The sequence below is a fragment of the Lithobates pipiens genome, unplaced genomic scaffold (genome assembly GCF_037356315.1).
Source record: "Lithobates pipiens isolate NorthernLeopardFrog02 unplaced genomic scaffold, aLitPip1_a1.2 Scaffold_65, whole genome shotgun sequence".
NCBI lineage: Eukaryota > Metazoa > Chordata > Amphibia > Anura > Ranidae > Lithobates > Lithobates pipiens.
The window spans coordinates 774,709-918,887 of record NW_027507887.1 but is presented as its reverse complement, the minus strand read 5'-3'; the positions used below and the strand labels follow the sequence as shown (position 1 = coordinate 918,887).

The 144,179-nt window shown below is 45.7% G+C and overlaps 1 protein-coding gene across 1 annotated transcript; it reads left to right on the top strand.

Moving 5' to 3' along the window:
• Positions 1-53,146: 53,146 nt before the first annotated feature.
• Positions 53,147-112,934, top strand: LOC143958926 (14-3-3 protein gamma-A). The gene is made up of 2 exons (XM_077467911.1): positions 53,147-53,426; positions 109,554-112,934. Exons 1-2 carry the CDS (start codon positions 53,340-53,342, stop codon positions 110,208-110,210), a joined length of 744 nt encoding a protein of 247 aa, XP_077324037.1. The 5' UTR covers positions 53,147-53,339; the 3' UTR covers positions 110,211-112,934.
• Positions 112,935-144,179: the final 31,245 nt, after the last annotated feature.

The following is a 144,179-nucleotide window of genomic DNA, read 5'->3' as shown; positions in this document are numbered from 1 at the left end:
GCTGGACAGGGCGGGGTGACTCTGCTGGCAGCTGGGAAGGATGCAGGACAGGGTGCAGTATTGTTGGAGGTTGTTCCGCTACCACGCCTCCAAAATGCTACCAGTGGTGATTCTGCCACACCTCTCTCCTCCACCCCTCCACTTCTTCTTCCTGCATGGCCTCTTCCTGTGGTGATTTGTCCTTGGCAAAAAAATGCTGTGCGGTGCAGCGGTTCTTGGGCAGGTACCTGGGCTTACAGGATGTCCTGAGACAGGCCAGGAAAGTCTGTGTGCATTTCTGCCGGTCACATAATGCCAGTGCTTGGCTGGCTGACCTCCAAAAGGAATTTAACCTGCCCAAGAACCGCCTAATCTGTGACATGCCCACCAGGTGGAACTCAACCTTGGCCATGCTGCAGCGGCTGCACACGCAGCAGAGAACCATCAAGAGTACCTGTGCGACTATGGCATTAGGACAGGGTCAGGGGAGCTTGTTTTTTTCCCCCACGCCAGTGGGCCATGATCAGGGATGCATGCACTGTCCTGTCACCATTTGAGGAAGACACGAGGATGGTGAGCAGTGACACTGCATGCATCAGTGACACTGTCCCTTTTGTCCACCTGTTGGAGCACATGCTGTGTGGAATAATGGACAGGGCACTTGAGGCAGAACAGAGGCAGGAAGAGGAGGACTTTCTTACCTCTCAAGGCCCCCTTTATCCAGACAGTGTTCCTGCGTGTCCGCTGATGTAACCAAATGATTTTTTTTTTTTTTATGTGAGATCACTTCAAGACTGCCTATGCTGATGCTGAGTGACTATCCTGTTATGCTGAGTGACTATCCTCTTCCTCCTCTATGTTCATGCGGATAGCTTGTAGGAATTTTTGGTTCTGGGCCCCACCACCAGTGGCTAAGGCCCAATTTTTCTGCCCCTGTTCAACAGGGGCGTGTAATTAAAATTTTTGATGCAATGCTTTGCAGCAGGGCTCATTCCTGTGCTCCAACTACTGTATCTGCGAGGGGTTCCAATTTTGTGGCATGAGCACCAGTGCCTAAGGTCCAATTTTTCAGCCCCTGTTTAACAGGGGCGTGTGATTACAATTTTTGATGCAATACTTTGCAGCAGGGCTCATTCCTGCGCTCCAACTAGAGTAACTGTTAGGCCTTACAGTGTTGTGGCAACACCACCACACCGTCCACCACCAAAGGCCTAATTTTTCTGACCTTTTCAACAGGGTCATGTAATTACTATTCTTGATCTAATATTTCACAGCAGGGCCCATTCCTGTACCCACCAAGAGTAACTATGAAGGCTTACAGTGTTGTGGCAACACCAACACCTAAAGCCCAAATTTCTGCAGAGTATATAGGGCAGGCCCCTACTTTCAAACATCCAACTTACAAACGACTCCTACTTGCAAACGGAAAGAGACAACAGGAGGTGAGAGTCAATCTACCCCTAGGAAGGGAAATTCTCTACATGTAAAAAATGTACCAGTTTAAAATTGCAAATAGATTCTACTTAAGAACATACAGTCCCTGTCTTGTTTGCACCGCCTGTATACTGCTGTTGAAAGTATATAGGGCCCGGGGGCCCCACGCCTTTCCTTTTTTATATTTGGGTACGGGGTTTCCCTTAATATCCATACAAGACCCAAAGGGGCTGGTAATGGGCTGGGGGGGGTCTCAATGATTTTCATCCATATTGCCAGGACCAGACCTGACATTAAAGCCACAAGCAGTTTTAAATGACTTTTTTTCCTTTAGAAATGTAATTTTGTCTAAGTTTCAACCCTACCCAAAAGGACAGGCACATTTAAAACTGAAATAGTCAGCCCACCTATGAAGGGAGCCTCAAGAGTCAGATAAACTTAAATGATAGAGATCTGTCACAACTCAGATGAGAAAACCTTCCTGAATTTTACATTCAGCCATTATGCCGCGTACACACGATTGGACTATTCGACCATGTGTGGGCCCTGGCGAACTTTTTCTTCCCAAAAGTTTGGCAGACTTAGAAAGAAGACTTGACTCAAAATTGTCCGCCGGACTCAGCTTTCTAGCGGACAATCTGCTCGTCTGTATGCTAATCCACCAGACTTTTCAAATGAACAGACTTGCCCACACACGGGGTAAAGTCTGTTCATTTTGAACGTGACTTCAGGGACTTCAGGGAATTGGGACTAGCGGCAGTCAATGTCACCACCTCCATCGGCGAGATTGACACGTTGGGCAGGGGCGGGCTGGGCTGGGGGGCAGGGATACAATTTCCCCCCAGGCTGCTCTGATTCCTCATAAAAAGGCTGATATGCTACCAACTGGGAAGTGAGCATGTGCAGTTAGCTGTGTGTTACTACTCTGGTGACTCCGGAGGGAGGTTGGCAGGGCTGGATAACAGCCCAGAAGCATGCAGGAACGTTAGCGCGGTGAGCGATCATCTATCATGCTGTTCCCTGCTTCTGAGCTGACAGTCTGTGTCCATTGATTCCATTCAGACTGAGTACAGCCGAATGGAAGAGGGAGGATCTGTTCTGCCTCCTCCAGCCCCCTCCCTCACTGTGCCCGCCCACACTCCGGGCAGCCTGTGTGCTGTGTCTGTGTATAGAACGTGTGGGCGGGAACATTCAAACTGAGATCCTTCAGTGTTGTGTATGGGACGCTCAGGAAGCTGATAGCCGAGCCAGTGAGCCTTCTGCCTGCTGGGTCCTTCCAAGTAAGTGAGCTGTGTAGGCCTCTCCCCCTTCTCTCTGCAGATAAGAAGCTTTCTTTCAGCAGCCTTGTGCAGTACCTGCTCCTATGTATTATGTGCTGGGCTCACACTGGTCTGCTGCAGTCTTGGTGATCTCACTGTCTTCCAGCATGTCCCATAGACTTCTATTCATTTGCACATTTTTGCTGCATTTTCTGAAAGTGCACAAAAATGGCTGCATCTTTGGTGCATTATAAAAAAAAACTTCAGCAAAAACGCACAGCCTAAAAGAAGCCTATGGGACTGCGGCTAAGGAAAACTGTGTACATAAGCACTGCGGGCAAACTGCAGCACACTAATGTGCGCCCAAAGGCTGGCACACACTTGCAGCAAGCACTGCCACTCCACTGAAAAGTGATCAATGCCCAGGTCACTTTTGCTTATGCTCAGCGGCTCCAACAAGAGCTGTCAGTTTTTTTGTTTTTTTTGTTCAACTTGCTGGATTGAGTAAAAAACAAAAAAAAAAAAACTAGTAGTGTGTATGAGGCTTTACTATGTTGATAAAGGAATCAAGCAATTTTCTGTGTGGACAATTTGGAGTGATATATCTCTCTGTCAGTGGTGGCTGGTGCTCAAAATGTAATTTTTTTTTTTTTTTTTTTGGGGGGGGGGGGGTGCAAACTAAAAAATACTGAAAAGAAACCCCATCAATTGCAGCCTCACTCTGCCATCCATTGCAGCCACTGTGCCCATCAATTGCAGCTTCGCTGTGCCCATCAATTGCAGCCAATGTTACCCCCCCCATTGGCATTTAACCAGCACCCCACCTTGCCTACTGTCTGACAAGCACTTACCCCATCTTTTTGGGGCGGGTGACGGCGGGGAGCTGTGTAACAGGCAGCGGCTCCTGTGTTCTCTATGCTTTCCCCATGCTTTTCCTCCTGCTAGACATCCTATAGGAGCGCCTATCCTTTCAGCCAATCAGGTGACAGGTATCAATCAATCAGGTTCCTGATTGGCAGAGAGACGATTCATTGTTAGAAAAATAAATATTCATTTGGTTTTCTAACACACCTGGGTGGGCTCTGAAAGCAATGCTCTGCGCTCCGAGTCCACCCTATTTTGAAGCCTATTAGAGCCTATGGTCAAGCTGCCTGAGGTGATGTTGGGAGGAGTGAATTAATTAAAACATACGTGTGTCATGGGAGCATGAGTCGGCAGCAGAGGAGGAGATCACATCCTTAAATCTCAGCCAGGGTTCATGCTGGGACTTGTAGTCCTTTACTTTTGGGGATGTGACACCCCAAAGGTGAAGGACTAAAGGTCCCAGCATGAACCCCTCAGAGCTCAGGATGTGTCACACACCCCTGCCTGCTCCCAACTAGTGAAGGACTACAGGTCCCACTGTCCCAGCTTAAACCCATCAGAGCTGAGGATGTGTCACCCCCCCATTAGTGAAGGACTACAGGGCACAGCATGAACCCGTGGGACCTAATGGGACACATCCTTAGATCTCAGGGGATTATGCTAGGACTTATAGTTTGTCACTAGTTGCGGGGGGGGGGGGGGTCAGGTCCTCAGCTATGAGGGATTCATACAAGGACTTGCTTGCAGCTTAGTTCCTGGAGGCCATGGTAGTACGAGTCCCCCACAGGCTCTGGAGGGCCACATTGTACTCCCTGCCCCCCCACCTTTGTGATCACGAAAAACCTTAGAGACTGTTTTCCCGATCCATCACTTTGTCACCACCGGTTCTATGGGCCACTTGACTGGACTTGCCCCCCAGACCTAAGGCTGCCAGGCCTCTCCTGACGTTGGGTGATGCCACATGGTGAATCCGCCCCTTATGTCATAGTCCCAGGGGATGCTGGGAATGTGACATCATACGGGACAGGGTCACCATGTGACATCACCCGGTGACCCCACACCTTATGCCCATATAAGTCGCTTCACAACGCATCCCTGGCATTACAGCCGGAGAGAGCGTCGTGTCAACATCGGAAGAACAGAAGAAGAGAAGAAGGAAGAAGAAGAAGGCGGCGGCAGCGACGACAGAGAATGAGAAGAAGGGGCCAATGCTAGTAAAAGAGCTGGAAGAACATAGCGGAGGAGCCCGGTAGAAGAAGACCCCCGAAGTATGGAAGAAGACCTCTGTGCGGAGGTGACGATGAAGGTGAAAGCCGGGCTCCTCCACTAGCAAAAGAGCAGCAAAAGAGCAGAAGATAGCGGAGGAGCCCGGCGAGAAGACGCCCAAAGTCGGAAGAAGACCCCCAGAGCTGACTAATAAATTACTTTAAAAACTTGCGTTGTGTGTTTTTTATTTACACTTTTTTCCCCCAGGTGAATGGGTGGGGGGCCGGGATCTGGGGGCCCCCTTATTAAAGGGGGCTCCCGTATTCTGATAAGCCCCCCGCCCAGAGACCCTGACAAGCCAACCAAACCGGCGGATTGTCAGCCGGACCTAGTCCGCCGGAAAAGTCCGGTCGTGTGTGGGCAAGTTCGCTTGTTCGGAAAGTCCGGCGGACCTCTGCTGCAAAGTCCAGTGGGTTGTCTGCCGGATAGTCTGATCGTGTGCACACAGCATTAGACGTTGAGCCAGATTGTGAGTTAGGAACTCAGGAAATCATAATTTGTCAAAATCCTCCTAGTGAAACTCAAGAGCTCACCTCCATTAAACTAGACTCTATACAACAGCCCTTGAAACCTTTCTGTTCAGCCAATACAAATATCTCAGACGCAAATCCCGAGTCCGTGCATGAAGTTTTTCACTCATCTGGTTAAGACAGTACATAAATCCTCCCAAGAGAATAACATGTGATCTCTTAATTAGAAAAAATGCTCCCAATGGCCTATAGGCAGCTAGAAAAAAATTGGACTAAATAGAATATATCAAAAAAAGTTATTTATTACGTACAAATATATGAAAAAAAAACACATGAATTAAAAACATGAGATGTCAATATTGCAATAGCAAAAAATTATTTCTTAACACTAAATGCTATTGCTCACAGAAGAGCCCCAATGCGTTTCAATCGTATATTGTTCTGATCTTCCTCAGGGGGATCAGTGTCAACTTGCTGTCCCCTCAAAATAACTCAACACACAGCCATTAATGTCTAAACCGCTGGCAACAAAGTGAGTACACCCCTAAGTGAAAATGTCCAAATTGGGCCCAACTAGACATTTTCCCTTCGCTGTGTCATGTGACTTGTTAGTGTTACAAGGTCTGAGGTGTGAATGGGGAGCAGTTGTGTTAAATTTGGTATTATCACTCTCACTCATTTATACTGGTCACTGGAAGTTCAATATGGCACCTCATGGCAAAAAACTCTGAGGATCTGAAAAAAATAATTATTGCTCTGTATAAAGATGGCCTAGGCTATAAGAAGATTGCCAAGACCCTGAAACGGAGCTGCAGTATGGTGGCCAAGACCATACAGAAGTTTAACAGGACAGGTTCCACTCAGAACAGGCCTCACCATGGTTGACCAAAGATAATTGAGTGCATGTACTCAGCGTCACATCCTGAGGTTGTCTTTGGGAAATAGATGTATGAGTGTTGGCAGCATTGCTGCAGAGGTTGAAGGGGTGGGGGGTCAGCTTGTCAATGCTAAGACCATATTCCGCACGCTGCATCAAATTGGTCTGCATGGCTGTCACCCCAGAAGGAAGCCTCTTCTAAAGATGATGCACTAGAAAGCCTGCAAACAGTTTGCCAAAGACAAGCAGACTAAGGACATGGATTACCGGAAACATGTCCTGTGGTCTGATGAGACCAAGATAAACTTATTTTGTTTAGATGGTGTCAAGCTTGTGTGTCGGCAACCAGGTAAGGAGTACAAATACAAGTGTGTCTGCCTAGCATGGTGGTCAAGCATGGTGGTGGGATTGTCATGGTCTGGGGCTGCTTGAGTGCTGCTGGCACTGGGGAGCTACAGTTCATTGAGGGAACCATGAATGGCAATATGTAATGTGACATACTGAAGCCAAGCATGATCCTCTCCCTTCAGAGACTGGGCCGCAGGGCAGTATTCCAGTATGATAATGACCCCAAACACACCTCCGAGATGACCTCTGCCTTGCTAAAGAATCTGAGGGTAGGTGATGGACTGGCCAAGCATGTCTCCACACCTAAACCCCATTGAGCATTAGTGATGGACGAACTTCCGACGGGACGTTTCGCGAACGCGAAACGCGAACGGACACAAACGTTCGCGAAAACGACCGTTCGCCGCGGGCTCCATTGACTTCAATGGGAGGCGAATTTCGCAAACCTTTAGGTCGAATTTGCGGCCACGGGGTAATTATTAGGGGGTAGCACGTAGTCCCACCACCTGGACAATAGCATAATACATGTATGAGGTGAATTTGGGATCGATAACTACAAGCATTTTTTTTTTATTTGGGAAATTGTTCTGACAATTCAGGACTATGGAGCTAATGAAGGCAATGGAGGAGAGGGAAGGTCAGGGACCAGGGTAGGCAAACAAGAGGGTGCAGGAGATACAGAGCACTGACAGCAGCACCGTAATACAGAGCACTGACATCAGCACCGTGACATACAGCGCTGACAGCAGCTCCGTGACATACAGCGCTGACAGCAGCTCCGTGACATACAGCGCTGACAGCAGCTCCGTGACATACAGCGCTGACAGCAGCTCCGTGACATACAGCGCTGACAGCAGCTCCGTGACATACAGCGCTGACAGCAGCACCGTGACATACAGCGCTGACAGCAGCTCCGTGACATACAGCGCTGACAGCAGCTCCGTGACATACAGCGCTGACAGCAGCTCCGTGACATACAGCACTGACAGCAGCTCCGTGACATACAGCGCTGACAGCAGCTCCGTGACATACAGCGCTGACAGCAGCACCGTGACATACAGCGCTGACAGCAGCTCCGTGACATACAGCGCTGACAGCAGCTCCGTGACATACAGCGCTGACAGCAGCTCCGTGACATACAGCGCTGACAGCAGCTCCGTGACATACAGCGCTGACAGCAGCTCCGTGACATACAGCGCTGACAGCAGCTCCGTGACATACAGCGCTGACAGCAGCTCCGTGACATACAGCGCTGACAGCAGCTCCGTGACATACAGCGCTGACAGCAGCACCGTAAGCAGCCCCAGGAGGAAGTCAGCACAGCACAGGGATGGTGTGATCCCCTCATAATAAGAACCCCCAGGAGGAAGTCAGCACAGCACAGGGATGGTGGGAGCCCCTCATAATAAGAACCCCCAGGAGGAAGTCAGCACAGCACAGGGATGGTGGGAGCCCCTCATAATAAGAACACCCAGGAGGAAGTCAGCACAGCACAGGGATGGTGGGAACCCCTCATAATAAGCAGCCCCAGTAGAAATATGACACCGCTCAACCTCTTCAAAGAGGAGGGTAGGGGCATATAGTACGGTGTGCTTTTTTGGGTCAGGGAAGTGAGCCAAATGAATTAAGAAGGTCTGTGTGCTTGATTCCAAAAATTGTTTATAGACATATACATGGTCTACTGATCACATGTGTTGAATTCCTCCGAGATCCATGCCTCATTCATTTTTAGAAATGTGAGGTAGTTAACACTGTCGTGAGCTAGGCGAGTACGCTTATCGGTCACAATCCCCCCTGCTGCGCTGAACGTCCTTTCGGACAGGACACTGGATGAGGGGCAAGCCAACAGTTCGATTGCAAATTGGGCAAGCTCTGGCCAGAGGTCAAGCCTGCCCACCCAGTAGTCTAGGGGTTCATCACTCCTCAGAGCGTCCACATCGGCCGTTAACCCAATGTAGTCGGACACCTGACGGTCTAGGCGTTCCCTGATGCTGGATCCGGATGACACCTGTCGATGGGTCGGCTGAAAGAATGACCTCATATCCGAAGTCACCAACACATCTTCAAACCGGCCTCTTCTTGCAGGCGCTGTTGGATTGGTACCCGCAAATCCTTCTCTGGGAGTGGGAATTGCTCCTCTGCCAGCGCACGCAAAAGCAGAATGCAGCATTTCTCGAAGCAAGGCCTGGAAGTGCTGCATTCTGACAGCCCTCTGCGACGGCGGTAACATTTCCGCCATTTTGTGTTTGTACCGGGGATCTAAGTACGTTGCCACCCAGTACTGGTCCTTGACCCTCATGCTTTTTATACGGGGGTCCCTATTAAAACACTGGAGCATGAAGGCCCCCATTTGCACTCAAGCGAAAGGTATGTGGTGGTGGTGGTGTTGTTGGTGGTAGTGTCTTTGGGGGTGCACATAGCAGAGAGTGAAGAAGAGGGTGCAGATCGAGAGGATGAGGAGGGTGCAGAAGAATAAGGCTGAGTGAGCCACTCAACCAAGTCTGGTGCGTCCTTTAAAGTAATTGAACGCACCTTCTGCAACTTCCCACTTTGGCTCAAGGCTGTTGCTCCTGCCCTACCCCTACCACCCCTGCGGAAGGGCCTGCCTCTTCCTCTGCCTGTCATTTTTTAAATCACCCTGTGACAAAACTCTTAGTCCCTATACCGCTGAAGGACTGCTGCAGTATAGGGCAGCGGTCAGCAGTAGTGCACGTCAACCCTATGTATTGTGGACCGATAGCGGTCCTTACAGAACAGCAGACTGTACTGCACTCAGGCCTATGTACCGTAGCACCCTATACCAAGTTACCAGTCCTTATAAAAACTTTTGTGGACCAAGCAGGTTGTGTGTTAGTGATTAGCAGACTGTACGTCAGTCCCTATACCAATGAAGGACTGCTGCAGTATAGGGCAGCGGTCAGCAGTAGTGCACGGCAACCCTATGTATTGTGGACCGATAGCGGTCCTTACAGAACAGCAGACTGTACTGCACTCAGGCCTATGTACCGTAGCACCCTATACCAAGTTACCAGTCCTTATAAGAACTTTTGTGGACCAAGCAGGTTGTGTGTTAGTGATTAGCAGACTGTACGTCAGTCCCTATACCAATGAAGGACTGCTGCAGTATAGGGCAGCGGTCAGCAGTAGTGCACGGCAACCCTATGTATTGTGGACCGATAGCGGTCCTTACAGAACAGCAGACTGTACTGCACTCAGGCCTATGTACCGTAGCACCCTATACCAAGTTACCAGTCCTTATAAAAACTTTTGTGGACCAAGCAGGTTGTGTGTTAGTGATTAGCAGACTGTACGTCAGTCCCTATACCAATGAAGGACTGCTGCAGTATAGGGCAGCGGTCAGCAGTAGTGCACGGCAACCCTATGTATTGTGGACCGATAGCGGTCCTTACAGAACAGCAGACTGTAACGCACTCAGGCCTATGTACCGTAGCACCCTATACCAAGTTACCAGTCCTTATAAGAACTTTTGTGGACCAAGCAGGTTGTGTGTTAGTGATTAGCAGACTGTACGTCAGTCCCTATACCAATGAAGGACTGCTGCAGTATAGGGCAGCGGTCAGCAGTAGTGCACGGCAACCCTATGTATTGTGGACCGATAGCGGTCCTTACAGAACAGCAGACTGTAACGCACTCAGGCCTATGTACCGTAGCACCCTATACCAAGTTACCAGTCCTTATAAGAACTTTTGTGGACCAAGCAGGTTGTGTGTTAGTGATTAGCAGACTGTACGTCAGTCCCTATACCAATGAAGGACTGCTGCAGTATAGGGCAGCGGTCAGCAGTAGTGCACGTCAACCCTATGTATTGTGGACCGATAGCGGTCCTTACAGAACAGCAGACTGTACTGCACTCAGGCCTATGTACCGTAGCACCCTATACCAAGTTACCAGTCCTTATAAAAACTTTTGTGGACCAAGCAGGTTGTGTGTTAGTGATTAGCAGACTGTACGTCAGTCCCTATACCAATGAAGGACTGCTGCAGTATAGGGCAGCGGTCAGCAGTAGTGCACGGCAACCCTATGTATTGTGGACCGATAGCGGTCCTTACAGAACAGCAGACTGTACTGCACTCAGGCCTATGTACCGTAGCACCCTATACCAAGTTACCAGTCCTTATAAGAACTTTTGTGGACCAAGCAGGTTGTGTGTTAGTGATTAGCAGACTGTACGTCAGTCCCTATACCAATGAAGGACTGCTGCAGTATAGGGCAGCGGTCAGCAGTAGTGCACGGCAACCCTATGTATTGTGGACCGATAGCGGTCCTTACAGAACAGCAGACTGTACTGCACTCAGGCCTATGTACCGTAGCACCCTATACCAAGTTACCAGTCCTTATAAAAACTTTTGTGGACCAAGCAGGTTGTGTGTTAGTGATTAGCAGACTGTACGTCAGTCCCTATACCAATGAAGGACTGCTGCAGTATAGGGCAGCGGTCAGCAGTAGTGCACGGCAACCCTATGTATTGTGGACCGATAGCGGTCCTTACAGAACAGCAGACTGTAACGCACTCAGGCCTATGTACCGTAGCACCCTATACCAAGTTACCAGTCCTTATAAGAACTTTTGTGGACCAAGCAGGTTGTGTGTTAGTGATTAGCAGACTGTACGTCAGTCCCTATACCAATGAAGGACTGCTGCAGTATAGGGCAGCGGTCAGCAGTAGTGCACGGCAACCCTATGTATTGTGGACCGATAGCGGTCCTTACAGAACAGCAGACTGTAACGCACTCAGGCCTATGTACCGTAGCACCCTATACCAAGTTACCAGTCCTTATAAGAACTTTTGTGGACCAAGCAGGTTGTGTGTTAGTGATTAGCAGACTGTACGTCAGTCCCTATACCAATGAAGGACTGCTGCAGTATAGGGCAGCGGTCAGCAGTAGTGCACGGCAACCCTATGTATTGTGGACCGATAGCGGTCCTTACAGAACAGCAGACTGTACTGCACTCAGGCCTATGTACCGTAGCACCCTATACCAAGTTACCAGTCCTTATAAAAACTTTTGTGGACCAAGCAGGTTGTGTGTTAGTGTTTAGCAGACTGTGCGTCAGTCCCTATACCGCTGAAGGACTGCTGCAGTATAGGGCAGCGGTCAGCAGTAGTGCACGGCAACCCTATGTATTGTGGACCGATAGCGGTCCTTACAGAACAGCAGACTGTAACGCACTCAGGCCTATGTACCGTAGCACCCTATACCAAGTTACCAGTCCTTATAAGAACTTTTGTGGACCAAGCAGGTTGTGTGTTAGTGATTAGCAGACTGTACGTCAGTCCCTATACCAATGAAGGACTGCTGCAGTATAGGGCAGCGGTCAGCAGTAGTGCACGGCAACCCTATGTATTGTGGACCGATAGCGGTCCTTACAGAACAGCAGACTGTACTGCACTCAGGCCTATGTACCGTAGCACCCTATACCAAGTTACCAGTCCTTATAAAAACTTTTGTGGACCAAGCAGGTTGTGTGTTAGTGTTTAGCAGACTGTGCGTCAGTCCCTATACCGCTGAAGGACTGCTGCAGTATAGGGCAGCGGTCAGCAGTAGTGCACGGCAACCCTATGTATTGTGGACCGATAGCGGTCCTTACAGAACAGCAGACTGTAACGCACTCAGGCCTATGTACCGTAGCACCCTATACCAAGTTACCAGTCCTTATAAGAACTTTTGTGGACCAAGCAGGTTGTGTGTTAGTGATTAGCAGACTGTACGTCAGTCCCTATACCAATGAAGGACTGCTGCAGTATAGGGCAGCGGTCAGCAGTAGTGCACGGCAACCCTATGTATTGTGGACCGATAGCGGTCCTTACAGAACAGCAGACTGTACTGCACTCAGGCCTATGTACCGTAGCACCCTATACCAAGTTACCAGTCCTTATAAGAACTTTTGTGGACCAAGCAGGTTGTGTATTAGTGTTTAGCAGACTGTGCGTCAGTCCCTATACCGCTGAAGGACTGCTGCAGTATAGGGCAGCGGTCAGCAGTAGTGCACGGCAACCCTATGTATTGTGGACCGATAGCGGTCCTTACAGAACAGCAGACTGTACTGCACTCAGGCCTATGTACCGTAGCACCCTATACCAAGTTACCAGTCCTTATAAGAACTTTTGTGGACCAAGCAGGTTGTGTATTAGTGTTTAGCAGACTGTGCGTCAGTCCCTATACCGCTGAAGGACTGCTGCAGTATAGGGCAGCGGTCAGCAGTAGTGCACGGCAACCCTATGTATTGTGGACCGATAGCAGTCCTTACAGAACAGCAGACTGTACTGCACTCAGGCCTATGTACCGTAGCACCCTATACCAAGTTACCAGTCCTTATAAGAACTTTTGTGGACCAAGCAGGTTGTGTGTTAGTGTTTAGCAGACTGTGCGTCAGTCCCTATACCGCTGAAGGACTGCTGCAGTATAGGGCAGCGGTCAGCAGTAGTGCACGTCAACCCTATGTATTGTGGACCGATAGCGGTCCTTACAGAACAGCAGACTGTAACGCACTCAGGCCTATGTACCGTAGCACCCTATACCAAGTTACCAGTCCTTATAAGAACTTTTGTGGACCAAGCAGGTTGTGTATTAGTGTTTAGCAGACTGTGCGTCAGTCCCTATACCGCTGAAGGACTGCTGCAGTATAGGGCAGCGGTCAGCAGTAGTGCACGGCAACCCTATCTATTGTGGACCGATAGCGGTCCTTAAAGAACAGCAGACTGTACCACACCCAAGCCTATGTACCGTAGCACCCTAGACAGACCAAGTTACCAGTCCTGATAAAGAGCTTTGTGGAACAAGTGAGTTGTGAATGATTAGCAGACTGCAGCAGAAGGGCAGCAGTCAAGTATAATATTCTTTCTATATTTGGAAGAAAGAATATTATACGTGTACAAGCCTATTACCGTACCACTGATACCAGTCCTGAAAAGAACCTTTGTGGAACTAATAGTAACAGCAAGTCTTTAAAATTATCCTCACTGCCTGACACACTGCTTCCTGCCTGTCCCTATACAAATTGGCAAAAAAGAGTAGGCTGGAACGATTAGCTGGAACAGCTCTTTTGTGGACCTGATAGTAACAGCTAATGATGATGATGATGATGATGATGAAGAAAGACTAATCTGGCTGAGCTGTCCCTAAAATAGCAGCATACAGCGCTCTGTCCCTTTATCTAAACTGACAAAAGAAACTCAGGCTGCTGACCTAACACCTATACCAGTCCTGAAAAGAACTTTTGTGTACCAAATAGCTAGCGTTTTCTCTGTCCCTACTCCACACAGGATCCTTTCCCTACAGTGACAGAAGAAAGAATGTAAAATGGCCACCGGATCGGGTGTATTTATAGGTTAGGGGGAATGTCCAAGTGTCCATGAGCTGTCATGTCTCAATTGGTTGTCCTGTAACACATGATAAACGTGTCACGAAAGGTTAAAGTTCTTGTATACATTAAACACGTAAGTCCGCCGGGGCGAACGACGGAAAAAGGCGTTCGAACCCGCGGACGGCGAAAGTCGGAAATTCGCCGCGAAACGACCGCCGGGCGAACCGTTCGGCCATCACTATTGAGCATCTGTGGGGCATCCTCAAAAGGAAGGTGAAGGAGTGCAAGGTCTCTAACATCCACCAGCTCTGTAATGTCATCATGGAGGAGTAGAAGAGGACTCCAGTGGCAACCTGTGAAGCTCTGGTGAACTCCATGCCCAAGAGGGTTAAGGCAGTGCTGGAAATTAATGGTGGCCACACAAAATATTGACACTTTGGACCCAACTTGAACATCACTTAGGGGTGTACTCACTTTTGTTGCCAGTGGTATAGGCATTAATGGCTGTGTGTTGAGTTATTTTGAGGGGACAGCTAATTTACACTGTTATACAAGCTGTACACTCACTGCTTTACATTGTAGAAAAGTGTAATTTCTTCAGTGTTGCCACATGAAAATATAATAAAGATATAATAAAATATTTACAAAAATGTGAGGGGTGTACTCTCTTTTGTGAGATACTGTATAATAACTAGACATGTGCAGAGTGAAATATTTCGTTTCGGAATTTTGTTTTTGTCCGAAAAATAAATTTATTAAGTTACTCCCGAAATTCGTTTTTATTTATTTAGTTCAAAAATTGCATTCGTCCGAAAATCCACATGAATTACGGTCGAATCTGCCTTTGAAGGCTTATGGTGTCTGTCGAATGTATAAAGAAGATTTGAAGGAGCTGCTAAACTCTATATAGCCTACAGGCGGAGCATTTGACTCCGGAAATGTACAATTGCAGTGTCGTACAGTTTCGATGCTTCGTCGAATATTATTATACATGTGTGTTTTTCGTTGCTTTGTCGAATCTCTGACTTTCATGTTGAATGAATGGTCTAAGTCTCACAGTGTCAGGTGTCAGATAGTGAGTGACTGATAATAACGAATGTGGCGGCAACCCATTGTGAAAGCGACATGGAGGCATTGGAGGATGTTCCTGGGCCATCTACAAGTGTTTCTGTATATATATTATATACTTGTTCAAACAGAAACTGGTGGACTGGTGATAGTGATCACTGATCAGACAGGTAACAAGATTCTGTAATAATAAATCCCCCCCATAACACAGGCAGCCTCTGAGGCTATCACAACAACACTAGCAGCAATACTAGTATCACTATCAGGTTCTCACACTAACACAAGAGCAGCAGATTATTAGGAAAAAGCTAAGTTGAATTTAGCTTTCTGCTTGCTTCACTATTGTTCTGCTGTGCTTATGCTTAACCACTTGCTTACTGGGCACTTAAACCCCCCTCAGTCCCAGACCAATTTTCAGCTTTCAGCGCTGATGCACTTTGAATGACAATTGCGCGGGCATACAACACTGTACCCAAATGAAATTTTTATCATTTTTTTCCCACAAATAGAGCTTTCTTTTGGTGGTATTTAGTTACAGCTCGGAGTTTTATTTTTTGCTAAACAAACAAAAAAAGATGCAAAAAAATAAAAAAATAAAATCATGTTTTAATAGTTTGTTATAAAATTTTGCAAACGGGTCATTTTTCTCCTTCATTGAAGTGCGCTGATTAGGCGGCACTGATAGGCTGCATTGGTGGGCACTGATGGGCTGCATTGGTGGGCACTGATGGGCTGCATTGGTGGGCACTGATAGGCATAGTTAAGGCGGCACTAATAGGCACAGATAAGGCGGCACCGATGGGCACAGATAAGGCGGCACTGATGGGCAAAGATGGGCACAGATAAGATGGCACGGATGGGTGGCACGGATAAGTGGCACGGATGGGTGGCACGGATGGGCACTGATAGGTACCACAGATAGATGGGACTGATGGGCACTGATAGGTGGCACTGATAGGTGGCTCTGATAGGTGGCACTGCTGGGCACTGATGGGCGGCACTGCTGGGCACTGATGGGCGGCACTGCTGGGCACTGATGGGCGGCACTGGGGTGCAGCACCTTTGAGGCAGATTTTGGTGGCACTGTGGGTGGCACTGCTGGGTGGCACTGTGGGTGGCACTGTGGGCACTGCTGGGTGGCACTGTGGGCACTGCTGGGTGGCACTGTGGGCACTATGGGCACTGCTGGGTGGCACTGACAGGGGGGCACTTACTTTATTTCAGGATGGCACTGCGGGTGGCAGGTGGGCACTGGCAGGGGGCAGGTGTCCGTTTAAATTTCTGGCCGTGATCGGGACTGATGTCCCGAACACGGCCGCCGGCGATCGGCTTTTTTTTTTTCTCCTCGCGCTGTCAGCGCGAGGAGGAATACTAGCCGATTACCGGCTCCGTTTTATCACATGATCAGCTGTCATTGGCTGACAGCTGATCACGTGATAAGGGGTCGGGATCGACCCCTTACACGGATCGGTGATCAGGCGAGTCTCACGGACTCGCCGATCACAGAGCGCGCCGCGCGCGCCCCTCAGGGGGCGCGCAGGCCGCTCGTAACCGGGACTACGTCAATAGACGTAGTCCCGAAAATGTGGGTCCGCGCTATTGCCGTCATTTTGCAATAGCGCGGTACCCAAGTGGTTAAAGAGGAGGGCCAGCTATAAAATTTTTTTTTTAAAAGTCAACAGCTGCAAACACTGTAGCTGCTGACTTTTAACAAGCAGACTTACCTATCCAGGGCGCCCGCAATGTCGGCCGCCCGAGGCCGATCCATCCCTCGGCTCTCGGGTCCTGGCGCCACCATTTCCACTAAGGGAAACAGGCAGTGGAGCCTTGCGGCTTCACTGCCCGTTTCCTACTGCGCATGCGCGAGTCACACAGCGCTTTGTGAATGGGACACGCTGTGTTCTGGGACACACAGTTCCCAGAACACAGTGTGACCCATTACCCAGAAGATGCCGCACGGAACATCACCGCGGAGGTGGAAGAGGCAGATTAGGACGATATGCCTAGCAACAGGCATTTCTGGTAAGTTTTTAAAAAAAAATGTTCATTTTTTTTTTCTTCACATTTTTAATGTACTTTTGTTTTTCAGGGTGGCCCTCCACTTTAATAATAATTCAGGTCCTCTGACAAGTGACAATTCAAATGGACCAGCTAAGATTGACTGTCTTCTGAAATGATTCAGTGTCTATGTCTCTCTCTGCTAGCAATCGTAAGTGAAAGTAAGTTGGCTGTACGTGTGTACTTAGTTCTAGCTATTTTACTGCTCCTCCTCTTTGGTTACAATCAACCAATAACATTCATCATCATCATTATTTTTATTTTACTTCCCCCACCCAATTCCAGAATCTTTTCTCTCTATGTCGAATATTTTCTTTCCACAGGTTCAATAGAGATTGTCATTGTCAGAGCCACGTCAAATCTCCTATTCTATATAGAACTGTTGTAACAACCAAAATGAAAATAAAGCATTTATTTATGTCAGATCTTTTGTTTTTCGGATTCTGCGCTTTTGTTATCGTTTGTCAAAACGAAAACGAAAATACCTGAAATTTAGACGAAAATGCATTCGGATGAAAACGAATGCACATGTCTAATAATAACCAAGTTTAAGGCTGGGTTCACACTGCTGCGGGGGGGAGATCCGGATGTGATTCGCACCGCAAATCACATCCGATCTCCGTAGCGATGCGAGTACAGCCATACAGATAGTATGGCTGAATTCGCATCGGTCCCGCAGCAAACTCGCACGGGACCCTTTTTTTGGTCCGCAACAGAATCGGATCGCATGGGGGTTCACACCATGCGATCCGATTCCTGTGCGAGTCGGCAGATCGCACTGCGATATGCGGACGGATCTGGGGGTGTCATTAACCACTTCAGGACCGCCTTATTGCCATTGTACGTCAGCACAATGGCACAGGCAGGCACAATCACGTACATCTACGTGATTGCCTTCCAGCGGGTGGGGGGTCCGATCGGACCCCCTCCCGCTGTTTACGGCGGTCCGATTCGGTCCAGGAGCGCTCCGTGATGAGGGGATGGCCGTTGGTTTTCGGCCACCCCCTCTGGATCGCTCCTGGCCAATGAGAAGCTTCCTCCCCTGTGTATTGTTTACACAGGAAGGAGGAAGTGATGTCATTCTCCTCGGGGCGGTCTTTTTGACCAGACTACGAGGAGAAGACTAATAGTAAGTGTGCACCAACACTACACTGACATGTAGGTACACACAGGCACACAAACCCCCCCCGATCGCCCCCCGCCCCCCCTCCCCCCCCAGTCACAGTGTCACTGATTGCATTGATCATTTCTTTACTGATCAATGCATTCAGTGTCAGTTGTGACAGTAAAAACTGTCAGGACAGTTAGTGTTAGGTCCAGGGTAGCCCCCTATCACCCCCCAATAAAGATTTAACCCCCTGATTGCCCCTAGAGTTAACCCTTTCACCCCCTTTTGCCAGTGTCACTAAGCGATCATTTTTCTGATCGCTGCATGTGTCGCTAGGTAGCTAGTTATTTTTTTAGGTTCACCGCCAGGTTTTTATATCGCTAGGTACCCCGATATACTACCCAATAATGGTTTTAACCCCCTGATTGCCGCTAGTTAACCCTTTCACCCCCTTTTGCCAGTGTCACTAAGCGATCGTTTTTCTGATCGCTGCATTAGTGTCGCTACAGTCGCTAGGTAGCTAGTTATTTTTTTAGGTTCACCGCCAGGTTTTTATAGCGCTAGGTACCCCGATATACTACCCAATAATGGTTTTAACCCCCTGATTGCTGCTAGTTAACCCTTTCACCCCCTTTCACCAGCGATCACAGTATAAGTGTCACTGGTGACGCTGGTTAGCCAGTTAGTTATTTAGGTTCCCCGTCAGGTTTTTATATAGCGCCAGGGACCCCCATATACTACCTAATAAAAATTTGAACCCCCTGATTGCCCCTAGTTAACCCTTTCACCACTGATCACCGTATAAGTGTTACGGGTGACTCTGGTTAGTTTGTTTTTTATAGCATTTTATATTCAAATCCGGAAGGCAGTGCTTGGTTTTCGGGGTCCCGTACGTGGCTAGGCTCCCAAAAAGTCCCCCACATGTGGTATCCCCGTACTCGGGAGAAGCAGCAGAATTTATTTTGGGGTGTAATTTGACTTCTGCCCATAGCATGTGTGAGCAATATATCATTTAGTGACAACTTTGTGCAAAAAAAAAAAAAGTTTGTAATATTCCCGCAACTTTTGGCAAAATATAAAATATTCCATGGACTCAACATGCCTCTCAGTAAATAGCTTGGGGTGTCTACTTTCCAAAATGGGGTCATTTTGGGGGGTTTTGTGCTATTTTGGCATTTTATGGCCTTCGAAACTGTGATAGGTAGTGAGGAGTTAAATCAAAAATTTGCACCCTTAGAAATCCTGAAGGTGGTGATTGGTTTTCGGGGTGCCGTGCGCGACTAGACTCCCAAAAAGTCCCACACACGTGGTATCCCCATACTCGGGAGAAGTAGCGGAATATATTTTGGGGTGCAATTCCACATATAACCATGGCATGTGTGAGCAATATATCATTTAGTGACAACTTTTTGTAAAAAATTTTTTTTTTTTTGTCATTATTCAATCCCTTAGGACAAAAAAAATAAATATTCAATGGGCTCAACATACCCATCAGTAATTTCCTTGGGGTGTCTACTTTCCAAAATGGGGTCATTTGGGGGGGGGATTTGTACTGCCCTGCCATTTTAGCACCTCAAGAAATGAGATCGGCAGTCATAAATTAAAAGCTGTGTAAATTCCAGAAAATGTACTCTAGTTTGTAGACGCTATAACTTTTGCGCAAACCAAAAAATATACGCTTATTGACATTTTTTTTACTAAAGACATGTGGCTGAATAAATTTTGCCCTCAATGTATGACTAAAATTTAGTTTATTCGATTTTTCTTATAACAAAAAGAAGAAAATATCTTTTTTTTTCAAAATTTTCGCTCTTTTTCCATTTATATCGCAAAAAAAAAAAATCGCAGAGGCAATCAAATACCATCAAAAGAAAGCTCTATTTGTGGGAAGAAAAGGACGCAAATTTCGTTTGGGTGCAATATTGCATGACCGCGCAATTACCAGTTAAAGCAGCGCAGTGCGAAATTGCAAAAAGACCTCTGGTCCTTAAGGTGTTTATTGGTCCGGAGCTGAAGTGGTTAACATATCATTGACACTCCCAGCCGTCCGCATAGGGCAGTGTGAACTGCCGGCGGGAGGTGTGCGATGCGGGAAAACGCCGCGGATTCGCGGCGTTCCCGCATCGCAGCGGTGTGAACCCGGCCTAAAGGGGAATTCCTCACATATCCAGGTAGGTGCAAGTATTATTGTCTAGAAGCCATTTCCATCCTGCAACTGAACACTCACTGCAAGGGATAAGGTGTGTCATTGTAGACACACATTTGAAGTGTTCAAACTACTTGTAAATTTAAGTTATGTTTGATGGTTGCGATAGCATAAATGTTATTTTCGCTGTTGACTGTTAAGTAAACAGTGCTTTTTGAAGTTTCCTACCTCTTTGGGGGACCAAAGATTTCAAGTGGGGGGAGGATGTAGCCAAGTGTTGGCTGTGTTACTTTCACTCAGGGACACTCCTTCATGGGTTATGCATGAAGCTCCTTCGACCTAGTGCTCAATATGGGGAATAAGCATATCACTTCCTGATTGCAGAGAAGAAGCCACTGACAGCAGAGGGTTATAGGACATGTAGTCTGGTCACCTGGAATTTAATAGACTTCATACTGTTGAAAACTACAAGTTCCAGTGGGGTGGAAAACCAAGGAATCAGGGTGAGCAAATAAACTGAACTGTCCGGGGCGGATTCACTCTTGGAGCATGAGATTCAGAGCTGTAAAAGCAAGAGACTAGGCACTGTGGCCTAGGCAGTGCCAGGGACCATTCAGTCGGTTGTTTTCATTGTTACTGCACCCACTGCACTGCTGATGGGGTCTATCTTCACCTCACACTCACACAGTCATCGCTGGACTCCTGGGCCTACAGATACAGGTTGCTGATTGGGCACCTCATACATGGTTGCATCCAGGCCCCAGGGACCCATGTATCTGCAGGATTGGAAAGCGGGAGGAAACCCATCTTATCTCTGAAATTTCACTTAAAGACACTGCACGAAGACACCTTTATACCTGACCAGCTGGAGGGTCTTTGCTGAGGGAAATACTACATCTATTCCATTCAGCTATAGTGGCTTGCTACTGCACAGTAACATCTTTGTGCCCCACCATAGCTAGCTGAGGATCAGGCATACCCATACTACAAGGACCTTTTCTCATCATAGAACTCTCTTTGTACAACCTGTGGTAGATTAAAACTTCCTTATAGATACACAACTGTTTATTAAAGGGGAATGCCTTCATAAGTTAAGGTACATATAAGTACAGATTGTTTTCTTCATATTTCCTATGACATTAGGGCCTAGCGGGAGCTGACTGACTAAAAGTTATTTCCGATCTTGCTTCTGGAGTCATAAATCTGTTTAAAGCCTGGTCATCATAGCCATTTGTGATAAATGTGATGAGAGGTGCTAATTAACCACTTGGGAGCTCTCTACTTCTGACTGGATGTTCCTCAACGTCCTGTCAGAAGTAGTGGGATCGCGTGGGCGCACTCCCGCACAGCTGCGCGATCCCGATGTGTGCTTGTCCCCTGCACACACCGCATCTCGGATCGGCAGGAGGGCAATGTAATTTGCCCTCCTGATCCGCACGATGGCTGTGTCTAATCACAGCCACCGTAATGTAAACAAAGGGGGATGGGTGGCAGATGACAGGTGATCGTGCCGCCGCGTGCCCACGTGGCACGATCTGCCTGTGCCCCCCAGAGACTGCAGAGAAGAATAAGACAGGAGGGCCATGTGATTGGCCCTCTTGATCACATGACGACTGTGTCCAATCACAGTCGTCATGTAATGTCAATAGAGAGCAGTAACTGCTCTCATCTCTTCCTCTCCTCACACAGAGCCTGTCAGTGAGGAGAGGAAGAGAGATCTGTGCTGCAGCCAGGAGATTAGTGAGTGTATAGCTGTTTGTCCGCTGTTTACCCACTGATCATCCAGCTAGTGTCCCCCAAAACACACAGTGTCCCCAAAACATAGTAAAAACACCTGTCATACAGAACAGTGAACATCTGTCCGCCAACAGTGGGCACATCTGTCCGCCAACAGCGGGCACATCAGCCCGCCAACAGCCGACACATCGGCCCATCAACAGCCGGCACATCAGCCGCCCGCTATCTGACACATCAGCCACCTGCCATCATCAGGCGCATCTGCCCACCATCATCAGGCGCATCTGCCCACCATCATCAGGCGCATCAGGCCGCCATCATTAGGCGCAGCCATCTGCCACCATCAGGCACGTCTGCCCGCCACCTTCATTCACGTCTGCCTGCCATCATAAGGCACATCTGCCTGCCATCATAAGGCACATCTGATGCCTGCCATCAGACACATTTGCCTCCCGCCAACATCTGTCACATCTGCCGTCCGCCATCAGGCACATCTGCCTCCCACCATCAGGCACATCTGACTCCACCATCTGACCAATCTGCCGCCCGCCATCTGACATCCGCCATCTGACGCCCGCCATCTGATATCTGCTGCCTGCCATCTCATATCTGCTGCCGGTCATCTGACACCTGCCTGTCAACATGACTAAAAGGTCGTACAGCGCAGAGGAGGCTTTCCAGATACTCCAGAGTATGTCGGACGAGAGTAGCGGGGAACTCTCTCAGATTCAGATAGCGATTATGAGCCAGTGGAAAGCAGTGGCTCTGAGAAGGAAACCGAGGAAGATAGAATCCTAACAAGGAGAAGCAGGAGAAATGAACAGGCGCAGACATCCACCAGCAACGCAGAACTCCAGGATGATATGCAGGCATCCACCGGCAGCGCAGCACTGTGGGATAGGCAGGCATCCACCAGCAGTTCTGCAACTTTCCTAGAAGATAAGCCAGATGCTAGCAACGGAGCATCCATCAACGAGGCAGTGCCCATACTAGCCTTCCAAATGTTCTACTGTATCCAACATGGCTGCCCGATACGTCAGTAGAACCTGTAATTCCCCTTTTTACATCCCAGCCAGGCCCTCAGATACAGACGGAAAATGTAACCCCACTTTATTATTTTAATTTATTTTTTACCAATGATCTCCTAACCGACATTGTGGAGCAATGTAATCTATATGCCAGCCAACATATAGCCAACAATCCAAGTTCTTCATATGCCCGTCCTTTTGTTTGGAAACCCCTCACCGTGGAAGAATTAAAAAATTTCCTTGGCCTAACCCTTAACATGGGGCTGACAAAAAAAATGAAGTCCATTCCTACTGGTCTATCCAACCTATCCACCACATGTCGGTCTATTCGTCAATGAAGCCCAGGACCCGTTATGAGATGATCATGAGATTTTTACATTTCAATAACAATGCCCAATGCCTCCCTCGAAATCAACCAAGTTAGAATAAATTATTCAAAATTCGGCCCCTAATCAATTTTTTTTCAAGCAGATGTTTACCCCTGATAGAAATATTTGTGTAGATGAATCCCTATTACACTTCACTGGACGACTTGGAATACAACAATACATAACCAGTAAAAGAGCCAGACGTGGGGTAAAATTTTATAAGGCGCGTGACAGGGCCACGAGTTACACATATGACTTTATAATTTATGAGGGAAAAGACTGACAGCTAAACCCCCCTGGATGCTCTACCTACATGTGAACAAGTGGCATTGTTTGGCAGCTGATCCAACCATTGCTTGGGAAAAGTTACCACCTATATGTAGACAATTTCTACACAAGTCTCCCACTTTTTCCGCCATCTGTATCTAAAGCAGACTGTGGCCTGTGGGACAGCACGGACCAACCGCAAAGGCTTCCCACATTGGTGGCCAAGAAATTAAAACAGGGTGAAATGGCCAGTATGCGGACTGAAGAGGTACTAGTGCTGAAGTGGAGAGATAAAAAAAGATGTCTACATCCTTTCCACAATACACAATGACACCTTGGTGGAACTGCAGAGAAGAAAAGGCCCCATCCAGAAGCCAAAATTTATCCATGAGTATAACCTATACATGGGGGGGGGGGGGGTGGATATGAATGGCCAGATGATGCAGGCCTACTTGGCCACCAGGAGATCACTGTTTTGGTACAAGAAAGTCGCCATTTATTTGATGCAACTAGCCATGTTCAATTCAAATTTTTCTAAGAGCATCCAAAGTTTCCTGACCTATCTAAAATTCCAAGATGTTATCACAGCCCTTGTCTATCCCCATGGCCAACCCACTCAACTAATTCGCTCTGATGCAGTAGCCAGACTCCATGAAAGGCACTTTCCCGAAATCCTCCCACCTACCCAAACAGGTTGCAAACCCCACAAAAAATGTTGTGTGTGTTCAAGTAGAGGAATTCGCCGCGACACCCGATACTACTGTCCAGACTGTCCCTCCCTGCCAGGCCTCTGTATTGGAACTTGCTATCGAAGCTATCATACTTCACTACACTATTAGTAAAGTGAAGATGATTTCTTTCCAGTTTCCACTTTCTGCCATTTCTGTGTATGACCCGGACTGTTAAACGACTATGCCTCTGCCAAACATGTTTCTGCCTTCAACGTGAATTGACCTTGGCCTGTTAAATGACCATGCTTTTTGCCTGCCTCCTGAACTGATCATTTGCCCTGCCACAGGGGTCTCACATGTAAGGGGCTCCAGAAAAGGTTTTCTGAGTGGAGAAAACATTTTTCTCCAGGTTTTTCGTTTTCTCGGATTAGGGTCTGGAGACTTGGAGGCTTCGTAGAGATTTGGGTGGGAAGAAGCCTCTACCCCTGTCCTTGGGTCTTACCTGACCAAGGCCCAATGTACAAAGTGCCGCCTGCTGCCATCTGAACTAGCCATGCGTTTGTCTGCCACCTGAACTGGCCATGCCTATGCCTGTTACCTAAACTGGCCATGCTTATGCCTGAACTGCCTGCTAAACCTTGGACTGTACTGAACCATGAACTGGCCATGCCTTTGCCTGCCACCTGAACTGGCCATGCCTTTGCCTGCCACCTGAACTGGCTATGCCTTTGCCTGCCACCTGAACTGGCCATGCCTTTGCCTGCCACCTGAACTGGCCATGCCTGTGCCTGCCACCTGAACTGGCCATGCCTTTGCCTGCCACCTGAACTGGCCATGCCTTTGCCTGCCACCTGAACTGGCCATGCCTTTGCTTGCCACCTGAACTGGCCATGCCTATGTCTGTTACCTCAACTGGCCATGCCTATGCCTGAACTGCCTGCTAAACCTTGGACTGTACTGAACCATGTCCATACTTTTCCATATCTGTCTGCTGCCTGGACAATTCCTGGACATTTCCTTTGGCTGTCTAGATAAATGCTTTGTCTGCTCTGGAACAGTATTCCTGCCTGCTAAAACCACAGGTGAGCCTTTTTTTTTTTTACCCTTTGCTCAGCAGAATGTATTTTGGGGTGTAATTCTTGGTGTGTACATGCTATATGTTAGAAGCCTGAAGGTGCTACTTGCATGTTTGGCTTCTGCATGTGGCCAGGCTGTGGAAAAGTCTGACACATGGGGTATCGCCATACTCAGGAAAAGTAGCAGAATGTATTTTGGGGTGTCATTTTGGCTATGTACATGCCATGTGTTAGAAAGATCTTCTAAATTGACAACTTTGTGAGAAAAAAAAATAGGTTTTCATTTTCTTTCCACATTTTCCAAAAACTTGTGGAAAGAAATTACATGTTCAAAAGACTCATTATGCCTCATGGAATATACATTGGGTTGTTTTCTTTCCAAAATGGGGTCACTTTGTGGGTAATTCCATTGTCCTGGTGCTCCAGGACCTTCGAAAATGTGATAGGTACTCAGGAAATGAAATGTGTAATTTATGCCTTTAGAACGCCTGATGGTGCTATATGGATGTTGGGCCTCTGTATGTGGCCAGGCTGTGGAAAAGTCTCAGGCCGCGTACACACGCGGGGACTGTTCGCCCAACTTTGTCCGTCAAACAGTTTCAGCGGACAGTCCGCTCAAAATTAGCATGGACGGACTTGCCCACACACGACGAACGAACAGTCCGCTGAAACCGTGCGCGATGACGTGAACGGCACGTACGACGGGACTAGAAAACGACGTCCTATACACTGCAATGCAAACTTCGGCGTGTAAATCCTTTCTGAGCATGCGCGGAACTTAGTTTGACGAACAAGCCTACACACAAGGGGACTGTTTGCTGAAACAAAGTTTCAGCGGACAGTTTTTCGGAATTTCCGAAAAACTTTGTTCAGCAGACTGTCCGCTGAAAGCCCACACACGAGCGGACTGTCCGCCGAAACACTGTTCAGCGGACAAAGTTGAGCGAACAGTCCCCGCGTGTGTACGCGGCCTCACACATGGGGTATCTCAATACTCAGGATGAATAGCATAATGTTTTTTGGGGTGTAACTGCAATTATGCCTGCACCATGTGTGAGGCCGCGTACACACAGGCGGACTGTTCGCCCAACTTTGTTTGTCAAACAGTTTCGGCAAACAGTCCGCTCAAAATTAGCATGGACGGACATGGCCACACACGGCACTTTTTGAGCGGACTGTTTCAGCGAACTGTTTGCCAAACAGTTCGCTCAACTTTTGAAATGAACGGACTCGTCCACGTAAGGCGGAGGCAAATCCGCCCATTTCGAGCGCGTGTACAGGTAGGCGGGGCCCGCGAAGGAGACGTCGCGGGCTCCGCCGCCTGGAATGGACTTAAAGGGGAACCCCAACGCCGAAAAAAATCGGCGTGGGGTCCCCCCAAAGTCCACAACAGACCCTTGTCCGAGCACGCTACCCGGCCGGCCAGGAAAGGGGGGCGAGCGAGCGCGCCCCCCCTCCTGAGCCGTACCAGGCCGCGTGCCCTCAACATTGGGGGGTGCCTTGGGGAAGGGGGGCCACGCGGCCCCCCCACCCCAAAGCACCTTGTCCCCATGTTGATGAGGACAAGGGCCTCTTCCCGACAACCCTGGCCGTTGGTTGTCGGGGTCTGCGGGCGGGGGGCTTATCGGAATCCGGGAGCCCCCTTTAAGAAGGGGGCCCCCGGATACCGGCCCCCCACCCTATGTGAATGAGTATGGGGTACAATGTACCCCTACCCATTCACCTGTGAAATAAAGTACAAAAAAAACACAACACAGAGAAAAAATATTTTATTGCACAGCTCCGGGGGGTCTTCCGTCTTCGGGGGTCTTCTCGCCGGACTCCTCCGCTATCTTCGTGTAGCTCTTTTACTAGCGGAGGAGCCCGGCTTTCTTCCTCCCCGCCGCCGGCCTCTTCTCCCGACTTCGGGGGTCTTGTCCCCCTCTTCGGTTCTTCTGCCGGGCCACCGCGCCTTCTTGTAGCTCTTTTGCAGGCGGTGGCCCGGTCTTCTGTCGCCGCTGCCTTCCGTTCTTCTGTCGCCGCCTTCGGTTCTTCTGCCGGGCCACCGCGCCTTCTTGTAGCTCTTTTACAGGCGGTGGCCCGGTCTTCTGTCGCCGCTGTCGCTGTCGCCGCCTTCCGTTCTTCTTCTTCTTCTTGTTCTTCTTCTTCTTCCCCAGGAGATGTTGACACGTCGCTCTCTCCGGCCGGAATGCCAGAGCCGCGCTGTGCGGTCACTTATATAGTGACAATGGGGCGGTGTCACATGGTATATGTCACATAGGCCCCGCCTACCTTCACACGCGCTCGAAATGAGCAGACTTTCCTCCGAGCGGGAACAGTTTGCTCATTTCGAAAGTAGCCTACACACGGGCGGACTGTTCGCTCAAACACAGTTTCAGCGGACAGTTTTTCGGAATTTCCGAAAGATTTTGTCCGTCAAACTGTCCGCTGAAACTGTCCGCTGAAAGCCCACACACGAGCGGACTGTCCGCCCAAACACTGTTCAGCGGACAAGGTTGGGCGAACAGTCCGCCCGTGTGTACGCGGCCTGAGAAATAACTTGTAAATATGATAATTTAGTGAAGAAAAAAAATATATATATTTCTTAATTTTCCAAAGCATTGTGGGGGAAAAATTGCAACTTCAAAAAATTCACTATGCCTCTTACTAAATACTGCAGACTGTCTTCTTTCCAAAAAGGGGTCATTTGGGGGGTTATTGTACTGTCCTGACATTTTAGGGCCTCAAGAAATGAGATAGGCCATCAGTGCATTAGGATTGATACATTTTCAATAATGCATAGCATAGTTTGTAGGCTCTATAACTTTCACACAAACCAATGATCATACACTTATCAGGATTTTTTTTTACCAAAGACATGTAGTAGAATACATTTTGGCCGAAATTTTCACCAAAATTCGATTTTTTTTGGTTTCTTTTAAAAGAGAAAGTAGAAAATTTAGTTTTTTATTTCAAAATATTCGCTCTTTTTTCACTTATATTACAAAAAATAATAAATGAAGTGGTGAATAAATACCACCAAAAGAAAGCTCTATTTGTGTGAACAAAATGATAAAAATGTATTTGGTTACAGTGTAGCATGACTGAGTAATTGTCATTTAAAGTGAGAGAGCACTGAAAGCTGAAAATTGGTCTGGGAAGGAAGGGGGTTTATGTGCCCTGCATTGAGGTGGTTAATTAAATATGTATTGCCACTTCTCAGTGATGAATATCAGTGGTAACTTGTTTACTCACAACTGATGAGAATAAAAGTAAAAATTAATTTGAATCACCCAATAACACAAAATAAATCTAAATAAACACAAAACAACACAAATTTGACCTATTGCTGTTGTAATTTCACCATTTATCCTGTTGATTTTGTTTTACTGCAATATTATACAAATTGGGTCATACCTGTAGCTTTTATAGTCTTGTTGACTTAATTTTCCAGTTAAGTGTTAACTTACAAATCCTAATAGGTGTCTTTGCATGTGTATCTTCTGCTTGAAGTATGTTGGAATCCAGAGTGTCAGAAGTGTCAGGGGGCTTGCAAGATCAGGGCAACTACTGGGGACAAGCGACTTCCAGTGGTCTTTGCTGGGGTAGTGCTACATATAGAAATGGATATTTAGAACTGCTAACAACTACAAACACAATTTTAAAGGCTTTTCATGAAAACAAAACAAAATAAAGCACCTTTCACATGAGTATCCAGGTAGTTGATCCACATTTTTACTGCCCGCTGATCACCCACCTACAAGCGAACATGGTTCCCCTTGAGTGAATATACACTGCTGCTTCTTAGATCCTACGCATCGTGGTGTGCCAATTTTAACAGAGGCGATCAGGTGAGGAGGAACTGGGACTCCTGGTGATTGATCATTAGTACAAGACCCAGGGTTCTCAGTAAGCCTGGTCTCTGTGCGGGGAGTGCACTGCACTGCATACTCCTGGAACAATCATAGGTATGCATATATGTGGCCTCATAGATAAAGACCCACATTCTTAAGACTGTATATATTTGTACATTCATCAGTAGGCAGCAGTATTGCTTCCTGAATGTTTGCAAACCTCCTTTCACAGTCCTCTGAAAAGTGATCCGCTATGGATAGCGTTCCAGGGAGACAGTAAACACTGCTGCAAGTGTGGAAGGAGCCTAATAACATAATCATGCAATTATTGCACAAGAGTAGCTTCACTGTATTGAGAGAAAAAAATCATCTCTGGATGATCAGTGTACAATGATTTTAACAAACTTTGTACAAGATTCCTACCTTTTTCTGCTCTGAAGAAAAAACTCTTTGTTCCACTATGTTCTTTGCAGATTGATTCCTAATGGGAGGGATGGGTTCATTATAATCACCTGGTGCGCTCTTGGTGAGTATCTCACCAAAACTGAAATTCGTATTGCAGAGGGTGCCTAAAATCTGACTTGAATTTGTTGCAGCCTTCTGGGAAAATCAGTTAGCGAATCACACAGCAGGAAATTACATTTCTGGAGGAGTTATGTGTATTTAGTAACAACATGCACTCTGTGGTTTGTTTTCCCTGCCTGTGGCCAGGCAGGGAAAACAAACCACATGGCTAGAAGTTTCTGTTATGCATGGTGGCTTACTATCTCTCTAACTCCTCTGTGTCACTTTTTTGAGAGCAACTTGTTATTTATTTTATTAATAAATGTCCTATATTATAAGCTCACTACAGCTTCCTTCTTTGCAGCCCTTCAAAATGTATCTATACAGTACAATGCACCTTCACCACAATTCAAGTCTATCAGATGACTTACTTAAAGTGGTTGTATACCCAGTGAAGTGACTTGTCTTGGGTGCATTACTGGGACAAGAAAAGATGATATTTCACCTCCCCGTTGCTTATTTTAGCCCCATTGACCCACTGTGTTGCAGATGAGTGCATGGCATGCAAATGCAGTGTGGCCCTGTTCCATACATTTTTACCACAGCTGTGCAGGAAACTATCAGGCCATGACATGTGTAAAGCCGTAAGCAGCTGCATCTCCTTGTACAGTGGGGTGGTCGGGAGGTGGAAATGGGCCCCAGATGCTTGCTTTAACTCTCCTTCATCTTCCCATATGAATGATCCCCAAGACCTTGTTTACACTTGCTGTTCAGAGGGGATGGGTGGTAAAAACAGGAGGTTGAGCTGTATGGGGATATACACATGCGAGGCAAAAATTATCTCCCATCACGTTTGACAGGCAGGAAAGGAGGAGAGAGTGCTCTGTTGAGAGAGGGGGTGTTGGGGGTTCTGCCGAGAAGAAAGATGTTGAGGAGGTGTGTGTGTGTGGGGGGGGGTTCTGTTGAAGAGAGGAGTTCTAAGGCTTAGTTGTATCCCACCCTTTCATTTGTACTCACAGCTAACACACAGGCAGCTTCTTCTCCCCGTCACATGACAAGGGGTGAGGCGTAGAAGGGCAGTCTGCCCTCACTCCTCAGCAGGGCTGCGCTGAGACAGATTTGAGTTCTCAGCCTCAGTGCTGACTCTCTATCTCCCCCCACAGGCTGGAGGGAGGAAAAAGCTGAATTCCCTCCTCCAGCAGAAGCCGCCCGCTGGTTCCTTGTGAATCACTCCTTTCAGTGAGGATTTGTTTCCTGATTTCCTTTTTGATGGAAAAGGTGTTTTTTGTTATATTTTTAACTTAATGCTCTATTTAGATGGCGGGAATGTGACGTAATTTGACACCAAGGCCATTTCTTGCTCACTGATTGGTGGATGGTTCTTTAAATAATTTTATTCTGTATCACACTTTGTCACATGCCTGATGAAGAGGTTCCTGCGAGCCTCTGAAATGTTGCAATCTGCTGAAAAGATGTAATCGCAGATTAAAACTTTAGACCAACTCTGGAGATACTTGGTGTGCTGGTGACATTTTTTGCTTTGACTTGACACAGTTCCAGCCATTGGTCACTACAGCGCCCACTTTGATGCACAGCCATTTCTACTGAAACATGTGCGTTGGGATTAGTACGTTTTAAGTCACCAGCACGCCCCCTCAACATGGCGCCCAGGGCAGGTGCTCACTTGGCCCCTCTCTCGTCCCAGGCCCTGTATGCAAAGAGTTGACTTTTACCACTTTCGCCCCGGAAGAATTTACCCCCTTCCTGACCAGAGCACTTTTTGAGATACGGCACTGCATTGCTTTAATTGACAATTTGCGAGGTTGTGCGACGTAACACCCAAAAAAATGTATGTCCTTTTTTTTCCCTACAAATAGAGCTTTCTTTTAGTGGTATTTGATCACCTCTGTGTTTTTTATTTTTTGTGCTATAAACAAAAAAAAGAGCGACAATTTTGAAAGAAAGCAATATTTTTTACTTTTTGCTATAATAAATATCCTCAGAAAATATATTAAAAAAATTCTTTCTCAGTTTAGGCTGATACATATTCTTCTACATATTTTTGGTTAAAAAAAATCGCAATAAGCGTATATTGATTGGTTTGCACAAAAGTTATAGCGTCTACAAAATAGGAGATAGATTTATGGCATTTTTATTATTAATTTTTTTTATTAGTAATGGTGCCGATCTGCGATTTCTATCATGACTGCAACATTATGACAGACACATCGGACACTTTTGACACTATTTTGGGACCATTGTCATTTATAGAATGATCAGTGCTATCAAAATGCACTGATTACTGTGTAAATGACCTTGGCAGGGAAGGGGTTAAACACTAGGGGGCGATCAAGGGTTTAAGTGTGTCCTAGGGAGAGATTCTAACTGTAGGGGGGATGGGCTCACTACAACATGACAGAGATCACGGCTCCCGATGACAGGGAGCAGTAGATCTCTGTCACGTCACAAGGCAGAACAGGGAAATGCATTGTGTACCTAGGCATCTTGCCGTTCTGCCGCTCCGTGACAGGTCCGTGCGGGCATTATCATGGAGTACACGCACCCAAAATGCCATGTCTTAAAGGGGATGTACAGGTATGCCCATTTGCTCAGCCGTGCCATTGTGCCAACGTACATCGTTGCGCGCTGGTCGGCAAGCAGTTAATGAAAAAAGCACTATGCTGCAAATCTGTGTCCTATATCTTTTAGCAAAGCTTTGAAGTGTATACAATGTATTAATTCAATTAGATCCCATTGACCTTGTTCTCATATAGAAAAGAATCCATCCAGGAAATATACATGCATTATTTATAGATGAATGCTTAGTACACACAACTTTAAGGGCTCAATTACACTTGGTTTGTTTTCAACAAAGCTTCAACACAGCTTCAACAAGGCTTTGGACAGGCTTTGTTAAAGCTCTCTGAACGCTAGTCAAAGCTCCTGTCTCTAAATAAAATGGTTAGCTTACAGACCTGTTTACACCTGCTTTTGCTTTGCTTTGCTTCAGCTTCGCTTAAAAAATTATATCCCATGTAGCTTCAGTGGTGCTTCAAAGCGTCTTCAAAGCCACCATAGAAGTCTATGGCAAAGCTTGCTTGAAGCCCCGCTGAAGCCCCACCGAAGCCTCATGGAAGCACCAAGCAAAAGCAGGTGTAAACAGGACTGTAAGCTAACCATTTTATTTAGTGACAGGGGCTTTGACTGGCGTTCAGAGAACTTTAACCGCTTGCCGGGCAGCCACCGTCATTATTCTGCAAGCTGTCGTAGCTATACATCGGCTCCATAAAGCAGGATAGCATGCGCGCACGCGCCCACTGAACTGCGGGGGTGCCGATGCGATCGTGGGTGTTTCGTCACATTCGGCAACCCATCACATTTGGTTACCCGCTGGAGTGCACATGCGCGACATCGGATTCCCCGACCTGGCAGAATGTGTAACGGAGTTGATGTTCCGTCGCCACCATCATCTTACTACACCTTGCACTTCTCTACAGTAAGCATACACTGACAAGGGGAAAGCGGACATCTTGTTACACCTACCGGAGTTGTGCATTTTATACTTATTTTTAACAGTAAAGTGAGTTTCTATAGTGAAATACAGTACTTACAACTTCGTCTGACTGGTTAGATGTTGAATTTTAAAAGCAGCGCCAAACGCCTGCCCACCTCACAGGTTTGCTGATCTTACAGAAGTTTGCTGCTTTTAAAATTCAACATCTAACCAATCAGACTGAGTTCTAAGTACTGTATTTCACTATATAACCTCACTTACTGGTAAAAATAAGTGTAAAATGGAAAACTCCGATGGGTGTAACAAGATGTCCGCTTTCCCCCTTTTTCAGTGTATCCTTACTGCAAAGCAGTGTGGGGTGTAGCAAGATGGCGGCGACTAAAGATCACTTCCGTTACACATTCTGAGTGGTCGCTTAATCTGATGAATCATATGGGAAAGTTACGCATGCGCAGTGCAAAATTTCTACGCGGAACATCTTTTCTGTAGCCAAATGTGACTAAATACGGGCACGAGAGGCAGAACAGGGACGTGCGTGTGTAAACACACAAATCCCTGTTTTGTTCTGTGATGAGAGACAGATCGGGAGTTCCTAATAGCTACGAACCATGATCTATTATCCCCTCTAGTCAGTCCCCTTCCCCTACAATTAGAACACAAAGTCAGGGAACACAGTTAACCCCTTGATCGCCCCCTAGTGTTAACCTCTTCCCTGCCAGTGACATTTATATAGTAATCAATGCATTTTTATAGCACTGAACGCTGTATAATTGTCAATCATCTCAAAATTGTGCCATAAGTGTCCGATGTGTCCGCCATAATGTCGCAGTCATGACTAAAAATCGCAGCTCGCCACCATTACTAGTAAAAAAAAATAATAATAATAATAAAAATGCCATGAATCTAACAATATAACTTTTGCGCATACCAATAAATATACGCTTATTGCGATTTTTATTACCAAAAATATGTAGGATACATATCAGCCTAAACTGAGAAAAAAATTTGTTTTATTTTTTAAAAATTGGGGATATTTATTATATAAAAAGTACAAAATATTGTGTTTGTTTTTTTTTAAATTGTTGCTCTTTTTTTGTTTATAGCGCAGAGATGATCAAATACAACCAAAAGAAAGCTCTATTTGTGGGGGAAAAAAAGACATCAATTTTGATTGGGATTTGGACTCGCATGACCGCGCAATTGTCAGTTAAAGCGACGCAGTGCAAAATCACAAAAAATGGCCCAGTCATTGAGCAGCCAAATCTTACGGTGCTGAAGTGGTTAATAAAGTGTGTCCAAAGCCATGTTTTGAAGCAAGTGTAAACTAGCCCTAAGGCACACTAAACCTTAAATACTTGTTTATGTTGTATTATGTGAAAACAGTATGTAAGCACAGTTTTATTTAACTAAACTTGCTATATCATTGTCAATCTGACACTAAATCTAAACTTCTGACACACTGGGGGAATACTTACTAAAGGCAGAGCAACTGTATGACTTAAAGCGGAGCTCCACCCTAAAGTGGAACTTCCACTCAGTGGATTCCTCCACCCCTCCGGTGCCACAATTGGCACCTTTCAGGGGGAGGGGGTGCAGATACCTGTATAATACAGGTATCTGCACCCACTTCCGGGCATAGCTCGTTGCAGGATAGCGGCAGATGCCCATACCCACCCCCCCCCTTGTGTTCTGGGAAACACAGTTCCCAAAACACAATGGGGACCAGTGAAGACACGCAGTGTGACTCGCACATGCGCATTAGGGAACCGGGCAGTTAAGCTGCAACACTTCACTTCCTGATTCCCTGACAGAGGATGGTGGCGGTGGCAGCCAAAAGACGAGCTGTCGACAACGCGGGCACCTTGGACAATGGTAAGTATCCATTTATTAAGACCCCTTTCACACCAAGGGCATTTTATAGGCGCTATAGCGTTAGAAATAGCACCTGCAATCCGCCCTAAAACTGCTGCATCATTGTCTGTGGTGTGAAAGCCCCGACGGATTTCACACTGCAGCAGTGCGTTGGCAGGACGTCAGGAAAAGTCCTGCCAGCAGCTTATTTGAAATCAATGGGGCAGCGCTGTAATACCGCTGGGGTAAAAGCACACCGCTAGCGGCCGAAATGCGCCGCAAATCCGTCAGTAAAACGCTGCTAAAAATAGCTGCATTTTACCGCCGATGCTATGGGCGGTGTAGTGTGAAAGGGGTGTAAATGTCAGCAGCTGCAGTATTTGTAGCTGCTGGCTTTTAATAATTTTTTTTATGGTGGAGCTCTACTTTAAAGCTGAATTCCAGGAATGCAACTCCTTTGTAAAAACTGAAGGCACACTATGAGTTAAAGGAGAAGTCCAGTCTGAACTTGTTTGGCCGGGCTTCTCCTCTGGGTCATAGGAGTGCAATTCGTTTTGCACTGCTGTGACCGGTTTTCAGCGGAGAGCGGTTTGAAGTTCCGCTCTCCGCTGACGTCACTGCGATCAGTCAAGGCAGGGCGTCATCCCGACTTTCAAGTCTGGATCCGCCAGCTGCCTTGACTGATGGCAGTCTCAGCGTGCCGCTGAGATGGCCGATCCCCGCCCCTGCCCAGCTCAGCACTCCAATGAGCATGGAGAAACAGAGTGGAGAGACGCTGACTGACAGTCAGCAGCTTTCCTCTCAGGGATCTGTGAAAGTCGAGTCATCGGCGATGTTCGGTGGCTCGGTTCTTAGTGCAGAGACAGCGGGGGACAGATACAGCATCGGTCTGATACTGCATCCACCTAGGTAACTATGAGTCAAACATAAAAAAAAACAAAAAAAAACATACTTCTCTTTTAAGACCAGCAAGATGCATGACACCTCCAGCTCTATCGTTTATATCTGACAGCTTTAGGGCTCATTTACACTTGCTTCGGCTTCAACAAGGCTTCGGACAGGCTTTGTTAAAGCTCTCTGAAAGCCAGCCAAAGCACCTGTCACTAAATAAAATGGTTCTCTTAGCCCTTGTACACACGGTTAGAGATTCCGACAACCAAATCCGTCGGATTTTGTCCGAAACTGTTGTATACACATGGTTATTTCGTTACAACGGGACTATGTTCATGCTAGTAGCCAATAGCTTTGTTGTAGGAATTTGATCTGAGCATGCGTGGCACTTTGTCCGATCGGAATTCTCTACACATGATCGGAGTATGTCCGATCGGAGCATTTTGTCTGAAAATATTTCCGGCAAGTTGGAAAAGTTGGTCCGACGGATATTCCGACGGAAACAGTCCGATGCAGACCACACACAGTCGGAATATCCGACAAAACGCTCCGATCGGACACATTCCGATGGAATCTCCGACCATGTGTACAAGGGCTTACAGTCCTGTTTACACCTGCTTTTGCTTTGCTTCGCTTCGGCTTTGCTTCAAACATTTTACCCCATGTAGCTTCAGTGGTGCTTCAAAGCACCTTCAAAGTCTGCATAGAAGTCTATGGCAAAGCTCGATTGGAGCCCCACTGAAGCCCCACCAAAGCCTCATTGAAGCCTCACCAAAGCCCCATTGAAGCTCCACCAAAGTCCCATGAAGCCTCATTGTACCACCAAGCAAGAGCAGGTGTAACCAGGACTGTAAGCTAACCATTATATTTAATATAAGGAGCTTTGACTGGCATTCAGAGAGCTTTAACAAAGCTTGTCCAAAGCCATGTTTTGAAGCAAGTGTAAACTAGCCCTTATAGTACTCCCGGAAGAAAGCTATCTTTGAAGATCAGGGAGAGTGATGCTGACCTCACTGAGCTGTGAATCTTGAACAGGAGAGTCGCTGCAGCTGCTATACCCAACTCTCCCCTCCTCCTACCCATTCACATAAGCACTTTTTTATTTGAACACATTCATAAAATACAATGGTGTCTCTGAATTGGCAGCAGAAGGTATGAGTGGACATAGCTGCTCTGTGTGCTTTTCTCTTCTCTCACAGCCCTCTGGAGTGTAAATCCTGGCAGAGTAATGAACCCATTAGATATAAATAATAGCGATAAGCCCAGGAGATGTGATGTAGCTCCTTGGACTTAACTCATAGTGTGTCTTCACTTTTTACAAAGTGGCTGAATTCCTGGAATTTAGCTGTAATCAGTATCCAGTCAACAGGCCGATGGTGGTAAAGCAGACATATAGACCAATGAGGGCAGTTTTAGTGGATAGGGAGATGGTAGTTGGATGATGCTTACTTCCACGGAGTGGCTTTTTTCACAAAGTCAAACCCCTTTGACAAAGAAGATGACAAGTGCACACAGATAAGACCTTAAAGTGGAGTTCCACCCAAAAGTGGAACTTCCACTTTAAGTACTCCTCGCCCCCATTTAGGGGGGGGGGGTGGGTACCTGATTTTGAGAGGGGCTTCCTGGTCCATTTTCTCCTTCTGTCTTCTGGCCACCTAGATGACCCCTCCCTCCCTGCAATCTTCTGGGACACATCACAGGCTCCAGAAGATTGTCTGGTCACTGACAAAGCGCAGCATGGCTCAGGCATGCACAGTGTGCACCCGGTGCCATGGAGAGGTGGGGGAGAGGAGCGACACATCGGGCGGCCGCATCCCTGGACCATGGGATAGAAGAGTGTGTGTTTATTAAAAGTCAGCAGATACACTTTTTGTAGCTGCTGACTTATAATAAACTTAACAACCAGTGGAACGCCTCTTTAAGGTGGCTCTAAAGGCTCAAGGTTTTTTACCTCCAGCGATGTGCATGAGAGCCTCGGCAGTCTGTGGACCCTCCTTCCTCATAGGCTGAGACAGCAGCGAGAGCCATTGCTGTCAATCACAGCCAGTGAGCCAATGAGCAGAGAGAGGGGGTGGGGCCAAGTCAAAGCTCTGTGTATGAATGAACATGCAGAGCTGCGGCTTGGGAGCGAGCCTGCTCAAGTGCCCCCAGAGCATGCTGCTTGCTCTGGGGGCACTTGGCAGGAGGGAGAGGCAAAGAGCACTGGCGAGGGACCGGAGAAGAGGAGGATCAGGGCTGCTCTGTGCAAAAATGCTGCACAAAGCAGATAAATACGACATTTTTTTTCTTTTAATTGCCTTTAATGTTACGTTAGTAATTGGATAAGTATACATCTAAGTAAATCAGGCAGATCACTTTTATGACTGATTTCTATTGGTCTCCCAATCCTAGATGTAAGACACAAATGTTTTTTGTTTTTTTTAACACTGGTTATAATCAATGATTTAAAAAAAAAAATCTAAAAAATGTGTTTGTTTTTTTTTTAGTTAAATCTGATTTATTTTTTATATCAAATACTTTTTTTATTGAAAACGAGAAAAAAAAAGTTTTTCATGTTACATCTCCAGAAATCGACCCTTCCTGACTAATGACACCACAAAGCAACTTGTTCACTCCTTGATTATATCCCGCCTTGACTACTGCAACTCTCTCCTTAATGGCCTACCCTTAAGCAGGCTATCTCCCCCTTCACTTCAGTCTGTTATGAATGCTGCTTCTAGATTAATACACCTCACTAATCGTTCCGTGAGTGCTGCCCCTCTCTGCCAATGCCTTCACTGGCTTCCCCTACCCCACCGTGTAAAATTTAAAATGCTAACCATAACATACAAAGCCATCCACAACATCGCCCCCATCTACATCACCAACCTCATCTGCAGATATCGCCCAAATTGTCCCCTCCGCTCCTCCCAGGACCTCCTGCTTTCTAGCTCCCTTGTTACCTCCTCTCATGCTCACCTTCAAGACTTCTCCAGAGCCTTTCCCATCCTCTGGAACTCCCTGCCCCAGTTTGTCCGATCAGCCCCTACCCTGTCCACCTTTAGGAGTTCCCTGAAAACTAATTTATTCAGGGAAGCCTATCCCACACCCACCTAAACTGTCCTCAAGCCACCCCCATCAAATCATTCTCTGCAGCTATTACCTTTTGTACCACCACCCCCTCCCTTTAGAATGTAAGCTCTATGAGCAGGGCCCTCCTGTACCTTTTGTATTGTACTGTAATTGTGTTGTCCCCCTATACATTGTAAAGCGCTGCGTAAACTGTTGGCGCTATATAAATCGTGAATAATAATAATAATAATAATTTTACATTTTATACATTGCAACAAAAATACATTTCCACCCTATACCCTAAACACCTCCAAGTTTAGAGATGTCCCAAATACGGAATTTACTTTATACACTGTTTCACTCCAGTATCTATGTCATTTGGGACATCTCCAAACCATATGCACCAAGTCTCCCTTCACATCCCCACACCATGGGCATTTCGCGTTTGGCCTTCTTCCAAATGTAAACAATTTCAAAGGTGTGTAGTATGATCTGTGTAACAAAAATAAATGGAATATGATCTGTGAGGGGGATAATGAGACTGCAGGCCCTAATACCAATATTCTGCTCCATTGCTCCTCAGTTATTTGTCCAATATCCTCCTCCCAGTTGCCCCTATTAGAGAGTCCCATGGCCCCTTCCAATTCAGCCCTGCTTACACACCCATACATGTCAGTGATCAGCCCTTTAGATGTCCTTGCATTGACCACCTTTCGGAGAGAGGGCATTTCACTCCACTCCTCCCCCCCGCTAAACTGTGCATCCAGGGCATGTCTGACCTGCAGGTGGGGATGAGCTTGATGTTCAAGTTGAACATACGTTCAACTCAAACATCGGCTGTTTGCATGTTCGTCGAATATTGAATGTTACAGGCCGTTCGCGTCAAATTCGTGTGGCGCTCACGGCCCACAATGCACTGCTCCAAGCATGCACTGCTCCAAGCATTGCCTTCTGACCCCGCATGCTTGGCCAATCACAGCGCCGGCAGCAAGGAGAGCCATGATTGGCCACAGGCAGGATGCCTGTGGCCAATCATAGCTCAGGTTGTGTAGTACAAGCCCCACACTATATAAGGCCACCAGCGCAGCGGCCTTGTGTAGTGTGCTGGCGTCTGTAGGAGTTAGTGGGTGTTCTCTGTGTACCTTCAACACAGTATACACAGTTCGTTATCGGCCGATTTAGCGTTCTTGCTCTTCTGTAATTGAGCTTTTAGCAATCTGCAGAAGTTTGTGGGTGTTGTCTGCGTGCCCTGACCGCAGAATACATCATTATATCCACCTATATAGCTAGCTATATTGCAGTTCTGTAATAGAGCTTTCAGTCAGTTGTAGGAGATTGTGGGTGTTGTCTGCGTGCCCTGACTGCAGTATACACCATTATATCTACCTATATAGCTAGCTATATTCCTCTTCTGTAATAGAGCTTTCAGTCAAGTTGTAGGAGATTGTGGGTGTTGTCATGCATGCCCTGACCGCAGTATACACCATTATATCCACCTATATAGCTAGCTATATTGCTCTTCTGTAATAGAGCTTTCAGTCAGTTGTAGGAGATTGTGGGTGTTGTCTGCGTGCCCTAACCGCAGTATACACCATTATATCCACCTATATAGCTAGCTATATTGCTCTTCTGTAATAGAGCTTTCAGTCAGTTGTAGGAGATCGTGGGTGTTGTCTGCGTGCCCTGACCACAGTATACACCATTATATCCACCTATATAGCTAGCTATATTGCTATTCTGTAATAGAGCTTTCAGTCAGCTGTCGGAGATTGTGGGTGTTGTCTGCGTGCCCTGACCGCAGTATACACCATTATATCCACCTATATAGCTAGCTATATTGCTCTTCTGTAATAGAGCTTTCAGTCAGTTGTAGGAGATTGTGGGTGTTGTCTGCGTGCCCTGACCTTAGTATACACCATTATATCCACCTACCGTATTTATCGGCGTATAACACGCACTTTTTCCCCCTTAAAATCGGGGGAAAGTCGTGGGTGCGTGTTATACGCAGATCCCCACTGTCTTTGAGTCTAAAAGACCGAGCGCCGCCGAAAAAGACCGCTCACTCGGTCTGTCTCGGCGGCGGGATATTTAAACATGGGCAAGGCTGCAAACGGTGCTGGGCAAACTGGAAATGACACTGGCAAGCTGCAAATGACACTCTGCAAGGCTGCAAACAGCTTTCTGCGTGCCCTGACCGCAGTATATACCATTATATCCACCTATATAGCTAGCTATATTGCTCTTCTGTAATAGAGCTTTCAGTCAGTTGTAGGAGATTGTGGGTGTTGTCTGGGTGCCTTGACCGCAGTATACACCATTATATCCACCTATATAGCTAGCTATATTGCTATTTTGTAATAGAGCTTTCAGTCAGCTGTAGGAGATTGTGGGTGTTTTCTGCGTGCCCTGACCGCAGTATACACCATTATATCCACCTATATAGCTAGCTATATTGCTCTTCTGTAATAGAGCTTTCAGACAGCTGTAGGAGATTGTGGGTGTTGTCTGTGTGCCCTGAACGCAGTATACACCATTATCCACCTATATAGCTCTTCTCTTATTGAGACATCTGCCATCTGCAGGAGTTAGTTGGTGTTGTGTGCCTCCAGCACAGCACAGTATACACTGGTATCTACCCTTTAATTCCTGTTCTATAATGAAGTCATCTGCAGGAGTTAGAGGGTGTTGTGTGCCTCCAGCACAATATTCACTACCCAATTGCTGGTTATCCCATCTCCCTTCAGGCCATTACCATGTCTAGAAGGCCAGCAAGGAGAGGCAGACAGGCACGAGCCGATAAAAGAGGGCAAGCAGGCTCTGTGTCTAGAGACAACAGTGCTGGTTGTGGATGCGGTGCATCGTCATCATCAGTACGTGGCCATGGGACACGCTTGTCCTTATTTTCGGCAGCTAGATGTGTTGAGCCGCATCATGCCGAAGACTTGGTAGAGTGGATGCCCAAGCCCTCTTCATCCTCCTCATCCTCTCTCACCCAGGCTCAGGGTACTAGCAAAGCAGCTGCCAACGCATCATCTTCCCTCGTCTCAATGTCATCATCAGTGACTCCTTCCCTAGACCCACTACGTCCTCCTGAGGAGTCCCCTGAACTCTTTGAGCACAGTGTTGGGTACATGCTCTAGGAGGATGCCCAGTGTTTTGTAGGCTCTGATGATGATACTCAGCTAGAGGAAGGCAGTAGCGTGAGCGCAGAGAGAGGGGATGCTCAAGAAGGACAGCAATCTGGCAGTCATGTTCCACAAGCTGCAGCATACTGCCAGGTTTGCTCAAGCGATGAAGAGGGAGGGGATGATGAGGGCACTGATGCCTGGTGGGAGAGAGGAGGAGGAGGCACATGTACAATGAGGCAGGATGCCCTCCGGGGACCAGCTTAGGGGCAGCACACCGACTGAATCACACCGCAGAGCTCTGCCTGTGCAGGGCGCTGCCTCTGCGTTTTATTCTAAAAGTTCTTTGGTGTGGGCCTTTTTTGAGACGAGTGCATCAGATCGCACCGCTGCTATTTGCAACATATGTCTCAAGCGTATCTCGCGTGGCCAAAACATCAGCTGCTTGGGCACCACATGCTTGACCAGACATATGTTGACCTGCCATGCAGCTCGTTGGCAAGCGTACCTCAAAGACCCACACCAAAGAACAAAGCGAACCTCTCCTTGCTCCTCATCAGCTGGGATTTCCAACCCCACTAGACCTTCAGTCCTCTCTGAAACCTGCTCTGAGAGGAATGAAGGTGTAGAATTAGGTGTGTCACAGCCGAGTGCTTGCGGGCACTCTGTTAGCAGTACACCCACGTCTGATTATAGCAGGCAGATTTCCCTGCCCCAGCTGCTGGACCGTCGAAAGAAGTTCACTCCTAGCCATCCACATGCCCAGCGGTTGAATGCTAGCTTGGCTAAATTGCTAGCACTTCAACTGCTGCCTTTTCAGTTGGTAGACTCAGCCCCCTTCCGTGAGTTTGTGCAATGTGAGGTTCCTCAGAGGCAGGTCCCCAAACGCCACTTTTTCTCACGGAAGGCAATTCCGGCTCTCTACCGGCATGTAGAAGGCAATGTCCTTGCCTCGCTGGACAGGGCGGTCAGTGGTAAGGTGCATATTACCGCTGACTCATGGTCCAGCAGGCATGGACAGGGACGTTACCTGTCTTTCACGGCCCATTGGGTCACTCTTCTGGCAGCTGGGAAGGATGCAGGACAGTAGTGTTGGAGGTTGTTCCGCCACCACGCCTCCAAAATGCTACTACTGGTTGTGACACACCTCTCTCCTCCACCCCCTCCGCTTCTTCTTCCTCCATGACCTCTTCCAGTGCTCTGTCCTCAGAACCAGCGGTGCTCCGTAGGCATTCAAGGGGGTACACAAGTACGCAGGCAAAACTATGCCATGCCGTGCTTGCGCTGGTTTGTTTGGGGGACAGGAGCCACACTGGGGAAGATATTTTGTCAGCTCTGCAGGGGCAGGCCAAGAGGTGGTTGATGCCACGCCAGCTTAAGCCAGGAATGGTGGTTTGCAACAATGGCACCAACCTCCTCTCCACTCCTCCGACAGGGACAACTGACCCATGTGCCCTGTGTGACTCAAGTCCTTAACCTGGTGGTGCAGCGGTTCTTGGGCAGGTACCCGGGCTTGCAGGATGTCCTGAAGCAGGGCAGGAAAGTCTGTGTGCATTTCCGCCGATCTTTTAATGCCTGTGCTCAGCTGGCTGAGCTCCAAAAGGAGTTGAACCTGCCCAAGAACCGCCTTATATGTGACATGCCCACCAGGTGGAACTCAACGTTGGCCATGCTGTAGCGGCTGCACACGCAGCAGAGGGCCATCAATGAGTACCTGTGCGACTATGGCACCAGGACAGGGTCAGAGGAGCTCAGTTTTTTCTCACCACACCAGTGGGACATGATCAGGGATGCATGCACTGTCCTGTCACCGTTTGAGGAGGCCACAAGGATGGTGAGCAGTGACAGTGCATGCATCAGTGACACTGTACCTCTTGTCCACGTGTTGAAGCATACGCTGCATGGAATAATGGACAGGGCACTTGAGGCAGAACAGAGGCAGGAAGAGGACTTCCTTGCCTCTCAAGGCCCCCTTTATCCAGACAGTGTTCCTGCTGTCCCACCCATCACACAGGAAGAGGACGAGGAGGAGGATGATTGTGTCAGCATGGAGGTGGAGGCTGGCACTCAGCATCAGCAGCAGTCTTGTAGGGATGATTTACAGTCCCAAGAAACCCGTGGACTTGTACGTGGCTAGGAGGAGGTAGCTGCGGATCATGTTGTCCTTAGTGACCCAGAGGACTCCGGACCGAATGCCTCAGCTAACCTACGCGTTCAGACAATTTTTTAGTCCGCAGCCCCAAGGTATGATCGGTTCCAGCAACCATCGCCAGTGTCTGATTTACATGGTGCAGGAATACCTAGGGGCAAGGCCAGACTTGGACACCTTTCCCACCGAAAATCTTCTGGCTTACTGGGTCTTGAGGATGGATCACTGGCCAGAGTTTGCACAGTATGCAATTGAGCTACTGGCCTGTCCTGCATCCAGCGTTCTTTCAGAACGCACCTTTAGTGCTGCTGGTGGCTTTGTTACCGATCACAGGGTGCGCCTGTCCACTGACTCGGTTGATCGACTTACCTTCATAAAGATGAATCAGTCTTGGATCACCCACAGCTACCAAGCACCTGAAGCTGATGTAACCGAATAATTTTTTAAATATCACATCCCTTCAAGACTGCCTATGCTGATGCTGAGTGATTGTCCTGTTATGTTGTTTGTCTATCCTCTTCCTCCTCCGCTAATATGTTGGAAGAACATTTTTGGTTCTGGGTGATGCCACCAGCCCAATTTTTAAGCCTCTGTTTAACTGCACCCCAACTAGAGTATATGGGAGAAGTTGCAGTGTCGTGGCACCAGCATCAGTGCCTAACGCCCAATTTTTCAGCCCCTGTTTAACAGGGGCATGTAATTACAATTCTTGATATAATATTTCACAGCAGGGCGCTCCAGCGCCCACCAAGAGTCACTTTGAGGGCTTACAATGTTGTGGAAACACCAACACCTTGTTCCGCCATTTCTGCAGAGCATATAGGGCAGGCACCTACTTTCAAACATCCAACTTACAAACGTCTGCTACTTGCAAACGGAAGGAGACAACAGGAAGTGAGATGAAAAAAGACGGACGGCAAAACAAATTGTACAGGGGTGATAACCCTTCCCTATGTTTTCCAAAAAGCTTAAAAATTGATTTTTTGACTGGAGCTACACTTTAAAAATGTACCAGTTCAAAATTACAAACAGTCTTTCCTTTTTTTAATATGGGTACGGGGTTCCCCTTAATATCTGTACAAGACCCAAAGGGGCTGGTAATGGGCAGGGGGGGCTATCTATGCCATTTTTCTCAATGATTTTCATCCATATTGCCAGAACCAGATATTACATTAAAACCGCAAGCAGTTTTAAATGACTTTTTTTCCGTTAAATGTCATTTTGTGCAGGGACTGTTCTAAACACGGGAAACACGTGGCACTTCACAGGCATACTATAGACACCCCCCAGGCACGATATTCAAAGGAATATTTCACTTTTTTTTTCACTTTAATCGTCATTAAAATCAGTGCTCCCGCAAAAACGGCCATTTTTAAAAACATTTTAGGCATTGACCCATGTCCCCTGGGGCAGGAACCAGGTCCCCAAATCCTTTTTAGGACAGTATCTTGCATATTAGCCATTAAAATTAGCACTTTTTATTTCGAACGTTCGAGTCCCATAGACTTCAATGGGGTTCTAAAGTTTGCACGAATTTTCGGGCCGTTCGAAAGTTCTGGTTGCGAACCGAACGGGGGGGAGAACACTAGTTCTCCCTCCTCTCTTGGCAGCTGCAACACTCGCAAGCAAATTCTGGCCACTCCATTCTTCCAAATAAAATAAAAAAATACTATCCAAATTTTTGAAGCAATACCTTGGGATCCTAACTGGAGAGTTAAGGAAGACATACAGAATCTGTGGCATCCAAACCATTTTAATGAAATTGCAACAGCCAGCTACCAAGAAAGGAAGCCAGCGCCACACCCGACATTTCTGTTTTCATTTTGTCATAAGTGGGACTAAATTACCAGCTATGTATTGTCTTGGGTCTTTTGATATATTAATACCCAAGTACTTCATTTGTCTTGCTACCCTTACTTGAGGTATCTGTTGTGGCAAGGGCTCTGTAAGAGGGTCTATTGGCAAAAGTACAGATTTCTCCCAACTGATTACCAACCTAGAAAGTTGACCAAAATCTCTGACTGTACCCATCGTTGCCCCCAGGGAAGTTTCTGTATCCCCCAAGAACAGCAAGACATCGTCCGCGTACATGGCGACCATCTCTTCTCCCATCACCCTCCTAAATCCCTGTACTTTCGATCTCAAAACAATGGCCAGTGGCTCTATTGCGAGGGCGAAGAACAGGAGCAACAATGGGCACCCTGTCTCGTCCCCCTCGCCAACCGAAACCACTCTGAGCATTCTGGTTTATTCTTACTTTGGCCCTAGGTCACTCATATAATATTTTAATCCAATTAACAAAATTAGGGCCAAATTGAAATTCTGCTAGGACATGCCAAAGATAGTGCCATTCAGGGCTATCGAAGGCAACGACATCCAATGACAAAAAAGCCCTTGTCCCCTCCTTTTCCATTGGTAGCTGGATATTTAAATATGCCCGACTTATGTTCACGTTTGCAGCTCTATCCAGTATAAATCTGGTTTGATCCGGGTGTATAGATTTTGAGATTATTCTATTTAAACTTGCCGCTAACACCTGCTAAAATTGTTACGTCTGAACATAAGAGGGCTTTTGGCCTGTATGATGCTACTTCAAGTTGATTTTTCCCCTCCTTTGGCAATACAATAATTGTTGCTTCTGTCATAGATGGGGGTAGCTTCCCCTCCCCCAAAGCCCAATTAAGCACTTCCAGGAGTTTTGGGAGCCACACGCCTCCATACCTCTTGTATAATTTCTATTGGCAGGCCATACGGACCTTCTGGTTTGCCATAGCTGCTGTTGCCTTTTGTAGCTCTTCTAATTTCAATGGGGCCTCCAGTCCCTCTCTATCCTCTTTTGAAAGTGACAGAATCCTCAACCCCCTAAAAAAAACACATCACCCTTTCTATGTTTACATGTGGTGTACTATACAGGTTTTCATAACAATTCTTAAATTCATTTACTATTTCCGAGATGGACCTGGTAATTCTACACCCCTCAACCATAATGGCGGATATAATAGAAGGTGCGTTTGCCTTGGCTATTAAAGCCAGGATTCTCCCCGCTCGCTCCCCCTCCCCAAAAAAAGCTCTATTTTTGGAATAGCCTCTTATTTTCTGCTTTCGTCAAGACCTGTTTCTTATATTCTTCCTGTCTCTACATCCACTCCCCATAACTAACCGGTGTTGGATCCTCCACCTATCGTGCTTCGCATCTCTCGCACTCTCCCCTGCGGTGATCTCTTTTAATTTTGTTTCTTAAGAAATTTGCTGTATTAGCACGCCCCGAAGAAACGCCTTCAGGTTAACCCAAATCACAACTAGTGGGGCTGACTCCACATTTACATTTATAAACTACTCCAAGCTGGCTGGTATTTTCCCTGAGTCCTCAATCAGTTCCAGCCAGAAGGGCTTTATTTTCCAATCACTCCTTCTATAGATATTTCCTATTTTTATTGAGAAAACCACAGGTGAGTGGTCTGAAAGGCCCCTCGGTTCATGTTTTACCTCCTCCATCATATTCAAAGCCTCGCACAAATGATGTCGGAAATGCCGAACGTCAAGAACGTGGTGACGTACAACACATACGACGAGCTGAGAAAAATTAAGTTCAATAGCCAGTGCTGCTCTTCTGCTTGATTCTGAGCATGCATGGAATTTTGTACATCGGAATTGTGTACACACGATCGGAATTTCCGACAATGGATTTTGTTGTGGGAAAATTTGGGAACCAGCTCTCAAATTTTGTTTGCCGGAAATTCCGGCAAAAATGTCTGATGGAAATTACACACGGTCGGAATTTCCGATCACAAGCTCACATCGAACAGTTGTCGGAAATTCCGACCGTGTGTACGTTGCATTAGAGTGACAGGAGTACTGCCTTACCTCTGGATATCATCTCCTCCAGACATCCACCAGCCCTGTCTCTCTGCAAAACTGGAGGAGCGGGCTGCTAGATATACCGCTGGGGGGGGGGGGGGTCCCAATGGAAACCTATCCAAGTTGGAAACCTATCCAAGTTTTTATCCATGGTCATATTAAAGTCTCCTGCCACTATAACTGTTATTTCTGACAACTCTTCTTTTATGCATTTACGTTGATCAGACATTTCAGAACTCAGGGCTGGTCTGGGAGCGGGATTGTTGTGCCCCCCCCCCCCCCCCGGCCTGCCCATCCTTTGTGGGTCTCTGACCCAGTATATAGGCAAATTGCTCCAACTTTGCATAAGCCTGGGTCCCTTTCTTTTTTGATGTGCACTGTGCTTGTGCACCAGCGCCGTCATGTGTGGCCGTCTCCTCCATTCCTCACCTCCTGGTCATAGCGGGAGATGCCCTCGGAGTTCACTGGCACCTCTCGCAGTTCTATACCAGGCGTGCGCTATCTTCTCTCACTGAACAGCATACGGTTGGAACTCGCCACGGGATTGTATGCCACTGGTATCCACCATGGAGGTAAGGCTCCCGCCACCTGCTATTCAGCCGGCCAGCGGTTCCACCGCTCAGCGCCTCCTTGACTCCCCAACATGTTGCATTACAGGGTATTAATCACAGGAGCGGGTGCGATGTCCGGACTGCTGTGGCCTCTCACCTCAACATCTGCTCACACCCATCCCGTGAGTCCGTACCTGCACTCTCAACTAGTTACATACCTCAATCAAAATCAGATTTTTTTGATATTTATCAAATTTCTTTTGGAGTAAAAAATCTATTTAAAGATAGTTTTCTATTTAAGATACATTAATAATTTATTTTATTCAGTGTGAAATGGAGCTTAGTTATGTACCATGAGGCTGCATATTTTGAAAGATTCACATTTTCAACTCATTCAATGAATCCAAGCTCTACAAGCTGAGAGAACATTCACTGCATAGATGCATTCTCACAATTTCACAGTACTAATGAGATAAAACAAAGTTCAAGAATATTCCTTTATCCCATTGTTTTGCAAATGTATGTACACTACAAAACGTATGATTGTTTGAAGAGAAGGGCATCTGTAGAAGGCTCTAAGTGCGAGGGGGAAAGGCAAGCAGTAAAATATTAAAGTGAAACCTTCTAAGCAGCTTATAAACCTTGTGGTCTTTGTGAATATAGCTTGAAGTGCTTTATTCCTCCCTTTAGGAGAAAAATGGCAACGGCTGTAAGAGACCCAGTTTGTGAATATTTACTAACCTGACCGCTTATTTTTCTAAATAGGAAATGTTCATTTTGTTGGCAAATGTTAAAGATTCTCTGCTCTCTCTGAGGTTTACCTATTGATGACTGTACAGCTCCAGTCTCATCTCTAATGTCTGCGTGTCTGGTGCCTGTAGGTGGTGCTGTTGCAGAGTTTTTGGCATGAAAGTCAGTGCTGGGACAGCGTAGAGTGACAGGGAGTGCGTGATAAGGGAGTAGAGGACCGGACCCCCACACCCTCTGAGAGCAGCAGCGTGGCGGACGGACCCTCCCCGACCAGATCAGACCCCCCCGCGACCAGACCCCCTTATGACGAGAGCAGCAGCGGGTGACCTGGGGACCTACAGTGGCAGGAGAGTGGAACATTGTGGTGCGGGAGCAGGTGTACTGAGAACAGTATCACCCCACAGACACGGACAGAGGAAGCAGCAGGACATCCAGCGGGACCAGGAGGTGGAAGGCTGACAGGGAGAGGCGGCGGATAAGTAAAGTGCAGACCGGAGGGAGAGTTTGAGGCTGATCAGTGAAGCGGCGGCACTGAAGGTGACTGACTGACTGCTAGTGTCTGATTACAAGGGGAGATTGTGCAGAGTGACACATTGACACAAACAACAAAATCTGCCTGACAGTGTATGTGAGTACCTGAGTTTTTTGAGTACCCGAGTAGTGTGTGTATCTGAGTATTGAGAGTACCTGAGTATTGTAAGTACCCCCTGGCTTGCTTTACCGACTTTGCTGCTGTCTCCAGTGTTTGATCCCGGCTTGCATCACAGACTTTGCTACCATTACTTTTTCCTGGCTTGTCTTCCTGTATTGGACCTTGGATTGACTCTGTGCCTACCTGCCTCTTCCTCCTGTTGGATCCACAGTGTGTAACCCCTGGCCTGTCTTTTACTACCGTCGTCTGCACACACTATTGCCAAGTTTACTGAGGATCCCTAGAGACTTTGGCCCAGATGTGTATCCTGCATCATCCAACATACTGCAGGTGACCACCGTCTATACTCTTCTGTACCCATCTGGCAACCTGTGCTTCTTTGGACACTATGCCTTCTGTACCATCTTCAGAGGTGTACTGCACTCAGCTGCAAGGAGAGCCCTCTCTGCACTTCGGCCTCCAACCAGGTAGGTTCTTGGTAGGTTTGCGGTTGTGCCATACTCTTTCCATTTTCAGACGATCAGTGCTCTGTGAGATGTTCAAAGCTTGGGATATTTTTTATATACAAATACAAATGGACTACCCCTGTCTGAGACAATCACCTTGGGTAGTCCATGTAAGCGAAAGATCTCCCAAGCAAAAATGGAAGCCAGTTCCTTAGAAGTGGGCAACTTCTTAAGTGGAATACAATGGGACATTTTCAAGAATCGGTCAACCACCATAAGGATAACTGTGTTGCCCTGGGAGTTGGGTAACTCCACAATGAAATCCATAAACAGGTGGGTCCAGAGCCTCTCTCCATTGGTTATGGGTTATAGGAGGCCCACTGGAAGGTGTCGTGGAGTCTTGCTCTGGGCACACGCGAAACAGGCAGCTACGAAGATGGTTACATCAGCATGTAAACTAGGCCACCAGAATTGTTGACAAATGGCCCAAAAGAGTTGATTCTTCCCAGGGTGGCCAGCAGCCTTGTCAGAATGGTAAGTCTGAAGCACGGCAGCATGGAGACTCTCTGGCACAAAGCAACGGGCACAAGGTTTCTCAGTAGGAGCATGGACCTAAGTAGCAAGAATTTTTTCACCCAAAGGAGAAGTGAGACTGGTGTGAACCGTAGCCAGAATATGATCAGGGGGAATCACAGGAACCGGAACCGACTCCATCTTGGAAGTGGAGGAAAATTGCTGTGACAAAGCGTCAGCCCTTACATTCTTAGTACCAGGTAAGAATAAGACAATGTAATTGAAACTTGACAACAAAAGAGCCCATCGCACCCTTCTGGGAGAGAGGCGTTTAGCCTCAGACAAGAATGTGAGATTCTTATGGTCAGTATGAATGAGAACTGGCACAGTGGTACCTTCGAGGAGATGTCTCCATTCTTTCAGGGCTAAAATGATCGCTAACAGCTCTCTATCACCAATCTCGTAATTGCACTCCGCAGGTGACAATTTCTTGGAAAAGTAGCCACAAGGATGCATAGCGCTCTCAGAGGTAGGATGTTGAAAAAGAAGGGCACCAACACCATTCTCAGAAGCATCAACCTCAAGGATAAAAGGTAACATAGGATGTGCTAACACAGGAGCAGAAACAAAGGCAGCCTTGAGACTCTCAAAGGCCTTAATGGTCTCCAGAGACCAACTTTGTGAAGACGGATGGCAACTCACAAAGAAGAAACCAGCACCAGCATGAGACAAAGATTTGCAGATGAAACCTCAAGAAAGTGCATCTGCAAGATACTCTTACATGGCCTTATCCTCCAAGACCGACAAAGGGCAAACGCAGCCATGAGGGGGGTATGGCACCAGGCTGAAAGACAATTGTGCAATCACACAACTGGTGTGGAGGCAAACTACCGGCTTGACCTTTGTCAAAGACATCACTAAAATTGTGGTACTTCTCTGGCAGGGAGGAGAGTGAAGAGGTGCACAGGACCTTGGCTAATTTCTGGAAGCATGTCTTACTGCATTGTGGTGACCAGGAGAGAACCTCAGCACGGAGCCAATCAAAAGAGGGGTTGTGCCTCTGTAACCAAGGATAACCAATAACCAGCGGAAACTTAAGTGAGTAAATAACTTGGAATTGTATTATTTAATGGTGAAGAGCCCCTACGGCCATGGACAATGGAACAGTCTCATGAGTCACATGGGCAGGCTGTGGAGGTCTCCCGTTAAGAGGCTCAATGGAAAATGGAGTGTTACTCAGCTGCAGCGGAATTGAGTGCTTCCATACAAAGGCAGCACCAATAAACAGGCCTGCATCCCCAGAGTTGATTAGAGCCTGTATCTTACTTTAAAGTAGGAGCCAAATCCAGGTACCCACCACCCTCAAAAAGGCAGTGGAGGTGGGGAGGGGGGTTTGTGCCCCTTTTGGGTGGAGCTCTACTTTAATGTAGAGAATGGATTGAGGTAAAATAAACGTTTTGAATTTAGAAGCACACAATTCCAGAAGGCAGCCACTCTGCGAGGAGGCTCTCCAGGGATGATTCGTGTCATGTGTATGGGACAGACAACATTCCATGTACATTGGTTCTGTATCCTTCCTCCACAATACAGGAGTGCGGACCTCTGAGGAGAACTTACTATTGTAGAGAGCCCGCTCCATGCACACTCCTCCATATGAGGTAACATGGTGCTACATGATGAGGACAGAGGGCACAGCCGTCCTTTGCTGGGACTTGTAGTCTTTCCAGCAAGGCGTTTCCCTCTACAGACGTTGACGCCGCAGGTCCGGAAAGACTACCATTCCCACACTGCAATGGGGTACAACTATAAGCATCTCGGCCGCTGTATCGTCAGATTAGGCATCCCGTCAGAATTTGTAACGGGATTGACGTTCTGTCACGGCCATCTTGGTACACCCAGCACACGGCTGCAGTAAGGATCCCGCCTCTAGCCGCCGCCCAACAACCCGTGTGCGCCTCTCACAAGGCTGGGAGCCGCCGGCTGGCCTTTTACGGCTGGTGACATCAGCGCAGGAGGGGGACGGGTGGGAGACGGAGATAGGAAGAGGGAGGGGGAGTGATGACGCTACCGGGCGGTTCCACACACGATAGGAGGCGCGAGTAGGGTGGGCGGTCCCCGGAGGCACGCGCAGACAGCAGGGAGTCACCGGCTAGAGCAGAGACCGTTATTCAGCCGCAGGAGCAGAAAGCTGACTGACACAGGGATAGACAGGCAGCGCTCAGCTATACAACAGGGCGTAGCTCTCTCTCTCCCCCCGACACCTTCTCCTCAGTGCCAGCACTCGCCTCTCCGAGCTACAAGATGGTGGACCGCGAGCAGCTGGTGCAGAAAGCCCGACTGGCCGAACAAGCCGAGAGATACGACGACATGGCCGCTGCTATGAAGGCGGTAAGTGTGCTTCATACTGCACTCCGTACCGGGGACATGGAGGAGAGTCCTCCGCCTCTGACGGCCAGTGCTCCCCTCTTCCCGGGGCTCCCCTCTTCACAGGGTGCATGTGGCCTCATGGGTGGGGGGAGGTGAGAGTACACTGCAGATATCTGCTCTATGGCACTAGGTGGAGGAGCCTCATGTGCTGGGATCAGGCTGCGCTGTCATACCTCTACTGTCACTGACAGCCCCATCCCCAGGCTCACCGTGTCTGTCTGTCTATCCCAGCAATCAGCTGCTGCCACTGATCACACCCTACTACCTTCGCCTTCATTTAAAGAGCCAGCCCACTGTCTGCCAATCTTTAGCCCTGATCTTCCTTTTCTCTGTTCCTTCCATTCAGAAAGGGGAAGAAATATCAGGCAATCGCATCTTTTCTTACACCCCCACCCCCCCCAGACAAAGCAATGGTGGGAGGCAGTACCAGCCCTTCCAGAAGATTCTGCATTTGTCATATTGCAGAGAAGAGGCTGGACTGTCTGGAGGAGGGAGGGGAATCAGAAAAGAGGCAATTGTTTAAATGGATGGCTGGGAAAACTTGCTTGCAGGTGCATTTCAGACTTTTTTTTTTTCCCCACTTCTGATTGGCTCTACATTTAAACAGGGATGACTTCATGTAGGATGGCCATCATCACTTCTTGCGTAGTGCCATGGCCTCTTTTTTAGTATAACTCATAGGTAATGCTCTTCATTTTTCCTGCTGGGCTCCACATTTAAATGGGATGATTTGATGTCCTTGCCTAGTGCCATGGGCTCTTTAGTTGTATCATAGTTTATCACTTGTGTCAACAGATTTGTCTACATTTTATGGCATCTCTTTGCGGGTAGTTATTCCTTTTACATAATTAAAGCACAAATGAGGTTGGTTTGTGAGAATGCATAGAGAACATAGACAGTACAAGTCACTTGCATACTCCTTTCATTCAATATAATTTGGTGTGTTTTTTTTTTCATATGTTCTATCCTTTGCTATTTTTCTGCTGAGGATTATCAATCAGTGTTCTCCCCCCCCCCCCCCCCCCCCATTCATGAAAGGAATTAAATGCGTACACACACACACAAACTTCCAGGCGACAATGAGTTTTCAATGCTGAAAGTTGTCTACACAGATGACTTGTATGCAAAACTATGTCCTTCTCTGCCCTCACACAGTTCAGCTGGAAAGTGTTACCTCACCTATTTCCATAGCAACCAGCGATGTCATTTGGAGACGGAATCTGCATTGCACCCAGGTGGTTGGTACCAGACAGCATGTATGGCAGTTATCCAAGCTAGTGCAGCGATGAGACACATTTTAGCTTGCCAGATTGGAGATGCACTACACCAAGGCATTACATGAATTAGAAATATTATTGGATTGCTTGAAATGGTTCAATCTTTCAGTTTGAATACTGGGTTTATTTTTTTTTTGCTTTTTTTTTTCTCAAATCTTTGAGCCCTATATGACAAATTATACAATGGGTGAACATAGGTTTCACAGCACAGATGTTATACGGGTATTCATTGTAAATCCCATTCTGTATATTATTCAAACAAAAGAAAAACACTGCCTTCCAGGATCTTCTGCATAGCTGATACTCTGATTCATGTTTTGTTCCACGCCGATTAGATCGATATCCTTTTGTTCCCAGGTCAGTGTTTCTGCAAAATGTTGCACTGCTCTTTTACAAAGGACACAAGATGCAGGATATCTAGCTATATCTATCATTTTCCAGTGGTAGTAGCTAAACTTCGCAAAGCTAGCCACACACATTTTAGTCTGGTTTTACAATCTTCTTTAAAACTACCCACAGCTATCTAGGGCCTGCCTGATTGTATACAAATTGATTGGATAGTTTAGGTAGGTCCTCATACTTTTGCAAGGCAGACCGTTGCAAGCATGACTCCCAAAGGCATGGGCATGATGGAACCTGTAGTTCTGCAACAGCTGGAAGGCTGCAGATTGGACACTCATTTATTACATAGTGTTAGATTATGTATATGGTGAGCTGATGCCCCAGATATACATTATGCTTGTAGACATTTTGAAAATTAGTAATCCTTTCTGAAAATGATCACACACATCTTGAAATGTTGTTCATTTGGCACCAATAGGCTCTGCCTCTAGATAGAGGGGCACTCTTTAGAAGATCAGGAAAGCATTCTGATCATGCCAAGTATGAAATGCAGTTCTCATGTGTCATGTCCCATTCGTAGGTGGATTTCGATTAAAAAAAAAAACCTTATTTAAACAAATTTTCTATAGCTTCAACTAACAGGGCAGCATAAGCATGTATAAAAAAAAAAAAGTTCAACAAATAAAGTAATTTACCAGGTGACCAGAGTTTCATCCCTTTTCTAATTCAGGTTTAGTGTGAGCTGATCCATGGCACTTGTCTTTACCTACCGCTTATTTTATTTTATTTTAAGTTGTTGAAGTGGGTTTTTATTTTTTATCTTTTCAATATGTTTATTGGATTTTAAAGAAGGCGTAATAACATATGAAAACAAGCTTTCCAAAATGCCTACATGGCCTTTGATCTTTGAGGAAACAGACATGGAAAAAATGAAACAGTTGACATTGTCACCCATCTATAATATAAAAGATAACATGGAACAATACAAAAAAACTGTTGGTTTGAGTGGGGGGGGGGGGGGGGGTAGTTCTGTATCCTTGGGTATATCCCTACAACCCCAAGCGAGTGTTGGCACAACACCACTGTGGGATCTGAGTGTGCCCTGCCCCTCACATTCCCCCTATCGCGCCCCGCCCTCTCGACTCACACCCTGTGGTGGTCCGTTGTTTAGTACAGGGCCTTCGCAGTGGCATGCGGTCTAGGGGCTTCAATCAGAAACTATAGCTTTTCATAAACCTTCACAAACTAGTCAACTTAGTGAGTTTTCTGCTTCCCATGAGGGGCAGAAGAGACCCCCCCCCCCCCCCCCCCCCCTCCAAGGGGTAAACTCTCCAGTAAATGGGTAAGAGAGGAAGATAAACCAAAAATCCAGGGATTCTCCTAGAGAGAACGGAAGGAGAGAAAGTAAGAAGCGTTTCGTGTTCCAGGGGTGTCTAGGCCACTAATTGTGGGGCATGGGCAGAGGGAGATACTGTTGAAAGATGCTCAAGGTTCCCAAATAGTTTTAAACTTTTCCATTCTGTCTTGGAGTTTTGCCACTAAATATTTTTGCGACATGATCCAGGATTTTTTCCTCTTGGCCGCCCTAAAAGAGCTGTGTATGTGGGTTTTTTTTTTTTTTTTTTTTTTTTTTTTTTTTTCTCTCTCCAGACCCCTGCGAGCATAATCTTGGCTCCCCGGAGAATGAAAAAAGCCAGTGCTTGCATTTGTTTGGATGCCTGTGGGAATTTGTAGTTCAGGAGGGCTATGGTGGGGACCTGATGCATTGTAATGCCTGTCACTTTCCTCAGCATTTAAAAGACCTTGTTCCAGTATGACCTTATTTGGGGGCAAGTCCACCAGATATGAAACATTGTGCCTTCCAGATTGCATTCTCTAAAACACAGGCTAGAGGCCTCTGGGTAGATCCTTGACAATTTGGCTAAGACTTAACAGCTTAACATTTGCTTCAATTGGAGACATTAAAAAATACCTTTTATAAGAATGTTAGAAGACTTGAGACCATACATTTTGGTCCCACGAGTGCCTATGTCGGTCTCCCAGGCCTGGGTGTATGATGGAATATTGTCCTTCTATGCCAAGGAGGAATAGATCAATGACACACCCCCTTTCCCCCTTCTGGTCCATGATGTTGGCGCACCATTGTTCGTAGGTGGTGGCTTTAGGAGGCTCGGTCTTGGCAGACCAGATTGACTCTCCCAAATCAGGCACTTCCTACACTCTAAGTATCTGTCGGGCATTTCTAGTTTATTTGTGCAGTTTCCCCATGTGATAGGTCCTGTCACCATAAAGAAGTGTCCAGTGGGAAACATGCCTTTGTTTACCCACCAGCGGAACGCTTGGATATTCATGCCAGGGGAAAGCAAGGGTTGTTGTAGAAGATGTGTGACAAAGGACGCGCGGAAGAGATCAGAGGGGGTAGTTTTGTGTAGTGTCACAAAGTGTTACTGAATGAGCGAGAGTAGAGGACATAATGGGTGGTCTAGATTTCGAGTTACTCCACAGGAGGTAATCCAGTGTTCAAGGTTACTGCTTGTATTTTTCCATGGATACCCAATCTGGTTAAAGTCTCCTGGAGTATATTATTGAGATTTCGGTTAGTTGGGTTGCCTGATAATACCACCATAGGTTAGGGAGGCCCAAGCCCCCCTGTTTCACCCGGTACCTCTTTAGCACACCTATAACTCCTTCTCACTCCCCCATATGAAACGCAGTATTTGCGATTTGAAATCCGAGCAGGAGACTCTTCCTAATGGGTATCGGGAGGGACCTGAATAGATAAAACATGTGCAGGAGAAGCGACATTTTGACTGCATTCTACCCAGCCAGGCTAGACCACACTTTGACCACCCCGCTAAGTCCTTGCTACATTTACGGAACATAGGGGGGTAATTGCGCTGGAAGAGCCTGCTCATATGAGTGAGCCTGATATCCAGATATGGTAAGTCAGAGGCCCAGGTAAAAGCAAAATTATGTTGCAGTTGTGTGACCAGTTCTGGGGAGACTAAACATTCAAGGCTACTGATTTGGTTACATTAACTTTCAAACCCAATATCAATCCAAACTCCGGAAGCAGTTTGTAGACATTAGGGGATGACGTTAAGAGGGAAATAAGAAATAGAAGCAGATCGTCTGCAAACACCGTGCATTTGTGCTCCTGCGCACCACAGAACACTCCTTTTGATATCAGCGTTAGTCTGGTCCCTTTCCTGATGGCAAAGGGTTGAGTATCTGCCTAGTAGACGCACTTGGGCACTGGGTGGTGAATAAAGAGAGTGGATAATACCAAAGAAGTTGGGGCCAAATCCCCACCTCTCCAAGATATCAAAGATGTATATGTCCACGAGACAGTCTAACACCTTTTGTAAATCTATCAAGAGGAGGAAACTTTTTTTATTTTTTTTGGGAGGACCACCTCCCATTGGGAGTTAAGCAATGAGATAATGTCAACTGCTCTCCTGATCTGGTCCTTGTCTCCCTGGGATGAAGCCCACCTGGTCCTTGTGGATGTATGTTGCTATGAAGCTCATTAGTCTGGTTGCTAGGACTATTGGTAATTGAAATCGGATGGTAATGACCAACTTTGGTTTGGAGATAACAGAAATGGGGCTGAAATAACTAATCGATTATGAAATGAATCGATTACTATTTTCATAGTCGATTAATCAGCCAGCCGATTAGTTGGCCGGCATACTGAATGCATTATTTATATATCAGGAAATAGTGCAGCTCACATACAACTCGGTACACTGTCCATACATGTCAGTAAGTGCCTGAGAACTTGTGAATGTGTGAGGCATGGGACATGTGGTTGTAAAGGCAGAAGTTTTCTTTACCTTGCTATTGGGGCACTGTATACTGTTCTTAATGCACAGCAAAAAGCAGTGTAGAAACAGATCAAAAGCAAACTACATAGGTGTGTACCAAGCCTTATGCTGGCCACACATATCAATTTTCAGACGAGAATATTCATATGAAAATCTTTGTACGTTTGCTGAATGAAAGAATGTTTGAAAGTTTCACTTGCTTTTAACATTCTGTTTTAAAATCAGTGTAATTTCTGAACGAAAACCACATACACGGTTTGAAAATTCCTTTGGCCAAGCAGTTTTCTATTTGTACATTTTTCTGTCACTGTGGTTGAAAATGAACATCGATTTGACCCCCCTAATTTGAAAAATCTAACTAACGTTAATTTTTTTTTATTTTAGGAAGGAAAACATTGTTTTTGTATGGTCAGCATATAATATATTAGTTCTGTTTGAAAATCTGCAAAACCGTCTAACTTTTTTTATAAAAAATAAAATAAAAATCTGAGTGATATTTACTGGATTCAACCTCTAATAGTATATACAGTATATCTCTTCTGTCTGTCCTCAGAGTGGATTAGAGATTGTGCTCTCTAACCATATAGTTGGTTATTTATATTTACCACTGCATAGAGATATATTTAAGAATAAATTGCCTTTTTTTTTAAACTTTACATATTAACTAAATTATACGCTGCACTTTTTTTTTTTTTTTTTTTAGGTTAACCGATTAATCTAAATGATGATCGGCCTACTAATTAATGATGAAAATAATCGTTAGGTGCAGCCCTAAGCAGAAATATACATGGCGTTGAGGTCTCTATCTCGGGGCTCCATCCCTGAGAGTTGAAGAACCATGTTAAATAGGGTGCAATACATGCGCCAAGCTTCTTGTAGTAGCCGGTGGAGGATCCTGTTTTTAGGGACTTAATTGTTTCCAAGACCTCCTCAGAGGAGAAGAGGCATTCAAGGTCTCTGTAGCCTTGAGCTATCCTAGAGATAGGAAGGTCAGTAATGAAAGCGTTCTAGATATTAGAAGAGAATGGGGGAGCCGCTTCATAAAGAGTTGAGTAAGACTTTAGGAAGGCTTCCATTTTCACTCGGTTAAGTTGCAGTTGGGGTTTGAATTTTCGAGGAAGGCTAAGGTTCGTTGTCGGGGGCTCCGTTTCGTGGCAGGTTTGGAGCCGATTACATCTCTGTGGGATTAGAATCTAGCTCCCGGCCATCTGAGGCATTTCTCTGCATCTGTGGTGAGGATTAGATTTAAAGTGGAGGGCCACCCTGAAAAAAAAAATACATTAAAAAATTTTAAAAAATTTAGATTTTTTTTTCTTACAAGAAATGCCTGTTGCTAAGCACATTATCCTAATCTGCCTCTTCCTCCGCGGAGATCTTCTTTCTTCTCTCCTCCGTGCAGGCGTCTTCTGGGTAATGGGTCACGCTGTGTTCTGGGAACTGTGTGTCCCAGAACACAGCGCGTCCCATTCACAAAGCGCTGCACGACTCGCGCATGCGCAGTAGGAAACGGGCAGTGAAGCCGCAAGGCGGCGCCGGGACCAGAGAGCCCTGGACAGGTAAGTTGGCTTATTAAGTCAGCAGCTACAGTGTTTGCAGCTGCTGACTTTAAAAATTTTTTTTTTTTAATTTTTTTTTTTTTAACCGGCTCTCCTCTTTAAGGATAGTTCGAGTTATAGCTAGCTGTGCTAAGATTAAAATGATGTGGTTTAGTTTGTGGGCCTTGGCTAGAAAGTAGAATTCCTCTGTGTGCCTCTTTAGCTTGGAGGAAAGCTGAATAAGTTTGCCTCTCATGACTGCTTTGTGAGTAGCCCATAGAGTTGTGGGGCTGACAGTCATTGTTGTGGTGTTTTTTTTTTTTTTTTTTTTTTTTTTTTTTTAAAGAAAGTGGTCCTTTCAAAGTCTTTTCTAAGATCGTACAATGTATTGGGTCGCTTAGCAAGGCTTCATTGAGTTTCCATTTAAACAGGCTTTCTGCCCCTGATGACTGATGGGGAACTAATGTCATAATGGTGATCTGACGGGGGAGGGGGGTAATCTGTAATTTTGGAGGTTAAGGCCAACTAGATGGATGCGGATTGCAGACAAATGTGGTGTATCCTGCCACTGTGTGCCGCTGAAAAGTGTGTACAGTCCCTTGTGTGGGGGTTTAGTTCTCTCCAGATATCGATCAGTCCTGCCGACTGTAATACAATGGGGAGAAAAAGTATTTAGTCAGCCACCAATTGTGCAAGTTCCCCCACTTGAAAAGATGAGGGGCCTGTAATTGTCATCATAGGTATACCTCAACTATGAGAGTCAAAATGTGGAAACAAATCCAGACAATCGCATTGTCTGTTTTTTTGTTTTTTTTAAGAATTTATTTGCAAATTATGGTGGAAAATATTTTGTCTATCAAAAGTTCATCTCAATATTTTATGTCCATTGCAATGACAGAGCTCAAACGTTTTCTACAAGTCTTCATAAGGTTGTCGCACACTGTTGCTGTTATGTTGGCCCATTCCTCCATGCAGATCTCCTCTAGAGCAGTGATGTTTTGGGGCTGTTGCTGGGCAACACAGACTTTCAACTCCCGCCAAAGGTTTTCTATGGGGTTGAGATCTGGAGACTGGCAAGGCCACTCCGGGACTTTGAAATGCACTCAAAATCTCAGGATGCATGGCCCCATTCATTTCATGTACACGGATCAGTTGCCCTGTTCCCTTTGCAGAGAAACAGCCCCAAAGCATGAAGTTGCCACCCCCATGCTTCACAGTAGGTATGGTGTTCTTTGGTTGCAACTCGGCATTCTCTCTCCTCCAAACATGACGATTTGTGTTTCTACCAAACATTTCTACTTTGGTTTCATCTGACCATATGACATTCTCGCAATCCTCTTCTGGATCATTCAAATGCTCTCTAGCAAACCTCACAGGCCTGGACACGTACTGGCTTAAGCAGGGGGACACGTCTGGCACTGCAGGATCTGAGTCCCTGTCGGCGTAGTGTTACTGATGGGAGCCTTTGTTACTTTGGTCCCAGCTCTCTGCAGGTCATTCACTAGGTCCCCCGTGTGGTTCTGGGATTTTTGCTCACTGTTCTTGTGATCATATTGACCCCATGGGGGGAGATCTTGTGTGGAGCCCCAGATGGAGGGAGATTAGTGGTCTTGTATGTCTTCCATTTTCTAATTATTGCTCCCACAGTTGATTTCTTCACACCAAGCTGCTTGCCTATTGCAGATTCAGTCTTCCCAGCCTGGTTCAGGTCTACAATTTTGTTTCTGGTGTCCTTCCATAGCCCTTTGGTCTTCACCATAGTGGAGTTTGGAATGTGACTGTTTGAGGTTGTGGACAGGTGTCTTTTATACCGATAACAAGGTGCCATTAATACAGGTAATGAGTGGAGGACAGAGGAGCCTCTTAAAGAAGATACAGGTCTATGAGAGCCAGACATCTTGCTTGTTTGTAGGTGACCAAATACTTATTTTCCACCATGATTTGCAAATTCTTTCAAAAATCAGATAATGTGATTTTCCGGATTGGTTTCTACATTTTGTCTCTCATAGTTGAGGTATACCTATGATGACAATCACAGGCCCCTCTCATCTTTTTACGTGGGAGAACTTGCACAATTGGTGGCTGATTTAAATACTTTTTTTGCACTGTCTAGTGTGGTGTTAAGATCTGGCAGCCCCTTTTTGCCGTTTTTTGTCTAGTGAAAGGTCAAAGGCAATGTCGTCCCCCCCCCAAAATGTGGTGCCCTGGAAGTTTTGTCACAGGGTGCATAATAGGGATTCAAAAAATTTTTGCTTGGCCCTTGTTGGGAGTGTAGTAAGATAAAAGTGTAGGTTTCGCCATCTATAGTGCCTGATGCCAGTATGTAGTGGCCTAGGGGAATTTTTTTATTTATTTCGTTGTTGGCTGCATTCGCTAGCAAGAATTGGGGGTAGCATTGGTGCAAATAGCTGGGCTTAGTATTGCGGGGGAAGTGTTTCTTATGAGTAAAAGATCTGAGCACATGTGATAAATTTGGAATAGTTTCTGACGTTGGATCGGCGAGTTCAGTCCCTGTACGTTATGAGAAACAATTTTTAGAGTAGATTTAGGGGGTTTTGTGTTAGCCATGGACCAGGGGGGAAGAGTGTCTCAGTGACATCACTTACCCGATCAGGAGACTTCTCTTGACAGTGCAGCCAGGCATCAATCCCATTCATCTCTGTAGCTTACAGACACTCAAAGCAGTGTGATCGTTGGAAGACCTCATGCTTGAGTCAATGTCCTAAAATCTGTGAGATGGGAAAACAAAAATGTCAAATAGTTATAAGCCCCCCCCAAGGCAGGTGCCCATAACCATGGAGGAGTGAGATCCTTTCATGGATAAGATGAGGGTACTTGGACCTCTTGGAATGTTGCTGCCAGACAGGTTTTGAGTGCTCTTTTTCTGAACCGTATAGGGCGATGGGTCAGCAAAGATCTGTATGTATTGCATGGCCCTGAATGGTGAAAGGGTATCAGCAGCTCTAGACCATTACTACTTTTAGTAGAATAAAAATTAGGCTTCACTATAATGTCCCTGGGAAGGCCATCTGAGGGGGTGGGGGGTTGCGGAGCTCTGAGCCCTGTTGAATTCCAGGCGGTGATCTGGAATGAGGCCTTTGAGGGCCCAAACTGCTGGCTGGATTTTTTTTCTGGGAGTCCTTTGATCCTGAAGTTATAGCATCTGGATTTATTTTTCAGGTCATCTAGTTAGGCCTGGACATCTTGGATCCTTGCAAAGTTTTGATTGATCTGGTCATGGATTGATCGCCCTCCTTTTCTTTTCTTTTCTTTTCCTTTTTTTATTAATTTTTTTCCATTGGCTTCAATCCTCATGCCTAGCTGCTGCAGGTCCGCATGAATGGAGGTGATTTGGGCAGCGTTCTGTGCTAATCCTCTAAACAGCATCTGAGAGAAGGCTGGCATCATGGAGGGAAAGTCGGTGGAGACGAGATATGGTGTAGGACTCGCTGTCGCATGTGTTTAGGCCAGCCAGGGGATCCGTCAAGGGTGTCAGGGGTAGCCCATCTATTGTCCTCCCTATTAGTGATTCCTTGGATGTGGGGGGACGGTGCCATCAAGTGTTGAAGATGCACTGTGGAGTCAGAGGAGCAGTGTCTTGTTCTGCTATGGAGTCCCCTGCTGCTGCATCCTTGTCTCTCTCCCTCGCGGAGCTGCGGTCTCCATTTTGGCGTAGCTGAGCGGGCTGCCGGCGGACTTCAGCTGGTGAGAGGTCCCTCCTAGCAGTGCTTGATGACACATGGGATTGTACCGGTATGCTCGCCCTGCGATTGATGGCAGCGCAGGACTTGGGTGGGTGTCCTGAAGGCTGCAGCAGGGTTTACAGGACCGGAGCGGTATGGAGCTTCAGAAGGTCACGGTAATCTACGGTCGGGCGCCCCACAGTGACAATGCTGGCACCACAGAGAAGGGGGAGAAGAGCGGAGCTTTGTTCCCCCCGCATTGCTGGACCCTGGGACAGGTAAGTGTCCGATTTTATTAAGTCAGCAGCTGCAGTATTTGTAGCTGCTGAGTTTTTATTTATTTTTTAAGTGGAACCCTGCTTTAACCCAAATGATGATTTAGCAGTAGGTGGAGTTATGCTGACTCGCCACCTCATTTACGTGGCCTTCAGTGGGATGTTTGCCTTTTTGGATCTGGTCCTCTGTCTCCCTTGAAGTTTTACTCTTCCAGCTATCATAGTGTGTGGTTCCCCCCCTTACTGTTTCACTAGCAATTACAATAGATAAATGTTAATAGAGTGGTTGTTCAGGTAATGAAAGTACCATTATATTGTCCATTTTATTCAAAATAGAAAAAAATAAACGTTGCTTAAAGTGATTGTAAACCCTTACAACACACTTTGACCTACATGTAAGCCTAGATTAAGGCTTACCTGTAGGTCCAAGAAATATCTCCTAATCCTACATGGTTTAGGAGATATTTGCCGAAAGACAGGCACCGCTGTCTACGGCGCATGCGCCATAGACAGCGGCACTCAGGCGCACTGAGCGCGGCACCCTTCAACGGCGATATGCCGCGCAAATGCGCGGGAGTGACATCATCACGGCTTCGCCGAATGACAGCGGCAGGACCCACGAGAAGATGGATGCGCCAGACTACAGGGGACAGCGGTGACATCGCTGGCTCCTGTGTCAGGTAAGTGACACATAATGGACTACTATGCGATGCATAGTAGTCCATTATGCTTTACCTTTGCAGGGAATGAAAGAGGAAGTAAACTCATCAGGGTTTTCTTCCTCTTTAATGGCAGGCACAATTGGGATGCATGCTGTTGCTTTACCAGCACTTCTTGATGAGTTTGGCCTACCCTTCTTCCTTCTTCTTTTTTTTTTTATTTTAATTTGACCCCTTCATGCCTAAGGCTATTTCTGACACGTGTTGCTTACAAGTTAATCTGTATTTTCTTGCTAGAAAATTAGTTGGAACCAAAAAACCCTATATATCTATATCATTATTTTCAACTGAATTCCTAGCAAAAATACAGATTTTAACTTGTAAGCAACAAATGTCAGACACACAGACTTTTCTCTATCAAAGAACCTAGAGAATAAAATGTCGATTGTTACAATATTTTGTCGCACTCTTTCAAATGCCATATTTTTTTTTTTTTTTTTTTTTGGTGGAAGAAATACTTTCTAGTTCAATATTTTTATTGAAAATTTTTCATCAATATAACAAAACAATGGAGTAATATCCCAAACCGGGAGCCAACATAGCCCTTCAGTAGGGTTTATCAAAAACAAAATTTAAGAAGATAACAGCGATGTTAATGTAACAACATATTTATAACATATATCGATGCTAATTAATGCCCTGAAGGGTTGTAATAAACCATTGATCAGAGCAAATTATTGACAATAAATTCTTTGTTTGCTATAGGATAATAAAATTGAGCAGGGGTCGGCAGAGTATCAAAATCTGATTTTGTTCCAGAGGGATCAAGGGAGACACGCAAGCCACCCCAACTGGGATCTAGCTGTGAACTGTACATGTCCCCCCTGCTCCCCCTGGAAATTTCGGTTCTGCCCTCCGCCCCCTCCCTGCCTCTCCAAATTAATTAAATAAATGTAATGACTGCCTAGGTGCATTACTCAAAGTGATGTAGTTAATAATAGATGACTATTGATCAAATGGCATGCAAAATAATGTTTTTATAATAAGTAAAAAGAGAAGAGAGTAATAGAAAAGGAAAGAAAAGGGAGAATAAGTGCATCTGTGATGTGATTATCAAAAAGGAGCGGAGGAGGAAATTACTTGAATCAATTGTTGAGAGAAATTAAAGTAAGTGGCCCGGATATAGGGGACCCTTGATATAGCGAGCCCAAGGATCCCAAGTCGCTTCAAACTTGGGCACCCTGTCTAATAATTTTGCAGTGATTTGTTCTTGGGTCATAATCCAAGTAATTTTCCGCTTGGCGACTATCAAAGAAACCTTGTTTGTTTTCCACGCTCTTGCAACATTAAGTTTTGCTCCTAAGAGCATAGAAAAAATAAGATTGTGTTTGGGAGCACCTTCTATTCCGAGGTTCAGTAGTCCAATAGTAGGAGTTTGTGGAATTCCAATGCCTGTAACTTTCCGTACCATGTGGAAAAATCTGTTCCAGAACCCTCTTATACGTGGGCAAGTCCACCAAATATGTTGCATAGTACCCACCTGCTTACAATCCCGAAAACATAGAGGTGAGGTATCAGGGAAAATCTTAGCAAGCCTGGAGGGGACATAATACCAATGTGTGAAAACTTTAATATTTGCCTCTATTAGGTTTATGTTGAGTATTCCCTTATGCCGCGTACACACGACAGGACTTAAGTCCGGCAGACTTTCAACGGAGTTCTGACGGACTTTCCGAATGAACGGACTTGGCCACACACAATCACACCAAAGTCCGACGGATTCGAACGTGATGACGTATGACTGGACTAGAATAAGGAAGTTCATAGCCAGTAGCCAATAGCTGCCCTAGCGTCGGTTTTAGTCAGTCAGACTAGCACACACACGAGCGGATTTCTGGGTCCGGCAGAAAAATTTTGAAGCATGTTCCATTTCTAAAGTCTGTCAGACTTTTGCGAATCAAAAGTCCGTTGCCGCCCACACACGATCGAATAGTCTGCCGGAATCATTCCGTCAGACTTTTGATGTTGAAAAGTCCGGTCGTGTGTACGGGGCATTATAAGATTTCTGGAAGAGACTGTTCCATTTATTCAGCTCCCAAGACAAACCCAAATCAGTCTCCCATGCCTGAGCATATGGAGGCAAGCTGTGTTTACTCGCCAATAAGGCGTAGATCAGCGAGATACCACCCCTCTGATCCGCGAGTGTACCACACCACTGTTCATAAGCTGTTGGTTTTGGGGGAATGGATTTATCTGTCCATAAAGTGTTTAAAAATGTCTTAATTTGGTTAAATCTAGAATTCTCAGAATTTGGCATTTCCAATACATTCAGCGTGAGAGGGCCCAATGCTGTTAAGAAATTTCCTATTCTAAACATTCCCCTATTTTAACCACCACTGGAAAGCTGTTGTGTTCAATCCTGGAACAAAGTCTGGATTATGAAAGATATGGGCCAATGGTCTCAGGGAAGAAACCAACAAATTCTGTTTATGGAGTGTGTCGCAAAGTACCATTGAGTGAGAAAGTGTCGTGCCAATATTGGGGGTCTCTGTTTCCGGGGGCACCATATCAGAAAATCTATTGTGTGGAGTGGTACTGCCTGACTCTCCATGGATATCCAGTCCGGTTTTGGTCCCTTAGAGTATATAGAGGAAATTTGTGCTAATTGAGCTGCCTGGTAGTACCACCATAGATTTGGAAGACCTAATCCTCCTTGCGTTTTGGGAGGAAAAATGACCTCCTTTGATAAACTGTGTCCCTTCTTTCCCCAGACAAAATGGATAATGCGTGATTGGAATTTGTTCAGGAAATGTTTGGGTATAGGGATGGGCAGTGAACGGAAAAGGTATAAAATACGAGGCATCAGAGTTATTTTAATCGCATTGACCCTACCCAGCCAGGATAGACCACACTTAGACAAAGTCCCTAGGTCCTCCACCAGTTTTTTTGAAAATTTGGGGGCAGTTTGCAGTAAAGAGTCTGTCTACCCTACTTGGAAGTGTGATTCCCAAGTAAAGTATAGAATCCGTGGCCCAAGTGAAGGGAAAATATTTGAGTTGGTCTAGCTGGTGTTCTGGGACTGAAATGTTGAGAGCCATAGATTTAGATAGATTAATCCCGAGTCTGGCTCGGGTTGGGATTTTAATTACAGGAGCGGTAACCCCGAGCCAGACTCGGGATCGCTTCGCTCGATGCAGGGGAGGACACAGGGAGAGTTACTCACCTTGTCCCCTGGATCCAGCGATGTCTGCCGCGCTGTGTGATCGAGCTGTCCTCCGCTCGATTCACAGTGCCGAATGCCGCCGAGCTCCGTTCCCTGCGGCGTTACGGCGCACGGGAGCGGAGAACGGCGGCAAATTCAAAAAAGTAAAAGTACACAAAACACACAGCACTGTAATCTTACAGATTACAGTGCTGTATTAAAAAATACACACCCCCTTTGTCCCTAGTGGTCTGTGCAATGCCCTGCGTGCACTTTTATATTATAAATACTGTTTTTTTTTTTTTCTGCCTGAAATTTGGAGATTGTCCATAGCAACCAAAAACTGTCCCTTTTTCAGTGTTTTAGGATTTGATTAAATTATTGAATATTTTTTATTATTCTATATTATAAACTTTATCATACCCGGGATGTCTGCTAGACTCTGGTTTGAACAGATTTAAGAGCGTTATTCCTAAGAATTACAGCACTACAAAATAAAACGCCAGATTTCCATGCAAAATAATTGTACCGCTTTCAGCACCTTATTCCAGACTGAATCATACCACCAGGGAGGTTAACCTTGAGACCTGAGAGGGCACCAAAGTCCGTGAGCGTACTTAATAAATTAGGTGTGGATATTAATGGGGATGTAACAAAGAGGAGCATGTCATCTGTAAACAGAGCACACTTATGTTCCTGGGATCCGCATAGAACTCCTTTAATATTTGGATTTGATCTAATGGCTATAGCCAGTGATTCAATAGCAATCGCGAATAAGAGCGGAGACAGTGGGCAACCCTGTCTTGTACCTCTATGTATACTAAATCCTTCAGAGTAGTGTCCCATGAGGCGTATTTGTGCGCTTGGGGAGGAATAAAGCGATTGTATAATGCCTAAAAAGTTGGGGCCAAAACCCCATTTACCTAAAACATCAAATAGATAAGACCAAGATACCGTGTCAAAAGCTTTCTGAAGGTCTATAGATGCTAGGAAACCTTCTTGTGGGGTCCCTCCATCCCAATTGGATTACAGTAGTGAGATGATATTTATGGCCCTTCTGACCTGGTCCGGACCTTGTCTCCCTGGAATAAAACCTGCTTGATCCTTATGTATATATTTTGCTATAAACTCCGACATTCTATTTGCTAAGATTTTAGTCATGATCTTGATATCATTATTGAGAGAGATGGGGCGGTAATGGTCCACATCACTTCCATCTTTCCCGGGTTTAGGGATGACCGAGATAAAGGGTTTATTCAAGTCTCCATCTATCGGGTTACCTCCCTTCAGAGAGCTAAAAAAACGTGTGAGGTAGGGGGCCAACGTGGTCCCAAATTTTTTATAATAGCCGCTGGAGAAGCCATCTGGGCCCGGTGCCGAATCAAGTCTCAAAGATTTTATTACCCCTAGAACTTCATCCATGGTGAACGGACCATCCATGATGTCCCTATGCTCATCTGATAATTTGGAGAGTATTAGATCGTGAAGAAAGGAATTTTGTTCGTTAGCTGATGGTGATTTATGGTTCCGATAGAATTTGGAGTAATATGCTTGGAAAGTATCCATAATACAGTTTGGGTTTTGCGTCAGGTCCCCCGTGGTAGTTTTAATTTTAGGAAGAACCAGGGTTCGGGACCTGGGACTTAGTTTTGCTGCTAGTCTGGAGCCGATTTTGTTGGACTGGTAATAAAATTTTGCCCCTGACTAGTGGAGAAATTTCTCTATCTGTGGTGAGGATTAGATTAAGTTGAATTTTTAACTGCCTCAAGGGTTTGTAAAGAGCTAGGTGTAGGATTGCGTTTATGTGCTTTGCTCAACTCTTTAAATTCCCTATTCAGTCGAACTATTTTCGCTTTACGTTCTCTTTTTAATCAAGATGATAATTGGATAAGTATGCCCCTCATAACAGATTTGTGTGCTGCCCAGAGTGTGGACGGTGAGATATTGTCAGTATCGTTATCCATAAAATAGTCAAGTAGCGATTTTTTCGAGTATGGAGCAGTGAACGGGATTGTTCAGGATGGATTCGTTGAGACGCCACTTAAAGGGTCTTTCTGGATCCCCTGCATATTATATGGATAGAGACGACATGAAGTGGTCCGAAAGTGGGATGTCTTTGATCTTAGAGGTCGTTAAGGGGATTGAAGAGGCCTTTACAAAGATGTGGTCTATCCTGGCATAGGTCTGGTGTGGAGCTGGAAAATGGGTGAAATCTTTTATGTTGGGGTTCATTTCCCTCCATATGTCAATCAATTGATGGTTATTCAATAATTGAGCGACTTTCAAGCTCTGTTTTGGTGGGCGTTTAGTAGAAGCTGAGCTCCCTCTGGATTTATCCATAACTAGATCAAAAGGTAAGTTGGTGTCTCCCCCCATGATGATAGTCCCTTAGGAAGAAATACTTTCATGAATTAAAAAAACAAAATTGTAAAGTTAGCACAATTTTTATAATGTGAAAGATGTTACACCAAGTACACACCCAACATGTCATGCTTTAAAATTGTACATACTCGTGGAATGGCGACAATCTACAGTACTTAGTTCTCCTTAGGTGACAATTAAAAAAAAAAAAAAAAAAATTCTACAGGTCACCTGTTTAGAGTTAGAGCGGAGGTCTAATGCTAGTTATTGCTCTTGCTCCAACGATTGTGGAAATGCCTCACGTGTAGTTCGTACGCGGTTTACATTTGTGGGCCCGATTTGCACATGCGTTTCGCTTCTGCACATGAGGGATGGGGAGATTTAAATTTTAGTTTTTTTACACTATCCGTAGCTCTTTATGGACTTAAAAGCATTCAAAACGGCAAGCTCGGCTGTTTTGAATGCTGTAAGCTTTCTAAATCTAGCGCCTTTAAGTCTTCTGTAACCTGAAAGCGATGTCATGATATCGCTTCCAGGTTGCTAGATCCGCTGGAAGTTCAGGTCACTTGGGCCTCTCGTGGGACAGGAGAGCCGTGTGGGAGAGGAGGGGGGGGGGGTTGCTTGTGATAACCGCATGTGATTAGTCGGATCATTTTTTTTTTTTTTATCCTAAAAAAACAGACGGTTGGCTCTAAACAGTACCCGGATGATGCCAGGCATCACCGCAGTACAACCCCTTCAAGCCAAAGCTTACGGTTGGTGTGAAGGGGTTAATGCATTCCTTGCATTAAGACAGGGCTCGACAAATCCCACTAGAAATTGTGCCCTGGCGCCTGGGTTTTTGTCACTGACAGGTGCCTCTGTTGCTCTGTCTGTCTGGTGCCTCCAGACACAGAGCACTGTCTGGTAGTCGGGATGGAGCAGGAAGAGAGCGGCTCAGCAGCCTCTGACATCCTCCTCCCTTCTCCACACACTGTTGGCAGAGCAGCGCCGCAGTGTGTGAAAATGTGTGTGGACAGAAGCTGTCAAAATTGAGGCTGAATGTCGGGGTGAGCGGGACCCTACTTTCCAACACCAGCCAATGGGATCTGGGCGGGCCGATAAGTGTATGTGGCCCCTCCCCTTTCTTAAGCAGCCCAATCATTGGCTGGATAGCTGGCAGTCCTGCCCACCTCTGACATCACGCTGAATGTGTCAGCTCCTCTCTCTCTCCCCATACAGTTTCACACAGTGCAGCACTGTAGGGAGCATTCAGTTTCACAGTTACACTATCGGCTGTGAAACCTGCCAGTGCCATCCAGTGCCCCTGCCAATACCAGTTAGTGCCACATGCCAGTGCCAACCAGTGAAATCCAGTGCCACTTGCCAGTGCCAGCCATTGCCACTGCCATTTGCCAGCGCCACCTGCCACTGCCATTTGCCAGCGCCACCTGCCACTGCCATTTGCCAGCGCCACCTGCCACTGCCATTTGCCAGCGCCAATGCCATTTGCCAGCGCCACCTGCCAATGCCATTTGCCAGCGCCACCTGCCAGTGCCAAGCAGTGCTACAAGCCACCTGCCAGTTATTGCCACCTGCCAGTACCAGTTATTGCCACCTGCCAATGCCATCTGTCAGTGCCACCTGCCAGTTAGTGCCACCTGCCAATGCCATTTGCCAGCGCCACCTGCCAATGCCATTTGCCAGCGCCACCTGCCAATGCCATTTGCCAGCGCCACCTGCCAATGCCATTTGCCAGCGCCACCTGCCAATGCCATTTGCCAGCGCCACCTGCCAATTGCCAGCGCCACCTGCCAATGCCATTTGCCAGCGCCACCTGCCAGTGCCAAGCAGTGCTACAATCCAATGCCAGTTAGTGCCACTTGCCAGTGCCACCTGCCAGTACCAGTTATTGCCACCTGCCAATGCCATCTGTCAGTGCCAATCAGTGCCACCTGCCAGTTAGTGCCACCTGCCAGTTAGTGCCACCTGCCAGTTAGTGCCACCTGCCAGTTAGTGCCACCTGCCAGTTAGTGCCACCTGCCAGTTCGTGCCACTTGCCAGTGCCACCCGTCAGTGCAATCCAGTGCCACCTGCCAGTGCCAGTTCGTGCCATCTGCGAGTGCCACCCATTGCCACCTGCCAGTGCCACTTGCCAGTTGGTGCCACCTACCAGTGCTACCCAGTGCCACCTGCCAGTGCCAGTTATTGCCACCTGCCAATGCCAGTTAGTGCCACATGCTAATGCCATCTGCCAGTGCCACCCACCAGTGCAAATCCAGTGCCACCTGCCAATGCCAGTTAGTGCCACCTGCCAGTTAGTGCCATCTGCCAGTGCCACTTGCCATTCTGTGCCACCCATTGCCAGTGCCACCTGCCAGTGCCACCTGCCAGTGCCAGTGCCACCTGCCAGTGCCAGTTAGTGCCACCTGCCAGTGCCAGTTAGTGCCACCTGCCAGTGCCAGTTAGTGCCACCTGCCAGTGCCAGTTAGTGCCACCTGCCAACGCCATCTGCCAGTTAGTGCCACCTAGCAGTGCAACCTGCCAGTGCAATCCAGTGCCACATGCCAGTTAGTGCTGCCTGCCAATGCCAGTTAGTGCCACCTGCCAGTGCTGCCCATCAGTGCCACCTGCCAGTGCCCATTGGTGGCACCTCAGTGCTGCTTATTGGTGCCACCGGCCGGTGCCCATCGGTGCCACCGGCCGGTGCCCATCGGTGCCACCGGCCGGTGCCCATCGGTGCCACCGGCCGGTGCCCATCGGTGCCACCGGCCGGTGCCCATCGGTGCCACCGGCCGGTGCCCATCGGTGCCACCGGCCGGTGCCCATCGGTGCCACCGGCCGGTGCCCATCGGTGCCACCGGCCGGTGCCCATCGGTGCCACCGGCCGGTGCCCATCGGTGCCACCGGCCGGTGCCCATCGGTGCCACCGGCCGGTGCCCATCGGTGCCACCGGCCGGTGCCGCTTATTGGTGCCCATTAGTGCCACCTGCCAGTGCCGCTTATTGGTGCCCATTAGTGCCACCTGCCAGTGCCGCTTATTGGTGCCCATTAGTGCCACCTGCCAGTGCCCATCAGTTCCAACCTGAGTGCAGCTTATTGGTGCCCATTAGTGCAGCCTATCAAAGCACATCAGTGTAGGAGAAAAAAGCGTATTTGCAAAATCTTATAACAAAACAAAAGTTGATATATATATATATATATTTAAATATGGTCTTTTTCTCTTGGCATCAGGCATGAGCAATTCTTATTGTCCGATGCCCCAGACATGCAGTTCTGGGCGCTGGGCAGAGGATTTAAATAACTGGCTCCTAATTTTTTCAGCTGGCTCCTAGATTCTAAGCAAATTTGTTAAGCCCTGCATTAAGATTAAAAATGTTTAGGTGCCCCCCCTCCCCTTACCTGAGCCCTCGATCGATACAGTGCTGTGGGCGTCTGTAGCTCTCTTCACCCCTCACTTCTGGGTTTTTGACTATTAATGTCACCGCTCGGCTCCCTCCGCCCCCTGTTGCCGGGGCAGTAGGAGAGGAGTGGAGCCTTGTGCATGCGCAGTAGGGTTCCGGTGTGAAGCCAAATTAGGCCACACTGCCGGGTTCCTTTACCAGCAATGGCAGCAACTGACAGCTAATGAAAACATCAGCTGTGGTGCTGACATTGATGGACTCCAGAACAGGTAAGTGTCCAATTAAGACAGCAGCAACATTATGAAAGACTTGCCTGTAAAACTAAGCCTTCCAGCAGCACGCTGTCACTGACAGGGCTTCAATCTTCACCCAGTCTTCCTTCTGGGGCTCTGGCCCCTTGAATGGCCTAGCCATGACTCCTGTATGCATGGCTGTGGCACAGTGCACCTCTGGATGGCTTAGTTTAGAGTGCCATCCATTCAGAGCGCATTTGCCGCTCACCAGCCGCAAAACATGCGGATATCGCATAAAAAGTGAACATTTAGGACAGTTTTACCTGCCATTGTTCATTTATTTTATTTCCCCCCCCCTTTAAATTTTATGTTTATACTTTCCGGTCAGGAACACCCTGATTTTTATGTGCTGCCACCACTCGCAAATGTTAACTTTTGTCTGACCACGACTGGGTTATTGGTGCATAGAATATTAGGGCTTAATTATGTGATTGTGCACAGGATGTCAACATCTACCATATAGCATCACCACTTCGCTACCTCCACTTTGCCCATAGAAAGTAAGTTATGGCATAACACTGCCCTGGAGTATGCTCAATAGTGTGGGGGTAAATGGGTGTCACTGATGGCAAAATATAGGCACTCCCACTAACGATGAAGATCACCCTCTCCAAATGGGGATGGAGGAACTACGTCAAATGTTTTTAAAATTGCTCCACCATGAGGACAGCATGGGGCCTGCCATAGGTAAGCCTACAGTATAATGAGACTTGCCTGTTGTAGGTACCATGAATTTCTCCTAAACTTTCATAGTTTATTAGATATTTTCTGTATCCGCACGTGCCATCTTCATCCTTTAGCATGTACTTTTGCTGACCAGCCGCTGTCGTTGTACTGCAGAAGGTCAGCTCGTTCCTGTCATTTGTACGTCGGCTCGGGAACTCTATTTTGTGGGCGTCCACCCACTGGCCAGCAGCGAAGCCAATTGGAGTCTTCCCCCCACCTGCAATCGTTCCCTGCAGTGACAGAATGGGGATCTGCCTGTGTAAACAAAGCAGATCTCTGTTCTGACAGGGGAGATCACACAGATCCTGTCTTTCTGCTATGCAGGAAGACTGATCTGTGTGTTTCCCCAGTCAGCCCATTCCCCATTATAGTTGGAACACACCTGCAGGTAAAAAATGTAAACCCCTTGATGTCCCCTGATGTTAATCCCTACCCTGCCAGTGTCGGTACAATAACCGTGCATATTTTTAGCACTGGTTACTGTAATGGTATCACTGGTTCCCAAAAAAGTATAAAAAAATAAAATAAAAAAAAAGGCAGGTGTCTGATCTGTCCGCCACAATGTCGCAGTCCCGCTAAAACTACCAAAATTCCATAAATATATTCCTTTGTGCAAATATACGCTTATTGCGATTATTTTATCACCAAAAATATATGTAGTGTGTGTATAGATATTATACACTTTAAAGCTTATTTAAACTAAAACAAAAATTCAATATATTGTAGATTACCAGTCCTTTAACATGGTGAACAAACCATTTTATCATTGATGGGACTACATGCAAGATTACAAGGTCATATGGTTAAAAATCTTATTCAAACAGGGAAAAAGTTTCTCCTGTTTGAAAAGCATCAGATGGAGTAAAGCCCCGTACACACGAGCAGACTTTTCAACATCCAAAGTCTGACGGAATGATTCCGGCAGACTATTCGATCGTGTGTGGGCTGCAACGGACTTTTGATTCGCAAAAGTCTGACAGACTTTAGAAATGGAACATGCTTCAAATTTTTCGGCCGGACCCAGTTCCTACCGAAAAATTCGCTCGTGTATGCTATTCCGACGGACTAAAACCGACGCTAGGGCAGCTATTGGCTACTGGCTATGAACTTCCTTATTCGAGTCCAGTCGTACGTCATCACGTTCGAATCCGTCGGAGTTTGGCGTGATTGTGTGTGGCCAAGTCCGCTCAGTCGAAAAGTCCGTCAGAACTCTGTCAGTACTCCGGCAGAACTCCTTCGAAAGTCTGTCGGACATAAGTCTGGTCGTGTGTACGCGGCATTAGGCTTTAATTTAGTTGCTCTTGACAAGTCCATCTAAAGGCCCGTACATACGATCTGACTTTTTGACAACAAACATACAAATTTAGCTATTTTAAGGCAAGCACTCTATTCAGTTCAGGAACACTATATTCCATAATTTTAAAGTAATCCGGTTTAAAAAAATCTTTATGCTCTTCTCATACCTGTAGGCCATTTGTACATGAGTATTTTTCACAGCTCCAATCCTGTCATCTCTATATGATCAACTTTTAGGACCAGTGCCCTCTAGCAGTATATGATGGAGTGCCATCCTTCTGGGGTTTTAGAGTTACTAAAACAGGCGTACTCAGTCTGGTGTAACCGTGTATGGTAGTGAATTCGTTTCTAAAGGTCAGCTTGTTCAGTTAGGCTTTGAAAGTAAAACCTAGAAGCTGATTGGTTTCTATGCAGAGCTGCACTAGAGTTTGCACTCTTCAGTTTTAGTAAATCAACCCCTTTGTGCTTTCTGCTGGGCATATGAGTTAAGTGGCTGCAATGAGGGAGAGAAATCTGCAGTAGCTGGAAGTGCTTTGTGTGTTGGCTATCCTACTTGGTCTTGGCCTATCTTCTGTCATAGACCAAAACACTTTTTGCTTTTGGAGGCAGACTTCTACATTAGATGACTATTAAAATGATTGTAAAGGCTTGTTGGGGTTTTATTTTTATTTTTTTAACTAACAAACATGTCATGCGTACGTCCACTGTGCAGCTTGTTTGCACAGTGGCCTCCTCTTTTGTAGTCCCTCGACAGCTCTCACGGGTCATCCCCACATCAGGTAACAACCCCCCCCCCCAGGAGAAACGCTCTCCCTGGGGTTTACCTTGCGGGAACGTTCCCGAGTCCAGCATTTGCGTTCATAGACACGGATACTGGACTTGGCTCTGGCATCATTGGATTTGATTGACGGCAGCAGGAGCCGATGGCTGCTATCCAATTTAGAACTGAGAACCCCGGGCAGAGGAAGAGCGCGTCTCCGGCGTGTGAAATTCCAGGGCTCAGGTAAGTAAAATGTGGGGGGTGGCCTGTGGGGCCGGTCACTGCCAGGTGTTTTTTTCACCTTAATGCATAGGAGGCATTAAGGTGAATAAACACGAAGGTTTACGAACCCTTTTATGGGTCACACAGTTTGTATGGGACACATCTTAGATTGCTATTAAAATGGGACGATTAGTAAACCAACTTACCAATGGTTATGGCAAAGGTATATGGAGATTTCCATACCCCCCCCCCCAGTTGTTGCAGATCAATTGATTTTAGATGAAGCAAGCTATATTCAGGGCTGGCACACACCACCCACTGCATGGCTGGCATGCAGCGCGATTTTTCCCCTCCCCTTTTTTTTTTTTTTTTTTATCCTCCCTCTCCAACATTAGAGGGGATTTATTTCCTCCACCTTTGTTTTGAAGAAAAAAAAATCTTTAGGGCCGGTGCACACAGCGATGCGCGGCGAGTCGTCTCCGACTTGCCTCGCCGCGACTTGCACGGACCTCAGCGGCGACTTGCAGAGGACTTCTGTATAGAAGTCAATGCAAGTCGCCCCCGAAGTCGCCCCAAAGTAGTACAGGAACCTTTTTTCTGAGTCGGAGCGACTCGAGTCGCTCCTCTCAGAACGGTTCCATTGTACAGAATGGGGGCGACTTGCGGGGGCGAGGCGAGCCGTGTCGCCTCGCCTCGCGCCGCAGTGTGAACCGGCCCTTATGGTTTGTATTCCAATACAAGGAAATGAGTTTAAAGGTACAGATTCAATTATTCATCATTTGTTATACAGTCACTTGCAGCGTCTTGCAAAATAGACAGTAGTAGTTGCGTATCTAGTGTTATCGTATATGTATCAACTTGTGTAATGCCGCGTACACACGATCAGACTATCCGGCGGACTTTCCGAACGAGCGCACCTGCCCACACACGACCAGACTTTTCCGGCAGACTAGGTCTGCCGGACTATGGCGGCAGTCCGCCGTACTTTTGAAATGAACAGACTTGCCCACACACACGGAGGAAAGTCTGTTCATTTTGAACGCGGCTCCAGGTAGCCGGGACTAGCGAAGGAAGTCAATGTCGCCGCCTTTGGTGGCGAGATTGACACATCGCTGGCCCCGTTACCTGGTATGAACTTAAAGGGGAACGCTGCAAAAACGGCATGGGGGTCCCCTACAGGTCCATATAAGACCCTTATCTGAGCACGCAGCCCGGCTGGTCAGGAAAGGGGCTGGGGACAAGCGAGCGCCCCCCCCCCCCCCCCCCCACCCCAAAGCACCTTGTCCCCATGTTGATGAGGACAAGGGCCTCTTCCCGACAACCCTGGCCATTGGTTGTCTGGGTCTGCGGGGGGCTTATTGGAATCTGGGGGCCCCCAGATACCAGCCCCCCACCCTATGTGTAGGGGTACATTGTACCCCATACTCAACCTGTGAAAAAATGTAAATAAAACACAACACACGAGTGTTATTTATTGCACAGCTCCAGGGTCTTCTTCAATCTTGGGGGGGGGGGGGGGGGGGTCTTCTCGTCAGATGACTCTGCCATCTTCTGCTAGCTCTTTTACTAGTGGAGGAGTCCGGGGGTCGTCTTATGACTTTGGGGGGTCTTGTCCCCCTCTTCGGTTCTTCTTGCCGGGCCTCTGCTCCTTCTTCCAGCTCTTTTGCAAGCAGTGCCCCGGTCTTCTATAGCCGCCGCCTTCTACTCTTCTTGTTCTTCCTTGAGATGTTGACTCGACGCTCTCTCGGGACGCAGTGTGTGGCGACTTATATAGGGACATCGCCGGGTGATGTCCCCACTCATTATGTCAGTCCCAGCATCCTCTGACATTGACTTCCTTCGCTAGTCCCGGTTGCCTGGAGCCGCATTAAAAATGAACGGACTTTCCTCCGTGCGTGGGAAAGTCAGTTCATTTCAAAAGTCCGGACTTTTGAGTCAAAACTACTTTCTAAGTCCGCCAGACTTTTGGGTAAAAAAGTCTGCCAGAGCCCATGCTCTGGTCCGCTGGACTTTTGAGAGAGAGAGAGAGACACACATATCCCAGACTTTGTGAGCCTTCAGTTTGTCCTGTATCTTGGTAGTCATTTTCTCCTTCTATTCTAGAAAATAGTGCCTCAGGGTAGGGTGGAGTGCCTTTTCCAATTTAGAGCTACAAGTCCGTGTGCAGCTGTGAGGATGTGGCATAATAATTTTTATAGGGTGTTGGAATTTTCAGCGGTGATAAGCCTAGTAAAAAAAAAAATTGGTGTCGTGGGGACTGGTATCTCAAAAAGACATGCCAACAGTGGGCAGCTCCAGTAGATCGAAATATAGGAGGTAGTGTTGCGCAGTACTGGGTTGGGAGATATTAGCCTGAAAAATCAGTAGATTCTATAAGCATCACAATAATTGGAAATAGGTGTACTATCGCCCAATCTAAGGGGTGATATATAGGAGGCCAGAGTTGGCAGAATAGTATGAAATAATGCTGAAATGTGAATAAGTCCGTGTGAGTATCTTCTACGTCACAGTGTAAATAACATAAAACATAAAGCAGTCAGCAAAATAAATAGTGATTCTTGATGCGATTAACAAAATCGCATAAAAAGTGCCAGTGCTAAACGGTGAATAAATCTATGGAAATATCTACTACACCATAAGTAAAAACCAATATATATAAAAAAGTCACTAAAAACAAATTATGTGAAAAAGACGGTTGTGACTAGAAAATCGCATAAAGTGCCAAGAATTATTGTAAATAAATACGTATGGATGTCTTTATACCATATAATAAATCGTGTAAGTACGGTGAACACATATAATTGTGCGACATAAACAAAAAAACAGAAATGAAAACGTGTAACGAAAAAACAAAGAGATGAAATCTCTATAAAAATAATCACAGTGAGTGTGCACAGTGATTTGAAAGCTATATCAACCAATAAACATAGTTAAAGAAGTTACACAATCGCATATATCAGGTTTGTGTCCATTCAAGATGTGCAACAACTGGTGGCGATTATATCCAAAATCGCATGCAACAAAAACGCATATGGTGCTGGTATCGGGATTTGTGTGCACTATAAGGTAACGATGCAATCGGTGGTGGTATTGGTGATGGTGACTATATCCCACGTGGTCCTGTGTGCTCAGGGTATGGATGTCCCCTTACCTTACAGCTGTAAGGTAACAGCGTTTGACATATGTATCCTCAGGGTTCCTGGTAATCCTTATCCCTCGAGGTCCTGTTCTTATGGCCCCAAAAACCTGGCGTCTCCTGCCTATTGCGCCGTGTTGATCTCCTCAAATGGACGCTCAGCGGTACTCAGCATGGGGGGGGGGGTGTTGGGTTGCCTCAGCGGTGGATATTATGTGAGGGTTAAACAGATAAGGAAGAGGGGAGCCCCATAGTGTAATAGTTTTGAACAAAGTTTGAATTTTATTTAAATACAATGAATTAAGTACTCACAAAGTACTCACAAACATATAGAGCTTGTATGTAGGGTATAAACGAGCCTCGAGCTCGATTGCGTCACTTCCGGTAGCATCCCGACGCGTGACCGTGACGAACATTTATGCGATTTTCTAGTCACAACCAAGTCTTTTTCACATAATTTGTTTTTAGTGACTTTTTTATATATATTGGTTTTTACTTATGGTGTAGTAGATATTTCCATAGATTTATTCACCGTTTAGCACTGGCACTTTTTATGCGATTTTGTTAATCGCATCAAGAATCACTATTTATTTTGCTGACTGCTTTATGTATTATGTTATTTACACTGTGACATAGAAGATACTCACACGGACTTATTCACATTTCAGCATTATTATTTCATACTATTCTGCCAACTCTGGCCTCCTATATATCACCCCTTAGTTTGGGTGATAGTACACCTATTTCCAATTATTGTGATGCTTATAGAATCTACTGATTTTTCAGGCTAATATCTCCCAACCCAGTACTGCGCAACACTACCTCCTATATTTCGCTATCCTGTAATAGGGGTTCAAGTACCCCATTTTCCAGTGTATGCAGCGGTACAAAAACGAGATCCTTGTTTTTCCTGATTAGGCGCAGGAATAACTCCTTTACACTTATTCAGCTCCAGTAGATGTCAGGGAGACAAAGCCACCCTCAATGCCAGCAGCGGTCGGAGCTAGTGGGTAGATGGCATGGAGCACATCTGGGGTCATTTTACCAAAAAGAGGATTTTATAAGTGTTTTCTTTATACAGTGCAGAATAAGCTTTTTGCTGTTTGGGAAAAGATCACCCGCCACTGCTCTATATGGATTTCCTCATTGAGTGCCTTCTCCCATCGGATCATATAGGCGTGTTTACCCTGCACTTCTAAGGGGTAGGCATTTGGTATCGTTTTATATATTGAAAATTGGGCCGTTCTGAGCAGAGCCAGCTAGGATTAGGCTTTCAAAGCGGGTTGGAGGGGAAAATTTCAGGTTTGGGGCTATAGTTAGGGCGTTGTGGTGGATTTGCAGGTACCCGTAAAACCCCTGGTGGGGCAGATCGAATTTGGTCTGAAATTCAGCAAAAGGCAACAGTTTGCTTGATCGAGGATCTAATGGGTTTCGTGATGAGGACATCTGGTGGATGAGGCTATCGGACACCTTGGGATTACAGACAAACTAAGTCATAAGTGATCTTTCTGATGACAGTTTAAGCTTGAGCCACCGAAGTTGGGACATTGAGCCCAGCAGGTGGTCGGGGTCTACCTCCACATTTGCACTCCAAAGTAGGTCGTTCGGGTGTACCGCAGCAAGCCATATCTTTTTGATCTCTGTCCTTTTGTTGTAGGATCGTTGGGTAAAACACAAGGCTATTGCACGTGGCTGGGTCACCTGATGGTATTTGATAAGGTTGGGAAATGCAAGGTTGCCATTAGTACCCAGTGAGGCATTCTATGTCTTTTGTAGTTCCAAATATATTGGAGCAGGAAGGATTGGAGCTTTCTCAAGTGGCTGTAGGGAATAGGTATGGGCAGTTTGAAATGGGTATTAAAGTTTTTCCACTGCAGTAGCAGGACTCTGAACGAAAGGGTGTTATATTTTCCTGGTATAGGGTGGTAAATGTCAGTGTGACGTGAATCCCCAGGTATTTCAAGGCAGTGAGTTTCCAACTATAGGGGAATTTGACCATCAGATGGGCAACCTCCATTTCGGGAATGTTAAATGGAAGGGCCTCTGATTTGGACGCATTTATTTTGTATCTCAAGAGGGCTCCATAGCGGATAAGTTCCGCATGTAGGTTCGGGAGGGAGATTCTAGGTTAGGTCAACGTGAGGATAATGTCATCTGCAAACGGTGATATTTCGAACTCCCTACTTCTGACCGATATGCGGATGTCCTGGTTTCTTGTGGATAGGCAGCCAAGGGTTCAACACACAGTGCAAATAGCAGGGGTGAAAGTGGGCATCCTTGCTGGGTGCCATTAGTCACGAGAAAGAGGAGCGATTGCAAAGGGAGTCCTAACTTGAGATCAACGGTTGGAGTAGAGGTGTTGGATCGCTTAAAGGAAGGGCCCCCTAAACCCAAGGGCCATCCAAGGCGATCAAAGGCTTTTTTGGCATCCACGCTAAGTATCAAGGATGCCGTGATCTCCCTATTCACCACGTCAACCAGATCAATTACTTTTCTAGTGTTGTCGCCCACCTGATCCTTATGGACAGGGGGGGGGGGGGGGGGACTACATTCAGGCGGATCGAAAGTAGTTTGGTGAAAATTTTAAGGTCTCTTTTCAAAAGGGTAATGGGCCTGTAATTGGCACACAGGGAGGGGTCTATGTCTGGCTTTGGGCTAAAGGTGATAAAGGACTGCTGTATGTCCGATGGAATGGGAGTATCCTGGAGAAAAAGGCATTGAAAAGCTTACATATGTAAGGGAGTAAGAAGAGTATTTCCTCCACCTCTGTGCACTGGGAGAGGAAACATTAAGACATTGGCAGTTAGGGTGGCAGTGGCAGGCCCGCATGGTGCCCAAGGTTTAATGCTGTATAAAAAAAAAAAAAACTTGTGTGTAACTAGCGTTGCGATAACGATTCTTGACGAATAATTGTGCAATCTTGACTAAAGTGTTTCACAATTCTTTCTATGCAAAGAATTCTCTCTGCTCTTCTGAAGCCACAGCCATCAAAAGAAAGGAAGAGAAAAACTGGGCAGTCTGCCAAGAATCAAAACCATTCTTTATTAGGGATGACCCGAACAACCCCCCCGTTTCGGTTCGCACCAGAACCTGCGAACAGACCTAAACTTCGCGTGAACTTTAGAACCCTATTAAATCTATTGGACTCGAACGTTCAAAATCAGAAGTGCTAATTTTAAAGACTAATATGCAAGTTATTGTCCTAAAAAGTGTTTAGGGACCTGGGTCCTGCCCCAGGGGACATGTATCGATGCAAAAAAAAACTTTTAAAAACGGCCGTTTTTTCAGGAGCAGTGATTTTAATAATGCTTAAAGTGAAACAATAACATTTTAATATTCCTTTAAATTTCATACCCGGTGGGCATGTATAGTATGCCTGTAAAGGGGCGCATGTTTCCTGTGCTTAGAACTGTCCCTGCACAAAGTGTAATTTCTGCAGGAAAAAAGTTATTTAAAAGCACTCTGTCTATAATGAATTGTCGGCTCCCCATAATGGAGAACAGTCATGGGGGGGGGGGGGGGAAGCATGGGGTTCCCCCCAAATTCAATTACCAGGCCCTTAAGGTCTGGATTTTAAGGGAAAGTCCACGCCAAATTTTTTAATAAAATGGCGTTGAGTTCCCCCCCCCAAAAATCCATACCAGGCCCTTTATCTGAGCACGCAACCTGCCAGGCCGCAGGAAAAGAGGGGGGGGGGCGAGAGCGCCCCCCCCCCCCCCCGAACCGTACCAGGCCACATGCCCTCAACATTGGGAGGATGCTTTGGGGATCTGGGACCCCTCAAAGCACCATGTCCCCATGTAGATGGGGACAAAGGCCTCATCCCTACAACCCTGGCCGGTGGTTGTGGGGGATCTACGGGCAGGGAGCTTATCAGAATCTGGAAGCCCCCTTTAACAAGGGGACCCCCAGATCCTGCCCCCCCCCCCGTTTGAAAAGGTTAAGGGGGTACAAAAGTACCCCTACCATTTCACAAAGAAAGTGTAAAAAATAGTTAAATAAGACACACACTTTTGAAAAATTCCTTTAAGAAAAAAAAGATTCCAGAGGTGCTAATACACTCTTGCTATCAAGCGACGGATGATCATCTCTCTGGGGTCCAGTGATGGCTGATCTGATCCAGCGCAGCGCATGCATCCATTTTCTGTCTGTCACCTGACCCTGCCCCCTCTGACATGATTGGGGCTTCCCCAATGACGTGTGGGTGACCCCCACCCCCTCTGATGTAACGAAAACCTGCGTTACATCAGAGGGGGCGGGTTCACCCATACGTCATTGGGGAAGCCTGGCTTTCCTCACTAGCGTCAGAGTGGGGTGGGGTCAGGTGATGGGTGGCCCCACCCTCCACATATAACAAACGTCAGGCTGCCGGGATCCCCGCAGTGTCTCCTCCGTGGAGACGGAAGATGGATGGATTCGCTGGATCAGATCAGCCGTTGCTGAACCCCCGAGAGATGATCATCCGTCGCTTGATAGCAAGAGTGTATTACCACCTCTGGAATTTTTTTTTTTTTTTAAAGTAATTTTTCAAAAGTGTGTTTGTCTTATTTAACTATTTTTTACACTTTCTTTGTGAAATGGTAGGGGTACTTTTGTACCCCCTTGGGAAAAGTCCTTTATTTAAAAAAAAAAAGATTCCAGCAGTGGTAATCCACTCTTGCTATCCAGCGATGGGTGATCTCTCCCGATGGTCCAGCGCAGTGCATCCTGTCTCCACCAGAGACACTGTGGGAATCCCGGCAGCCTGACAGGTCTTAGCTGAGGAGGACGGGGCCACCCGTCACCTGACCCCGCCCCCCCTCTGACACAAGGGGAAGCCCGGGTTTCGCCTTGCATCAGAGGGGGACGGGGTCAGGTGACGGGTGGCCCCGTCCTCCTCAGTTAAGGCGTGTCAGACTGCCGGGATTCCCGCAGTGTCTCCGGCGGTGACCGGATGCGCTGTGCTGGACCCCGGAGAAGAGATCACCCGTTGATAGCAAGAGTGGATTACCACTGCTGGAATCTATTTTAAAAAAAAAATTAGATTTTTCCCAACTGTGTCTGTGGTGTTTTTTTTTTTTTTTTTTTTTTTTTTTTTTTTACACTTTCTTTGTGAAATGGTAGGGGTACTTTTGTACCCCTTTACCATTTCAAATGGGGGAGGGGATCTGGGGGTCCCCTTGTTAAAGGGGGGGCTTCCAGATTCGGATAGGCCCCCTACCCGCAGACCCCACAACCACCGGCTAGGGTTGTGGGGATGAGGCCCTTGTCCCCATAAACATGGGGACATGGTGCTTTGAGGGGTCACAGATCCCCAAAGCATCCTCCCAATGTTTGAGGGCATGTGGCCTGGTACAGTTCGCGGGGGGCGCTCTCTCGCCCCCCCCCCCCCCTCCTCTTTTCCTGCGGCCTGCCAGGTTGTGTGCTCGGATAAAGGGTTTGGTATGGATTTTTTTTTTTTTTGTGAGGTTCCCCTTAATATCCATACCAGACCTGAAGGGCCTGGTAATTGAGTTTGGGGGGGAACCCCACTTTTTTATATATATCTATATCTATATCTATATATATCCATGACTTTGACTGTTCTCTGTATTACAGGGAGCCAACAATTCATTATAGCTGCGAGTGCTTTTAATTATTATTTTTTTTTTCCCTGCAGAAATGACACTGCAGGGATAGTTCTAAGCACGGGATACATGCAACCCTTTACAGGCATACTATACACACCCCCAGGTACAAAATTTAAAGGAATTTTAAACACTTTTATTGTTTCACTTTCAGCATTATTAAAATCACTGCTCCCGAAAAAACTGCAGTTTTGAACTTTTTTTTTTTTTTTTTTGCATTGATACATGTCCCCTGGGGCAGGACCCAGGTCCCCAAACATTTTATGACAATAACTTTTGCATATAAAGCTTTAAAATTAGCACTTTAGATTTCTCCCATAAACTTACAGGTTGTTTTCGCGGCTTTTCGAATTTGTCACTAACACCCCAAATTGTTCGGTGAACATGCGTTTGACTCTTAACTCGAAGCTCATCCCTATTCTTTATCAGTTGAGCTTAAGTATAAACGTTGTAACAATTTGTCAATGGAATAGACTTTGTGTGTTGCTACAAAATTACTTAAAACCCCCAAACATTATGTGTATTGTATTGTTTTAGCTTGCAACCTAGAGAATAAAATGGTGGTTGTTGCAATATTTTATGTCGCACTGTATTTGCACAGCAGTCTTTCAAATGCTATTTATTTATTTTTAAACTACTTTACTGGTTTAGTTTTTATTTTTAGTCATTAAGTTAGCCTTTTTTTTTTCTTCTTCTTTTTTTGTATAATGTGAAAAATTTTACAGCGCGGAATCGTGATCTTTTTATTTTGAGCAAAAAAATTGTGATTCTCATTTTGGCCAGAATCATGCTCTGTGTAACAAATAGGCAGGCTTCATCATTGGTTTGCCAATTTTTGTGAAATTTGTGGCAGTGTTTAGTTTTCCAAGGCACCCTGGTTGAAAAAGCTACTTTAGATATGCCAGTAACTCCTGTAAGGTTGAAAGCCTGCTTGTACAGTGCATACGCTTGCTGTATATCCAGATAACATTCCAAAGCTGCATATTTGGTGTCGAATTTAATGCCAAAAATTAGAGTTTGCTCTTTTAAACCTCACCCCTTCACAAATATAGTACTGTGCAAAGGGAGTGAACAGAAGAAAAATCAAATCCGTATTTGGTGTGACCAACCATTGGTAGGTACATCTGCACACAGGAACTCGGCAGGTAGGTTGTTCCAAACATCTTGGATAACTAACCACAGATCATATGTGCATGTAGGCTGCCTCAAATCTTTGTCTCCATGTAATCCCAGACAGACTCTGTTCAGGGCTCTGTGGGGGCCCAAACATCACTTCCAGGCCTTCATGGTCTTTACCCTGAAGATAACTCTTAATGACATTGGCTGTATAGGTAACTATTTGCCTGCATTTCTCAGCATTGTGGGCTCCATTGATCGAGCAATGCTGAGGACCGTAGACACAGTGGTCGACCAAGGAAACTGAATGCAGCAGCTAAGATGCCATGTGCTTCCTTCAACATTGGAAGATGTCCAGCAGTACGATCAGAAAACTGGAAGGAACCAGTGGGGCCCCAGGTACATCTATCTACTGCCTAGAGAAGTCTAGCCAGAAGTGGTTTTCATGGCGGAATTGTGGCTAGATTGCCATACATCTTATGTGGAAACAAGGCTGAGCAACTCAACTATGCATGGAAACTGGTGTGCAGAAAAATGGCGGCAGGTGCTTTGGACCAATGAATCAAAATGTTGAAATCTGGCTGTAGTCGGAGGCAGTTTGTTCGCCGGAGGGATGAAAAGCGGTATAATACTGTCTGCAGGCAATAGTGAAGCATGGTGGAGATTGGGGCTGCATTTCTGTAAACTGAGTTGGCTATTCAATGGTGTTCTCGGTGATGAGAAATACAAGCAAATACTTATCCATCATGCCATACAATCAGGGATGCGTGTGAGTGGCAACATTCTGCAGCAGAACAATGACCCCAAACAGTCAGTGTCATTAGGAACTATCGTCAACATAAAGAATAACTAGGAGTCCTTGAAGCAATGGTTTGACTCCCACAGAGCCCTGATTTCAACATCCTTGAGTCTGTCTGGGATTACATGAAGAGACTGAAGGTTTTAAAGATTTTTTTTTCTTTAATCACTTCCTAAATGGCTGTTGCTAGGGGGTCCCTCGTAGACTGCCTCTTTCCGTGCCTGTGCTCGTGACTACACTTCCCCCTCAGCGCGGAAAGGGCTCAGATCTGCCCCCTCCCTCTTGTCAATCATCTGGGACATGCAACAGGGCCCAGACTGTGCAGCCACAGCCAGGCACCCGCAGTTACAATGCCGACACCAACAAACGGAGGGGGAGACAAGCGGGGATTCGATCCTCTGCATTGCTGGACCCTGGGACAGGTAAGTGTTTGATTATTAAGTCAGGAGCTGCAGTATTTGTAGCTGCTGCCTTTTTTTTTTTTTTTGTATTTTTTTTTTTTTTATGGGAACCCCTTTTCAAGGCATCCTACATCCCCAGAGGATCTGTGGTTCTCAAGATGTTTGGAACAACCTACTTGCTGAGCTCCTTCAAAAACTGCAAGTGTACCTAAATGTATTGATGCTGTTTAAGCACTTCAGCCTCAGAAGATTTCACCCTCTTCATTACCAGGCCGTTTTTGCAATATGGCACTGCATTGCTTTAACTAGCATTTGCAAGATTGTGCGGTACTGTACCCAAATAAAATTGATGTGTTCCCCCCCCCCACCCCCCAAATTGATATTTGCCAGATTCACCCTTTAATATACTATTAGAGAGATGGTAAGTATTTATCCTCTAATAGTATATACAGTATCTCTTCGAACCCCTGCTAAAAATTAGAAATCTGCACCTCATGATACGTTAATGTGAGGGTCAGTATCTCTCTTCTAATGGTATATACAGCATCTCTTCTGTCTGTTTTCAGAGGATTAGATATTTTGCTCCCCAACCATATAGTTGGTTATTTATATTTACCACTGCATAGAGAGACTTAAAAATAAATTGGATTTTTTTTTTTTTTTTTAAACTTTACATAGCAACTCAATTATACACTACACTTAAAGTGGTTGTATACTAAATTTTTTAACTTTTACCTACAGGAAAGCCTATAATAAGGCTTACCTGTAGGTAAAAAAAAAATCTCCTAAACCTGTACGGTTTACGAGATATTCCCCTCGGTATGCGCCACTGACTGCAGCGGCGCATGCGTACAAGGGGATTCTCGGCCTGAAAATCCGGCAGTGGCCGACCGGCCGGAATGAAATCTCCCGCGCGGGAGTGACGATATCGTGGCTCCGGCCACTCACAGCGCCGGAGCCGCGATACCCGGAAGAAACGCTGAGGGAGCATGTCGGCTCCCTGGGCGTGGATGCGGTGCATACTAGCTCATTATGCCTTTTGCTTTGCAGGTTTAAAAAAAAAAAAAAGTTTGCGGGTTTACTACCGCTTTAAGGTTTTTAACTGATTAATCAAAACAATCAGCCAACTAATTGATTATGAAAATAATTGTTAGTTGCAGCCCTAGTTAAGTGTGCTCCTAGGGAGTAAGAGAGAGCGTTCTGTGTTCCTGATTAACAGGAAGACCAGATCTCTCTTCCTCTGATAGAATGGTGATCTGCCTTGTTTACATAGGTTGACTGCCGTTCTGCCTCTCCAGCGAACAATTGGCGTGTCCTGTCGGCCACTGTGGCTGCCGAACCTGCTGATTGCCTCCTGTGTCCAATCACAGTGGCTCGCTGGTAGCGTGCACCCGCGCACAAGGTGGAAACAACGTACAGGTACGTTGTACCGGGCCGCACTGCCGCAGTAAATGTGTGGTGGTTAGTCTGAAAGCGGTTAGGGTTTCTAAAGGCTCGATTATTTTATTTTTTTAAGCTTCATGCATTCTGCTGCTGCCGCCAATCAAAGCTCTCACCGGTTTGTTTACAAGTGATCGCTCCGTCATTTGACGGAGCGATCACATTAGGGCTGAAACAACTAATTAATTGATCTTCAACTAATCGATTATGAAATCGCCAACTATTTTCAGAATCGATTAATTGGCAGTAACATATTGGTTAAAAAAAACTAAAATTAGCCATTTATAGTACAAAAAGAGCAAATAACCACTAATGTAAACATTACTTTCACTGTTCTACAGTAAAAAAATAACCCCTTACAGTAGTGATTATCTGTGTTTTTTTTTTTTTTAACCCTATTATGTTACTAAACATCTTAGGCCTGGTTCACATCTATGTGTTGGTGCTTTTTGCAGAAATGCACTACAGTTCATTTACATGGTTTCCTATGGGACACGTTCACATCTGAAAGGGTCAGGGACTTTTAATGCAAAATGGTGCTTTATTGGTTCAATATACTTCAATGGAGAAGCTGCATAAAAGCATGTAATGCGTTTTTTGCAGCAATTTGAGTATTTATTTATTTATTTTTTTTATTTTTTATTTTAAATCTGGCCAAAAAAAAAGAAAAATGAAAATTGCAGTAAAAATCACGTGCGCAAAAATCAAAACGCACAGTAAAAAGCACTGCAGAAACAGATCAAAAGCAAACTGCATAGGTGTGTACTGAGCCTTATGCTGGCCACACGGATCAATTTTCAAATGAGAATATTCAGATGAAAAATCGTTGTACATTCGCTGAATGAAAGAATTTTTTTTTTTTTTTTTTAAACATTTTGTTTTTAAAATTAATGTAATTTCTGAACGAAAACCACATGCATAGAAAACGTCTTAGTCAAAGGAATTTTCAATTTCCAAATTTTCCCGTCACTGTGGTTGAAAATTAACGTCAATTTGACCCACTTTTTTTTTTTTTAAAGGTTATTAACTGATTTAATTGAAAGCTAATCGATTATGAAAATAATCGTTGCAGCCCTAGATCACATTGTAAATGACCGGGTGCACCAAGATGGCCACCGCTCCGGAACTAGACCGAAGCCGCGGCCTTTCCGAAGGCTGAGATCGCGGCGTGTGCCGATCCGAACCGGGGTGACCCGTTTGGATCACGGATTGGTGATGATCCCTTGCACCCCTACTCCTCACTGTCGTCATCCTCTCCGGAGATGCCAGATATGGCAAGCCAGGGTGAGTCTTTTTGGAACCGATTGGTGCTACTGCTTCACACACTTGAGCCCCTGTATACGTGATTGAAGGTGCATTTTCCTCTGCCCTGCAGGGCTTAGAAGGAAGATTAGCAGCTTTAATCGCATCCTCCATCCAAGGTGATGGGAAGCGTGCGTGATCCACCCCCCCTCCCGCTCCAGACCCCTTACCAAGGCAACAATAGGGACAGGATGAGGCGTTGCCCTCAGATTATTGAGAGGAAAAACAAGCCGATTATTCCTCTGCCGAGGAAACAGCTGATGAATCGGCTTCACAATCTGGGGTACAAACCCTTACAGAAATGGATCGTTCCACCTTCATGCTACCCCTAACGGAGTCAGCTGAAAGTCTGGTTTCTTTGGGTTCTTTGAAACCTTTACAACCTCTGCATGCATTTCCAGTCCATGCGTTACAAGAAAGGCTTATTTATGCTGAATGTGAACATCCAGATAAACATTTTCTCCCTTCAAGGAGATTCTCGGCTCTCTATCCCATGGAGGAAAAATTCAGAGGTGTAAGGTTCCAGCAGTTCATTCTGCCATTTCCAGCGTGAATAAAAGTCTAACTTGTCCAGTAGACAATGCACAAATGCTTAAAGATCCAACAGATAAAAAGCTGGAATTCCTCTTAAAATCCTCTTTTTCCTTAGCAGGGACTGTTGCTCAGCCTGCAGTTGCAGCAGTAGGTATCTGTCAGTCATAAAGGACCAATTCACAGAGGCTCTTAAAGAGCTCCCTGCATAACGGGCCTGTCAATTGAGTTACAAAAATCATTATATTTTGCCATAGATGCTATGAAGGATTCTATTCACCAGGTACTAGTACATATGCGTAGGACCCTTTGGTTAAAGGATTGGTCTGCCAAAGCTTTTTACAGGGAGCTTCTGACTAGTTCCCCTTTCTCTTATATTCACCGACCGACAGTTCCTCTCTGTAACAAAATGGGTTGCCAGCCCTATCACTGGAGATTTTTAGTTCCGCCCTAGGCTACAACCCCACAGCCTGCTCTAGCAGAACTGTTTTTTCTTGCCTAGTGAGGGGATGAGACCTAGGAACCCTGAAGGCCCATAGGTCCATGTTTTTTTGATGCACAAGCTTGGCTTTTTGCGCAAGATGAATGATCCTGTGATCTTCTATCAACAGCCGGCTGGATGACAGGCTGGTTCACTTATTCTTGTAATCTCCCCAGTCCGGCCATTGAGCGCGTGCAGGTCGCAGCTAAGGCTCGGCAGGCCACGACATACCTCAGCTCCAGAGGTCGGTGAGCTTTATGCTCCAGGGCATACATATTACCGGGTTACTGATGTCTGCATCCCAGCATGCCGAGGCCAGTAGTCTTCCCTGTACTGATCAGGAGCTGACTACCGTGGATTGTCTCCCAACTTCAGGACTGTTAAGTACAGCTCTCCCTGCCTGGCAGGGTGGAACAGCTGGGCATTCCCTGGTAGTTCGATTTGGGGTCCCCCCCCCCATGGGGGGCTGTACATGTGCTGAGAGGTGTGCGTGAGTGTCTGGGCTCTCACCTGGGGGTTTTAGCTGTACTGGGTGCCTGAGTACTGAAGCTTAGTCCCGCTGGATGCCTGTGTAGTCATGCCCCTGTGTTGGTGCAGCGCTGTGCCTGCCACATGTTCTCTCTAGTCCCTCATAGGGCTGTTCGGTGGCCATTTTAAGTATGGGCAAGTGTCAGACTGGCTTAAGTTGGCCATTTTCCTGGTGATTCCCTATTGAGCACACCGGCAGCCATTTTCTGGTAGCCCGACCACGTTTTTTGTGCTCTAGCTGCTGCTGCTGTTTGGTCATCACAGGGCGCTGGGAAGGTTATCCTGTGTTCTGAACATGTTTGATCGCCCACCAACAGTTTTCTGCTATCTCTACATCTGGGAGCGCTGGGGATCATCGGGCATTGCGGTAATACAGCACGGAGCGGCCCAGGGTGGTGAGTCCAGTGGGTTAGAGACCCTCAGCCAGTGGCAGCAGGAGGGTGGGACTGTCACTGTCTTGAGTCCCCTTTTGGGTGGCAGACAGGGTAGGGTCAGCATAGCTTCAGAAACTGGTGTTTCTTCCCCTGAAATCCAGCAATTGCAACCAGGTCACCTGCGGATTGCGCGGTCCCTATGGACACCCTTATGGCAGTCCTTAATTCGTTCATTGCCAAGATAGATGCGGTACATGGGAAGAAAGGTGCCCCCTCTGAGGAGAGCTCTGACACAGACTCGGGTCCTGCTGAGGCTGGTGACCCCTGCTCTCTTGTCAGATGATGCTGACCAGGACCGTTCGGACGAGTCCCCGTCCAGGTTCGTGGATGACAAAGCGCTAGTTGGAGCACTGTGTTGGAGCACAGCTGTGCGTGATTCCCTGAAGATTCAGGAGCCAGCGGATCCCTCTGCTGATGTAGCGGTCCCTTTTGGGTCCCACAAGCCACCTAAGGTTTTCCCGTATCTGACTTATTTTGATAAGTTCATTTACAAGGAATGGGGTCGTCCACAACTGATTTTTTATTTATTTTTTTTCTTCGATTCCCCCCAAATACATGGTGGTGCGTTACCCTTTTGAGGATTTGTCTGAAATGCTGGTCTGCTGACCAGGCATCCAAGAAAGCCCTGACGGATCTTCCCTTCCTTGGCGACCGGCTCTTTGGAGCCTCGTTTTGACATTAAAAATGCCACTGGTGGTAAGAGTACTCTACTCTCACAGGCCAGGAAGGCTAAGGAGCTACGCCATAGGGGTCGCCTTCGGGAGTTTGCAGCTCAGTGGTCGTCCCGGTTATTCGGCCAATGGGTCTGCGATCTGATTTCCACAGGCTACAAGATAGTTTCTCTCTTGGCCGCCAAACTGATTCTTCCCCTGCAGCATACCCGTATCCGTGGTTCGCCGGGAGGCCCTGTTGAGGGCGGTAAGGGACTTGCTGAATCAGGGGGTGATTGTACCAGTTTGGAATCGGAATGCTTCCAGGGTTCTACTCAAATCTGTGTTTCCCAAGAAGGAAGGGGCACATCCGATCTTGGACTTGAAAGCCCTCAATCACTTTGTAAAAGTGCAGAGGTTCAGAATGGAATCAGTTTGCTCAGTAGTCGCTGCACTCCATCAAGGGGACTCCCTGGTGTCCTTAGACATCCAGGATGCGTACCTGCACATACCCATATGCCTTCGGCATCAAAAATGTACACGTTTGGCAGTCGGAAGCCCATTACCAATTTCTGGGTCTTCCCTTTGGCCTGGCATCAGCCCTCTGAGTCTTTACCGAAGAACTGGCTCCAGTATTGGCGTTGCTGCGACGACGTGGGATCACGATCGTGGGCTACCTGGACGATCTCCTGAGAGCATCTTCCGCCTCAGAATTAGAGGAGGATGTGGCAATCACCATGCAGACCCTGCAAGAATTTGCGTGGCTGTTGAACCTAAAGTCATCTAATTGTGCCGACCCAGTGTCTGGAGTACCTAGGTTTACTGTTGGACTCCAGGGAACCGAGAGTTGTTTTTCTCCCTTCAGACAAATTGCAGACTCTCTCAAGTCCGCGGTAAAACTGCTGATGCACCGCAAGTGGTCGTCGCTCCGGTTTTGCATGAGAGTACTGGGACTCATGGTATCATCCTTCGAGGCAGGACCTTATGCCCAGTTCCACATCAGAGTACTGCAGAAGGAGATCTTGTTGAATTGGGACAAATCTCAGTTGTCCCTAGATCGACAGATCCAGGTGAGCCAGCCAGTCAGGGACTCTCTGACCTGGTGGTTGAGGTCCCCGGTGATTCAGTCCGGAAAATCGTTCCTTCCTCTGAAATGGACGGTGATCACTACAGACGCCAGTCTATCCGGCTGGGGTGGAGTGATGGGGATTCAGTCGGCTCAGGGCCTCTGGTCGATGAATCCAAGTTGCCGATCAATCTGCTCGAATTGAGAGCGATCAGGCTGTGCCTTCACACATGTTCAATGTGCCTTCAAGGGCATCCGATCGGGATACAGTCAGACAACGCCACGGCTGTAGAGTACTTAAATCACCAAGGGGGAACAAGAAGTTCAGCTGCTGCTCGGGAGGTCGCTCACATACTTCGGTGGGCAGAGCGACACGTACCGGCCCTGTCGGCCATTTACATCCCGGGGGTGGAAAATGGGCAGGCGGACTATCTGAGCCTCCAGATGCTGGACCCAGGAGAATGGGCATTGCATCCGGAGATATTCAGACTGCTTTGCCTGAAGTGGGGCACACCAGATGTGGATCTATTGGCCTCCTGTCTCAATCGGAAGGTGCCAAGATTAATGTCCAGGACAAGAGATCCGTGGGCAGACACGCTGGTGGCTCCATGGGATTGGTACCAGCTGATCTACGCCTTTCCTCCACTGAAACTGTTGCCACGTCTGCTTCGCAGAGTGGAAGCCGAGGGGATTCCAGTAATCCTTGTTTCCCCAGATTGGCCTCAGCGGCCCTGGTACGTGGACCTGGTGCGTCTGGTGGCAGACGCTCCCTGGTGACTGCAGTTGCGAGAAGACCTCCTATCTCGAGGTCCAATCTTTCATCCCGTTTTACCATCGCTGGCTTTAACGACATGGCTATTGAGAGCCAGGTGTTGAGGAACTGGGGGGGTCTGTCGGACTGGGTGATTCCAGTTGAAGGCATGGAAATCTTCTCGGAAGATATACCATCGTACCTGGAAGGCCTACATCTCCATGTGTGAGGAGAAAGGATGGCATCCGCGCTCCTTTTCTATATCAGGATCCTGCTGTTTCTCCAGCAAGGAGTAGACCAGGGATTGGCATTGAGCACCATCAAGGGGCAAATCTCAGCCTTGGCTGTCCTTTTTTTTTTTTTTCTTTTTTTTTTTCTTCAACGACCCCTGGCATCGCACTCCTTAGTGGGTACCTTCGTTCAGGTAGTGCGACGTAGTCCCTCCAGTGTGTCCAGTTATCTTCATGGGATTTGCACCTGGTGGTGTCGGCGCTTCAAAAACCACCGTTTGAAAATATCAGTGAGATTCCCCTGTTGACTCTTTTTGCTGTCTTGCATGTCGTCTTATCTGATCATCCACAGGGATAAGGTGGTGTTGCGTCCGCAATCATCTTTTCTACTGAAGGTAGTCTCGGCTTTTCATATCAGAGGACATTGTATTACCATAGTTGTGTCCTAAGCCGAAACACCCCAAAGAGGTGGCCCTTCACGCTCTCAACGTGGTTAGGGCTCTGAAGGTGTATTTGTCTACCACAGCTCCCTTTCGGAAGTCAGACTGACTGTTTGTTTCGGTGGCTGGTCCAAAGAAGGGTATGGAGGTCGCGTCGGCCACCATTTCCAGGTGGATCAGACAGATTGTAGTACAAGCCTATGCCTTGAAGAGGCAGGTGCCCCCCTTTCTGGTCACGGCCCACTCTACAAGGGTAATCGGAACGTCTTGGGCCTTCCGACACCAAGCGTCGGTCGCTCAGGTGTGTAAGGCGGCAATTTGGTCATCTGTCCATACGTTTACTAAGTTCTACAAGGTAGACGTCAGTGCATCGGCTGATGCCTGTTTTGGCCACAAAGTTTTGCTGGCGGCCGTGTAGTTGCAATTTCATATGCAATCGATATTTTTTCCTGGTTTTTCGGTAAAAACGCAGTACTGTTATGTTAATGCACTGTTGCATTACTTCTGCAAATGGTTGCTGTCTTGGGGATCACCCCTGTTGAGGATACCCGGCTATGTGGTGGTGTTTTTCCACACACGTGTGTGTGTGTGTGTGTGTGTGTGTGTGTGTGTGGTGGGGGTTTTATTTTTTATTTTTTTTGTGGGTTTAGTTTCAATAGTTCCCACTTACCATGGTGGATGAAGTTCTTATGCTGTTTTTCTCACCCCTCGTTTGGCACTGCTTGGGGGTGTCCCATTTTGTTAGAGAGGAGCTGTGTCGGTCTGTGAATATAAGAGAAAATAGGATTTTTGTACTACTGCTTTTTGACGTACTGAGTTCTGCTAGAGCAGGCTGTGGGGTTGTAGCCTAGGGACCGCCCCCTGGGTGGAATTAAACGTTCTGAAGTGTTGTATTACAACTTGCCTAGTTAGTTATCTCCAGTGATAGGGCTGACAACCCATTTTGTTAGAGAGGAGCTGTTGGTCGGTGAATTACAGATTAAAGGATTTTACGGTGAGTACAAAAATCCTATTTTTTCATGGGGAGCGACTATTTGGCAACGATTTAGATAAGTACATCCAGATGATTTCTAGTGGAAAGAGTACTCTTTTGCCAGTCAAAAGAAAGTATAAATGTCCCTCATTTTAAATGGACTTTTTCTCCTGCACCAGGGGCTTCCACCTCTAGCCAGTGGCAATGGCCTCCACCATCAGACTCTAGAGGAAGACCTTGGTCAGACCCAGGACCTGAGGCCGCAAATCTGCAAAGCAGAATACTAAAGCCTCCCGAGTCAGTCACAGATGGGACAGATGGGTAATCTCCACAGTATCTCTGGGATACAAACTAGAAGTGTCGTTTTCTGAGATCAAATGTTCCCAAGGATCCAGGGAAAAGGCAATCCCTGTTTAAAGCATTAGACCGATTATTAGCTTGGGGTAATCCATACAGATTCCCACAAGAGCAAGGTTTGGGGTTCTATTCAAACCTGTTTACGGTACCAAAACCAAATGGGGATGTCCGACCCATTTTAAATCTAAGAGTATAAATCGGTTCCTGAAGATCCGCTCTTTTCGCATTGAGTCAATCAACTCGGTAGTCCATCCTACAAGGAGAAGAACTTATGGCATCCATCGACCTCAATCTGCATGTCCCCATATTTCCTGCTCGCCAGAAATTTCTGCTATTCGAAGTAGAACACTTTCAGTTTGTAGCCTTGCCCTTCGGGCTAGCCACAGCACCACGGGTGTTTACAAAGGTACTGGCCCCGTGTCTAGCCAGGCTGAGGGCACAGGGCATAACAGTCTTGGCGTACCTAGACAATCTACTGTTAATAGACCAGTCAATGGCTCGTTTTTGGAGCAGAGTGTGTACGCATTACAACCAGTTACCTGGAAAGTCTGGGTTGAATATTTAGGCCTAGACACAGCCCAGAAAAGGGGTGCTCTTGCCTCCGGCAAAGATCAGCTCCATACAAGAGCTGGTACGGATGGTCAGGTAAAAAAAAAAATCCCTCAATTTTGCCTTTTGCATGAGGTTGTTAGGAAGAATGGTAGCTTCATTCAAAGCGGTTCCCTATGCCCAGTTCCATTCGAGACTATTGCAAAACAGTATCCTCTTTGCTTGGAACAAAACAATGCAAGCTTTGGACTTGCCAATGCAACTATCCCCAACTGTGTCCCAAAGCCTCAGCTAGTTACTAACCTGGATTCTGCTGAAAGGAAAATCATTCAGACCAAATATCTGGAAAGTGGTACCGACAGATCCTCTCAGGCTGGGGAGCAGTACTAGAGAAGACAACTGTCCAGAGACAGTGGTCGAGATCCGAAAGCACCCTGCCCATCAACATCCTAGTGATTCGGTCAGCGTGTCTGGCTTTGAAAACCTGGACCGACGGTGGGGCACCAAGAGTGTCTCAGCTCAGAGGTTAACCATATTTTAACCTGGGCAGAAAAGAATGTCCCATGCCTATCGGCAGTTTTCATCCCGGGAGTAGAGAATTGACAGGAAGACTACTTAAGTTGCCAGCAGTTAATCGCAGTTAAAAGCAGTTAGCCGGCAGCACCAGCATGGCCCAGAAGGTCATGGTGCGCAGAGATCATAAAGATGGCAGTAGAGGGTCCAGGACCCCTCCCACTTAGGCCAGACCTGCTTTCACAGGGGCCGATATCCATCCTACTTTACGAACGCTAAATTTAACGGCCTGGCTATTGAGACCCACTTTCTGAAGAAACGTGGGCTTTCCGGGTCAGTTATTTCAACTTTGATTAATGCAAGAAAGCCAGCTTCCAGAACTATACATTATAGAAAAAAATAAAGTGCAGCGCTTGTTCAATAAATGATTAAATAATCGCACAAGTGAAACATGCAAAAATGGTGACAATCCGAAACCAAAATAAAGTGTAATTTAAACGAAATCAATATTAACATGTAAATGTGCAATAAAAAAATTATAAAAATGAATTCATATGCAAGTCCATAAATCATAAATAAATGTCCATAGAAATGTATAAAAAAAATTCAACATATGCGATCGCCATTTAAAACCACATACAGATTTTTTTTTTTTATCTGCTAGCAATTTTATTTTTCATTCAGCGCTGTTTTGTATTTTAAACGCTATCTGTACATTGGAGACTCGATGGAGTCCTTTTTACAGCATCTGACTTTATGCAAAGAAGAATTTTTTTGGTGTTAAAACGTATTACACGATTCAGAGCACTTTTTTTTATTTTGCATGAGCCTTCACGCTGGCAAATATTTGGGAAGTTTGCGGTGTGGTGTTCAGCTGGTTTTTGTTTAAGTTTAGCCGAGTGCGGATATTTACCTACCTATATATTAGAGTTTAGAAGGCTTATGTTTCCTGATGTGATTCCCAAGGGTCGGCACCCTCGGTGAGATATCATAGGCAGAATTCTTTCCTTTCTGCAATTGGGCTTAGAGATGACATTGGCCCTGAGTACTATTAAGGGCCAAGTCTCAGCCTTATCAATTTTATTTCAGACTGCTTGCTGCGCTTTTAGTCTGGGGTTTTGTGCAAGGGGTGATGCAGTTAAATCACCTTTTAAAACCTTGGGACTTGAATTTAGTTTTTGTTGACATTACAAAGACAGCCATTTGAACCATTACAGCATATTCCCTTAGTCCTGACTAGGAAGCTGATATTTGTGGTTGCTATATCCTCAGCAAGGAGGGTTTCAGAATTGGCAGCTTTTTTTCTTGTAAAGAGCCATATTTGATTATTCATGAGGATAGAGTGGTGTTGCGCCCTCGTCCAGGTTTATTGCCAAAGGTGGTTTCAGGCTTTCATCTGAAGATATTGTCCTGCCATCATTTTTCCCAAAATCGGGTTCCAGGGAAGAAGTCATTACATTGTCTTGATGTAGTGAGAGCAGTGAAGATCTATTTAAAAAAATAAAATAAAAATGCTCAGATTTGTAAGACTGATGTCTTATTTATTCTGCCAGAAGGTCCTAAAAGGACAGGCAACGTTGAAATCCACTGTCTCCAAGTGGATTTGGATGGTTATTATTCAAACTTATGATTTAAAAAGGGTAAGATTCTCTCCAAGTCAAGGTGCAATCTACCAGAGCATTTGGTGCTTCTTGGGCAGTGCGTCACCAGGCCTCCATGGTTTACATCTGCAAGGCTGCAACTTGGTCTTCAGTACATACATTCACCAAATTTTATCAAATTCATGTAGGCAAGAATGAGGATATTGCCTTCGGGAGCAGTATGCTGCAAGCTGCAGACAGGTACTCTGATGGGCTGTAAGTACTACAGCTCACAACGGACCTGCAACGGACCTTCTCTGTAGCAAAAAGAATGGCAGTGCGTTACCCCTTTTGAGGAGAGCCTTCTTAAAAAAAAAATGGTCGGTTCCTCTGGTCATTCAGTGTCAGCAGTGGTGCTGAGGCGCCTGACTTGGCTAAAATGCTGGTCTGCGGACCAGGCTTTTTTTTTTTTTTTTTTTTTTTTTTTTAAAAAGCCTTGGTGAGCGGCTCTTTGGAGCCTCATTGGATGACATTATTAAGAATGTCACAGGTGGGAAGAGTACTTTGCTCCCACAGGCCAGGAAGACTAAAGAGCCACGCCGCAGGCAAGGGCCTTCATTTTCCGCTCAAGAGGCTTTTTCTTCCATCCGGGACTTCGGCTAAACGCTCCCAGTCTGACAGGATGACCTCTGAGGGACAAAACCGTGTCTGAAACCTCAAGCCTGTGATCAAAAATGCTACCGCATGAAGGTTTAGCCCCGCCCATCTTCGGGAGTTTGCACCCCAGTAGGCCTCTCTGCTATCTGAACAATGGGTCTGCGAACTGATTTCCTCTGTTTACAAGATTGTTCCTCTCTTGGCCACCAAACAGATTCTTCCCCTCCAGCATACCCTTACTCCCGGCTCCCCGGGAGACCCTATTGGGGCCGGTAAGGGACCTGCTAAGCCGCGGGGTGATAGTGCCTGTTCTGGAGTCGGAAAGGTTCCAGAGCTTCTACTCCAATCTGTTTGGACGTACCCCCTTCCTTTTTGGGGACTACAATCTTGGACCCAATTGCTTTGTAAAAGTACAGAGGTTCAGAATGGAATCGGTTCGCTCATTAGTTGCTGCACTCCATTAAGGGGACTCCTGGCGTCTTTGGACATCCAGGATGCATACCTGCACATGCCTATATGCCTTCGGCATCAAAAATGTATACGTTTTGGCAGTCGGAAGCCCATTACCAATTTGTGGCTTTTCCCTTTGGCCTGGCATCAGCACCCCGAGTCTTTACCAAAGTATTGACTCCAATTTTGGTGTTGTTGACAACGCGGGAACGCGATCGTAGGTTACCTAGACTATCTCCTCCGAACATTTTCCGGCTCAGAATTAAAGGAGGATGTGGTGATCGCCATGCAAACCCTGCAGGAATTTGTGTGGCTGTTGAACCTCAGTCTGTGCTCATACCGACTCAGCGCTTGAAGTTCCTAGGATTACTGCTGGACTCCATGGAAGCGAGAGTTTTTCTCCCTTCAGACAAACTGCAGGCTCTCCGAACTGTGGTAAAACTATTCTGCATGCGAGTCCTGGGCCTCATGGTGGCCTCTTTCGAGGCGGTACCGTGCGCCCAGTTTCACACCAGAGTCTTGCAGAAGGAGATATTGACAAAATAAGAAAAATCTTCGTTATCCCTGGATTGACAGATTCGGGTGAGCCATTCAGGGACTCCCTGCTCCGGTGGCTGAGGTCCCCGGCACTTCGGACCGGGAAGTCGTTCCTACCTCTACATTGGACGGTGATCACAACGGATGCCAGCCTGACCAGCTGGGGTGGAGTGCTGGGAGTACAGTCAACCCAGGGCCTCTGGTCGGAGGAGGAATCCAAGTTGCAGATCAATGTGCTCAAACGTCCAGCAATCAGGCAATGCCTCTCCACATGGTCGATGAGACTACAAAGGCATCCGATCAGGATCCAGTCAGACAACTCCATGGCTGTGGCATATGTCAACCATCAAGGAGGAACGATAAGCTTGGCTGCAGCACGGGAGGTCACTTACATCCTTCAGTGGGCAGAGCGACATGTACCGGCCTTGTCGGCCATTTACAGGAGTAGAAAACTGGCAGGTGGACTACTTAAGGTGCCAGATGCTGGACCCAGGAGAATAGGTGTTGCATCCGGAGGTGTTCAGGCTACTGTGCCTGCGGCGGGGCACACCAGATGTGGATCTTCTAGCCTCCCGTCTCAATTGTAAGGTGCTGAGATACGTATCCAGGTCAAGAGATCCCTGGGCAGACGCGCTGGTGGCTCTGTGGGGTCAGTGCCGACTGATCTACGCCTTTCCTCAACTAAAACAATTACCACATCTGCTCCGCAGAGCTAGTACGCCTGGTTGCAGACTCTCCCTGGCAACTGCTGTTACGAGAGGACCTTCTGTGTCAAGGTCCGATTCTCCATCCTGCTTTACCATTGCTGGTTTTAATGGCATGGCTGTTGAGAGCCAGGTGCTAAGGAACCGGGGCCTGTCGGACTCTGTGATTTCAACTATGTTGAGCATGAAAATCTTCTCGGAAGATATACCCTCGTCCCTGGAAGGCCTACATCTTCATGTGTGAGAAAGGGTGGCGTCCCCGCCCCCAAAGACCCCTGGCATTTCATTCGCTAGTGAGCACTTTTATTCAAGGGGGTCCGGCGTGTAGTTCCTCCAGTACGTCCACCTTTACCCCCGTGGGATCTGAACCTGGTGTTATCGGTGCTTCAGAAACCACCGTTTGAGAACATCAGGGAAATTCCCTTGTTGACTCTTTCTCAAAGTGGTCTTCCTAGTGGCAATTGCATCAGCCAGGAGTATTTCGGAACTGGCGGCCTTGTCTTGCAAGTCGCCCTATCTGGTTATCCATAAGGTTAAGGTGGTTGTGCGTCCGCAACCTTCTTTTCTGCCGAAGGTGGTTTTGGCATTTCACATCAATGAAGACATTGTTACCATCTGTGTCCTAAACCGACACATCCTAAGGAGGTGGCCCTTCATTCCCTGGACGTGGTCCGTGCTCTAGCCAGTCACATTTGACTTTATTTGAAAGGGGCTCCTTTATAATCTGGTCCTTCTGTCTGCTAGTGACCACCTTCAGACTGCTAAAACGAAAACGCTGGACCCTCTGCTGATCCACCATATATAAAATGTCCTCTGAAAGTAGAATAGTTCAGATGGATTTTGATCTGTGTGCATTACATTAACCCCTGAAATTGTATTTTCTTCTTATTGTGCAGATTTACCCAATGGGTAGCATTGCTTGTAAGTTTTATCTCCACATTGTGGAACCTTATTATGGGGTACTTGGACGACCACTTGTAGAGGGAGCAGTTGGCACAGGTTGTGTGTTTTTGAACAGGGACCTGACTCTTTGCAGCGGTACATGTGGGTCTTAAATCTTCAGAAGTTGCTGCTGGAAATTGCTTACTATTTGAAATATCTAAATCATGTCCTGGACATTGCTCAGGTCAATGTACTTTTAGAGCAGAAACAAGCTTATCGAATGCCAAAAGCATAAATGGAATATGTTTCATCTTACTAATCAGATGTTATGGTTGCATTATTTTCCGGTTTTGAGATTTTTGTTTTCCTCTCACCTCCAGGATTTGACCATTGACACACTTCTGGTTTTAGGATATATCCTCTTTCTATGGAAGCTCAGACAGTAGCACTGTCTAGATGGACTGTAGATATAGAGAGACTTTATATAAGTGACTAGCAAAGTGCCGTTTAAGGATAAAGCCTATTTATAACATTTTGTTTACAAGTTAAAATCAGTAAAGTGTGTGTGTATGTATGTATATGTGTGTGTGTATATATATATATATATATATATATATATATATATATATATATATATATATATATATATATATATATATATATATATATATATATATATATTTATTTATTTATTTATTTATTTATTTTCTCATCAGAGACCCTAGAGAATAAAATGGAGATCATTGCAATTAGGGCTGCAACTAACGATTAATTTCATAATCGATCAGTTGGCTGATTATTTTCGATGAATCGGTTAATGACCTTAAAAAAAAAAAGTGGGTCAAATTGACGTTCATTTTCAACCAGTGACGGGAAAATTTTGAAATAGAAAACTTCTTAGTCAAAGGAAATTTCAGACAGTGTATGTGGTTTTTCGTTCAGATATTAAATTCATTTTAAAAACTAGTGAAAATTTCACACAAAATTCTTTCATTCAGCGAATGTACAAAGATTTTTTTGTCTGAATATTCTCATCCAAAAATTGATCTGTGTGACCAGCATAAGGCTCGATACACCCCTATGCAGTTTGCTTTTGATCTGTTTCTGCAGTGCCTTTTGCTGTGCGTTTTGATTTTTGCGCACGTGATTTTACTGCAATTTGCATTTTTTCATTTTTTTTGGGCAGATTAAAACACAAATTGCTGCAAAAACGCATTAATTCTTTTCTGCAGCTTCTCCAATGAAGTATATTGAACCAATAAAGCACCATTTTGTGTTAAAAGCCCCCGACCCTTTCAGATGTGAACGTGTCCCATAGGAAACCATGTAAATGAACTGTAGTGCATTTCTGCAAAAAACACATAGATGTGAACCAGATCTAACACGTTTAGTAACATATTGGGGTTAAAAAAAGTAGAAAAAGCAGATAATCACTACTGAAAGTAATATTTACAGTAGCGATTATTTGCTCTTTGTACTATAAAGGGCTCATTTTAGTTTTTGTTACTAGCCGATCGATTATGAAAATCGTAATCTATTAATTTCATAATCGATTAGTTGTTTCAGCCCTAGTTGCAATACTTTGTCACGCCGTATTTGCACATCAGTGTTTACTTTTTATTTGAAAAGATGTACTTTTTTCCCCCCCCCCCCCAAAAAAAAAGTTAGCCTGATTTTTATAATGTAAAGCTATTACGAGTAAATTGATACCCAACATGTCACACTTTAAAATTGCGCACACTCGTGAAATGGCAACTAACTACGGTTAGGGCTGCACCGAAATTTCAGCCGCTGAAACATATCACCCAAAAATTTGTCTTTTCGGCATATTGCCAAAAGGAAAATCTTGCCAATAATGGGGGTGGGGCCTGGGCTGCCCATTACGGGGCCATTTTCCTGGCTAGTCTCCCTCCCCACATCAGAGCACCGATCTCCGTGTGTCACGGAGCTGTGAATTGAATTGCCCAGGCGGCTGCAGTAACAACGTCCCACCTCCTGTGACAGGCGGCACACTGATCCAATGGCGGGACATTGAATCAGCATGTGATTTACAGGAGGTGGCACATTTTTACTGCAGCCACACCACTCTGTGACACACGGAGGTCGGTGCTCTGATCTGGGCACGGGTGAGGCTGCATTCAGACACTGGTAAGCTGCATGAGGGGAAAAGCTCTTGACCAGGGCAAGCTTTAATGCAGAGTTTTGTCCACAGCTAATCCACAGGTTTTATGTGCTACTGCATCTTGAAGAGTCATGAATGTAGCCATGCTATATAAAACCAGGTCACAGGCCAAAGGCTGTACTCCCTTTTATTGGCCATATAAAAACAATAATCTTGATTTTGACCCACCTAGGTTTTTATCACCATGTGATAGAATGGGGAAGGGTTAAGTTGTTGGTAGTAGAGGTAACGATACGATCATTTCCAATAGATGTCTGTTGGAACGGAACAGGGCTGCTTGGGACAAGTTCACACCAAATGCAGTTCCGTGTGCCTTTTTTTTTTTTTTTTTTTTTTCTTGCACAAAATGCATGCAGAGTGTTTTCCATGTATTCCAGTGGCTCTAGTTCACACCATGCAGTCAAGTTTCTGCACCGGAAACTGACTTCATGGTGTGAACTAGAGCCATTGGAATACATGGAAAACACTGCGTGCATTTTTTTTTTTTTTTTTTCAGGCAGGCTGCATCTGAGGGGAACTGGTGAGGCTGCATTGATCTTGTGTACCATGTCTGCAGTCTGACCATCTCATGTACCATGTCTGCAGTCTCCAGGTGGCCGCCGCTCCGGAGCTAGGCTGAATGCTCCACAGATCGTGTGGCGACCTGTTCGTATCACGGATTGGTGACGATCCGTTGCACCCCTAATGTCTGCATTCTGACCATCTCCATTTTTTAAAAACTGTAATTTTCAGTTTTCAACCTAGTGTATTTTTAAATTTCGGTATCTAGTTCGGCACCAAAAAGCCCATTCGGTGCACCCCTAACAACGGTACTTAGAAAATCTCCATAGGTGATGTTTTAAAAATTTCTACAGGTTAACAGTTTAGCGTTACAGAGGAGGTCTTGTGCTAGAATTCTCGCTCTGATGGTCAGTGATACCTCACATGTGGTTTGAACACTGTTTACTGCTTCTGCATGTGACCTTTAAAAAAACGGGAGCTTTAAAAAAAAAAATCTCTTTCCGTATATACTCGAGTATAGGTCGATCCGAATATAAGCCAAGGCCCCTAATTTACCACAAAAAAATGGGAAAACTTATTGACTCGTGTATAAGCCGAGGGTGAGACATGCAGCAGCTACTGTTACATTCCTGTGTCCCGTCCATGCCTGTGTCCCGTCCATGCCTGTGTCCCGTCCATGCCTGTGTCCCGTCCATGCCTGTGTCCCGTCCATGCCTGTGTCCCGTCCATGCCTGTGTCCCGTCCATGCCTGTGTCCCGTCCATGCCTGTGTCCCGTCCATGCCTGTGTCCCGTCCATGCCTGTGTCCCGTCCATGCCTGTGTCCCGTCCATGCCTGTGTCCCGTCCATGCCTGTGTCCATCGCAGCCTACCTGTCTCTTTGCCTTCTGCAGCCTCTGTGTGCCATGCCGCGCCGCACCTCTCCTCCTCGTCTGACAGACGGCGGCCATTCCACTGTTCAAAAGCCGCGCCTCTCTGACTGTGATAGGCGGAACACTCAATTTCCCAGCAGTCAGTGTTCCGCCTATCACGGACATCCTCTCATCCTCGTCCGTAGTATGAGAATGAGCGGATGTCCGTGATAGGCGGAACACTGACTGCTGGGAAATTGAGTGTTCCGCCTATCAGACAGGGAGGTGCGGCTTTTGAATAGTGGAATGGTCGCCGATCTGCGTGACTCGAGTATAAGCCGAGGGGGGCATTTTCAGCCTAAAAAAAGGGGCTGAAAATCTAGGCTTATACTCGAGTATATACGGTATTTTACTTTTTATTTTTACTGTCCCTTTAAAAAAAAAAAAAAAACATTTTGGATCACTTGTATTGCTATTACAAGGAATTTAAGCATCCCCTGTAATAGAAATAAGCAGGACAGGTCCTCTTTATTGCAAGATCTGGGGTCAATTGGATCTCATTTACACGTAAAGCTTAATGTACACAGGATGGTTTAAAACCTCTCCTGAATGATTTCATTTGATAGTTCGTTTTAGAAGATTTCAAAAAAAAAAAAAAATCAAATTGTCAAAAATGAAAAGTGCCTGTAAAAGAAATGCAGCTTAATGCGAGTTACTGCTTTTACAAGCTGTTGCAGGCATTTGTTTCAAATGCCTCTAAACGTCTGTCCTGAACGTCCTTTTTTTATTTTTTTTTTCCTCTTTACTCAACTGCTTATAAACAACCCTGTGTACATGTACTGATGAGATCAGAGGAGAGTCCAAGGGCAGCTGAAAATACCCAACTGCTCCTAAATGGCTGTTTTACCAGCAGCAGTATACGTGAAGCTTAAAGAGGAAGTTAAACCCTGATGAGTTTATTTCCTCTTTCATTCCCTGCAAAGGCAAAGCATAATGGACTACTATGCATCGCATTGTAATCCATTATGTGTCACTTACCTGACACCGGAGCCAGCGAAGTCATCGGTGTCCCCTGTAGTCCGACGCATCCATCTTCTCGTGGGTCTCGCTGCTCCGCCGCTGTCATTCGGCAAAGCCACGATGACGTCACTCACGCGCATGCGCACGGTGCCACGCTCTGTGTGCCGCTGTCTACGCTGCCTGTCTTTTTTGGCAAATATCTCCTAAACCGTGTAGGTTTAGGAGATATTTCTTGGACCTACAGGTAAGCCTTAATCTAGGCTTACCTGTAGGTCAAAATGTGTTTGTAATGATTTACAACCACTTTAAAAAGCTAAAAAAAAAGTAATTTTACACACACAAAGGGCCCATTAAGGGCGGATGTGACATTTTGATGTTGCTCCAGTCCTCCAAGGGCATAGGGTTAAATGGGGGGCCATCTTACCCACCCGTCCATCACATTGTATCGTTTTCGCTCCGGTAAGTGGGGAAAACTACCGGGGTGGTGGCGCACCTCTCCCACCACCCATAAGTCATCCCATGACGAATCTGACACCGTATTGGAGCTGCTCGATTATGGCTAAAAAAAAATCACAATTTTTCTTAGAATAAAGATGATACTCGCGGCTTAACATCTTTACTGTTTGTGGTTTTTGTTTGTTTTTTTTGTTTAACCGCTTAAGCCCCGGACCATTTGGCTGACCAAAGACCAGACCACTTTTTGTAATTCAGCACTGCATTGCTTTAACAGACAATCTCACCGTCATGCGACGTGGCTCCCAAACAAAATTGACTTTTTTTTTTTTCCCCCACAAATGTCTTTCTTTTGGTGGTATTTCATCACCTCTGCGGTTTTTATTTTTTGTGTTTTATAAACAAAAAAGTATTAATTTTGAGAAACTTTTTTTTATTTTTATTTTTTTTGCTGTAATAAATATCCCCAAAAAGATATAAACTTCTTTTTTTTTTTTTTTACCCTCAGTTTAGGCCAATACGTATTCTATATATTTTGGGTAAAAAAAATTGCATATATTGGTTTGCACAAAAGTTAGTCTACAAAATAGGGGTAGTTTTTATGGCATTTTTATTTATTGTAATGGCGGCAATCAGCAGTTTTTATCGTGACTGCGACATTACGGTGGACACGTTGGACAATTTTGACAGTTTTGGGACCAATCTAACCCCAAGTGACACTTTATGGGGACCAGAGACATTATTGCAGTGATCAATGCTAAAAAAAATACACTGAATGTATAAATGTCACTGGCAGGGAGGAGGTTAACACTAGGGGACGACCAAAGGGTTAGCCCCGTTCCTTGGGTGTGTTCTAGCTGTGGGAAGGCTGAGCTTACTGGGTCAACACAAAGATCGTTGTTCCTGATCACTAGGAACAGCAGTTCTCCATGTTTTCCCCTGTCAGAACGGGGATCCGTCTTGTTTTACATAGGCAGATTCTCTCCCTTTCCCTCTGTCCAAGGCACAGAAAACATTTGGCCTAGCTTCCCACTTTCAATAATTTAAGGCATTTGAACGCAATATTTTTAAGTTTTTTCAGAATGTCAGTTTACTTTTTGATATTCATTCATATTTTATATATTACCAGGTGACGGAGTTGAACGACCCTCTTTCAAATGAGGAAAGGAACCTGTTGTCGGTTGCATACAAGAATGTTGTTGGAGCCCGTCGCTCCTCATGGAGAGTGATAAGCAGTATTGAGCAGAAGACCTCTGCTGATGGCAATGAAAAGAAAATAGAAATGGTTCGTGCCTACCGTGAAAAAATTGAAAAAGAATTAGAAGCAGTATGTCAAGATGTGTTGAGCCTCTTAGATAATTTCCTCATCAAAAATTGTAGTGAAACACAGTATGAAAGCAAAGTGTTTTACTTGAAAATGAAAGGCGATTATTACCGATACTTGGCAGAAGTTGCCACTGGAGAAAAGAGAGCAGCAGTGGTTGAATCTTCAGAGAAGGCTTACAGTGAGGCTCACGAGATTAGCAAGGAACACATGCAACCTACTCATCCTATACGGCTGGGCTTGGCACTCAACTATTCTGTGTTCTACTATGAGATCCAGAATGCCCCTGAACAGGCTTGCCATCTAGCTAAGACCGCCTTTGACGATGCTATTGCAGAGCTGGATACGCTGAATGAGGACTCCTACAAGGACTCTACACTTATCATGCAACTCCTACGTGACAACCTAACACTCTGGACAAGTGATCAGCAAGATGATGATGGTGGAGAAGGGAATAATTAAAACCACCTGATAGACTGGCAGCCGCACGCTGATGCTACTACCGCAGTCTTTATTTTTTTTCCCACAAGTGGGGGGTTGAGGGTGGGGGAGGGCAAGGAAGGGACAACCTCTCCAGGGAAGACCCTACCACCTGTCTTTGATTGCCTCTTCGACATTTTGCCAAAACACCACGAGTGGAAAGTTAGACTGGCTGTGCTAGTATGGAATGGCAGCCTAACACTGGCACATGGACTGTTCTGTAGTTAATAAAAGTGGAGCTGTTTTTATTTTAAGTTATCGCTAGACATATTTAGAAAGAGATTTAAGAATAGGAATAACTTGAATGGAATGCCTTTTTAATAGTTTTGTGGTTCCAGTAAGTTATTTTATATTTATATTTTTAGCTGTATGCATGTCTTGCCCTTCATGCTTTATTCATATTTATTTAGTGTGTTGTGTACTTTGTACACTGCAACTATTAACCTAATTTACACAGAATTCTACAGCAACAATTTTAAATAAAACCCCTACTAACTTATTCTTTACTCTGCCAGCAATAGAATAACTTAACAGCACTTCAATTGGCCATCAGTGATTTTGCGTCTTTCAAAAAAAAAAAAAAAATCCAATTTAAACTGTTGATGACTTTGGGTATAGATCTGGTAGCTTGTGGGTTCAAAATTAAGTTCAGATGGACTTTAAATCTCTTTATCTAGCGTAACGCATACCATTTTAGATGTTCTTGCAGTCCTAAAACAGTATAGTTTTCATAGTGGTGGTTGTTTTTTGTTTTTTCCCTGCTAATTTATTCTTGCTCAACCATAGCTTGGTTGATAGCTGGCCCTTTCGACCTTTAAAGAATCCCAAATTGCATCAAGAGTATTAAAAAAAAAAAAAAAAAAAAAAAAATCTGTACTGAGTTGTTTTAGGAATGAGTGCCTCAGGTAATATTTGGTCCTGCAATTATTGTGGGGCACAAAAAATGTAACTGAAAACAAATGACCCCTATAAGCTCCATTCTCCACTTCGAAACACTCGTTTGTACAAAAAGTATGCAGTGTACTTTTTTTGTTGGAGTATTCTAGAGCATTTAACTGTAGCATTTTAAACACAATCGTGTTTTTTAGTTTCCTTGGCTATAAAATACCAGGAAAATTGACGGAATCAAATGGAATTGAGTATTACATATAAATGGAATAAAAATTTAACTTTTTTCTGTATAAAAAAAATTCTTTTATTCCCAATTTCCCACTAATCCTTTGAGAAGGAATCCCCAACCATAGATTAATTGTTTTAATTTTGTTAGGATTTCATTACATCTGCTACTGTATGTGGAAGGGTAGTTAATCTAGCATTTTACCATGCATTGTGTCTTTTGGCATGCATTAAAAGGATAACTCCTGTTAGAAACCTGCTTTGTGTAATTTTCTGGTTTGATACATGCAACCAAAGTTCTAAACGTTCTAGTTTAGAAGTATTTAAAAGGAAACTGTATAGGAAGATTTTTGTTTCTTTTTCTTTTTTTTTTTTTTTTTTTATTGCATATATATCATTTTTAAGCCATAGGTAACTACAGGACATGTGACAAAATTTTAGCTGATGCAACTTTCATTCAGACTTAATGAGTTATGCTTACTATAGCAGTGATAGAGTAGTGCAATTGAAGCCAATATTTGAACCAGATGCCTAAATGAGTCTAATACCTCCCTAGTATGGATTGGCTAATCAATTGCTAATTTACAGTTTTTTTTCCTTTTCTGTCCCCTAATGTCTATCCAGTGATCAGTGTTAAATTTACTTGTCCCATGTGGAAGTAATTTACTGGAATTACATGAACTATTTTACTTTTCTTGGCTGCTATAAAACCTTAAAGATCTTAAGAGGGCTCCAATGCGAAGGATGATGAGTAGGTTCTAAGCAGCATTTTTTTTTTTTTTTTTTTTGCACTTGCCTATTTAACAGTTTTTCCAATGAAATGACTACCGCTGCATTAATCTCAATACAATATTGTGCATGCTAGTGTTGTATTTCTATAACGTAGCTTGAAATTAAATTATACAGTAGATGTTATGTATTCCTATGGCAAGCCAACTACTCTTCAATTTCATTGCCTTTATTTTTAAGAAGCAACGAAAATAATTTTCTCCATTGGAAAGCGAGAGTTAAAGGTAGACTACGTTCTACAAAACTGTAATCACTTATTGGTCTGTAATGGATGTTGCTATTGTGACATGCAGATATCTAATTTTTGGTCTTAAAAAGAGAAAAAAAAAAAAAAATACTACAAAAAAGAATAAAAAAAAATTAAAATGTATTAAAAAAAATAAAAAATTGGGTAGATGGGACACGGGCGGGATCCTAAACACCAGTTTTAGCCTAACCTCAATGTCTGGTGTTAGTCATGGTGAAATTCTAATTATTAATGTGTAGGACAATTGCTGTTTTTGAATAAGCCTATGTTTGTGCTTCTGTCATTGTAATGCAGTGAATTATTTAAGGTCAGATCAGTGGATTATCATTTTTGTTTCATTTTTATTTTAAACAAACTCCGTGTTTCAGTACAGATTTATTTTTTTTTCCTTTTTTTATTTTTTCTTTCTTTTTTTTTTTTTTTTCTTTCGGCACACGGACCATTTCTAGCAGTTTTCCTCAGTGATGGAATATCATGAATGTGATTCATTATGTAACTGTCGCACATTGAGCAAATAAACTTACAGATCTGATGTGGGTGCTGCTTCAAAGTAATGTCTGTTGTTTTTCTTCAGTGTCCATCATGCAGTCTTCCTTTCAGACTTTCCTTTTTTGCACCCTCGTGCATTCCTCCCCAAATCTTTTATGCGCCTGTGCAGTAGCTTTTTGTAGGGTTCTATGGGAAACTATTTAAATTACCACACAATATTGTCAGTGCACAGATCCGCAGTGACATGTAAAGCAATCCAGGAGTCTAGGGTAAATGCTTCTGGGGAGGTGGCTAGGTAAACACAGTTGTACTTTGAGAGTGCAGCTATTCTTTTAGAACCAATTCATATTGTGTGGTGACTAGGGGTGCAACGGATCGTCACTGATCCGAGCGGCTAAACCTATTTGGAGCGGCCTTCGGCCTAGCTCCAGAATGGTCGTGTGTTTTTTTTTTTTATTTTTTTATTTTTTTTTAAGCTGTAAAAACACAATCCCAGGACCGGTGCGTTCTGAGGCTCCAGTGTTAGAGCTGTAAAAACGCCAGACGCCAGCAAAAGGTGTTGAAAGCAAATAAGGCATAATGCTGTGTAAGGTTGGATTCACACCTATGCATTTTGCAGATTTGCACTACAGAACGTGTTCCATAGGAAACCATGTAGTGCAAAATGCAAAAAGCATAAAAATACATTGGTGTGAATCCAGCCTTAAAGCGGAGGTCCACCCTAAAGTGGACCTTCCGCTCATTGAAATCCTCCCCCCTCCGGCGCCACAATTGGCACCTTTCAGGGGGGAGGGGGTGCAGGTACCTGTACAGTACAGGTATCTGCACCCACTTCCAGGATAGCTCTCTGCGGAAAGGGATGTAGATTACGCCCCTTTCCGAAAGTCCCCCGCTGCCTGCTGGGAAACACACAGATCCCAGAGGCAGCGGGTCCATCCTTATTGCACAGCGCGACTCACGCATGCGCAGTAGGGAACCGGGAAATGAACCCGAAAGGCTCCACTTCCTGATTCCCATATCCAAGATGGCGGCGGCAACAGCACCCGAGAGACGATCGAGAGATCGGCTTCGGGTGCCGACATCGCGGGCGCGCTGGACAGGTAAGTGTCACTATTTTAAAAGTCAGCAGCTGCAGTATTTGTAGCTGCTGGCTTTTAAAAAAAAAAAAAAAAACGCGGACTCCCGATTTTAAGCCTGGTCCGGCGTTTGTCTATATTCAAAATCAATGGTTCCCTATGGGAGGTCGTACCAGAAGTCAGATCAAGATGATCTGACTTGCTGTGCGACTTGTGTGCTGAGAATCTTGAAGGGGAACCGTGCGAAAATGTTAAAAAAAAATAAGCATGAGCCCCCATCCCCCCCCCCCCCCCCCCCCGAAAGACGATACCAGACCCCTCTGTCTGGTATGAATCTTAAGGGGGAACCACCACATTGAAAAAAAATGGTGTGGGGTCCCCCCAAGAGCCATACCAGACCCTTATCTGAGCACGGTAGGTCAGGAAAGGGGGGTGAGCACCTCTCCTGGACCATACCAAGCCACATGCCCTCAACATGAAGGTTTTGAGGCCAGGGGCCCTGTGCCCCCCCCCCCCACTCCAAAGCACCTTGTCCCCATTTTGATGAGGACAAGGGCCTCTTCCTGACATCCCTTGCCCGGTGCTTGTTGAGCTCTGCGGAGCAGGGGGCTTATCGGAATCTAGGAGCCCCCTTTAAGGGGACCCCAGATCCCGGCCCCTCCACCCTATGTGAATAAGTATGGGGTACATCGTTCCCCCTACCCATTCACCTGGGGGAAAAGTGCCAAAAAAAGCACTACAGAGGTTTTTAAAGTAATTTTATTGGGCAATTCTGGGGGTCTCTTCCGACTTCTCCAGCCTCTTCTGCCGGGCTCCTCCAGGGTGTCTTCTACCAGCTCTTTTACTAGCGTTGGCCCTGTCTTCATCATCGTTGTCATTCTGGTCTCTCTTCCGATGTTGACATGTATGGTCCAGGGGGTGTGGTGCTCGCCCCCCCTTTCCTGACCTACTGGGTTGCATGCTCGGATAAGGATTTGGTATGGAACTTGGGGGAGGGGGCCCCATGTCTTTTTTTTTTTTTTTTTTTTTTTTTTTTTTTTTGTGTGGGGCGGTTCCCCTTAACATCCAGACCAAAGGGTCTGGTATAGTCTTGGGGGGGGGGGGGGGGGAAACCTCGCACGCTTTATTTTTTTATTTTTTTTTTTTTTGAAGGTTCCCCCTTCAAGATTCTCAGCACACAAGTCGGATCACCTTGATCCAACTTCTGATGTGACTTCTATTCAAATCTTGATTTTGGAATAGAGGAATGGGCTGAAAGCTAGCAACGTGCAGTGAATTCAATGGCAAACGCAGAAAAAAAAAATCGTGTTAACGTTAGCGTTACAGCCTATCCATCGGCACATTTTTATAGCACTGGTCACCCAAAAGTGTCACGTAAGTTCAGATTTGTCTGTCACAGTCCTGCTAAAAATCTGAGCTTGCGCCATTACTAGTAAAATTGTCCCTAAATCTGTCCCGTAGTTTGTAGACGCTTTTAACTGTTGTGCAAACCAATCTATGCTTATTGGGATTTTTTTTTTTACAAAAAATATGTAGCAGAATAGGCTGGCCTAAAGTGGTGGTTTCACTTTTTTTTTTTTTTTTTTTTTAAATTGTTGGGTTTTTTGTTTATAGTGCAAAAAATAAAAGCCGCAGAGGTGATCAAATATCACCAAACGAAAGCTCTATTTATGGGAGAAAACGTAATCTAATTTTATTTGGTTACATCGTTGCCTGTGTAATTGTCAGTTAAAGCGACACAATGCCGTATTGCAAAAAAATGGCCTGGTCAGGAAGTAGGCAACACCTTCCAGGGCTAAAGTGGTAAACCACCTTCCACACAAACTATTGTAAATTGACGTGCGCCCAGGAGCACTATTATCTTGGGTGGACATCATATGATGTCCTCTAGGCGCTGTGCAGTGGCGTGATCTGTCCCCCACTGTGTCCATCGGACACAGCAGAAGACAGATTGTGTACTATTGACATGTGATCATTGTGATTCGTTACAGCGATCACTTGATACCAGGGCCAGCCCAGTACAACAATGGCTTTCATTCATAACCGTTTGTGTTCTATTGTCATCTCTGATCACCAATAATGAATTATGATCACCTCCCCAGAGCAGTACAATGTTACTATGCGGACAATGTACTGCTCTGGTGATAGTATATGTAAAAGAGGGGAAAAAAAACAAACATTCAATCTCAATTTCTTAAACAATTTGTGACAAAATTACAACTTAAAAAAAAAAGTGACATGCCTCTTGACAAATATCTTGGACTATTCCAAAAAGTGCTAATTTGGGGGATATATGTACTATCCTGACATTTAAGGGTTTCACAAAATTATAAGCTGGATTGGTCAATTAGTTTTCCCGTGCTATATACCATAGTTTGTAAACATTCTAGCTTTCACACAGACTATATATAATACACTAATTTGGGTTACTTTTACCAAAGAAATGTACATTTTTTTTTTTTTTGCAAAAATGTTATAACCAAAACAAGGAAAACCTTTTTTTCATAATTTTTCTGGGGGAGTTTCCATGTATACCGTGCCTTGCAAAAGTATTCAATCTTGAGCAAAACCTTTACCGCTCTGTGTGATTTGAGGCTAGGCAAAGGTTCAACTTCCAGCAGGACAATGAACCCAAATACACTTCTAAAGCAACACTTGAGTGGTTTAAGGGGAAACATGTAAATGTGTTGGAATGGCCTAGTCAAAGCCCAGACTTCAATCCAATAGAAAATCTGTGGTCATACTTAAAGATTGCTGTTCGCAAGCGCAAACCATCCAATTTGAAGGAGCTGGAGCAGTTTTACAAGGAGGAATGGCCAAAAATCCCAGTGGTAATATGTGGCTACCGCCTAGAGACTTATCCAAACTGAGCCTGGAGTTGTGATGGTTGCAAAAGGTGGCTCTACAAAGTATTGACTGGGGGGGGTGAATAGTTATGCACATTGACTTTTTAGGTTTTGTCCTATTTTGTTGTTTGCTTCACAATAAAAAAAAAATCTTCAAAGTTGTGGAAATGTTCTGTAAATCAAATGATGCAAATCCTCAAACCCATGTAGATTCCAGGCTGTGAGGCAACAAAACATGAAAAATGCCAAAGGGGGTTAATACTTTTGCAAGGCACTGTGTAGCAAAAAATTTAAATGCCACCAAAGGAAAGCTCCATCTGTCTAAGGGGGAGATTATATATATATATATATTCTTTATTTTCGCCAATTGCTGGAGGACACAGGATTAGTCTCCAACATTTAGGGCATCTAAAATTCCCAAAAATCAGGTGTAGATAAGGACCCCAAAAAGGGGGCAGCAAACATACACTAGCAACCCCTAAAGTAGCAGTGTGAAGAAATTATCCTGCAGGACCATGTGTCCAAAGCTAGTATCTGTGATTGTGAGCATATCTCTATTTCCATACTTTACTAAAGTTCATTAAATTTGGTAAAGGTGCGGATCAAGTACCAAGTAGCAGTTTTGCCAATCTTGGTGACTGAAGCCTGTTGAAGGTTCAGGAAGCACACACCTTCCTGGTAAAACAATTGGTGAAAGTGTATGGATTTTAGTGAAGAATTTTAACATATCTATCTGGATAGGGTTGTGCTGGATGTCTCTGAGCTTCTGGAACGTACAAATGGGGAGTTGGTTGGCGATTCCTTCAGGCACACCAACATAAATTACAGAAGGAAAGTAGTCCAATGTCAACATTGCTGTGGATGGACACAAACTTGTGTAACAAAGATGGCCCAGGTCAGCAGCTACAAATACTGTAGATGCTGACTTTTAAACATCGGGTAATTACCAGTGCCTGGTGTCCAGCGCTGTCTTCCCGCAGTCAATTGTTCTTAGGCCCCATTCACACCTGAGCGTTTTGTAGTGTAGCTTCAAGCCTGAAGCTACAAAATGCTGGAGGGGGAAAAAAATCTATTATTCTCAATGGAGATGGTTCACATCTCCACTCCATGTCACCTGAAGCCAAATGCCTGAAGCTCAAACAAGTTCCGGACCCTTTTTTGTCGCTCAAATCGTGCAGATTTGGGCGGTTTGCTTCTTTTTACATTGGTATCCTTTTGCCCTGCACAAAATCGCGGTAAAACGCTGCAAAACCGCTACGTTCAGGTGTGAATGGGGCCTGATACGGGTCCTTGGTGCTGCCATGTTGGATATGGTGCAAACTGTGGCATCCTGAGGAACCACGTCCAGCTTCCCACTGTGCATGCTAGTGATTGCTTGGAGCTCTATAATTGGTCCTGTAGTATCCTAGGACATGTCCCAGGATGCTGTGGAAGGGGGCAATGCAAGGTCGTCCTCGTTTAGGTGAGGATTATGGAACTGGCAATTGGTACCAATAAAAATCTGTACTCCCCTGCCCCATCCCACCCCCATGAGTACAGTTTAGGAAATTCAAACAGGTTTAAATATACAAAGACATACACAATATAGCTCTGAGGTATGCAATTGTGAGTATAGGGGCATATGAACGCAGAATGCTGTTGTAATACTAACTCTTTACATTATGTTGTCTAGGTAACAGTTATTACATGGATAACTTTTCAGTGTGTGCTTCAAAAAAAAAAAACACAGGTTGCTATGCTACTGCAGATAACTCCAAGTGGTAAATATGCATTTGATAAAACTGTTTGGTTTTCAAAGCCACTCCTATTGATTAAAACAGTCTTTGAGGAAATATAATTTTTTTTTTTTTTTTTTTTTTTTTTTAGAAAAGACAAGGTAAGCTGAATTAGGGACTTCAGATAGAAATTCTTAGTTATCAATAATTAGAACTGATTGTAATGCATCCTAGTGTGTTCTTTCCAGAACTCAGAAGGTATTCTGGCCACCCTCTATTAAAATCAGACCTGTACTTACCATAATGAGAGTTGGCCAATGCCTAAGAGCAATTGGGGTAAGATGCAGCAAAGAGGATATTGAGAAGAGTCAGAAAAATCCAAACCCCCAGCCCTTTGATGGGGTTTTGGATTTTCAAAATACCTGTTTTCTGTTCCCTCTGCGCTCTCTTGCCTACTGGGTGCAGCATGGGTCATTTGGTTTTTCTTGCCTGCCGGCTGCCTGTGGGGGGAGGCAGCGAGTGGATGGCCCCACCCCCTCATTGTACACTGCTGTTTGGTGTCAGTAGAAGAAAAAAAACCTAAATGATATAAATCTACTTTGTGTGCCCCAAATGCCTTTTTCAAACGCAATTGAAAATTCAATTTTTGTTGAAGTAAGGTTCACTACACTACATTTAATGCAATCCAATGTGAGATTACCTGGTTACAAAGTGTCAGTGTGTCCGAGGGAGTGATTCTAACTGAGGCGGATGGGCTTCGACATCGATCACTGCTTTTGAAGACAGAGAGCTGTGATCTCTGTCCTGCTACTAGGCAGAAGGGGGAACTTTGTTTACAAAAGCATCTCCCCGTTCTTCCTCTCCGTGACACGATCGTGGACATCGAGTCTGCTGGACCCATGGTCACAGAGACCACCATGCCCTCAACCTCTTGAAGGGGAGGTACCTGTATGCCCTTTTGCCTACCAGTGCCATTCTGCCGACATAAATCAGCTTGCGCTGGTCGGCAAGCGGTTAAAGTGGATGTAAATCTCACACATGAAATATGAACAAAACATATTCCTCTATAGCGGAGGTCAGCGACCAGTCGACCGTGGGGGGGGGGGGGTGTTTGGGGGGACGACAGGGTAGATCATGAACACTCCTCTGCTTTGCAGACTTCTGTTTTGCCGACCCCCCCCCCCCCCCTGCATCATTCTTTACTCAAGCCTCCTCCACCACACTCATCCTTCCTCGCAGCACAGCGAAAATAGGGAGGCAGCACAGCTCATAACAGAGAGCGGAAGATGGCCAAGTTAATTAGCAGATGATTGGTTGCCAGGCGGTCCTAGCAACCAATAGCCAGCTTGTTAATATGGAAAGCTCCTGTCCACTGTGCTGCCTCGCTCTTCTGCTGTGTACACCTATATAGGAAGGAGAATAACTCCACCGCTCTTCTGACGTTGATACTGCTGTGTGGGGAGTGGTGAGGCAAAGGGGGCAGAGGACACTTGTTGGGATGGGGGCGGACAGAAGACACTACTAAAAAAATTTAAAACTACTGACACCACTGCCCCACTCACTGACACCATCCACACAGCTTGCACAGCCCTACTGGCGCCCTCCACTTCGAAGGTAGACTTTTTTTTAATATTTTTACAGTGGCATGCCTTTTATTATATTTTTCTGAACACTAGTGATCTTTGATCTCTATGTGGTTCAGGCAGATATCCACCTTTCAAAGGTTGCCTATCCCTGCTCTATAGTGTATATGTGTCTCAATAAAGAGCACTAAGTGTAATTTCTGTCGCTGCTTCATTCCTCTGCTATCTCTTCTGACACCAAGAGAAAAATGGTGGCGGGAGAGATCTCTAGCAGATTGGAAGCCTCAGCTTTGTTCCTGCGTGGTAGGGGTGTGTCCCCCACCACGAGCCGTCATAGCTGTATGTCAGCTCTTTAAGACGCTGTAGCAGGCGCGCACCTGCCCACAGAGCTGATGCACTTGCCTAGCGGGCGTGATGACCGCCGGGCACGCACGATCGCTTGTGACAGAGAAAACCAGGATGTGTGTGTGTAAACACAAATCCCGGTTCTGTCAGGGGAGAGGAGGCAGATCGTGTGTTCCTACTGAGTAGGAACAACGATCTCTCTCTCTCCTCCTCTAGTCAGCCACATTCCCCCAAAGTTAGAATACACAAAGGGAACACAGTTAATACCTTGATCGTTCCCTGCCAGTGACATTTATACAGTAAACAGTGTCTATTGATAGCAGTGATCGCTGTATAAATGTCAATGGTCCCAAAAAAGTGTCTAATTTGTCTGCCGCAATGTTTGAGTCCTGATAAAAACTGCAGATCGCCACCATTACTAGTAAATAAACATGCCATAAATCTATTCCCTATTTTGTAGACACTATAACTTTTGCACAAGCTAATCAATATACGCTTATTGCAATTTTTTTTTTATTACCAAAAATATGTAGAAGAATATATATCGGCCTAAATTGATGAAGAAATGTGTGTTTTGTTTTTAAATTGGGATATTTATTATAACAAAAATTACAAAATATTATTTTTTTTCAAAATTGTTGCCTTTTGTTTAGAGCGCAAAAAATTAAAACCACAGAGGTGGTCAAATACAATCCAAAAGAAATCTTTATTTGTGGGGGAAAAAAAACATACATTCTGTTTGGGTACAACGTTGCACGACCGCACAGTTGTCAGTTAAAGCGACGCAGTGCCGTATCTCAAAAAATGGCCTGGTCATTAACGGGGGGAAATCTTACGGGGCTGAAATGGTTATAGACAAATGACAGCTGGAGTGGGACATTTGTCATTCAGGTAGATGTTATATGATGTCATGGAAAGTGCCTCTGCGCGATCTGTCACCGGCTGTGTCCACTGGACACAGATAATGACAGATCACTGTACTGGGCCACAGCCAGTACCCATGTGATCAATGTGGCCAATCATAGCAGATCACATGAAATTATAAACAATGGATGATGGCTTCCATATATGCATTGTGTACAATTCTGTTGCTAGCTGTGATTGGTCACAGTGATCCCATCTGTACCATGTAATTAGCTGTTGCTAATGACAGCTAATCACAATACGCCCTGAATGAATCAGTTTCATTCAGTAATAGTGGTTGCTTATAACCGTGAAATTCACAGGCGTAAGCAATCATAATGAGTAAAATAAAAATCCTGATCACTTCTCCAGAGTAGTACAATGGTACTATAGTAACACTGTATTGCTAAAAACAAAAAACATTTTTCTCTTATATTCACCGACCGACACAGCTCCTCTCTTAGCCATTGGGTTGTTTGCCCTATTACTAGGAGATACTAGGCATTAGTTGTAACGCAACACTGAGAACTCTTGGGGGTGGTCGCTTGGGTAACAACCCTCCAGTCTGCCAGACAGACGTCACTTATTTTGCCTAGTGAAGGAGAAGGGCCGAAGAACCCTGCGGGCCCATCAGTCCGTGCTTTTTTTTATGCAGAAGCTTGGCTTTTTGATGAATGATCCTGTGATCTGCTATCAACAGCCGGCTGGGTGACAGGCTAGATACCCTTATCCTTGTAGTCTCCCTAGTCCGGCAATTGATCGTGTGCAGGCTGCAGCTACGCGCTCAGCAGACCACAATGAAACCTCAGCTCCAGAGGTGGTCGGTGAGCTTTTATGCTCCGGGGCCCACATATGACCGGGCTACTGATGTCTGCGTCACAGTGGGCCGAGGCCAGCAGCCACCCTGTACTGATCAGTGAGTGGGTCTGTAATGGAATGTCTCCCAGCTCTTCAGGACGGGTAAGTACAGCTCTCCCTGCCTCGGTGGGGCTGAGCAGCTGGGCATTCCCTGGGAAGTCGATTCGGGGGTCCCTCACCTCCCTCTCTTCTCTCCCTGTCCCTATCCCCCCCCCTCCCTGGGGAGATGCTGCATGTGGCTGCTGAGCTGTGTGTGTGTGTGCATATACAGGGGCTTTCTGGTGGGCTCTCACCTGGGATGTGGGGGTGGCTGTCTAGCGGTGTCCCCGGTCCTGTGTTTTATGCCCCTGGAAGGTGCCTGCAAGGGTCTGCTGTTGTCTGGTACGGCGCTGTGTTCTCTGCCATAGTTTTTCTTTCTGTACCTCATGGAGCTGCTGACGGCCATTTTAGGTGTGGGCGAGGGCAGCATGCCTTCCTGGGCTTCAGCGACCATTTTCCTAGTGCTGTCCTATTCAGGACACTGCCGGCCATTTTTTGGAAGCATGAACACATTTTTCAGTGTTCTTAAGGAGCAGCAGCATGGCTCATGTGCTCTCACAGCCATTTTCCCTGTGTTTTCTGTCTTTGTACTGGATGCTGGGCAACCATTTTATTGAAGCCTGAGCACATTTCAGAGCAGTTTGGCGCTAATTACAGCGTCTGCCACCGACACAGCTTTTATTTCTTATGTACCTGGGAGTACACAGAGACTACAGCCAATACTTGTGGGACAGCGCAGAACTCCTCAGGGTGGTGAGTCCGGCAGGAAATTGCAACCGGGTCACCTGCGGACTGCGCAGTGCCCATCGACACCCTGACGGCGGTCCTCAATTCGTTTGTTGCCAAGGTGCAGGCGGTACATGGGAAGAAAGGTGCGCTAAAGTGGCCCCGGCCCCCCCATCCTCTGGGGAGAGCTCTGACGAGGACTCGGGTCCTGCTGAGGCCGGTGACCCCTGCTCTGTCCTGTCAGATGACGCTGACCAGAACCGTTCGGACAGTGAGGATGAGTCCGGGTTCGGGCGCGGGCACAAATTGCTTGTTGGAGCACTTATCACAGCTGTGCGTGATACCCTGAAGATTCAGGGGCCAGCGGATCCCTCTGCTGATGTACCGGTCTCTTTTGGGTCCCGTAAGCCAGCACGTTCACCTAAGGTGTTCCCATATCTGACTTATTTTGACGAGTTAATTTGCAAGGAATGGGGTCACCCACAATGGACCTTTTTGGTCCCCGAATACATGGCAGTGCGTTACCCTTTTGAGGAGAGCCTTCCCAAAAAATGGTCGGCTCCTCCGGTCCTGGACCCCCCAGTTTTCAGGTTAAATAAAGTAACCACGATCCAGGTTGAGGGGCCTCCTGCATTCAAGGATCCCACGGACAGGAAGGCGGAGGCAGTGGCTCGTTCCCTGTTTATGGTGTCAGCCGTGCGACCAGTACTGGCATCCGCACGTGTGTCTCAGACACTGAGTGGGCAAAACTTTTGCACCGCGAATTGGGAGAGCAACAGGCTTCTCCTGTCTGTGTGGAACTAGCAGACCAACTAGTGCAAGGCCTTAAGTACGTCTGTGACACGGCCCTGGATACTCTCCCTCTGTTATCCAGGGCTTCAGTGTCAGCTGTGGTGCTGAGGTGCCTGATTTGGCTAAAATGCTGGTCTGCTAAACCAGGCATCCAAAAAAGCCCTGACGGATCTTCTCTTCCTTGGCAATCGGCTCTTTGGAGCCTCTTTAGATGACATTATTAAAAATGTCACCGGTGGTAATAGTACATTACTCCCACAGGCCAGGAAGACTAAGGAGCTACACCGTAGGCAAGAGCCCTCTTTTTCCACTCGCAAACGTCTTTTTCGTCTGCCTGGAGCTTCATCAAAATGTCCCCAGGCCGACAGGACGTCCACGGACGGTCAAAAACGTCCCTGGAACCGCAAGCCTGCGAATAAAAGTGCTACCGCATGAAGGTTTGCCCCCACCCATGTCTCAGGTGGGGGGTTGCCTTCAAGAGTTTGCAGCTCGGTGGTTCTCTCGGTTATCCGACCAATGGGTCTGCGATCTGATTTCCACAGGCTACAAGATAGAGGTTCTCTCTTGGCTGCCAAACAGATTCTTCCCTTCCAGCATGCCCGTATCCCCGACTCACCGGGAGGCCCTCTTGGGGGCAGTAAGGGACCTGCTGAATCGCGGTGTGATTGTACCGGTTCCGGAATCGGAATGCTTCCAGGGATTCTACTCAAATCTGTGGTTCCCAAGTAGGAAGGGGTACGTCAATCTTGGACCTAAAAGCCCTCAATCACTTTGTAAAAGTGCAGAGGTTCAGAATGGAATCAGTTCGCTCAGTAGTCGCTGCACTCCATCAAGGGGACTCCCTGCCATCCTTAGATATCCAGGATGCGTACCTGCACAAACCCATATGCCTTCGGCACCAAAAATTTCTGCGGTTTATGGTCGGGGAAGCCCACTACCAGTTTGTGGCTCTTCCTTTTGGTCTGGCATCAGCCCCCTGAGTCTTTACCAAGGTATTGGCTCCGGTTTTGGCGTTGCTACGGCAACGTGGGATCGAGTTCGTGGGATACCTAGACGATCTCCTCCTGAGGGCATCTTCCGCCGCAGAATTAGAGGAGAATGTGGCGATCACCATGCAGAATCTGCAAGAATTTGGGTGGCTGTTGAACCTAAAGAAGTCAGTGATCGTACCGACCCAGCGTCTAGAGTACCTAGGCTTGCGGCTGGACTCCATGGAAGCAAGAGTGGTTCTCCCTTCAGACAAACTGCAGACTCTCAGATCTGTGGTAAAACTGCTTATGAACTGCAAGTGGTCGTCGCTCCGCTTTTGCATGCGAGTACTGGGTCTCATGATGGCCTTCTTCGAGACAGTATCTTATGCCCAGTTCCACACCCGAGTCCTGCAGAAGGAGATTTTGACAAAATGGGACAAATCTCAGTTGTCCCTGGATCGACAGATCCAGGTGAGCCAGTCAGTCAGAAACTCACTGATCTGGTGGTTGAGGTCCCCAGTGATTAAGTCAGGAAAATCGTTCCTACCTCTGAAGTGGACAGTGATCACAACGGATACAAGTCTATCTGGCTGGGGTGGAGTGATAGGGGTTCAGTCGCCTCAGGGCCTCTGGTCGACGGAAGAATCCAAGTTGCCGATCAATCTGCTGGAATTGAGAGCGATCAGGCGTTGTCTCTCCACATGGTCGATGAGACTGCAGGGGCATCCGATCAGGATCCAGTCAGACAACGCCACGGCAGTGGCATACGTCAATCACCAAGGGGAAACAAGAAGCTCAGCCACTGCATGGGAGGTCGCTCACATACTTCGGTTGGCAAAGCGACACATACCGGCCCTGTTGGCCATTTACATCCCGGGAGTGGAGAACTGGCAGGCGGACTATCTGAGTCGACAGATGCTGGACCCAGGAGAATGGAAATTGCATCCGGAAATATTCAGGTTACTGTGCCTGAAGTGGAGCAAACCAGATGTGGATCTTCTGGCCTCCCATCTCAATCAGAAGGTGCCAAGATTCATGTCCAGGACAAGAGATCCATGGGCAGATGCGTCAGCGGCGCTGGTGGCTCTGTGGGATCAGTACCAGCTGATCTACGCCTTTCCTCCACTGAATCTGTTACCACGCCTACTTCACAGAGGGGAAGCTGAAGGGATCCCAGTAATACTGGCTGCCCCAGATTGGCCTCAGCGTCCTTGGTACGCAGACCTGTTGCGTCTGGTGGCAGATGCTCCTTGGCGACTGCCGTTGCGAGCAGACCTTCTGTCTCAAGGTCCGATTCTCCATCCTGCTTTACCATCGCTGGCTTTAACCGCAAGGCTATTGAGAGCCAGGTGTTGAGGAACCGGGGGCTGTCAGACTTTGTGATCCCAACTATGTTAAAGGCACAAAATCTTCTTCCCGGAAGATATACCATCGTACCTGGAAGGCCTACATTTCCATGTGAGGAGAAAGGATGGCATCTGCGCTCCTTTTCTATATCCAGGATCCTGCTGTTTCTTCAGCAAGGAGTAGACCACAAATTGGCGTTAACCATTACAGGGCAAATTTCAGCCCTGGCTGTCTTTTTTTCAGCGACCCCTGTCGTGAGTACCTTCGTTCAGGGGGTACGACATGTAGTCCCTCCAGTGTGTCCACCGTTACCCTCATGGGATTTGAACCTGGTGTTGTTGGCGCTTCAAAAACCGCCTTTTGAAAATATCAGGGAGATTCCCCTGTTGACTCTTTCTCAGAAAGTGGTCTTTCTAGTGGCCATCACATCGGCCAGGAGGGTTTCGGAACTGGCGGCCTTGTCCTGCAAGTCGCCCTATCTGGTTATCCACAAGGATAAGGTGGTGTTGCATCCGCAACCGTCTTTCCTACCAAAAGGGGTCTTGGCTTTTCATATCAATGAGGACATTGTATTACCATCTCTGTGTCCTAAGCCGAAGCACCCTACCCTACGCTCTGGACATGGTTCAGGCTCTGAAGGTGTATTTGTCTGCCACGGCTCCCTTTCAGAAGTCCTACTCACTGTTTGTTTCGGTGGCTGGTCCAAAGAAAGGCATGGTGGTCTCATCGGCCACCATTTCCAGGTGGATCAGACAGATTTTAGTGCAAGCCCTTCGCCTTGAAGGGGCAGGTGCCCCCCTTTCCGGACACGCCCACTCCACAAAGGTAATCGGAGCGTCTTGGGCCTTCTGACTCCAAGCGTCTGTCGCTCAGGTGTGTAAAGCGGCGACCTGGTTGTCTGTCCACATGTTTACCAAGTTCTACAAGGTAGACGTCAATGCATCGGCTGATGCCTGTTTTGGCCGCAACGTTTTTCAGCCGGCCGTATAGTTGTAATTGAATATGCAATATATATTTTCCTGTAAAAACACAGTACTGTTAAGTTAATGCGCTGTTGCATTACTTTCGCAGTTTTTGGTGCGGTTTTGGGTAATCACTCCTGTTGAGGGTACCCTGGTTTTTGTGGTGGTTTTTCCATGCACTGTTTTTTATGGGTAAAGTTTCACTAGTTCCCACTTGCCATGGTGGATGAAGTTGCTATGCTGTTTTTTCCCACCCCTCATTTTGCACTGCTTGGGGACATCCCAATGGGTAAGAGAGGAGCTGTGTCGGTCCGTGAATATAAGAGAAAATAGGATTTTTTGTACTCACCTTAAAATCCTTTTCTCTGTAATTTACTGACCCGCCCCTCCTTTTTATCTTTACATTATACTGCTTGTTGACGTACTGAGGTCTGTCTGGCAGACTGGAGGGTTATTACCCAAGGGACCGCCCCCCTGGCCGGAACTAAGAGTTGCGAGTGTTGTGTTACAACTAATGCCTAGTATCTCCTAGTAATAAGGCAAACAACCCAATGGCTAAGAGAGGAGCTGTGTCGGTCGGTGAATTACAGAGAAAAGGATTTTACAGTGAGTACAAAAAAATCTTATTTTTTATTTTTTTTTACATACTGTCACCAGTCAGTGTCCCTGATCACCACTACACCAGTTATATGATGATGCTGTACTGCACTGGTGACAGTATGTTAAAAAAAAAAAAAAAAAAGTTTTACATTTTTTTTTTTATTTCTCTTTTAAAAAACTACAACTTCCAAAAGTTTGGCATGCCTCTTACTAAATACTTTGGGGCACGTTTTCGGGCCTCAGGAAATGGCTGTCAGTACATCAGGATTGATAATTTTTCAGATATACTGTGTGTGGGGGGGTATATGTGTGTGTGTGTGTGTGTGTGTGTGTGTGTGTGTGTGTGTGTGTGTATATATATATATATATATATATATATATATATATATATATATATATATATACATACACTGTATATATATCATAGTTTGTGGAATCCATAACTTTCCTACAGACTAAATAATAACCCCTTAGTGCCGACTGTATGCACATTTGCAGCCTCGGCTTTAAGGGGTTATACCAGGATGATGCCTGCAGCTGTAGGCATCATCCCGGTCCTGTTTCTTAGAGCGGGCGGTCAGCTCTTTAGGGATAACAGCCAATGTGGCTAAAAGCTGCTCGGCTATTATCCCAAAGGGGTGGGACGTCCTGCCGCCTCCCTGAGCCACGATCCGGTACTTCTGCTGGCTAGAGTGAGACTGGAGGGAAGCCAAAATCAGCTTAGATCCCCACGTGCTCATGCAGAAAAGAAAACGCAATTGAGAAAACGCTGGTCCGACATAAAATTGAGGGAGCCGGATCAGTACCTCAAAATCAAGAAGGAGCTCCGAAAAAGTAAGTACCTGTCATACGTTCCCATTATACATAGCGACGTGTATGAATTCGTATACCGTTCGTATATTTACACTAAATTCGTAAACCGTTCGTATGGTGTTCATTAGCGCATACGATGTTATTAGCTGATCCAGGGTTATGACTGTTTTGGTCTGGATCATTTGACGTAATGAGTAAAGTTCATAACGTTATTGTTTAGCTGTCTTTGAAATGTATTTCAGTATGGTTAAAAGGGAAATTTCATTGTCTTCAACTTGGATCTCTTCATTAACAGAAAATTGTACAACACCTCAAAGCAATGTTTCATATCTGTGTGCTAAAGTATACCTTTTGTTTGATTCTCATAGGGGATAAAAGACTCAGACACCAACCCCGCCAGGACCCCCAACCCCGCCGGGACCCCCAACCTCACCGGAAAGCCCAACCCCGCCGGGACCCCCAACCCCGCCGGGACCCCCAACCCCACCAGGACCCCCAACCCCACCAGCCTGAATGGCAGAGAAATCAAGAGGAGGTGGAGGAAAGAGAGGTGGAGGAAGTGAACACACCAGGTGAGTGTCTGACATAGGGTTGCCACCTGTCCAGGATTCACCCGGACAGTTCGGGTTTGGAATCTTGTGTCCAGGTTTCAGTCTGCCTGAAACCCGGACACATTATTTAGACTGGGCTCTGGCTCCCCAAGTAACTGAGATACAGTGGAACCTTGGATTAGGAGCATAATCCGCTCCAGGAGAATGCTTGTATTTTAAAGTGAGTCAATGGAAATAAAGATAATTAATTCTGCATTGACTTCTATTGCATGCAATACCGCATGCAGCCCAAGGTGGGGGGCACCGAAAATACTCTGGGATAGCTCGGCTGAACTCGGAAAGCCTTCGGGAAGGCTCAGAAACACTCAGGAACTGAGCATTTCCGAGTGATTCTGAGTATTTCCAAACTGCTCCGAATGCTTCCGAACTGTTCCAAGTGTCACTGGTGCCCCCGCACCTCTGGCGAAATGCGGTACTGCACACCCCATTATCTTGAATTCTCCTAGTTTTAAAAGACAACGCTAACAAACCGAGTCAGAATTGAAAAAAAAAGTTGCTTGTCTTTCAAAATGCTTGTTAACTGCATTACTTGTTAACTGCATTACTTGTTAACCGAGATTCCACTGTAGTCACACAAAAATCTGTTGCCATTCGGGAGCTGCAGATCGCTGTCGGGGGGGGGGGGCAGGTTTGGCATCACTGGGGGGGGACCAGGATGTCAGAGCAGTTTGGCCAAACCCACTGTTTGCCGCAGCGAGCTGCATTACCACCACTCTCCTTGGGGCACCCAAAGGTGTCCCAGGTCTTTTATAACCCTATTGTGTATACCACAAAAACAAATATACCCTGTGCCGCTAAAGTGTTCGGGTTTGGCTTGAAGGAAAGGTGGCAACCCTAGTCTGACACCCCAGCTTCACGTAATCTATGTCTATGTATATATGCATATTTCTAAATACATGTTTTTTTATCCCATTTTTAGATGATGTGCTGTTTGTGGAACAACAACCTGAAGCGTTCAGTACAGACAGTGCACAGAGGCTCATCGGCCAGATCATGGCATGGAATGGGGAGATTGCGCATGGCATCAATCGCCTCAATGTCATGCAGCAGGAAATGAAGAATATGATAGATATTTTGGGAAGAATCTAATCCCTTTTTCAAAAAAATAATAATTTTCTTCATTTCCTGCTGCATGGTGTTGAGGCGATGCCCCCATTCCAATGTTATTGTTATTTTAAAAATGTTTTAAGAAAAAAAAAAAAATAATCTATATTTTGATTTTAATAAAAAAATGATCCAAAAAAAACCCCAAAAAAATTTGATTTAAAAAAAAATGATCAAAAACAAAAAAGATATTTTGATTTTAAAAAAAAGGATCAAAAACAACAAAAAAATATATTTTGATTTAAAAAAAAATGATCAAAAAAAAAAAAGATATTTTGATTTAAAAAAAAAATGATCAAAAAAATAAAAAAATAAAAGATATTTTGATTTAAAAAAAAAATGATCAAAAAAAAATATTTTGATTTTAATCAAAAATGATCACAAAAAAAAAATATTTTGATTTTAATCAAAAATGTGGCACAGATTAAAAAAGTTAAACTAAAAACGATGTGTGGCTTCTTATTTCAATGCTCAATACCAGTATATTTGTTCAGTTGTTGTAGTTACATTGACCATGTACTCTAAAATGTGTGTAGCTGAGATACAGCACAATATAAAAGTTAGCTCAAAGAGAGATTGTCACCTCATGTTGCACATCAGGTTGGTTTAAACTAGTGGCAAAAAGGACAAAGATCATGGCTATTTGCAAACATAAGAAACACAGACAACAGTAGTTGAACAGAAATATTATTTTATGAATAAGTAATATATTTACAAGTTAGTAAACACATTTTGCTGCCAAGGCACTGCCCCTCTACCAACAAAGTAGTCCATATATTGTTCACGGACAAGACGGCCATTCTGGGAGCCCAAACCAGCACGTGCACCTTCCAGAGCTGGCATCACAGCCTCTTCAGCTGGTCCGGAAAAAGCATCATCTGTTTGCCCTGAGGCAATATAGCTGGAAGCATTCCTCCTTAAAAAATTATGGAGGATGCAGCAGCATAACACTACATGATTTAATTTATATTCTGCCAAGTTTATGGCAGTTAAAAAGAGACAAAATCTGCTTGAAAGAATGCCAAAGGCATTTTCAACTACCCTTTGGGCACGAGACAGACGATAATTGAAAACCCTTTGTTCTGGGGTTAGGTTCCTCATTGGAAAGGGTTTGAGAATATGTTCCCCCAAAGAAAAGGCATCATCTGCCACAAACACGAAATTTAGTCCCTCAATATTTTCCTGAGCAGGTGGCAAATGTAAGGTCCCTTTCTGCAGCCGGTCATAAAATTCAGTATGCATCAGCACACCTCCATCAGAGTGACGGCCATTCATCCCAACATCAACATACAAAAAATCATATTTGGCTGACACCACAGCCAGCAGAACTATGCTGCAAAATCCTTTATAATTAAAATAATACGATCCCGAGTTTGGCGGTGGAACTATCCTCACATGCTTGCCATCAATGGCACCTCCACAGTTGGGAAAATTCCATAAATTGGCAAACTGTGCCGCCACATCCTGCCATTGCTGGGTGGTTGAAGGAAACTGTGGAATCAAACAAATAAAAAAATATTAATACCCGAGTACATAAAATTGCAAACATAGTTGACACAAACATTGTGGGGCAACATAATATTAGAACATTTAAATGTTTTTTCCAATAAAATGATAAGTTACAATTATATGTTCCCTCACCCTCTCTGGTGGCACATTCCAAAAAACTTGGGGGGGGGGGGAGTTGTGTATGATGGTTTGGACAAGTCAACACTTCCATGAGAACTAAATGCATTAAAATGTAAGTTTAATTTGGCCAACACATCCATCTTTCCAAGATTGTCAGGCCAGTGGATAGGTAAGAAGTGGTATAAAACAAAAAGAAGAATGCACATTGTCCAAATCTACACACATTTTGACATACATCATAAACCCAAAAAAATGTTAATTATGAGTAATCGATATGACGAAGTTAAAAAGCCAGGAAGCTGGGACAGCATAGGGATGGTGGGAGCCATTCATAATGATAAGTTAATCCTAACCAAAGTATAATTTGTACATTTTGAAGGTAATCAGGCAGGCCCTTGCACTACATTATTTTAAGTATTTAGGCAGCAATCTTAACTCCAAAAATAAGAAGTAGATAGAGTAGTTGTATTGGTTTACTCTGCATTTTTTATTATTGTTTTCTTTAGTTTTTGTTTTTTTCTAGATTTTTTTGGGGTGTTAAAATAAGTGTGTGAAACACAAAAAAGGGACTCTTGCACTCTGCATAAATTTAAGGGCAGGAATAAGATTGACACACATTTTAGGTGGTGTTTAGGGTAAGGAATGAAGCATTATAAATAAAGTGTGAAGTACTAGGTAGGGATGCACCGAAATTTCGGCCAAAGAAATATATTGGCTGAGAATGGCCCTTTCGGCAAGAAGCCGAAAGAGAATTTTCGCCAATCCTGGTGCGAACATGGGGCGGGGGCTTCTGGCCTTGGTCCCGCCCCTGGTGCCACCCATCACGGGGGTGTAATTCCATTTTTACTCTCTCCTCCTCTCCTCCCTCCTCACCCATGCTGCAGGCAGCCTGTGGGGTCTCAGTGTAAAGTCTCCTTCTCCACAGCGGTGGCTCCTCAGCCGATGTGGAAATCAGCTGTGGAGGAGCTCGAACACGCCGTTTACTATGAAAGTGAACGCAAAGGAGAGGCATCTAGCAGTGTGTGCTGTGCTCTCTGCCTCCCCCTACAGTGCAGTACCCAGCATGGAGATTAAAGTACAGAGCTGCAGCTCCCAATTTTAAAAGGACTGTCTATATCTATATATATCTATCTATATATATATATATATATACACACACACACACATATATATATATATATATATATTTGTATGCCTCTCTGTGTGTATGTGTGTGTGTATGTTTATTTATGTGTTTGTGTTTTTATATATGTATGTTTATATGCACTGGTGAGGCACAGGCAGGCTATATGATGGCCACTGGTAGGCTGCTGGGGACAGTGAGGCTGCATATGATGTGCACTGATGAGGCTGCATTGATCTCCTGTAGCATGTACCCAGTCTCTGACCATCTCCTGTAGCATGTACCCAGTCTCTGACCATCTCCTGTATAAAAATATTTTAAAAAAATAGTCAATTTCGGTATCGGTGCTGTTTCAGTATCGACTTCAGCAACCAAAAAACCCATTCGGTGCATCCCTAGCACTAGGCTAGGTGTGTATGGGCCCAGGGTGACATGCTGGGGAGGTTAGTGAGGGGAAATATGCACGTAGGCCACAAAAGAGGTTACAGTATGCATGAGGACAAAGAGGACATTCATTCACAGCATATAAAAAAAATGGGAAGGATGGAATACAAAAAATATAAATTGAGTTGGAAAACAGGAAGGTGATATTAAAGCAAAAAACTTACACGCATATAGTCCTTCTGCAGGACTTGGATGATGGCACAACATGTTTCAGGAATAATGACTCCCAGAGCCTGCGGAGAGATACCAGTGGTAAACGTAATATCCTGGAGACTCCTCCCTGTCGCCAAATAACGCAAGGTGGCTATTAGTCTTTGTTCTGCTGGAATAGAAGCTCTCATGCAGGTGTCCTGCTTCATGATATAGGGGGACAGCAAGGACAATAGTTGCTGAAAGCAGGAGTCCGTCATCCGGAGATAATTACGAAAATCATTTGGATTATTCTCCTGCAGCTCACGCAATAAGGGCATATGGCTAAATTGGTCTCGATTAAGTAGCCAAGTTTTGGCCCAAATACTCCTCACCCTACTACTCCGATTATTCCTAGACCGGGCTAAAGTCACAGCAACAACTCCAAGCCCATAAATAGCACGCTCTCTCCTAGGATCGCGCAACATAGCTAGTTGGTCAAATCGGTCGGAAACTAACAAGAAACGCACGGAACGAAAAACCGCGAATTAGCACCGACCAAATGTCTACTAACTCGAGAATAGCAGACGGAGCCCGAAGGGTGACGGCAGAGAATTGAACGTCCTCTTTTGAAGCGTCGTCAGTATGTTGTGACGTCACTACGTTCGTGTTTGTTGTCAAAAAGTCCGATCGTGTGTATGCAATATATGGACAATGATATAGCGCTCTATTCAAAACAAACAAAATATATAAAAAAGTTCATAAACAAGAATATAGTGAATGGCTTCAAAATACGATATCCTCAGATATGGTGATCACATCCAAAGGCAGAAGAAGGAATAATCATAATCCATTTCATACGCAGAGGAGGAGGGGAACCGTCACCAACACCCAAAAACACTGACTCTTACCATAGATGTACAGATAAAAACGCATGTAGTAAATCACCAAGGGGGAGGCAGTTTTCTATGCTGATTTCCCTTCGTCTACAGAAGCGCAATCATCTCAATGGGAGTCGTCCAATGGGAAAAGAGGATTCCTATTTCTGTTTAGTAGGCACTTCACTTCCCAGGAACTGCTTAAATCTCCAGACCAACAATCCTCCCAAAAACCATAGAAAACATAAAACAAAGTGGCCTCATTGCGCAGGTATACTGATAAACCAATAATCTTTTTATTCTCTAAAACCGTAGTTGAACTCACATTTAAGATGAGATATACAGGCATCAAATGACAATCGGCTACAGATGGAAAAAACGAATGAAGACCACTCCTGTGCTCCTTCTGATGTCACCAGGTCCCAAAAAACGCCCGACGTTTCGCCACCAACGTGCGTCCTCAGGGGCATGACCGTGACAGAAGAAGGAGAGCTATAAATACAGATAACTATCAAACAATTAGTGGCCTACCTTGATTCAGGTGTCAGTCTGTGGCTGCAATGTGCAACCCATTAGAAATCACCGCCGCCCCACCATGTTCCCAGCACATTCAATTGCATTCAAACAGGGGGAAGGTAAACAAGGTGACCACTTCCGGTGCGCCGTGCGTATCAAAACACCGGACTTCCGGTCTAAAGATGCGCTCCAGCGGAAAAAAACCCCAAATATAAACGAAAAAAGAAATAAGAAAATTGTGTCCTGCACAAGAGAAAACCCAAACAGACCATATCGATCCACCCAACGAGTGCCCCAGGGCATCCAGCCCCAGAAGCAACCTCGTCAGGTCACTCAGTAAACCCGGAAGTGAAGTACGTCACACGGCGCACCACTTCCGGTGTATAGATGCGTTCCACCTCACAGAGCCACTGCATGGATGGCAAACTTCCGGTCCTGCGCAGAGCACTCGGCAGCGAGGGAACAATTCTCTCAGTGTCTATGTGCTCAGCAGGAGTAAAACCGCCTGAAAACAAGCGGTCTACAACGAACATGCCCAATGCAACCGGCCACACAGAAGCAAAAGCACAAATATGAATGGAAACACCCACACCCCGCTTATCATGACCATAAACAGGGCAGAAATGCAGCATCCAATGGCCACACAGAAATGGAGAACTGCTGACCAAAGCAGCGATGTGAACCAAACAAAACAAAAAAATTTTTTTATTTTGTTTATAAAATATGGAACAGCAAAAAAAAAAAAATTTTTTTTAAAAAATAATTCAATTAAATTAAAACAAAAGAGAAGAGATATAAACTAATATATTATGTCACTAAAAATATACCCATAATATATCCCTTTTGATGGGGACCATAGAAAGGATATAATATCTCCAAAAGGAGAAAACAATTAAAATTAACCCAGCAGAGTCAAAAAATATCGCATAATACACCTATCCACCCAAGGATCTAGTATAGCTATATGGGAAAGGAACCATAAGCATCGTACAGGAGCAAAGGAGTGGTATCCATGTACATAAATCAAAAATTAAAACACACACACAAAGAAATTCAAACAACTTTAGCTGTTACTAATAAATGCATTTACATCCCATTCGACATTCATGCCGAATGGGGCATAGCACTGAACCTGATAGATCCATTTAGTTTCGAGACGTGAAATTTCACGAACCATATTGCTGCCTCTCCAGTGCCCCTGAAATCTGTCGATACCCATAAAGATGGTGCCCTGAGGGTTCTTATTATGCTTTAGGGCAAAATGTTTCGATAGACTATGTTTTGGGAATCCTTTCTTAATATTGGCTATGTGCTCTTCAAGCCTGACGTGTAATTGCCGCTTGGTCCTCCCAATATACTGTTTCGAACATGGGCACTGTATTAAGTAAACTACATATTTGGAGGAGCAAGAAATAAATGGCTTTATCTGAAATGTTTCCAATGTCGAAGTTGACTGGAACGATTCAGTTCTCCTACCGGTGAGGGAATTCAGTTTACACGTGGGACATCTCCTGCATGGAAAAAACCCACCCATATTCTGAAAAAAGGAGGATTTCCTCGGTGGACTAATAACGTTAGGGGCCAGCTGCAGTCGTAAAGGGGGCACTCCCCGATAAACGACTTTGGGGCGTTCCGGCAATAAAGAACCAAGAACCTTGTCACCTTTGAGTACATTCCAATATTTAGACACTATAGTTTTAATGTCATAATATTGATTGGAATAACTCGTGATAAACGAGAACCTAAAGGAAATGTCCTCAACTCTATCTCTCGTCCCTAGCAGCTCTTCCCTATCCTTATAGAGAGCTGCAAGAAAAGCTTTTTCTAAAATTTCTTCCTGATACCCCTTTTCAATAAAACGGGCCCTCAGAATGCCAGCCTCCTTAAAAAAATCCTCAACTTCGGTGCAATTCCGCCTTAATCGTAAAAACTGACTTTTGGGAATAGAATCCAACCAGACCTTATGGTGGCAACTATTAATGTTAATAAACCCATTGCGGTCAGTTTCTTTGAAAAAAGTTTTGGTGACAATCTTCTTATCTATCACCCTAATGTCCAAATCTAGAAAGTGAATTACCTTGCTGCTGGCTTCAAAGGTCAAAATTATGCCCCTATCGTTTTGATTCAGGCCATGAATGAAATCCCTAAGTGACTGCAAACTACCTTTCCATAGGAGGAGGATGTCATCAATATACCGTTTCCAGAGAACCAGCTCTGGCTTGGCCTCGCGATATATGACATCCTCCTCCCATTTGGCCATAAATAGATTAGCCATACTCGGGGCAAATTTTGCCCCCATGGCGACACCTCTCTTTTGGACATAATAGGACCCATCATACCAAAAGTAGTTTTTCTCCATGGCATATTTAAGGAGGCTCATGATAAAATCAATCTGTTGCGGATGCAAGGTATCGCGTTGCAAAAAATACTCAACGGCCTCCATTCCATGTTGGTGAGAGATAATCGTATAAAGGGAGGAAACATCCGCTGTTGCGAAAATAAAAGTATCATCCCAACAAATATCTCTCAGCAGATTAATGACCTGCTTAGAATCCCTAAGGTACGATGGTGTATTTATCACCAGGGGCTGCAAAAAATTCTCAATATATTTGCCCACCCTGGAAGTCACCGAGTCGATGCCACTGACTCGGTGACTTCCAGGGTGGGCAAATATATTGAGAATTTTTTGCAGCCCCTGGTGATAAATACACCATCGTACCTTAGGGATTCTAAGCAGGTCATTAATCTGCTGAGAGATATTTGTTGGGATGATACTTTTATTTTCGCAACAGCGGATGTTTCCTCCCTTTATACGATTATCTCTCACCAACATGGAATGGAGGCCGTTGAGTATTTTTTGCAACGCGATACCTTGCATCCGCAACAGATTGATTTTATCATGAGCCTCCTTAAATATGCCATGGAGAAAAACTACTTTTGGTATGATGGGTCCTATTATGTCCAAAAGAGAGGTGTCGCCATGGGGGCAAAATTTGCCCCGAGTATGGCTAATCTATTTATGGCCAAATGGGAGGAGGATGTCATATATCGCGAGGCCAAGCCAGAGCTGGTTCTCTGGAAACGGTATATTGATGACATCCTCCTCCTATGGAAAGGTAGTTTGCAGTCACTTAGGGATTTCATTCATGGCCTGAATCAAAACGATAGGGGCATAATTTTGACCTTTGAAGCCAGCAGCAAGGTAATTCACTTTCTAGATTTGGACATTAGGGTGATAGATAAGAAGATTGTCACCAAAACTTTTTTCAAAGAAACTGACCGCAATGGGTTTATTAACAATAATAGTTGCCACCATAAGGTCTGGTTGGATTCTATTCCCAAAAGTCAGTTTTTACGATTAAGGCGGAATTGCACCGAAGTTGAGGATTTTTTTAAGGAGGCTGGCATTCTGAGGGCCCGTTTTATTGAAAAGGGGTATCAGGAAGAAATTTTAGAAAAAGCTTTTCTTGCAGCTCTCTATAAGGATAGGGAAGAGCTGCTAGGGACGAGAGATAGAGTTGAGGACATTTCCTTTAGGTTCTCGTTTATCACGAGTTATTCCAATCAATATTATGACATTAAAACTATAGTGTCTAAATATTGGAATGTACTCAAAGGTGACAAGGTTCTTGGTTCTTTATTGCCGGAACGCCCCAAAGTCGTTTATCGGGGAGTGCCCCCTTTACGACTGCAGCTGGCCCCTAACGTTATTAGTCCACCGAGGAAATCCTCCTTTTTTCAGAATATGGGTGGGTTTTTTCCATGCAGGAGATGCCCCACGTGTAAACTGAATTCCCTCACCGGTAGGAGAACTGAATCGTTCCAGTCAACTTCGACATTGGAAACATTTCAGATAAAGCCATTTATTTCTTGCTCCTCCAAATATGTAGTTTACTTAATACAGTGCCCATGTTCGAAACAGTATATTGGGAGGACCAAGCGGCAATTACACGTCAGGCTTGAAGAGCACATAGCCAATATTAAGAAAGGATTCCCAAAACATAGTCTATCGAAACATTTTGCCCTAAAGCATAATAAGAACCCTCAGGGCACCATCTTTATGGGTATCGACAGATTTCAGGGGCACTGGAGAGGCAGCAATATGGTTCGTGAAATTTCACGTCTCGAAACTAAATGGATCTATCAGGTTCAGTGCTATGCCCCATTCGGCATGAATGTCGAATGGGATGTAAATGCATTTATTAGTAACAGCTAAAGTTGTTTGAATTTCTTTGTGTGTGTGTTTTAATTTTTGATTTATGTACATGGATACCACTCCTTTGCTCCTGTACGATGCTTATGGTTCCTTTCCCATATAGCTATACTAGATCCTTGGGTGGATAGGTGTATTATGCGATATTTTTTGACTCTGCTGGGTTAATTTTAATTGTTTTCTCCTTTTGGAGATATTATATCCTTTCTATGGTCCCCATCAAAAGGGATATATTATGGGTATATTTTTAGTGACATAATATATTAGTTTATATCTCTTCTCTTTTGTTTTAATTTAATTGAATTATTTTTTAAAAAAAATTTTTTTTTTTTGCTGTTCCATATTTTATAAACAAAATAAAAAAAATTTTTTTGTTTTGTTTGGTTCACATCGCTGCTTTGGTCAGCAGTTCTCCATTTCTGTGTGGCCATTGGATGCTGCATTTCTGCCCTGTTTATGGTCATGATAAGCGGGGTGTGGGTGTTTCCATTCATATTTGTGCTTTTGCTTCTGTGTGGCCGGTTGCATTGGGCATGTTCGTTGTAGACCGCTTGTTTTCAGGCGGTTTTACTCCTGCTGAGCACATAGACACTGAGAGAATTGTTCCCTCGCTGCCGAGTGCTCTGCGCAGGACCGGAAGTTTGCCATCCATGCAGTGGCTCTGTGAGGTGGAACGCATCTATACACCGGAAGTGGTGCGCCGTGTGACGTACTTCACTTCCGGGTTTACTGAGTGACCTGACGAGGTTGCTTCTGGGGCTGGATGCCCTGGGGCACTCGTTGGGTGGATCGATATGGTCTGTTTGGGTTTTCTCTTGTGCAGGACACAATTTTCTTATTTCTTTTTTCGTTTATATTTGGAGTTTTTTTCCGCTGGAGCGCATCTTTAGACCGGAAGTCCGGTGTTTTGATACGCACGGCGCACCGGAAGTGGTCACCTTGTTTACCTTCCCCCTGTTTGAATGCAATTGAATGTGCTGGGAACATGGTGGGGCGGCGGTGATTTCTAATGGGTTGCACATTGCAGCCACAGACTGACACCTGAATCAAGGTAGGCCACTAATTGTTTGATAGTTATCTGTATTTATAGCTCTCCTTCTTCTGTCACGGTCATGACCCTGAGGACGCACGTTGGTGGCGAAACGTCGGGCGTTTTTTGGGACCTGGTGACATCAGAAGGAGCACAGGAGTGGTCTTCATTCGTTTTTTCCATCTGTAGCCGATTGTCATTTGATGCCTGTATATCTCATCTTAAATGTGAGTTCAACTACGGTTTTAGAGAATAAAAAGATTATTGGTTTATCAGTATACCTGCGCAATGAGGCCACTTTGTTTTATGTTTTCTATGGTTTTTGGGAGGATTGTTGGTCTGGAGATTTAAGCAGTTCCTGGGAAGTGAAGTGCCTACTAAACAGAAATAGGAATCCTCTTTTCCCATTGGACGACTCCCATTGAGATGATTGCGCTTCTGTAGACGAAGGGAAATCAGCATAGAAAACTGCCTCCCCCTTGGTGATTTACTACATGCATTTTTATCTGTACATCTATGGTAAGAGTCAGTGTTTTTGGGTGTTGGTGACGGTTCCCCTCCTCCTCTGCGTATGAAATGGATTATGATTATTCCTTCTTCTGCCTTTGGATGTGATCACCATATCTGAGGATATCGTATTTTGAAGCCATTCACTATATTCTTGTTTATGAACTTTTTTATATATTTTGTTTGTTTTGAATAGAGCGCTATATCATTGTCCATATATCTTTATATATTGTTTCCAGCAATATTTGTGTTAGCAGCTATTTTTGTTTTATATAGATTGATTTTGCTTTTTAGCGCAACAAATTTTTTCACTTTTGTGTGTATGCAATACAAACTTGTGGACCACGCCCTTTGTACAAAAGTCCACGGGAAAGTTTGTACAAAGTCCGACCGTGTGTATGGGGCTTCAGAATGACAGAGTACACTTACTTAGCAGCTGACCAGCTGCTGATTACCGTATATACTCGAGTATAAGCCGAGATTTTCAGCCTCTTTTTTGAGGCTGAAAGTGCCCCCCTCGGCTTATACTCGAGTCATCGCTGTCTGCCCGCTCGATCAGCGTGTCGAGCAGACAGACAGCGGCCATTCTATTCAAAAGCCGCGCCTCCGGCTCCGCCTTCGCCTGTGATAGGCGGAACACTGAATTTCCCAGCAGCCTGTGTTCCGCCTATCACGGACATCGTATCATCCTCGTACTACGGACGAGGATGATACGACGTCTGTGATAGGCGGAACACAGGCTGCTGGGAAATTCAGTGTTCCGCCTATCACAGGCGAAGGCGGCGGCGCAGCTTTTGAATTTTACAATGGCCGCCGACGAAGAGGGCACGGGACGGAGGCAAGGCAAGGCACGGCACGGCACGGGACGGGACGGGACGGGGGCAAGGCAAGGCACGACACGGGACGGATGCAAGGAGGCAAGGCACGGCACGGGACGGAGGCAAGGAGGCAAGGCACGGGACGGAGGCTCGGGACAAAGGTAGGCTGGACACACACACACACACACACACACACACACACACACACACACACACACACACACACACACACACACACACACACACACATGGATGGAGACACACACAGGGATGGATGGATGGATGGATGGAGACACACACACACAGGGATGGATGGATGGATGGATGGAGACACACACACACAGGGATGGATGGATGGATGGATGGAGACACACACACACAGGGATGGATGGATGGATGGACACACACACACACAGGGATGGATGGACGGACACACAGGGATGGACGGACACACAGGGATGGACGGACACACAGGGATGGACGGACACACAGGGATGGACGGACACACACACAGGGATGGACAGGCATGTCTCACCCTCGGCTTATACACGAGTCAATAAGTTTGCCAGTTTTTTTGGGGGTAAATTGGGGGCCTCGGCTTATATTCGGGTCGGCCTATACTCGAGTATATACGGTAATTGATCTCAGCTGACATTTCACCTGCCTTGCAGCCACTGAAGAATAGTTTTCCTGGGCAGTGGAGTGTTGGTGCAAAAATACTCGGATCTGCAGGAATTCCAGATTTGTATCAAAATCTGGGGAAATCCTGCAGAATCCAAAAATGTTGGGGGGTATGTAAGTCTAGATGTTCAGCTCTAACAGTACTTTTCAGTAATTTTTCCAAACACAGCAGAAGCCACGTGGGGCAGGCAGTACCGTAGTTTGTATTTATATAGCAAATGTAGAAAAAGCATTTTTTCCCCAGAGTTCAGCTTTAATTAATGTGGAATCTTCTGCTGGAGCACAGGCCACAGACATCATGGAATTTAAAGTGGTTGTAAACCCTTACAAACCACTTTGACCTACAGGTAAGCCTAGATTAAGGCTTACCTGTAGGTCCAAGAAATATCTCCTAAACTTACACGGTTTAGGAGATATTTACCCAAAGACAGCCACCGCTGTCTACGGCGCATGCGCCGTAGACAGCGGCGCCCAGGCGCACTGGGCAGGCCGCAGATCGCGGCGATATGCCACGAGTGTCGGCTCCCGTGCGCATGCGCGGGAGTGACGTCATCGCGGCTCCGGCAAATCACAGCGCCGGAGCGGCGAGACCCACCAAGAAGATGGACGCTCGGAAATACAGGGGACAGCGGTGACATCGCTGGCTCCAGTGTCAGGTAAGTGACACATAATGGACTACTATGCGATGCATAGTAGTCCATTATGCTTTACCTTTGCAGGGAATCAAAGAGGAAGTAAACCCATCAGGGTTTACTTCCTCTTTAAATATATGTTTTACAGCATGGATGTCACACCACTTCCTTAAACTAAATCTCTCTAAAACTGAGCTATTAATATTCCCCCCCTGCCCGTGCCCCCCTCCCCGACTTTTCCATCAAAATCAACAATGCAACTATCAGTTCCTCCCCTCGCACCAGAGTACTAGGTATAATCCTAGACTCTGACTTGTCATTTCAGCCCCAAGTTCAAACGTTGTGAAAAGGTTGTAGAATTCACCTCCGTAACATCTCTAAAATTCGCCCCTTTTTAACAAATGAAACCACCAAGCTCCTCATTCACTTAGTTATCTCTCGCCTTGACTATTGCAATTCTCTTTTCATTGGCCTGCCTCTCCATGGGCTATCCCCTCTTCAGTCTATCCAGAATGCTGCTGCCAGACTTATCCACCTTACCAACCGCGCAGTGTCTGCCAACCCTCTCCTAAAATCATTACACCGGCCCCCAATCACCCAGCAAATTAAATTCAAGATACTAACCACAACATACAAAGCCATTCACAACTCTGCCCTGAGCTACATCATCAATCTTGTCTCCAAATATCACCCAAATCGTCCTCTCCGCTCTTCTCAAGCTCTCTCGTCTCTTCCTCCCATGCTCATCTCATTTCTCCAGAGCCTCTCCCATCCTCTGGAGTTTGCTACCTCAACCGGTCCGGCTATCCCCCACTCTTGCTACCTTCAGGCGATCCCTGAAAACTCTTCAGGGAAGCATATCATGTTTCCAACTAATCTTTTACCACTTCCATCAGATCATTTCCCACAAACTTTTGTACCACCTGTCCCACCCTATTAGAGTGTAAGCTCTTCTGAGCAGGGCCCTCTTAATCCTCTTGTATTTTATTGTATTATAACTGTATTGTCTGCTTTTTATATTGTAAAGCGATGAGTAAACTGTTGGCGCTATATAAATCCTGTACAATAATAATAATGTTTTCTAAAGTAGGACTTCACAGCCTACTCTCATTATATCTACCTCAATATATTGAGAAAAATATATATACTTGTTGTGTTGATGCAATTATAATACACTATTATACATGTATCTACATAACCCTAAAGGGTTATGTAGATACATGCATAATAGTGTATTATAATTGCATCAACACAACAAGTATATATATTTTTCACAATATATTGAGGTAGTTTGGGACTCCTGCCTGTGTTGCAATTCATACACTAATAACTGCAGTATCTCACAAAAGTAAGTACACCCCTCACATTTTTGAAAATATTTTATTCTATCTTTTCATGTGAAAACACTGAAGAAATGAC

Coding starts and splice junctions, on each gene's coding strand:
- LOC143958926 (XM_077467911.1), top strand. CDS start 53,340: ATGGTGGACCGCGAGCAGCTGGTGCAGAAAGCCCGACTGGCCGAACAA. Junction 53,427..109,553: donor TGGCCGCTGCTATGAAGGCG/GTAAGTGTGCTT, acceptor ATATATTACCAG/GTGACGGAGTTGAACGACCC.